Source organism: Oncorhynchus nerka, linkage group LG24 (assembly GCF_034236695.1).
Source record: "Oncorhynchus nerka isolate Pitt River linkage group LG24, Oner_Uvic_2.0, whole genome shotgun sequence".
NCBI classification, from domain to species: Eukaryota; Metazoa; Chordata; class Actinopteri; order Salmoniformes; family Salmonidae; genus Oncorhynchus; species Oncorhynchus nerka.
In genome coordinates this window covers 55,615,044-55,727,258 of record NC_088419.1, presented here as the reverse complement: position 1 = coordinate 55,727,258, position 112,215 = coordinate 55,615,044, and the positions used below count along the sequence as shown (strand labels likewise).

General features: G+C 42.1%; 4 protein-coding genes across 11 annotated transcripts; 2 read left to right on the top strand and 2 right to left on the bottom strand.

The window, feature by feature from the left end:
• Positions 1-6,725: 6,725 nt before the first annotated feature.
• LOC115108218 (tumor necrosis factor alpha-induced protein 8-like protein 1) lies at positions 6,726-28,782 on the bottom strand. The gene is made up of 3 exons (XM_029632306.2): positions 28,439-28,782; positions 9,435-9,714; positions 6,726-9,010 (listed from the first exon to the last, which is right to left on the bottom strand). The coding sequence occupies exons 2-3, from the start codon at positions 9,704-9,706 to the stop codon at positions 8,722-8,724; spliced, it is 561 nt and encodes a 186-aa protein (XP_029488166.1). The 5' UTR covers positions 9,707-9,714; positions 28,439-28,782; the 3' UTR covers positions 6,726-8,721.
• A 7,309-nt stretch (positions 28,783-36,091) lies between these two features.
• cope (COPI coat complex subunit epsilon) lies at positions 36,092-39,510 on the top strand. The gene is made up of 10 exons (XM_029632305.2): positions 36,092-36,228; positions 36,436-36,498; positions 36,709-36,809; positions 36,925-37,077; positions 37,165-37,218; positions 37,340-37,421; positions 37,634-37,789; positions 38,219-38,287; positions 38,698-38,772; positions 39,108-39,510. The coding sequence occupies exons 1-10, from the start codon at positions 36,127-36,129 to the stop codon at positions 39,159-39,161; spliced, it is 909 nt and encodes a 302-aa protein (XP_029488165.1). The 5' UTR covers positions 36,092-36,126; the 3' UTR covers positions 39,162-39,510.
• Positions 39,511-40,409: 899 nt separating this feature from the next.
• On the top strand, positions 40,410-80,461 carry LOC115108216 (ceramide synthase 1). Of its 4 annotated transcripts, XM_029632302.2 has the most exons (8): positions 40,410-40,740; positions 41,600-41,846; positions 65,326-65,485; positions 68,662-68,842; positions 69,268-69,429; positions 72,147-72,294; positions 74,190-74,356; positions 75,639-80,461. In XM_029632302.2, exons 2-8 carry the CDS (start codon positions 41,619-41,621, stop codon positions 75,679-75,681), a joined length of 1,089 nt encoding a protein of 362 aa, XP_029488162.1. In that variant the 5' UTR covers positions 40,410-40,740; positions 41,600-41,618; the 3' UTR covers positions 75,682-80,461. The 4 variants fall into 4 exon arrangements, with proteins under 4 accessions (XP_029488162.1, XP_029488161.1, XP_029488164.1 ...); XM_029632301.2 differs by having other exon boundaries at positions 40,411-41,846; XM_029632304.2 differs by lacking the exon at positions 41,600-41,846 and having other exon boundaries at positions 40,414-40,740.
• LOC115108215 (BOS complex subunit ncln-like) lies at positions 79,553-99,927 on the bottom strand. 5 transcript variants are annotated; one of them, XM_029632295.2, is made up of 15 exons: positions 99,626-99,927; positions 94,066-94,256; positions 93,587-93,731; positions 93,370-93,464; positions 92,634-92,714; positions 92,362-92,465; positions 87,818-87,906; positions 87,437-87,576; positions 86,532-86,752; positions 85,826-85,913; positions 84,663-84,701; positions 84,192-84,355; positions 83,834-83,887; positions 83,612-83,690; positions 79,553-82,547 (listed from the first exon to the last, which is right to left on the bottom strand). In XM_029632295.2, the coding sequence occupies exons 1-15, from the start codon at positions 99,798-99,800 to the stop codon at positions 82,485-82,487; spliced, it is 1,728 nt and encodes a 575-aa protein (XP_029488155.1). In that variant the 5' UTR covers positions 99,801-99,927; the 3' UTR covers positions 79,553-82,484. The 5 variants fall into 5 exon arrangements, with proteins under 5 accessions (XP_029488155.1, XP_029488156.1, XP_029488158.1 ...); XM_029632296.2 differs by having other exon boundaries at positions 84,192-84,352; XM_029632298.2 differs by having other exon boundaries at positions 86,574-86,752.
• Between the last annotated feature and the right edge of the window lie 12,288 nt (positions 99,928-112,215).

The following is a 112,215-nucleotide window of genomic DNA, read 5'->3' as shown; positions in this document are numbered from 1 at the left end:
CACTGCTGTACCTCCCTCTCCACCTCTCCCTTTCTCCCTCTGTCACTCTCTCTCTCTCTCTCGGTGTCTCTCTCGCCCCTTTATATCCCGCTTGCGGAGGGAGACTAGTGGAACTTCAATCAAGATTCCTGTTTTTTAATCCCTGGTAGACGCTGTGTCTCCACGTGAGCCTCCCCACTCCAGCTCTCATCTGATTACTCCGGTTCTGGCTCAGCAGTCCATAGCAACACTGCACCCACAGCATACAGCAGTTAGTTACACAAGCATAAAAAACCCTGACCAGGTACATGCTGTAACACACCTCCCCCAGCCTGTCAGCTAAAGGACCGCCACCAATGGAGCCGAGGCACCTCTTGTTGTTTCATCCTACTTTCTGCTTCTCTGACTTCTATTTGTTCCAATTATGCAGTGGCAGCTGCTATTTGCAGCTCATCTTGGCTTGCCAACTGTCTGGTTTAGTTGGCATGTGTCTGACGAGCCCAGAGATGCCTCCCAGGTGTCTGTTTACTCACTGTGCAACTCCCTCCTTGGATGCACCCTAAATGAGACAATGACAGCCCCGGAGAACCCTGACAGTGGCTGTCCCTCGGTGGAGAACAGTTTTAGCATTTGCCACAACAAACTACTCGCATGGAATCCCCTTTTATGGCAATAGGAAAATGAATGGAGAAATACTGCAGAAAGACCATGACATAGTCTAATAAATACATGTACTCAGTGATGGGGGTCATTCCAGGGTAAGAAGATTCCTTCTCAAAACATGAGTGGCTGTCCTTGTTGTTATCCACACAGCAGTGGTCCACTAACTCTGGAAGTAATAGAGGAGGCTGTATTAATCCCTCTAAAGCTCTGCTTGAACATAGCTCCCATTCCCAGCTGCTTCCAAATGGCTGTTTCCTTTGTTTCAGTGAACACCTCTGGTGCACAATCACTCCATTCCCCATTGTTCACAAGGTCACTCATGTGAACGTAAACAGATACCAAAAAACACACACACCTGGATTGTAGTGCTCTCATGTGCTGGGCTTTAGTCGTCGTGTAGCTACCTCTGATTAAACCTCGGATTCCAACCAATCACCCTCCCACTGTGTGTGGACCATAAATAACATCCAGGCTGCTAAATGCACAATGGTAGCTCATTTTAAAGTCAATGTGGAATAATAAGTACGTGTCGCGGTTGCTCATCTCACAGCAGTTGGCGTACAGTGGAGCCCAGTTAGAGACCTTCACTCCATCCACTGCATTATGGTAATGTGTGTTCTTATAGTGCCACCACAACTTTACAGGACTACACAGTAACAGAGCCACAGTAACAGAGCCACCACAACTTTACAGGACTACACAGTAACAGAGCCACCACTACTTTATAGGACTACACAGTAACAGAGCCACAGTAACAGAGCCACCACAACTTTACAGGACTACACAATAACAGAGCCACCACTACTTTATAGGACTACACAGTAACAGAGCCACCACAACTTGACAGGACTACACAGTAACAGAGCCACCACAACTTTACAGGACTACACAGTAACAGAGCCACAGTAACAGAGCCACCACAACTTTACAGGACTACACAGTAACAGAGCCACAGTAACAGAGCCACCACAACTTTACAGGACGACACAGTAACAGAGCCACCACAACTTGACAGGACGACCCAGTAACAGAGCCACCACAACTTGACAGGACTACACAGTAACAGAGCCACCACAACTTTACAGGACTACACAGTAACAGAGCCACAGTAATAGAGCCACCACAACTTTACAGGACGACACAGTAACAGAGCCACCACAACTTGACAGGACTACACAGTAACAGAGCCACCACAACTTGACAGGACTACACAGTAACAGAGCCACCACAACTTTACAGGACTACACAGTAACAGAGCCACAGTAACAGAGCCACCACAACTTTACAGGACTACACAGTAACAGAGCCACAGTAACAGAGCCACCACAACTTTACAGGACGACACAGTAACAGAGCCACCACAACTTGACAGGACGACCCAGTAACAGAGCCACCACAACTTGACAGGACTACACAGTAACAGAGCCACCACAACTTTGCAGGACTACACAGTAACAGAGCCACAGTAGACGACCTACAGTGCATTTGGAAAGTTTTCAGAGCCCTTTTCTTTTTCTACATTTATTTGTTACAGCCTTATTCTAAAATATCTTAAATAAATAAAAATCCTCATCTACACACAATACCCCTTAATTAATGACAACGTGAAAACAGGTTTAGACATTTTTGCAAATGTATTAAAAAAAATAAAAAAAATAGATACCTTATTCAGACCGTTTGCTATGAGACTCAATTGAGCTCAGGTGCATCCTGTTTCCATTGATCATCCTTGTTTCTACAACTTGATTGGAGTCCACCTGTGGTAAATTCAATTGATTAGACATGATTTGGAAAGATTGTCCATAGAGCTGTGAGACAGGATTGTGTCAAGGCACAGATCTGGGGAAGAGTACCAAAACATTTCTGCCTCAATGAAGTTCTCCAAGAACACAGTGGCCTCCATCATTCTTAAATGGAAGAGGTTTGGAACCACCAAGACTCTTCCTAGAGCTGGCCGCCCAGCCAAACTGAGCAATCAGGGAAGGGCCGAGGTCAGGGAGGTGACCAAGAACCTTATGATCACTCTGACAGAGCTCCAGAGTTCCTCTGTGTAGATTGGAGAACCTTCCAGAAGGACAACCATCTCTGCAGTAATCCACTAATCGGGCCTTTATGGTAGTGGCCAGACGGAAGCCACTCCTCAGTAAAAGGCACATGCCAACCTGCTTGGAGTTTGCCAAAAGGCTGCTAAAGGACTCTCAGACCATGAGAAACAAGATTATCTGGGTTGATGAAACCAAGATTGAACTCTTTGGCCTGAATGCCAAGCCTCACATCGGAAGGAAACCTGGCACCATGAAGCATGGTAGTGGCAGCATCATGCTGTGGGGATGTTTTTCAATGGCGGGCACTGGGAGACTAGTCCGGATTGAGGGAAAGATGAACGGTGCAGAGTACAGAAATATCATTGATGAAAATGTCTCTGAATGTCATTCAGTGGCCCAGCCAGAGCCCGGACTTGACCCCGATTGAACATCTTTGGAGAGACATGAACATTTCTGTGCAGCGATGCTCCCCATCTAACCTGACAGAGCTTGAGAGGATATGCAGTGAAGGGGAGAAACTCCCCAAATACAGTTGTGCCAAGCTTGTAGCGTGATACCCAAAAATAGTCAAGGCTGTAATCACTGCCAAAAGTGCTTCAACTAAGTACAGAGTAAAGGGTCTGAATACTGATGTAAATGTGATATTTCAGGTTTATTTTTAATAAATGAGCAAAAAAAATTACCCGTTTTTGCTTTGTCATTATGGGGTATTGGGTGTAGATTGACAATTTAATACATTTTAGAATAAGGCTGTAACTTAACAAAAATGTGGAGAGGTCTGAATACTTTTCCGAAGGAACTGTATATCCTGGTGGAGCTTCTGTCTCTGTATACAAGGCAGGGTTATGTAAGAGTGTGGTTGAGATATTTCTCTAGACAGACCCCACATGTTTTGTGATGAAAAAAGGGTTCCAGTCCGTAACTTTATATAAGCACTTGGACAGCAGAAATGATTCAAGTGCAACACAGTATAGCAACTTTAGTTGTTGCTGTCTTAGAGAATGACTCATTACATTCAGAAAAAAATGCTGTATTTTTCGAAGTGACTGAATTCCCTCAGTTCTGTCATTCCGGAGTCCAGCAGGTCTTACCACTGTGTAAAATAACATGTTTTGTCGGTTCCTGTTTATTTTTAACATTGTTTTTCTTTGGATATCTCCCGGCTTACATCTTTGAAACAACCCGTCAGTCAGGTGCACTCAGAGGATGCACTAGAGCAGGAGAAAAAAAGAAGACGGAGGGTTTGAAAGACTGACTTCCAAGTCCCAAGTAACTGTCATAGCTCAACTTGTCAGAGGGGAGAGCCTCTTTAAGCATAAAGGATGAGGCAAAGAGTTCACAAAATAAAAGCAAATATAGCCATTTTCTAACCCTGGATCTACAGTTGAAGTCGGAAGTTTACATACACTTAGGTTGGAGTCATTCAAATTTGTTTTTCAACCACTCCACAAATGTCTTGTTAACAAACTATTGTTTTGGCAAGTCGGTTAGGACATCTACTTTGTGTATGACACAAGTCATGTTTCCAACAATTGTTTAGACAAATTATTTCACTGTATCACAATTCCAGTGGGTCAGAAATTTAGAAAACACTAAGTTGACGGTGCCTTTAAACAGCTTGGAAAATTCCAGAAAATAATGTCATAGCTTTAGAAGCTTCTGATAGGCTAATTGACATAATTTGAGTCAATTGGAGGTGTACCTGTGGATGTATTTCAAGACCTACCTTCAACCTCAGTGTCTCTTTGCTTGACATCATGGGAAAATCAAAATAAATTAGCCAAGACCTCAGAAAAAATTGTAGACCTCCACAAGTCTGGTTCATCCTTGGGAGCAATTTCCAAACACATGAAGGTACCACGTTCATCTGTACAAACAATAGTACGCAAGTATAAACACCATGGGACACCAGCAGTCCTATCGCTCAGGAAGGAGAAGCGTTCTGTCTCCTAGAGATGAACGTACTTTGGTTCGAAAAGTGCAAATCAATCCCAGAACAACAGCAAAGGACCTTCTGAAGATGCTGGAGGAAACAGGTACAAAAGTATCTATATCCACAGTAAAACGAGTCCTATATCGACATAACCTGAAAGGCCGCACAGCAAGGAAGAAGCCACTGTTCCAAAACCGCCATAAAAACAAAATAGAACTGTTTGGCCATAATGACCATCGTTGTGTTTGGAGGAAAAAGGGGGAGGCTTGCAAGCCGAAGAACACCATCTCAACCTTGAAGCACGGCGGTGGCAGCATCATGTTGTGGGGGTGCTTTGCTGCAGGAGGGACAGGTGCACTTCACAAAATAGATGGCATCATGAGGGAGAAAAATTTGGTGGATATATTGAAACAACATCTCAATCAGTCAGGAAGTTAAAGCTTGGTCTCAAATGGGTCTTAGAAAATGGACAATGACCCCAAGCATACTTCCGAAGTTGTGGCAAAATGGCTTACAAACAACAAAGTCAAGGTATTGGAGTGGCCATCAAAGCCCTGACCTCAATCCTATAGAAAATTGTGGGCAGAACTGAAAACGCGTGTGTGAGCAAGGAGGCCTACAAACCTAACACAGTTACACCAGCTCTGTCGAAATTCACCTAACTTATTGTGGGAAGCCTGTGGAAGGCTGAAACTTTTGACAGTTGACCCAAGTTAAACAATTTAAAGGCAATGCTACCAAATACTAATTGAGTGTATGTAAACTTCTTACCCACTGGGAATGTGATGAAAGAAATAGAAGCTGAAATAAATCACTCTCTAATATTATTCTGAATTTTCGCATTCTTAAAATAAAGTGGTGATCTAACTGACCTAAGACAGGGAATTTTTACTAGGATTAAATGTCAGGAATTGTGAAAAACAGAGTTTAAAAGTATTTGGCTAAGGCGTATGTAAATTTCCAACTTCAACTGTACATAGAAAAGAAACTCAAGCATGTATGAAACTCAATAACAATTCAGCATATGAACTGGAATGTAGTGCCGTGTACCTCATACATCAAGTAAAAGCGCTCTGAGGATTTTCTGATATTTGCTTGTATATAAAACAATACTGCAGGTGCATTACCCTTTCAGGACATTAAAATGATTGGAGCTACACACCGGATGGCATGGGACTCATGCCATTCAACCATTTTAGAGGTCTAAAAATAAATAAATAAATATTTTGGAGTGATCTATCCCTTTAAAACTCATCTCTATGGATGCAGTTGATTAGGATGCCAAGCTGTGATGTGTCTGGTACAGGGTTGGGGTAGATACTCATTCCATACAGTATAGTTAACACATGGCCTAAGTGAATGTCAGTGGACTGACTAATGAGGTCTTCACAGGCCTGCACGGTTCAGCTGCCTCCCTTCTTAAGATGACTTCTCCTTTGTAGTTGGTTCATTGTGTACAAATTATAATCATGCCTTAATGGAAGGAAGCTTTATACCAAAATGTATTGAAGTTCACATTAATATCCACTTTGATAATCAAGTCAAGGACTGGCAGGTCCAAAGTTCAAAGCAAGTCACACTGGGGAGAAAAACAAAATAAATGATTGGACAATTACCAGTACCATTTCAAGTCTTTACAATAATTCCTTTCCAAGTAGGAACCAAATACATATCAAAATGCTTTGAGTGGCTAATCTAGCCTGACACGGTCTTTCGTAAATGATCAAAACCAATAGCTACGAATTACTTCACACAGCTGGCATTGGAGCTAGATGATAGAAGCTCTTCCCATTCACAAGCTGATAGAAAATATATTTCCTGAATCCTGACCAAGGTAGAATTACTGTAGCCATATCACTGCTAAGGGGAAAGCTTCATTTCCGCTCCATTTCCGCTCCATTGGCCTCCAGCTTTACCTTTGACCTGGGTATGTCCGTTAGGAAACTAATTTAGAGGGGAAAAAGGACCCAAAACAAAAATTGTTTGTCAGATAGGAAGGCCTGTGTTTAGTTTGGGAACATGGCTAACAATGTCCTGACCGGGCCAGACGCACACAGATTATGTTCTGATCTAGCTTCTGAAACAGCATTACAATGGAAAATAAGTGGTGCTTTATCAAGAAAAGACAAACAATTTATTTAAAAATAGGAGTAATCATGTATATTCGTCATGTCTACTATGGAGAAGGCACACTAAAACAAACACATGTACAACATCATATAACAAATAATACAGAAAATATTTCCCTTTCCATTGGTAGAAATACAACATTACTTCAAATAATGTATCTTTTGTGAGCTAATGTAAAATGTATGAAGCAGAAATTGGTCTGTATTTAATCCTCCAACATTGGGTCCAACGCTAGTAAGTGTGTCATGAGCACAAGCTCTGAGACTTAAACCTGAGAACTGTTGTGATTGGAAAGAACGGCATCTTTGACATTTAAGAACTAAGCCATCTCAACTATTCTGGGACTTCAATTTTCTAGTCCTGCGAGCGTTCACTTAATACAACTCCCCCAGATGTAGGAGGATGAAGTCAAATGGAGACCACATCTTCAAATAAAATGGGAGGGAATAACAAAACAATTAAAAAACATTTTTTTTAAAAAACAATCTTCATCAAGTGCATACCGATTACCCTAATGTTCCTTTGGAAAGGTCCTTATCGCGATTGCAGAGATGGCTTATCTCTCCCTTTCCTCTCTTTGGCAGAATTGCTACAGTACAGACCAGAGAGGTTTCTGTGACAGAGAAGAGAGCGAGCGAGACAGCAGATCCTGGAGAACACAGCGCTCATTTACAACTCTCTGCTGCAGCTCCTCACAGGTATACACGGTCACTGAGAATACTAAATGAGGCCACAGCGCAGTCTCCTAGACAGGCTCAGCCATACAAAATAACACACAGATTGGCCTAGAAAAGAAAATAACATCCATTATGTGCAGGGTAGTACTATATAACAAACTAAACAACAATCTAAATGGTTCATTAAAAAACAACTTCACTCCCAAATAGGACGTGCACCATGCAAAGATGTGATCTCAATCCCATTAAATGGAGGCTGGGGTGTTGGAATGGATTAGCTGTAGGTAGGCTATTATTGGTCTGGAGTGGGGGAATAATTCATAGAATAATGGAAGGTACAATCCGGTATTGTTTTAGTCTCTGCTCTAATCCATAATACTATGTTACGTGACGAAACAGCCTGGGCCTCACCAACAAAGGCAACCTACTTCCCTTTCCCATATCCTCCAGTCATTAACATGACTGTATATGGAGTCGGTCTCGGCTGCGCAGAAATCAAAGTGTTTACTGGATAGGGTTTTCGGTTCAGCTCAGATGAAGTGAAAGAGCTGACGAGTCAGCAGCTCGGTGACAATTAGGTTGCACAGCACAATCAACTTCCTCCATTTTTATAGCCCCCATGACCCAAATTATACACTCTTTGGTGTGATTGTAATAAAAACAGGTAATTAGGGCCAAAGCAGGCAAAAGGTATTTTGATCCAAACAAAGTGTAGACTTAGGATATGGAGTGTAAATGCTGAAACTGGATTATTGGTCTGTTACGTGAATTATTGCAAAACAATTAGTGCCGTTTTAACCTCAAGTGGCACTCCTGTCTAACAACAGAGTCCCTTATGGTTGTCCTGAAGTAGGTTAACATCTACCATTGTCCTCTTCACTCTAAAAGCATTTCAGCCCATTCAATTGACTACTCGTACATATGATCTTCAGGCTGTGGTTGGGAGACCTTCCAGGGGACAGACAGCCATTGGAAAAAAAAGACAGTTCCAAGGGATTGGTGAAGTCCTATGACTGGAAATGATCGACAAAAGCTTGTAATATACATTCACTGAAGAGGTCCATGTTGTTCCTTTAAATAAAGAGGCGTAGAAGAAACTTTGGACTAACTAGCCTGGAACATCCTTCAGTGTTGTACAGTAATGTCGGAGGGGCAAAATGTCAAATGTCCACTATGCATAATGTTTGTCTATAAAATAAAATAAAAAAGCCAAGGCGGCAACCATGTGGTGAATGTCACACCACCAGGTAAGGCCTCAAAGGTCAAAGGGAAGGGGTCAAAAGGTCCTGGGGGGTTAAAGGTTGCCCTCGTCCAGCATCTTATTGACACCATCGCAAATCCTCTGCAGGTGGTTGCGGTACACCTCAGAGGGGCCGTAGAGAGCTGCCAGGAAGTCACAGTCTGCGAATTGGTTGAACACGTGGTTGACCCGCGAGTGGCTCTTGGCTGTTAGGTGGCGGTTGATGGCCTGGTGCAGCAGCTCACGGCACTCATTCAGGATGGCGCTCATCACACGCCGGTCGAATGTGAACTCGATCTGGTGGAAGCTGACAGCTGTCATGGCCAGTGTGTGGACCTTCTTCCTGGAAAGGAGACGGTGGCCATTGTTGTTATGCATGATGGCTTAGGTACAGTAGATGGCAAAGGACATCCCATTTCTCAGAGGGCCACTTTTTTTTCTCTCCACCCAACACAATTGTTTTCATTAGGGCTGGAATAAAAACCTGTGCAAATTACAGCCCTCAACAACCAGGGTTGGCAACCCTAATCAAAGACTATTATACTTCTATTAAAAGATGCACTCCAGGATCTTAAGCATAACACATTTGTAACATAGTACACAACTGGATGACTTAGTACACAATTTGATGACGTAGTACACAAAACAAAAACAGGGACCCCTTTCGCCTCATGAGCACCACTTTCAAAATCACTGGCTGAAATTATGCAACAGTTTGAGAGTTTATCTACAGCCATAATTACTAAATACATCAATCATAAATCAACCTGAAGCCCTCGACCAGCACCAGTTCCTCCCCGCTGAATTGGTTGTTGCGGTAGAGGACACCCAGCTTCACCACCATCTTGATGAGGTTCTTGATGATCTTCTGGGCCTCCTTGCGGTTGCGTGTGTACTCCTTGGTGACTCGGTAGAGCTCGTCCAGCACCTCGCTGCTGGTGTCATCAATGAACAGGTTGGCCACGCTCTTGGTGGCCATCTTGCTCATCAGCTTCTTCTGGGCCTGAAGGGCCAGGCTCTTAGTACTGAAGGAGTCCATGATGACGTCTGGAGAGAGAGTGAGAGAGAGGAGGTCATACAGATGGACACTCACTAGGTTACCCAGGTTTATTCGGCCAAAGCAATGTCGCAAAAAAACAAGTCTTTGCGACATGTGTAATGAAGAAATTTTCCAAAGATCGACATTTTTATCTGTTCGACTGCGGTGGATTCTTCTTGTCAAGCATTCTTTATTGTGAAAATAATGATGGAAACTGTCATATATAATAATTGGCGAATAATTTTGAAGGTAAGCGGGGGCACATGGTGTCATCACGTAACTAGAAAAGCTCCACTCCCACATTTCATTCTAAATGCCTAAATCTGTTTTTTCCACTATAACAATTGTTTTTTTTTGCAGGACAAGGATGGTCCCGACTTTCAAGAATGCCTGAATTGATTCGCCTTACTTTTATGGTTGGCTGGCAAGCTTCACCATCCAATTATTTCAGATCTACAGGAGTGCAAGTATGACCATGTCACGGACCGCGGCGATACGTTGGCACATGATAATTATTCGAATATGGCAAATATTATTCCATTATTGCATTCTATCCATGCTGGCTTTCGCGGGTTACCTGAGACATGAAACAGATAGGTGGGATGGCATACAGGCTACCTGAGACATGAAACAGATAGGTGGGAGGGCATACAGGCTAACTGAGACATGAAACAGATAGGTGGGAGGGCATACAGGCTACCTGAGACATGAAACAGATATAGGTGGGATGGCATACAGGTTACCTGAGACATGAAACAGATAGGTGGGATGGCATACAGGCTACCTGAGACATGAAACAGATAGGTGGGATGGCATACAGGCTACCTGAGACATGAAACAGATAGGTGGGAGGGCACACAGGCTACCTGAGACATGAAACAGATAGGTGGGAGGGCATACAGGCTAACTGAGACATGAAACAGATAGGTGGGATGGCATACAGGCTACCTGAGACATGAAACAGATAGGTGGGAGGGCACACAGGCTACCTGAGACATGAAACAGATAGGTGGGAGGGCATACAGGCTAACTGAGACATGAAACAGATAGGTGGGATGGCATACAGGTTAACTGAGACATGAAACAGATAGGTGGGATGGCATACAGGTTAACTGAGACATGAAACAGATAGGTGGGAGGGCATACAGGCTAACTGAGACATGAAACAGATAGGTGGGATGGCATACAGGTTAACTGAGACATGAAACAGATAGGTGGGAGGGCATACAGGCTAACTGAGACATGAAACAGATAGGTGGGATGGCATACAGGTTACCTGAGACATGAAACAGATAGGTGGGAGGGCATACAGGTTAACTGAGACATGAAACAGATAGGTGGGAGGGCATACAGGCTAACTGAGACATGAAACAGATAGGTGGGATGGCATACAGGTTACCTGAGACATGAAACAGATAGGTGGGAGGGCATACAGGTTACCTGAGACATGAAACAGATAGGTGGGATGGCATACAGGCTACCTGAGACATGAAACAGATAGGTGGGATGGCATACAGGTTACCTGAGACATGAAACAGATAGGTGGGATGGCATACAGGCTACCTGAGACATGAAACAGATAGGTGGGAGGGCACACAGGTTACCTGAGACATGAAACAGATAGGTGGGAGGGCATACAGGCTAACTGAGACATGAAACAGATAGGTGGGATGGCATACAGGCTAACTGAGACATGAAACAGATAGGTGGGATGGCATACAGGTTACCTGAGACATGAAACAGATAGGTGGGAGGGCATACAGGCTACCTGAGACATGAAACAGATAGGTGGGATGGCATACAGGCTACCTGAGACATGAAACAGATAGGTGGGAGGGCATACAGGCTACCTGAGACATGAAACAGATAGGTGGGATGGCACACAGGCTACCTGAGACATGAAACAGATATAGGTGGGATGGCATACAGGCTACCTGAGACATGAAACAGATAGGTGGGATGGCACACAGGCTAACTGAGACATGAAACAGATAGGTGGGATGGCATACAGGTTACCTGAGACATGAAACAGATAGGTGGGATGGCATACAGGCTACCTGAGACATGAAACAGATAGGTGGGATGGCATACAGGCTACCTGAGACATGAAACAGATAGGTGGGATGGCATACAGGCTACCTGAGACATGAAACAGATAGGTGGGATGGCATACAGGCTACCTGAGACATGAAACAGATAGGTGGGATGGCATACAGGCTACCTGAGACATGAAACAGATAGGTGGGAGGGCACACAGGTTAACTGAGACATGAAACAGATAGGTGGGAGGGCACACAGGCTACCTGAGACATGAAACAGATAGGTGGGATGGCATACAGGCTACCTGAGACATGAAACAGATAGGTGGGATGGCATACAGGCTACCTGAGACATGAAACAGATAGGTGGGATGGCATACAGGCTACCTGAGACATGAAACAGATAGGTGGGAGGGCATACAGGCTAACTGAGACATGAAACAGATAGGTGGGATGGCATACAGGTTAACTGAGACATGAAACAGATAGGTGGGAGGGCATACAGGCTAACTGAGACATGAAACAGATAGGTGGGAGGCATACAGGTTAACTGAGACATGAAACAGATAGGTGGGAGGGCATACAGGCTAACTGAGACATGAAACAGATAGGTGGGATGGCATACAGGTTACCTGAGACATGAAACAGATAGGTGGGAGGGCATACAGGTTACCTGAGACATGAAACAGATAGGTGGGATGGCATACAGGCTACCTGAGACATGAAACAGATAGGTGGGATGGCATACAGGTTACCTGAGACATGAAACAGATAGGTGGGATGGCATACAGGTTACCTGAGACATGAAACAGATAGGTGGGATGGCATACAGGTTACCTGAGACATGAAACAGATAGGTGGGATGGCATACAGGCTACCTGAGACATGAAACAGATAGGTGGGAGGGCACACAGGTTACCTGAGACATGAAACAGATAGGTGGGAGGGCATACAGGCTAACTGAGACATGAAACAGATAGGTGGGATGGCATACAGGCTAACTGAGACATGAAACAGATAGGTGGGATGGCATACATGTTACCTGAGACATGAAACAGATAGGTGGGAGGGCATACAGGCTACCTGAGACATGAAACAGATAGGTGGGATGGCATACAGGTTACCTGATACATGAAACAGATAGGTGGGATGGCATACAGGCTACCTGAGACATGAAACAGATAGGTGGGATGGCATACAGGCTACCTGAGACATGAAACAGATAGGTGGGATGGCATACAGTCTACCTGAGACATGAAACAGATAGGTGGGATGGCATACAGGCTACCTGAGACATGAAACAGATAGGTGGGAGGGCATACAGGTTAACGGAGACATGAAACAGATAGGTGGGAGGGCATACAGGCTACCTGAGACATGAAACAGATAGGTGGGATGGCATACAGGCTACCTGAGACATGAAACAGATAGGTGGGAGGGCATACAGGTTAACTGAGACATGAAACAGATAGGTGGGAGGGCATACAGGCTACCTGAGACATGAAACAGATAGGTGGGAGGGCATACAGGTTAACTGAGACATGAAACAGATAGGTGGGAGGGCATACAGGTTAACTGAGACATGAAACAGATAGGTGGGAGGGCATACAGGCTACCTGAGACATGAAACAGATAGGTGGGAGGGCATACAGGTTAACTGAGACATGAAACAGATAGGTGGGAGGGCATACAGGCTAACTGAGACATGAAACAGATAGGTGGGATGGCATACAGGTTAACTGAGACATGAAACAGATAGGTGGGAGGGCATACAGGCTAACTGAGACATGAAACAGATAGGTGGGATGGCATACAGGTTACCTGAGACATGAAACAGATAGGTGGGAGGGCATACAGGTTACCTGAGACATGAAACAGATAGGTGGGATGGCATACAGGCTACCTGAGACATGAAACAGATAGGTGGGATGGCATACAGGTTACCTGAGACATGAAACAGATAGGTGGGATGGCATACAGGCTACCTGAGACATGAAACAGATAGGTGGGAGGGCACACAGGTTACCTGAGACATGAAACAGATAGGTGGGAGGGCATACAGGTTACCTGAGACATGAAACAGATAGGTGGGATGGCATACAGGCTACCTGAGACATGAAACAGATAGGTGGGATGGCATACAGGTTACCTGAGACATGAAACAGATAGGTGGGATGGCATACAGGCTACCTGAGACATGAAACAGATAGGTGGGAGGGCACACAGGTTACCTGAGACATGAAACAGATAGGTGGGAGGGCATACAGGTTACCTGAGACATGAAACAGATAGGTGGGATGGCATACAGGCTACCTGAGACATGAAACAGATAGGTGGGATGGCATACAGGTTACCTGAGACATGAAACAGATAGGTGGGATGGCATACAGGCTACCTGAGACATGAAACAGATAGGTGGGAGGGCACACAGGTTACCTGAGACATGAAACAGATAGGTGGGAGGGCATACAGGCTAACTGAGACATGAAACAGATAGGTGGGATGGCATACAGGCTAACTGAGACATGAAACAGATAGGTGGGATGGCATACAGGTTACCTGAGACATGAAACAGATAGGTGGGAGGGCATACAGGCTACCTGAGACATGAAACAGATAGGTGGGATGGCATACAGGCTACCTGAGACATGAAACAGATAGGTGGGAGGGCATACAGGCTACCTGAGACATGAAACAGATAGGTGGGATGGCACACAGGCTACCTGAGACATGAAACAGATATAGGTGGGATGGCATACAGGCTACCTGAGACATGAAACAGATAGGTGGGATGGCACACAGGCTAACTGAGACATGAAACAGATAGGTGGGATGGCATACAGGTTACCTGAGACATGAAACAGATAGGTGGGATGGCATACAGGCTACCTGAGACATGAAACAGATAGGTGGGATGGCATACAGGCTACCTGAGACATGAAACAGATAGGTGGGATGGCATACAGGCTACCTGAGACATGAAACAGATAGGTGGGATGGCATACAGGCTACCTGAGACATGAAACAGATAGGTGGGATGGCATACAGGCTACCTGAGACATGAAACAGATAGGTGGGAGGGCACACAGGTTAACTGAGACATGAAACAGATAGGTGGGAGGGCACACAGGCTACCTGAGACATGAAACAGATAGGTGGGAGGGCATACAGGCTAACTGAGACATGAAACAGATAGGTGGGATGGCATACAGGTTAACTGAGACATGAAACAGATAGGTGGGAGGGCATACAGGCTAACTGAGACATGAAACAGATAGGTGGGATGGCATACAGGTTACCTGAGACATGAAACAGATAGGTGGGAGGGCATACAGGTTACCTGAGACATGAAACAGATAGGTGGGATGGCATACAGGCTACCTGAGACATGAAACAGATAGGTGGGATGGCATACAGGTTACCTGAGACATGAAACAGATAGGTGGGATGGCATACAGGTTACCTGAGACATGAAACAGATAGGTGGGATGGCATACAGGCTACCTGAGACATGAAACAGATAGGTGGGATGGCATACAGGTTACCTGAGACATGAAACAGATAGGTGGGATGGCATACAGGCTACCTGAGACATGAAACAGATAGGTGGGAGGGCACACAGGTTACCTGAGACATGAAACAGATAGGTGGGAGGGCATACAGGCTAACTGAGACATGAAACAGATAGGTGGGATGGCATACAGGCTAACTGAGACATGAAACAGATAGGTGGGATGGCATACAGGTTACCTGAGACATGAAACAGATAGGTGGGAGGGCATACAGGCTACCTGAGACATGAAACAGATAGGTGGGATGGCATACAGGTTACCTGATACATGAAACAGATAGGTGGGATGGCATACAGGCTACCTGAGACATGAAACAGATAGGTGGGATGGCATACAGGCTACCTGAGACATGAAACAGATAGGTGGGATGGCATACAGTCTACCTGAGACATGAAACAGATAGGTGGGATGGCATACAGGCTACCTGAGACATGAAACAGATAGGTGGGAGGGCATACAGGTTAACTGAGACATGAAACAGATAGGTGGGAGGGCATACAGGCTACCTGAGACATGAAACAGATAGGTGGGATGGCATACAGGCTACCTGAGACATGAAACAGATAGGTGGGAGGGCATACAGGTTAACTGAGACATGAAACAGATAGGTGGGAGGGCATACAGGCTACCTGAGACATGAAACAGATAGGTGGGAGGGCATACAGGTTAACTGAGACATGAAACAGATAGGTGGGAGATATTTTTGCGCAATTTGCCTAAATTGGTAATGAAACACTTCAACCACTTAATTTTTATTCTACACTGTAGATCTTTAGAGAAAAGGTGTATTTTTTCTTTCTTTCGGTGTGACATCATGTCCAGCTGTTTTTTAATCGACACAAGATAGTTAAAAGGAAACGTACCGTAGCAGGCAATTGTCACATCTATTTTCAATGCCAACTTTTTAAATGTCTACAAAAAAAACAAAAATCACTGGACAAGTTAATGGAGACATACTGAAGCCCGAGGGTGGATTTTCTTCACTTTGAACTACATACTTAGAGGAAATAACAGATTTATTATTTATTATCTATTTATTATCTGGGATGCATTCATGACAAGATATGGGAAACATCTTTGCCTTTTGCATTTTTGGCGCCAGCAGATGATCCAAAATCATTTTTTTAAAAGAAGAGGAAACAAAGGAAACAGACAGACAATGAACAACTGTTTTATGCAAATGTTCACAACTGATTATTTCCTTTTCTCATCTGGATGAAGAGGCATTGAAGAGTCTTGCTATGGGTGTGCACTACTAGCATCCATTCCGATAACTATGATGTCATGGGACATGAACAACCAGTCCCTACAAAAGCTAGGCTAATCACAGAGATACCAGTGACATGATACAATAATGACATAATCAGATAAATTATTTGACCGTATTAGTGATTTAAATAATTGGATGGCTCACTACTTCCTCCAGCTAACTCAAGACATGACAGTGGTACTTATTGTTGGAGCCAAAGCACATAGAGAGAATCTGGCCGCACATTTGAATTCTTTGGCAATAAAGATAAAACACAGGTTTAAAAAAACCTAGGTGTCATTTTAGATTCTGAACTCAATTTCGATTCACACATTAGGAATGTGACCAAAATAGCTTTTACCACCTGAGGAACATTGATACGGTGTGGCCTTTTCTCTCTCAGGCTGGTACACAGAGGAACACATATCCATGCTTTTATTACAAGCAGGCTTGACTACTGTAATGCTCAACTGTCTGATCTACCCAAGAAAGCTATTGGTCAACTGAAAAACATACAGAATGCTGCAGCGCAGGTACTGACCAAGACCTGATGGAGAGCACACATTACATCGGTTTTAAAAGCTCTGCACTGGCTGAATTTTAAGATTCTTCGATTAGTTTTTTAAATCAATCCACGATTGTGCACCCCAATACATGTCAGACATGCTTTTAAGTTATGTACCCAGTAGGTCCCTCAGGTCCTCTGGCACTGGCCTTTTAACTATCCCAAAGCCTAGGACCAAGAGGCATGGAGAGGCAGCCTTTAATTATTATGCCCTCAGCCTCTGGAATAGCCTGCCAGAGAATCTGAGGGGGGCCGAAACTTTGGACATATTTAAAAGAGATGCTATAACAACGTTTTAGCTTTGCTTTTCTCAGGGTGCTTTTTTATTCTCAGTTTTTATTGTTATTCTTTTGTTTTTTATCCTTGTATGTTTGTTGTGTAGTAAAACATTTATTATTAAAAAAATATATATATTCTGTGAAGTGCATTGTGTTGCATCCATGTCTGAAATGTGCAATATACATACAGCTGGATTTGAAGTTCTGAAAAGCAGCCAATGATAGGGCTGTCTCTAACTACTGGCTGAATACACATTTAGAACACAAAATAGTTGTGTGTGAGGATTGCAAAGGGAACAACCAAAATGTTTCTTCTGCATTTAACCAAACCCCTCTGAATCAGAGAGGTGCAGTGGGCTGCCTTAATCAACGTCATCGGCACCCGGGGAGTAGTTGCTGTTGTGGGCAGAACAGCATGTTTTTTTTTTTTACCTTGCCACCTCAGGGATTCGAACCAGCAACCTTTCAGTTACCAGCCCAACGCTCTTAACAGCTAGGCTAAATGCTGCTACCGGCTAGGCTACCTGCTATAATGTATGCGTATTTGTGAAGAGACTAGCTCCGAGCTCTGTGTGTGTGTGTGTGTGTGTGTGTGTGTGTGTATGTGTTACCTGCCAAATGACAATGACTCAGAGGAACATTGTGGCAGCTCATAAACAATGGGTCAGGAGGCCACAGGCTATCAAATCTTCTGCATTTCCTCAGCCAGATGAGCCCGGGCCCCAGACATTACAGCAGCAGCGCCGCAACAACAGGAACAACGGGTTCAGGTTCAGCCTGCCTCAGCCCCTAATGAAGTAGGATGAGGTTAACCCTGGGTTGGCGCCCCCGCTTGGGTTGTTCCGTGGTGGAGATCTTTGTGGGCTATACTCGGCCTTGTCTCAGGATGGTAAGTTTGTGGTTGAAGATATCCCTCTAGTGGTGTGGGGGCTGTGCTTTGGCAAAGTGGGTGGGGTTATATCCTGCCTGTTTTGCCCTGTCCGGGGGTATCATCGGATGGGGCCACAGTGGCTCCTGACCCCTCCCGTCTCAGCCTCCAGTATTTATGCTGCAGTAGTTTGTGTGTCAGGGGGCTAGGGTCAGTCTGTTATATCTGGAGTATTTCTCCTGTCTTATCCGGTGTCCTGTGTGAGTTTAAGTATGCTCTCTCTAATTCTCTCTTTCTTTCTCTCTCTCGGAGGACATGAGCCCTAGGACCATGCCACAGGACTACCTGGCATGATGACTCCTGGCCGTGCTGCTGCTCCAGTTTCAACTGTTCTGCCTGCGGCTATGGAACCCTGACCTGTTCACCGGACGTGTTACCTGTCCCAGACCTGCTGTTTTCAACTCTCTAGAGACAGCAGGAGCGGTAGAGATACTCTCAATGATTAGCTATGAAAAGCCAACTGACATTTACTCCTGAGGTGCTGACTTGCTGCACCCTAGACAACTACTGTGATTATTATTATTTGGCTATGCTGCTCATTTATGAACTTTTGAACATCTTGGCCATGTTCTGTTATAATCTCCACCCGGCACAGCCAGAAGAGGACTGGCCACCCCTCATAGCCTGGTTCCTCTCTAGGTTTCTTCCTAGGTTTAGGCCTTTCTAGGGAGTTTTTCCTAGCCACCGTACTTCTACACCTGCATTGCTTGCTGTTTGGGGGTTTTAGGCTGGGTTTCTGTACAGCACTTTGAGATATCAGCTGATGTACGAAGGGCTATATAAATATTTGATTTGAGATACAGCTCTAAAGTCAGGGTCTCATTTTATGGTTATAAGTTATGGAAGGTAAGCGGAGCCTATATCTGTGCCTCTCTCTAGCATGCCACACGTCAGTATTTATGCCCGTTAAAGAGAAACATTACATGCTACATTAGTATCTCCTCTAATATAGGTCAGTATCCAAGCAATCTTTCCTCCCTCCAAGATGAAAACAACGTCAAACATTAAGTATTAAAATCCTAAAATGTGATCGGATACTAATCTGACTGCTCATATTCATGAACAGCAATATTTGCAATGTGTTATTTAAGCAATAAGGCCTGGGGGGTGTGGTATTTGGCCAATATAGCACGGCTAAGGGCTGTTATTATGCACGACGCAACGCAAGAGGGTTGGGGCGGCAGGGTAGCCTAGTGGTTAGAGTGTTGGACTAGTAACCGGAAGGTTGCGAGTTCAAACCCCCGAGCTGACAAGGTACTAATCTGTCGTTCTGCCCCTGAACAGGCAGTTAACCCACTGTTCCTAGGCAGTCATTGAAAATAAGAATTTGTTCTTAACTGACTTGCCTAGTTAAATAAAAAGAGTGCCTGGACACAACCCTTAGCCGTAGTATATTGGCCAGATACCACAAACCCTGAGGTACCTTATTGCTACTATAAACCGATTACCAACGTAATTAGAGCAGTAAAAATAAATGTTTTGTCATACCCATGGTATACAGTCTGATATACCACGGCTGTCAGCCAATCAGCATTCAGGGCTCAAACCACCCAGTTTATAATACTGTATAGCAGCTGACTGACTGCAGAATGAAATGTGCCTGCTATGTGACTTCTCCATCTTTTCAAGAATAACATTCGGTCTCCTTTGAGAGTGTCAGCGGGAGGCTTTTTCTTCCAAGGGAGTACCCATGTTACAAACCCGACAAGCTCTCCCTGCAACACTTGTCAGAGAGAGGGACACTCTGCCCCACTATCAGTGGATGTAAAAACCACCACTTTGCCTACCACATTCAATCACAATGTGTCAATGAGAATCTGAACAGGGATGCTTTGAGGTTAGTGACTGTACATCTCAAGACACACAAAGAAAATCTAAAGTTCACGTCTCTCCCTGCTGGAATGATGAAAAAACATTCCGTTTTATTAAAAAAAGACACCTTTCAGAGCCTGGAGAGTGATTTTCAGGTGGCTCATTAAATGTCTCTCCCGTCAGAGAGAGAAGAACGGTCATGTAGTCAGTGGCTGATGACTAATACCTTAATGAAGTAGGTATAAAAAAACATGTATATATATTTTTTTTAAATTAAAAGCCTGTATTTGTCTTCCACCGCAGTCATTCCAAACACTTAACTTCAGATGTAATGGATACTCAAGAGCATCTGAAGTTTTACTCAAAGCAAAAAGAATGACCACAAATTCTTCCCAGAGCTGGCAATCAGAAATGCAGGGAGATCCTCTCTCTCTCTTGATGTCTCGCTTTTTCATGAGATGGAAGGCTTCATGAAAGGATCCTCTTGGGACAAGTGTTTAGAATGATGAAACGATTTTCTATCAAGTATTCCTGTCTTGGAACTGTGCAGTGTGAGTTATGGCCAAATATAAGCTGTTGTGTGAACCGGGCCCAGACAGAGAAAGCTTGGCCAAGCTTGACTCCCATCTCAGCACTATTTATACAGGCAATGCTTTAATGGATTCAAAACAGAACAAGACATGACAGCGACAACATTACTGTGTGTTCAGGCAAAATATACACCACCAACAACAGCGCAATTAATACTCGTTTGTGGGAGCTGGGTAGGCACTCTGGAATGAGAGACCAAATGATGCTGACTAATCAATTGGATTTACAGTTTATCCAGAGAGCGATTAAACCAGTTTAAAAAACAACAACCAAGACCTTAGTCAAAGCAGAACAGGCAGGCAAACATGTAGGCTAAAAAGGCGCACATAACTCATAGAAATGAAACACTACCCCGGGCCTCTTTGGCAGCCAGGGATCCGGCCAGGCAGCGTGCCCAGAAACACTCACCCTTCTGCAGGTGAAAAGTGTTCTCCACAGGCTCCATGCTGAGTGTGGTGAGAGGCTCAGAGAGGGTCTGTGGCGATTGGAGGCCCAAGCATGTGGCCCAAGCTCTGAACGTCTGTCTAGTTACTGGTCAACCAGTCTAAAGTAGCGGTGCGTGAAAAAAAAAAAAAGAAATCACCGGGGAAGACATATTACAACCTGTGATAATTGTGTTGTTTGCTCTATAACCTGTTAATTCATATTCCTTGACACTGTGATATATAGGCCTAAGGCAGAGACAATAAGACACAGTGGCAGAATAAATTCAACCACAGCTTTGTTTTATCACAAAACCAGATATCAACCCCTGTCCAGTGAAGTCCACAAAGCATATTGCATGTACAGTAACAGACAGTTACATGACCTACAGCAAGGTCAAGCAAGATAATGTTTCCGAACACTAAACAACTATTGATTTAGAACCACAGAGTTACCGCAAGTCGCAAAGAAAACAGTACCTGCCTCCACTATTCCAGCACCATTTCAACATAATCTCTGCTTAGTCTACTACAGTGACAACTAAAAGATACCAAAAACGATTTAGTCCAATCAACGTAAGCTAAATATGTGGCTGTCCATGGTTCTGATTTCTGTGTGTGTGTGTGTGTGTGTGTGTGCACGTTCATGCAAGAAGAAAAACATGTTTACTCACCCTACTTGTAGAGAAACACCAATGTCATCCTCTCTTTCATGTTGAGGAAACAGTCTATCACTCTGTCATACAGTGCACACTTTTATATTTTGTTATTCTAGGCTACCAGGCTAAGATGCTTGCTCGCTAGACAAACTTCCATTCATAGGCAACATTAACTAGTTAACATTAGCCTTCTACATCTAGCTACTGTACATATTGAACTTCCCTCCTTTCAGGCTAGGAGCACAACAATGTATGAATTAATAGTTGGATCAGAATATCCATTATAGTCATTGGCCAGCACAGAGAATTAAGTAAAACCACAAGTCCAAATCACTATCTCCATTCATGCTTATTGAGGAAAAGGTTCATTTTAGCTGGCTTCCCTTGACACTTTTTTTGGGTGCACCAAGACCACTCACAGTTGAGCTTGTGCAGTTTAGCGCAACGCTGCTTGGCTCATTTCTATGCTCGCTGGCTTCCTTTGCCTTCAATGGTACGGGCGGCAACAAAGTCATACTCATTTGGATCAGACAGCATCAGATATATGGCCTACACGGAGACAGAGGGGGCGCTATTTCGCTCGCTCGGATGCTTTCTCCTGTGAGATACATTCAGCCTCTTGCAAATTGAAAGAAAATAATAAAACACAATGACAAAAAATAAATAAAATAAAAATAATTTCTACTTTTTGGGGGGGAAGCCTGGCATCCATGAATACACCTCACTGCCTGTCAGTCAGGCTAGTATGATTGTCAGATGAGAGAGCCCCAGTGATTGGATACACCCCGAGCTCCCTGTCCTGCCCACTCAGCCTCAGGCTCCACCCCTCCTAAACCACAGGACAAATTATACTAATCCCCACCCATTCTCAAGGCTGCTACCCCCAACTCAAAACTAGATTGGCTGGCAGAAAACCTGTGTAGAAGTTTCCATGAAACTGAAAATAACTCAGCAGGTCTGGAAATAGGTCTGGAAATATTGTATCTACATGACTTCAAACAAGGGTTTATATTATTCTGGAGTGAATAATATGTTTTAGCCTACATACATAACATGAATTCAAAATAAGGTAAATGGGGGAGGGGGAAATCCCCATAGACTTTTTCAGTACTGTAACGTGTCTCAGGAACTTAGATTTACAGAAATGTATGATATTCCTCTTATCTACAATAAGAGACAATGCACAAGAGCGATTCCACGCCGGCACGGCCCAAATTTTTGTTGGGCTCTCTCTGATTGAATTTATGTGAGAATTGCCAGAACAGTGGGAGGAAGGATGCTTAACATTTGTATTACAAAATCATGAAAGTGGCCATTTTAGACCTTTTTTTAGACCTACAGTGAGTGGGGTCTAAAAAGTGGAGCAAAAATGAATATATGAAATAATTAAAATACTAAGCCATATTCTATGCTAAAAAAAATTGGGGAATTGTATTATTTTAAACTAATACAATTGCTCAGAGAAAGAAATGTTTAACAAGTAAGATGTTTTTCTTCCTCAAAAAGATACACCCTTGTTTTCAATACCTCACCATGCGAGGATAGTGGCACTGAGACTTTTTCTAAAAGAAAAAATGTATAAGATTGGCAAACCATAATTTTCAGACTCAAATGTCTACATGTAAGACCCTACGATCTGTGAATCGTACAGATAACATCTTGGTGTCTTTATAGTGCGCTCTAAAATATAGAGTATGGCTATATTCTGAAAAAAAATTTTTGCATTCATTTATTCAACAAATATAAATATTTAAAAAGTACCCTTTGTGATTGAGCTTATTTTTTAGACATTTTATGGACAATGTACTCTTCAAACACATCAAATTTCCAGGTTGGGCTCTCTGCTACTTTTGAGGAAATTATCTATTTTTGTACATACAAATTGACATGATTGGTGATTACACAAATCAAAGCCCTCCAAATAACCAGCAAAGGGAGTTCACTTTGAAGCCATTTTCCCCATTTACTGTGTTGGTGGTGCTCATAAAATGTATCAAATCGTAAAAGTAGCAGAGAGCACTCACTGGAAATTGTATATATGGTGCGTTCGGAAAGTATTCAGACCCCTTCACCTTTCGTTACAGCCTTATTCTAAAATGTATTAAATTGTATTTTTCCCCTCATCAATCTACACACAATACCCCATGATGACAAAGAAAAAACAGGTTTAGAATTTTTTGCAAATGTATTCTAAATAAAGAACTGAAATATCACATTTACATAAGTATTCAGACCCTCAGTACTTTGTTGAAGCACCTTTGGCAGCGATTACAGTCTCATGTTTTCTTGGGTATGACGCTACAAGCTTGGCACACCTGTATATGAGGAGTTTCTCCCATTCTTCTCTGCAGATCCTCTTAAGCTCTGTCAGGTTGGATAGGGAGCGTCGCTGCACAGTTATTTCCAGGTCGGTCTCTCCACAGATGTTCGATCTGGTTCAAGTCCGGGCTCTGGCTGGGCCACTCTGGCTGGGACATTCAGAGACTTCTCCCGAAGCCACTCCTGCATTGTCTTGGCTGTGTGCTTAGGGTCGTTGTCCTGTTGGAAGGTGAACCTTCGCCCCAGTCTGAGCACTCTGGAGCAGGTTTTCATCAAGGATCTCTCTGTATTTTGCTCCGTTCATCTTTCCCTCAATCCTGACTAGTCTCCCAGTCCCTGCCACTGAAGAACATCCCCACAGTAGGATGCTGACACCACCATGCTTCAACGTAGGGATGGTATTGGCCAGGAGATAAGCGGTGCCTAGTTTCCTCCAGACGTGATGCTTGGCATTCAGGCCAAAGAGTTCATTCTTGCTTTCATCACACCAGAGAATCTTGTTTCTCATGGTCTGTGAATCTTTAGGTGCCTTTTGGCAAACTCCAAGGGGGCTGTCATGTGCCTTTTACTGAGGAGTGACTTCCATTTAGCCACTCTACCATAATGGCCTGATTGGTGGAGTGCTGCAGAGATGGGAGAACTTTCCAGAAGGACAACCATCTCCACAGAGGAACTCTGGAGCTCTGTCAGAGTGACCATCGGGTTCTTGGTCACCTCCCTGACCAAGGCCCTTCTCCCCCAATTGCTCAGTTTGGCCGGGCGGCCAGCTCTAGGAAGAGTCTTGTTGGTTCCAAACTGCTTCCATTTAAGATTGATGGAGGCCACTGTGTTCTTGGGGACCTTCAATGCTGCAGACATTTTTTGGTACCCTTCCCCAGATCTGTGCCTCGACACAATCCTGTCTCGGAGCTCTATGGACAAATCCTTTAACTTCAGGGCTTGGTTTTTGCTCTGACATACACTGTCAGCCTTTCCAAATCGTGTCCAATCAATTTAATTAATTTACCACAGGCAGACTCCAATCAAGTTTTAGAAACATCTCAAGGATGATCAATGGAGACAGGATGCAACTGAGCTCAATTTCGAGTCTCACAGCAAAGGGTCTTAATACTTATGTAAATAAGGTATATGTTTAAAAAAAAACTTTGCAAAAATGCCTAAAAACCTGTTTTCGCATTGTCATTATGGGTATTGTGTGTAGATTGATGAGGGGCAAAAATGATTGAATCCACTTTAGAATGAGGCTGCAACGTAACAAAACTTGGAAAAAGTGAAGTTCTCAGAATACTTTGAATGCACTGAATTTGTAGAGTATATTGTTTAAAAAAAAGTTTTTAAATGAACTTTTGACATATTAACAAATGAATCTACTAAATTGTATTTCAGAATTTAGCGACACTAAGGGGGTTTTCACATATGAAATTCAGTACCCTGGTGGGGTTTCCTGGAGCATTATTAGTAAAACGCACATTATACATGACGTTAGCTAGCTAGCTTGTTTACAACGGAGAAAAATGTTCCACGCGATTAGGGGCTGCTGCGTCACAATACCTGGTATTTTGGTCCTGGATCTTGGACCCACTACTCACGCAGGTCCAGGATTAATTTCAGCCAGCCAGAGTTCACATGCTTTATAGCGCTCTCAGGGTACCAAACACTACAGGATCCAGATCATAAGGGGATATGTGAAAGCACCCTTGGTGTTTTCTGTATCATATACAGTTAATGGGTCATTGGGTCTAACAGGGGGCATGTACAGGTCTAAAAAGTTCCTAAAATTGCAATGTCATGGTTCTCAAAAATGGTTTGTGTTACAAATTTAAAAAGCATATCAAACGTCTTTCCTCCCAATGAAGTTTCTATGTGAGAATTGCTAGAACAATCTGAGATAGCCTGAAAATATTTTGGGTATGCTGGCATGGAATCGCCCAAAATGGTCTTGTAAGATGTAGTTGTGCTTTGTGTAGAGTCTGAACTGATCACCTCACAATCAGCTATTCACATGAAACATTTCCACTGTCTGGTAATGAATTAGGATTACTGGCTGCTGCATATGTATCTTTCGTCAAGGTTTTCTTGGTCTGCTCTTGAGGTGTTGCATAAAAGTGGAGGTGCAGTTTTGAATGGCTGTATGTGTGCATGCGTACATGGTTGTGCAGGTATATATCGTGTTTGAGTGGGTCTATTTGGTGTGTGTGTGTGTGCGCAGTATGTACCTCGGTGTGTTTCAAATTTTAATGTCACATGCACAAGTACAGTGAAATAGCTTTGCGAGTGTGCGCGTGTGCCGTCGCTCTCTCATCCTCCCACACTGTGTCAGGGTTTGTGCACGGTGCCTAATAGGGAGACGGTGCCTTCACTCACAAACCATCCTTTTTTTATTGTCTTCTCAGATCTAAAAGAGCTTGCTGCTGTTTAATAATGAATGTGGCTTCATAAAATGTATCACAGATTAACAATTGATACAACCAATTTAAAAAATAGACCAGGGTAAGAAGTTTGCCGTGATGCCACAGGTGAACCAGGAACAGGGCTGAGGGGCCAAACTCAAACAACATCAGGGACAAATGGTGGAAAATAATATATGAAGAATGTGAATGAATAAGGTGGGCAACCAGGAAATGAAATGTGCAGGTGTGATGCAGCAGTGATATCCATGTCATAGATAAGTCCGTAAAGGTTGAAAGTAAATACAAGCCAAAACCTGGGTAAGACAATAGCCTCATAGATAAAGGTAGATGACTTCTAGATGAACAACTCGCCTGTTGCGCTCACACACACACACACAAAGTCATGTGAACATTAAGACATTCCCACTCTTAATATGTTAGAATCTGAAGGACCAAGGGACATTATTGTATATTTTGATTTAAAAAAAACATATAGATATTTTAATAGTGTGTTCTATTGTAACATTGTAATGATGTTGATTGTTTTTTGCCCAGGGACTACAGATGTAAATAAGCTCTCTAGCTAAATCTGGTGCAATGGCATGTTTTAATAAAAAATGTATATAACAAAGCAAGTCAGTTAAGAACAAATTCTCGTTTACAATGACGGCCTACCCCGGCCAAACCCGGACGACGCTGGGACAATTGTGCGCAGCTCTTTGCAACCTGACAAATCAACATAAATAAAAAATAAAAGAGAAACAATGTCCCTAATCTATGTAATTTGTCTCTAGTCTGTCATATATGGTCTACTTTCTAGGTAGGATAAGGGAGGATTCACTGCCCTTCCAAGGGAATGTGGACCTATTGTTTTAAGTTTCCTAGGTAACAGCTGAAGCTGCATGGCCAACTGAACTTTGCAGTCTTGTAATCAGGTGAAACATCTCTGTGCTGCTCTTGTCAATGAGTTCCATCGCCACAGGAATAATCATACATTTCCAGCAGCGCTTGCGTGGCAGAAATCATGACAAACAGGTTCAACATCAAGTCATGTTAAGGAAATTAAGCTGAGGACATGACCAAAGTAGACCTCAGTTCTCAGTTAGCTGAGCAACCAAACTCTAGCAGTAACTGACCTACTTGGTTGTCAGCCATAGCCAGCAAGGGTAGCAACATACATACAGTACATACACAGTGGGGTAGCAACAATAAATCATTTCTGGTTAAAGCTGCAAAAGGCAACTCATTCAAGGCTGCAATTCATGCAAACGTTCATATTCTCCTTTTACTAGTGAGATGAACATAGTTAGTGCTGTATGATAAATTGTACTACCTGCCAGAAGATACACAGAGAGGGCATTCATACACATACTTCAAAGAGAATGAATGGCTTGTGCAGGAAAGAATATTTGGAGCATGTCAATTCAGCATAGTTTACCTCAAAACTATGGGAGTTGAATTATGTTTATATAGGCTTACTATGTTTGAAAATTCAATAAATAAGACAAACCCTAAACTACACCATTCATCACGATTGTTAAAATATATATATTTTTAAAGTTAATTTCATATTGTAAAGCTGTCTTTCAAAACTCATACTGTATATTAATATTAATCAAACAAAGGAAATAAAAATCGAATTCTAAATCTATATATTCTACAATATCGGAAATAAAAATCGAATTTTAAATCTATATATTCTACAATATCGTATATTAATGATTGAAAATCTAATGATATTACACCCTTATTCAGGTTGTGGGCTAGCTGGGCACCCCTTCCTTGACCCAATTCTTCCACCTCCCCCACCCCTCCATTGTATAGTTTCAAAGGACTAGATAGCAAACAATACTACGTGTTTCTCAAAGACTTAAATCTTTATCATTCAGTAAAATACCATTAATTTACCTTTCCTTCAAATCAAACCGGATGCGGGGTGTGAGTCAAAACACCGCGGCGTACACTGCTACAATTTGACAATTTAATCTAGGATTAATCTCGAGTCTTCATCATGGCAATCCATAGCAAATCCATGTACAGCTCCATGAATCGGACCTTCGTCTTTCCTCGAGAAAAAGGCTCTTCTCAGTCGACTTAATGTAAATGTATGTTGTATTAGGTGCTATTGTGTAAATAATTGAGTGTTTTCTTCTCTCCCTGTTGTAACCCGACTCCTACTCACAAAAAGTTTCAAACTTGAAGGACTTCGAAAATTCAAGATTGATGGTATTATGGACCAATGGAATAGCCTAGTAAGATTGACCAAACCAGTCATACTGTGGGAAAAGCCATTTATAGAGTCAACATTCCGTATCCCCCTCCCCTTTCGGTTTCCAGTAATTATCCTCATCTTTCTCTGAAATCCAAGGTTGAGAATTTCCCAAATAAAATGGCATTAGGGGAACAATGAGCAGGAACTATGGGGAGTTGGTTAATGTTATAAACAAAAAGTCCAGTGGACTACCCAATTATTTAATCATAACTCATGAAGATTAATATTTGACCTCATTAAAGGAAAATATTGCCTCAGTAGCTGAGTTGGGTAACTTTATTAATCACAAACGGATTTATGTAGAACACAGAGAGAGAGAGAGAGAGAGAGGGAGAGATTGTTAAACCAGACATTAGGTGTTTAACAGCAGATGTTTTCTGGAAAGGACAGCACAGTTTTTCCCCTGGTCTATGAAGTGATGGGTTTAGCAGGAATTCCAGAGGTTATGTTGTTCATTGTGAATAGCATGTTTTAAACAATCAACAAGCCATTTTTTCTGTTATGGACCTGATAAAAATGAATATAAATAACTGATAAACATTCAACCCATATTAAAAATAGGGCTATTTCAAACAGATATTGTAGGTTACATGCATAATCTTAATCTTATTTATAGAATATCGCCACATTCATATAGTTAGTTCATAGGCTACTCTGCAATCCAGTCATCCATAATGTTATTGATTTTTATGCTTATTGTCATCCTTATCACAGCATTCCTGCATCCGCGTGGTGCATTGGGTTGTGTTAATTCGATGGCAAGCTTGTTCAGGAGCGCCATTTAGTGGAGTGTTTGGATATTGCCACTTTCTAACCAATGACAAACTGCAGCAAACATTGACACACTGCAGGTCATCTTTGAGCCACACTATAACCATTGAGATACACACTCTATTCAATTATCATGTATCCTACATAGAAACACCCATAGAAAGGTGACCGAATAATGATTCAACTTACATGTCCTCTGTGATTACTTGGCAAAAGACAAAAAACATGTATTAGTGTATACAGCAACCAATAGACACACATGAGCATGAGATATGTAATTTTAAGATACGTAATTTACAAAAATAAACTAATGTAATCAAATTTGGTAAAAAGACAACATTTCAACTGCAATTTCCCATGCGCCTCAGCAATGCCGTGTTCAAGACCTCTCGGAACTCGGGAAACTTGGAAATTTCCGACTTGGAAACTCATTGTGGAAAAATGAGGTTCCCACTTGGAAAGTATCAGAATCAACCAATGTATATATGAATGGACAAATCCATAGATCACGTGACACCATTCATTCCAATGTGAAGGCTCTTGCCACAGATTTCCTACTCGGGAACTCTGCAGGCCTCTTTCTAGAGCTCCGACTTTCCGACCTGAAGATCACTGATGTCATGATTTGAACTCGTATTTTCAGAGTTCCCAGTTGTCTTCAACGCACCATAAATCGCGCATTGAAGCCAAATAAAGTTGGTCAAGTGACGTTGCAGGCTAGCTCAGTGATGCCCCTCTCATTGAGTTATACTGTTTTCAAAAAAATTGGGAGATTAAAAAAATACGAGGTCATATCATGACATCAGTGATCTTCAGGTCGGAAATTCGGAGCTCTATAAAGAGGCCAGAGTTCCCTAGTTGGAATTCCGAGTTGGATGACCGTTCAAATCAATTTTCCCATTTGATTCCAGTTGTTTTGAAAGCAGTATTACTCAAGTTGAAGGCCAGCTGGGGTGGTGCAGGCTTCCATTAGCAACTAAACTGTCCTTCAAATCAAATTGTATTTGTCAGAGATAAAAGTAACAAATAATTAAAGAGCAGCAGTAAATAACAATAGCGAGAGTACTGTATACACAGGGGGTACTACTAAAGAGTCAATGTGCAGGGGCACCGGTGTCGACGTAAATGTGGTAATATGTACATGTAGGTAGAGTTATTAAAGTGACTATGCATAGATAATAACAGAGAGTAGCAACAGCGTAGAGGGGGGGGGGGGGGGGGGGGGTGCAAATAGTCTGGGTAGCCATTTGATTAGATGTTCAGGAGTCTTATGGCTTGGGGGTAGAAGCTGTTTAGAAGCCTCTTGGACCGAGACTTGGCGCTTGCTGTGAGGTAGCAGAGAGAACAGTCTATGACTAGGGTGGTATAGAGGTCCTGGATGGCAGGTAGCTTGGCCCCTGTGATGTACTGGGCCATACACACTACCCTCTGTAGTGCTTTGCGGTCGGAGGCCGAGCAGTCGCCATACCAGGCAGTGATGCAACCCGTCAGCATGCTCTCGATGGTGCAGCTGTAAAACCTTTTGAGGATCTGAGGACCCATGCCAAATCTTTTCAGTCTCCTGAGGGGGAATAGGTTTTGTCGTGCCCTCTTCATGACTGTCTTGGTGTGCTTGGACCATGTTAGTTTGTTGGTGATGTGGATGCCGAGAACTTGAAGCTCTCAACCTGCTCCACTACAGCCCCGTCAATGAGAATGGGGACGTGCTCGGTCCTCCATTTCCTGTAGGCCATAATCATCTCCTTTGTCTTGATCATCTTGAGGGAGAGGTTGTTGTCCTTGCATCACACGGTCAGGTCTCTGACATCCTCCCTATAGGCTGTCTCATTGTTGTCGATGATCAGGCCTACCACTGTTGTGTCATCTGCAAACTTAATGATGGTGTTGGAGTCGTGCCTGGCCATGCAGTCATGAGTGAACAGGGAGTAGAGCACGCACCCCTGAGGTTGGGACTGAGCACGCACCCCTGAGAGGTCCACGTATTGAGGATCAGCGTGACGGTTGTTACCTACCTTTACCACCTGGGGGCGGCCCGCCAGGAAGTCCAACATCCAGTTGTTAAGGGAGGTGTTTAGTCCCAGGGTCCTTAGCTTATTGATGAGCTTTGAGGGCACTATGGTGTTGAATGCTGAGCTGTAGTCAATGATTAGCATTCTCACATCGGTGTTCCTTTTGTCCAGGTGGGAAAGGGCAGTGTGGAGTGCAATAGAGATTGCATCATCTGTGGATCTGTTGGGGCAGTATGCAAATAGGAGTGGGTCTAGGGTTTCTGGGATAATGGTGTTGATGTGAGCCATGACCAGCCTTTCAAAGCACTTCATGGCTACAGACGTCAGTGCTACGGGGTTGGTAGTAATTTAGGCAGGTTACCTTAGTGATCTTAGGCACAGGGACTATGGTGGTCTGCTTGAAACATGTTGGTATTACATACTCAGACAGGGAGAGGTTGAAAATGTCAGTGAAGACACTTTATTTTATTTTTTTATTTCACCTTTATTTAACCAGGTAGGCAAGTTGAGAACAAGTTCTCATTTACAATTGCGACCTGGCCAAGATAAAGCAAAGCAGTTCGACAGATACAACGACACAGAGTTACACATGGAGTAAAACAAACATACAGTCAATTATACAGTATAAACAAGTCTATATACAATGTGAGCAAATGAGGTGAGAAGGGAGGTAAAGGCAAAAAAGGCCATGGTGGCAAAGTAAATACAATATAGCAAGTAAAACACTGGAATGGTAGTTTTGCAATGGAAGAATGTGCAAAGTAGAAATAAAAATTATGGGGTGCAAAGGAGCAAAATAAATAAATAAATAAAATACAGTTGGGAAAGAGGTAGTTGTTTGGGCTAAATTATAGGTAGGCTATGTACAGGTGCAGTAATCTGTAAGATGCTCTGACAGTTGGTGCTTAAAGCTAGTGAGATAAGTGTTTCCAGTTTCAGAGATTTTTGTAGTTCGTTCCAGTCATTGGCAGCAGAGAACTGGAAGGAGAGGCGGCCAAAGAAAGAATTGGTTTTGGGGGTGACTAGAGAGATATACCTGCTGGAGCGTGTGCTACAGGTGGGAGATGCTATGGTGACCAGCGAGCTGAGATAAGGGGGGACTTTACCTAGCAGGGTCTTGTAGATGACATGGAGCCAGTGGGTTTGGCGACGAGTATGAAGCGAGGGCCAGCCAACGAGAACGTACAGGTCGCAATGGTGGGTAGTATATGGGGCTTTGGTGACAAAACGGATTGCACTGTGATAGACTGCATCCAATTTGTTGAGTAGGGTATTGGAGGCTATTTTGTAAATGACATCGCCAAAGTCGAGGATTGGTAGGATGGTCAGTTTTACAAGGGTATGTTTGGCAGCATGAGTGAAGGATGCTTTGTTGCGAAATAGGAAGCCAATTCTAGATTTAACTTTGGATTGGAGATGTTTGATATGGGTCTGGAAGGAGAGTTTACAGTCTAACCAGACACCTAAGTATTTGTAGTTGTCCACGTATTCTAAGTCAGAGCCGTCCAGAGTAGTGATGTTGGACAGGCGGGTAGGTGCAGGTAGCGATCGGTTGAAGAGCATGCATTTAGTTTTACTTGTATTTAAGAGCAATTGGAGGCCACAGAAGGAGAGTTGTATGGCATTGAAGCTTGCCTGGAGGGTTGTTAACACAGTGTCCAAAGAAGGGCCAGAAGTATACAGAATGGTGTTGTCTGCGTAGAGGTGGATCAGAGACTCACCAGCAGCAAGAGCGACCTCATTGATGTATATAGAGAAGAGAGTCGGTCCAAGAATTGAACCCTGTGGCACCCCCATAGAGACTGCCAGAGGTCCGGACAGCAGACCCTCCGATTTGACACACTGAAATCTATCAGAGAAGTAGTTGGTGAACCAGGCGAGGCAATCATTTGAGAAACCAAGGCTGTCGAGTCTGCCGATGAGGATGTGGTGATTGACAGAGTCGAAAGCCTTGGCCAGATCAATGAATACGGCTGCACAGTAATGTTTCTTATCGATGGCGGTTAAGATATCGTTTAGGACCTTGAGCGTGGCTGAGGTGCACCCATGACCAGCTCTGAAACCAGATTGCATAGCAGAGAAGGTATGGTGAGATTCGAAATGGTCGGTAATCTGTTTGTTGACTTGGCTTTCGAAGACCTTAGAAAGGCATGGTAGGATAGATATAGGTCTGTAGCAGTTTGGGTCAAGAGTGTCCCCCCCCTGAAGAGGGGGATGACCGCAGCTGCTTTCCAATCTTTGGGAATCTCAGACGACACGAAAGAGAGGTTGTACAGGCTAGTAATAGGGGTGGCAACAATTTCGGCAGATAATTTTAGAAAGAAAGGGTCCAGATTGTCTAGCCCGGCTGATTTGTAGGGGTCCAGATTTTTCAGCTCTTTCAGAACATCAGCTGAATGGATTTGGGAGAAGGAGAAATGGGGAAGGCTTGGGCGAGTTGCTGTTGGGGGTGCAGTGCTGTTGACCGGGGTAGGAGTAGCCAGGTGGAAAGCATGGCCAGCCGTAGAAAAATGCTTATTGAAATTCTCAATTATGGTGGATTTATCAGTGGTGACAGTGTTTCCTATCTTCAGTGCAGTGGGCAGCTGGCCAGTTGGTCAGTGCATGCTTGGAGTACACGTCCTGGTAATCCTTCTGGCCCTGCAGCCTTGTGAATGTTGACCTGTTTAAAGGTCTTATTCACATCGACTGAGGAGAACTTGATCATACAGTTGTCCGGAACAGCTTATGCTCTCATACATGTTTCAGTGTTTCTTGCCTCGAAGCGAGCAAGTTATTTAGCTCGTCTGGTAGGCTCATGTCACTGGGCAGCTCTCGGCTGTGCTTCCCTTTGTTGTCTGTAATAGGTTACCCTGTCACATCAGATGAGCGCCGGAGCTGGTGTAGTAACGATTGGATCTTAGTCCTGTATTGACTCTTTGCCTGTTTGATGGTTCGTCAAAACGGCATAGCGGGATTTCTTATAAGCTTCCGGGTTAGATTCTTGCTCCTTGAAAGCGGCAGCTCTACCCTTTAGTTCAGTGCGAATGTTGCCTGTATTCCATGGCTTCTGGTTGGGGTATGTACATAGTCACTATGGGGACGACGTCATTGATGCACTTATTGATGAAGCAAGTGACTGATGGGGTGTACTCCTCAATGCCATTGGAAGAATCCTGGAACATTTTCCAGTCTGTGCTAGCAAAACAGTCCTGTAGTTTAGCATCCGCTTCATCTGACCACTTTTTTATAGACCGAATCACTGGTGCTTCCTGCTTTAATTTTTGCTTGTAAGCAGGAATCAGGAAGATAAGAGTTATGGTCAGATTTGCCAAGTGGAGGGTGAGCTTTGTACTCGTCTCTGTGTGTGGAGTAAAGGTGGTCTATAGTTTTTCCCCTCTGTCTTCACATTTAACATGCTGATAGAAATGAGGTAAAACTGATTACGTTTCCCTGCAGCAGTAAAGGACATGCATCTGGTGGGTTAGAAGCAATTATTTGTACGATGATTTTCGTTCTCCCCTGGAATAGGAAGCTCTATGCGAAAATAGTATGCACATTTTAACTCAGGGGTCCGAGTTTCCGAGCAGTGTTGCCAACTTAACGACTTTGTCGCTATATTTAGCGAGTATTCAGACCCCTCGAGACACATTTTCAAAAAAGCAACTTGCGACCAATCTAGCGACTTTTTCTGGTTTTATTGGAGACTTTTGGAGACTCTGACATGAAAGCACGTATCGTTCTTATTCTTCTCAACGAGCAGTGGGTGCCGTCGTGGGCCCCACCCCAGTCCCAAAGTACTCATAGGCGGCCCAGTCCTCACGCAGCAATCCCTCCCAGCTGCAGTCAGCGCAGGAGATGTTTACCACTCCTCGTCCAGACTGCAAATGAATCGTGCATGCGGGAAGCCGCCGCTGGCTGATCTCGCCCTGACTTACATAAAAAAACAATTAACCTGAATTAGGGCCAGACTAGTTACCATAATTTTCTCACATTGCCATTGACAGTTTTTTCTATTGTCTCCTTTTGGTCCATTCAGATTGTTAATGGAGATTGTATACTAAAAAATGTTATGGTTAAAAATGTTCATGTTTTACTGTTGTAGGCTCCTAAGTGGACCATAAGGTTAAAAACCAAACCAAATTAAGAAAACTAAACAAAAAAATAAAATAAAAAACTAACTCCGCCAGAGTGTCTCTTTTGGGTTACTTTTGCCGGTCCCAAGCCTGGATAAAGGAGGAGAGTTGGAATTGTGACATTAAAAAAAACAAGAATCGACAGAATAAAGTTCATTTGTAGTTCTAAACATATTTAGGGTATTTTTTACTCACCTTTTGTCTCTCCCACGATGTTATTCCTCTCTCCTACAGCGTACATCACAATTACATGCACATGGCAAAGTATGCAAATTAGGCGATGACGTCTTTTAGCGACTTTTAGGACAGCCAATAGCTACTTTCCTCACTGAGGAGTTAGCAACACTTTTTCCGAGTTGTCTTGAACGTATTCAATACGTTGTGTGATGACGCGTCGGTGCTACGTGTCTAGGAAGTAATCCAGTCAACATGGCGACGCAACAAGGAGATGTTGATGAACTCTTCGATGTGAAAAATGCTTATTACATTGGCAGTTATCAACAATGTATCAATGAAGCTCAGAAGGTTAAGGTAATTTATCTGCTGATAAACTGTTTGTGCAACATGGCTAATAGCTAGTCTTTCTGTAGTCTCGATGTAATACGTTTGAACTGGCTAGCTAATCAGCTAACAGTACTAGCCGCTAACGTTAACATCTATGTTATAAAAGCAATTCAGTGAATTAATTGATGATGTTAAATCAAAAACATCACATACTTGCTATTTTCCTCTTTACAGCCAACAACACCTGAGAAGGAGGTTGAGAGAGACATGTTTCTGTACAGAGCCTATATTGCCCAGGTAACTTCATAATTGCACAGATGGCGATATATTTATTAGAACGTCAAATTACGTGAGTGTAACCTTAGTGTCACTGTGCAATAAATTACTATAATGTTTTTATTGTCTAATCTTGAACTATAACTTTAGCATCGGAAGATGCCTCCATTTTAAGTGCCATTAAGACACTGCCTGTCAGTATTGTATCAGTTGTCATCTGTATAATTTCAGAGGAAGTATGCTGTGGTGATGGATGACATCAAGGCCAGCTCCTCACCAGAACTCCAGGCTGTCAAGATGTTTGCTGAGTATCGCGCCAACGAGGGCAAAAGGTTTTATTCCATGAAACAGTCAATATAACAACCCACCTGTGTAATTAAAGTGAAAGGCTTTCTGTCGGCTCTTTTGGTGGTGTAGAAATATTGCTATTTTTTTTTCCTTGTGCAGGGATGCCATTGTGGCTGAACTTGACAAGAAAATGAGCAAGAATGTAGATGTGGCCAACACAACCTTCCTGCTCATGGCTGCGTCCATTTACTACCATGAGATGAACTCGGATGCTGCCTTGAGGACCCTGCACCAGGGAGAAAGTCTGGAGTGGTAAGGACGATCACAGGATACTATTCACGTTTGTAGCCCCTGTTATTATGTGTTATGCGATACGTGAATGTCCCTCTTTTTTTTCAGCATGGCAATGACCATTCAGGTGCTACTGAGTTTAGACCGTGTTGATTTGGCAAGGTATGTCCACTTGACACACACCATCTGATTAAGTAAATTTAGTTATTAAAGGATTCAGCAAATTGAGCATATGATTCAGTGTTGGTCATATATGGTGTTGTTTACTTATTTTGACACGAAGGAAAGAGCTGAAGAAGATGCAGGAGCAGGACGAGGATGCCACACTGACCCAACTGTCCACGGCTTGGGTCAACATCGCTGTTGTGAGTGTCAGCCCATAGCGAAGATCACTACATGCTATAATACAACATTGGAGTGAGCGGGCCTCATTGCCCCTCACCTGAAAGAAATGGGCTTTTGACAGAGCACCACTCTCAATGGAAAAGTAGTCATCAATTTAGGACTGAAGTCCACTCAATTTCTGTCTTCTGATCAACAGAAGAAAAAAAGGACTTGACTTTCCCTTTTTTTTCAGGGAGGAGAGAAGCTGCAGGATGCTTACTACATCTTCCAGGAGATGTCGGATAAGTACTCCCCCACTTTGCTTCTGCTGAATGGCCAGGCTGCCTGCCATATGGCCCAGAACAAGTGGGAGGAGGCAGAGGGGGTTCTCCAGGAGGCACTAGACAAGGTCATTACTTACCTCACATGCATTCTTATCTTAATCAACTGTAGACATATTTCAGAGATTAATTTGTAGATGTGTAGAGGGGTGTTTAAATATAGATGAACACTATTTGATAGCATAACATTATAGGGTGTTACAGTGAAGACATTTTAATAGTACAATTTGAATTAGTTAAACCAATTAGTGGTGTCTGTCTTATCCAACCATATCAGTTAAGTGTCTTCAAGCCAAATACTTGCAATTTTAGCAATTGACCGGTAGGTGATAGAAATACACTAGTAATGCAGTTGTATTCATATTTCAGAAAATGTGCTGGTACATGTATGAATGAAGCGGGATAACGAGTGAGGTCATACAGTGCACCGAGACATTTCTGTGAGGAAAAAGAGGGTGTTTTCCAACCTCTTATAGAGTCTGTTTTTCCCCTAACAGGACAGCAGCCACCCTGAGACTTTGATCAACCTGATTGTGCTGACCCAGCACTTAGGCAAAGCTCCCGAGGTGAGCCTTTGCATCAGTTTTGCCACAAATACTGAGAAATGTTTGTCGGACATTATCAAAGCTTTGGAATGATAAGAGGGTTTATTCAATTGGTAGATATCTTGCACATTAGTGTCCTCCTTGAATAGCAATAAACTTCAAAGACAAAGTTCTAGGGATAAAGTCGCCCCCCCCCTCAAAAAGAAATCTGCTCGTGCCAGATTGAGGTGACTGAGTAAATAATCAATAGAATCTTGACTATCTACAGAATGGTTTCTTCAATGGGGGTCAAAGTAATCACTGATTACCCATCAAGGTTATTTAGCTCGCCTGAGGTGTATATAGATAAGACCTTGTTCTAATGATTTATGATCAATGTTTTTATAGGCATGAATTTCCTTAGCATCAATCTGTTTTGTATTTGTTTGCAGGTAACCAACAGGTATCTCTCTCAACTGAAAGATGCCCATAGAGCTCACCCCTTCCTTAAAGACTACCTGACCAAAGTACGTTGATTACATTTGCCCTTACACAGTTCTACTTCATCTTGAAACAATGCATTCTTCCTTGTTACAGCTGTTGGTCAGCCTTAGCTTTCTTGGAAGTAAATGAAATTATCTGATTGGTGAGCACTGCAGCATATCTAGTCTAAGCATTTAAAACTAGTTTTGACTTTAATTTCATAGACTTCACTACACACAATTCTCCATTAAAAAAGTGTAAATCAACATTGAACAGTTAGGTTGTATCATTCGTTAGACCAGTTTATTTCTGTCCACAACAGTGTCGCTAGTTAAACATTTTCTACCGTGTGTTAAATGCTTCTCCTTTTTTACCTCAGGAGAATGAATTTGACAGACTGACGATGCAGTATGCTCCCACTGCAACTGCTTGAGACAATGGAGACATCTGTTTGGACCCCAAAACATTATTAATACTGGACACACAACTGATTTCTCCATATCTTTTTGTCTATCAATATGGGAAACGCTAAACTGTATAGATTAAAATTGACATGCACATTTAGAAATTTGAATAATAAAAAGATTGAATAATAATATTACCGTACACATATTTTCTTTATACTCACACGTACAGGTATTTGTAGTACATGAAATGTCCCTTCTGATAATGTCTCTTTGATGTTTGTAACATCTGCATTTCTCTCATTGAGAAATGCTTCCAGTCACTCTGTTTCCTTTTAGCATTCCTCTAAAATGTACAATAAATGTTTTATGACCCGGTTTACACCCAGTGTGAGTTTTTTGGGGGTATCTGTACTTTACTATTTCTTTTTTTTGACAACTTTTACTTCACTACATTCCTGAAGAAAATGATGTACTTTCTACTCCATGTATTTTCCCTGACACCCAAAAGTACTCGTTACATTTTGAATGCTTAGCAGGACAGGAAAATGGTCTAATCCACACACTTATCAAGTGAACATTCCTGGCCATCCCTGCGGACTCACTAAACACAAAAATAAGGAAATGGTGCCGTCTGATAAGGAATTTGCAATGACTTATACTTTCGATTCGTAAGTATATTTTAACCCAAATACTTTTAGACTTTAACTCAAGTAGGATTTTACTGGGTGACTTTTACTTGAGTCATTTTCTATTAAGGTATCTTTACTTTTACCACTGGTGTCAGTGTGAAACCAGTGGTGGAGGGTACACACAGTTTATCAATATTTTTAAATTTATCATTCTATTGAAATACATGGATTATGGCCCGACGAGATCAGCTAGAGGTAGACAATGTTTCCTCCTTTATGTTTTTGAAACTATACATTTTGTAAATGAGTGGTGCCATTAAATTCATGAAAACCCTGCAAGGTTGCAGTGCTTGGTTCTTGACAGACTCAAACCGGTGTGTCTGGCACCCTACTACCATACCCCGTTCAAAAGCACTTAATTAAATATTTTGTCCATTCACCCTCAGAATAGCACACATACACAATCCATGTCTCAAGGTTTAAAAATCCTTATTTAACCTGTCTCCTCCCCTTCATCTACACGGATTGAAGTGGATTGGACATGGAGGAAATGCATTTCATAGTATTTGAATGTGTTTTCTGGAACAGTCGACATCTTGTTGATGTGCATCGTTCTGCTGTTACATGTTGCGCTGTCGCTTTAAATTATCTCAGTTTAAAAAAAATCCCAGTACTTGAAAGTAGTGGGCCATAATTACGTCAGCTCCTCCGCTTTTTTCTTCATTCAATTCGTTAGAATGGTTTTAGGTGCGGGTGCTGAACATTATAGTCTTGCCGGTAAAAACGTTTACTAGCAGTACTTTTAATATTGTAACCAGAGAGGTTTCAAGTGCCGTGTGGAATCATGTTCTACATTGATTCCCATTAAAACAGCACGCATTTTTCTGTCACTTGTCAAGACGCAGCATCACAGACACAGCATCACAGACACCGCAGGACACGACTAGCAGCGGAACGACAGAGGAAGGCGAACATTGTGAGGATATCTGGTCTTTTATCGGCGTTATTGGTTATTTTCTTAGTATTAGAAATGTTTCAGGACCACTGGTTTGGTATCTGGTAGGAATAGGTTATTGTAGCTGATGAAATGACGAAGATATGTTATATAAGGCGAATAACGGAGATCAGACAGAATTTAACATTGGCCTCACAAGAATCGTATGTGATACCTCGACTGTACCGCTCTCTAGTATGGCACATCTTTAGTTTAGGTAGCTATCCAGATAGCTAATAATACTTACTGGATTTGTTTTTCTTGGCACACGGACGTGATTTTACAGTTACATCTAATCTCTGATAGATTCAACTAGCGTTAGTTTGGTAGCCGTTTTAAATGCTGTTCTACCCGGTATTGTGTACATGTAATTTAGCGAGCTAATCGGCTAACAAGCTAACGTTAGCTACATTTTGATGTGGTATGAGTAAAATAAGAATTGCCAAATTTCTGGCCAATGTTTACTAGGTCATAGAATACAGTAGCTTGTAATTCTAATAATTATAGCTAGGTAATTAACGTTGGCTATGAAATAAATCCAGCCGGTTTACCCATGGTTTTTGTAGGTTTATAATCCAATCAGACATAAATGATCTTCATGTGAAATGAACCCACGTCCAAATTTAGAAAAGAAAGAATTAACATTAGGCCACTTGAGACTAGGTTAAGCTGCTTAAAGCTTTTTTTCTAGATTTTAGTTTAGCTATATAACTAGCTAGATACAGTAGTTTGGACGCGTCGGGATCTTGCCTGGCTATCTCCTGTACAGAGAAAACACGTCGATCATACTGTCTGTGTCAGTTTTCTAAATCTCCGTTTTCCGTGCCGACACAATGGACAGTCACACGGATGATGACAGTATGAGAGTCGGGGAGGTGGAACCCATGCCTGGCTATACGGGTCTCCTAACGAGAGCGTCTACTGTGATGCTCAGTGCCTTGAGAGACTGCAGCGCGTGCGGTCTAGAGCTCTCTAAAAGGACGCTCCTGGATAACGCTTATATTACATGGACCGAAATCGGCCTTTTCTTCATGTGCGCCGTTATGTGGACGCAGATACGACGGGGACTAACAGAATGTCTGTTCAAGGTAGATACACCCCCATACCCAGCTTTCCCCTCAATCTTGCATACTATACATTCACATACACTTTTCTCCACGAAATACATAAATTCCCTCTTTACTTCAAGAACCATGGGCCTTATTCTCGTTCCCTAATTACAGGAGCCTTCTATCAGAGTTCAGCCTTCATTGGGTGTTTATAAAGGTGTTCATGTCGCATGTTTCATATACCTTGCAGTATAACTGAAATAAGATAACCATTGTATTTCAATTATGGTGAATTCCATTTCACTTTTTAAGCCCACCACAGGTTATTAATTAACACTGGTCTGTTTCTCTCTGGTATAAAATCATAAATTATTCTCCTTGCTGAATTCAACAATTGTTGTCTACTGTACTGGGGCTTGTCCTCCTGACAATTTAATCTTGATGCCCATCAAATTGAATCATATGATGAATACCTTCATTCTGAGGAAGGCCTACACGCTACACTCCAATACCTTTAGTGTCTCAGTGTGTGTCAACTTGTAGTTCCCAACCAGGGGTTCTAGGAACACAGGGGGTCCTTGAGAACACTAATGAGACCATAGGCTTAATGGTCAAATGCACATGAGGGTACTTTAGGCATACTCCGGGCAGAGCAAAATTCACTGTTGTAGCCTAAATCAAGATCAGATACCAGGAAACTGATTCAGTAAGACTATGGAAACCCTTCACCTCAGCTAATGACTCTGCAATAAAATATTAACTCCCGGGTTACAAAGACCAGAGCAGAGATGTGGCAAGCAAGCTTTGCTGAGGAGATTAAGGACACATACATGTGAACCACAGACAGCACCTTTTTTTTCTAAGGGTGTATAGCCTCCCTAATCATTGGTGATTGGCTTAAGGCCGTAGACTGATGAGGAAATCACTGCATGTGAGATCTACTCCTACAGTAGCATTGTCTCTCAAGCTACTCTCACAGCACTCACACAAGCGGGTTTAGACAGTGGTTTCCTGGCGCGTGCTCAAACTATCATCAAAAAGGCAATATTCAGCAATTCTAGGTTGTTTCGTCATTTATTTTCGAGTAGCCTAGTAGCTAGCGTCTCTTTTTTATTTTTTCCCCACACACATTCAGTCAGTTATCCATCAATGAATGTGTTACACACCATTAGCATATCTTTGCCTGTCAATGAATGAATACATTCATAATCCTCCCAGCTTTTGGCTCCATGACAGTAGTAGGGGACTCAAGGCTCTGCTGAGAGATGCAGACTCTGACTCTCTCGCCAGGGGCATCATTTCAGCTAAACCAAAAGTATGGCAAAGTGACATGGGAAGGGGTTTTGTATCAGACCCTTAGACTTTTTCCACATTTTGTTATGTTACAGCCTTATTTTAAAATGGATTAAATAAATGTTTTTCCTCATCAATCTACACACAATATCCCATACTGACAGAGCGAAAACAGGTTTTTAGAAAAATTATTACTTAAAATAAACAGATACCTTATTTACATAAATATTCAGACCCTTTGCTATGAGACTCGAAATGACAGTAGTCATCCAGGTGCATCCAGTTTCCAGTTTGGAAACATCAAGACTGTTCCTAGAGCTGGCCGCCTTGCAAACTCAGCAATCGGGGGAGAAGGGCCTTGGTTAGGGAGGTGACCGAGAACCCGATGGTCACTCTGACAGAGTTCCTTTATGGAGATAGGAGAACCTTCCAGAAGGACAACCATCTCTGCAGTACTCCACCAATCAGGTCTTTATGGTAGAGTGGCCAGACGGAAGCCGCTCCTCAGTAAAATACATGTGACAGGCTGATTGGAGTTTACCAAAAGGCACCTAAAGGACTCTCACAACATGAGAAACAAGATTCTCTGGTTTGATGAAACCAAGATTGAACTTTTTGGTCTGGAGGAAACCTGGCATCATCCCTATAGTGAAGCATGGTGGTGGCAGCATCATGCTGTGGGGGTGTTTTTCAGCGGCAATGACTTGGAGACTAGTCAGGATCGAGGGAAAGATGAACGGAGCAAAGTACAGAGAGATCCTTGATGAAAACCTGCTCAGGACCTCAGAATGGGGTGAAGGTTCACCTTCCAACAGGACAACAGCCCTAAGCACACAGCCAAGACAATGCAGGAGTGGCTTCGGGACAAGTCTCTGAATGTCCTTGAGTGGCCCAACCAGAGCCCGGCCTTGAACCCGATCGAAACATCTCTGGAGAGACCTGAAAATAGTTGTGCATTGATGGTCCCCATCCAACCTGACAGCGCTTGAGAGGATCTGCAGAGAAGAATGGGAGAAATTCCCCAAATACAGGTGTGCCAGGCTTGAAGCGTCATACCCAAGAAGACTCGAGGCTGTACAACAAAGTACTGAGTAAAGAGTCTGAATAGTTATGTAAATGTGATACTTCAGTTGTATTTTTTTTTTTTATACATTTGCAAACATTTCTAAAAACCTGTTTATGCTTTGTCATTATGGGCTATTGTGTGTAGATTTATGAGGGGAAAATATTATTTAATCAATTTTAGAATAAGGCTGTAACATAACAAAATGTGGAAAAAGTCAAGGGATCTGAATATTTTCCAGATGCACTGTATATCGATTATGTATATCGATTATCACGTTGAAAGCTCGGTAGGGGGAGATGAGGTTGCGTGTCCTGTTAAAACTAACACCGCTCAATAACCACACAGAATATAGAATCATTTTTACATCACTGGTTAGAGGACAGTTTGTAGAAGACATCTAGCTACATTTTGAAGTGATCCATTTTGATTCAAGTGGGTCGCCAACGTGGTAAGTGTAGCGCAACACTTTTCGGTGAATCATTTCCATCGGTATCATGCTGAAATCAATAGAACAGGGGGCAAACGTTTTGGAGTGTAGCACTTTTTAAACTAACACTATTCAAAGGCTACACGGAAACTTGAAATAACCTACACATCGTTGGTTGAATGAGGACTTGTAAGAAGGCTTATATCTATATTTTGAATGTTGAATGTTGATTTCGGGAGGCTGCCATCACGGGAAAGGGAACAGACCACTATTTCTGTTAGTTAACGTAAACCCAGGGATGGGCAACTTTAACGTAAAACATTGTGAGCAGAACATTTTAGTGGCCCCCCCCTCTTGCCAGCAGAGATTTTGTAGTTTTTGTTTCAGAGTTAATTTTGTGCAATTCTATACATTTTATCTTGGGGTGTAGGGAAAATGTTGCAGTTTAAAGCAGGTTTCCTGCAATTCTATACATTTTATCTTGGGGTGTAGGGAAAATGTTGCAGTTTAAAGCAGGTTTCCTGCAATTCTACACATTTTGCCATGGGATGGAGAGAAATGTTTGCTGTTTTTGATATGATATCTGAGTGAGACTGACTATCAAAATCATTGGGGATCCCTCATCCAGTAATTTGACCATGATAACTTTAGATAGTTTAGCGGCCAGTCAATTTAGCAATCTAAAATATGTTAGCTGTCATGGGCTAATTGAGTGACTATCAGTGACTGACATAACAAAATAAAAACTGCTGATGCACAACCACATTTTGAATTCACCTTGTGTATTCTACTGTTCTAACTTGCAACAGTAAGTTGAGACCCCGACTGAGTAAAAAGAAAATAGGGGTGGCCACCAGTTGCCCATCCCTGACTTAAATTAATCATGATGAGGCATAGGATATCAACAGTGTAAACAGTTGGCTGCTTTTTAAGTGATTGTTTGTCAAATCCATGTCTTGGTGTGTGGCCAGTGACTTTTATAGAGAGACCGCATCAAATTTGTTGTGCCATTTCATAAGTCCTGCGCATCCCAGCGTGTGACAAAATCAACAGTAACAAAACAAAGATCTATTTTAAGCAGTCTTATGTCATCACGATGACTATAAACCTTTATAATCATATCACCAATCTGAGGTAAAAAGGATGTGTAATTCCACTCAATTCTTTGAGGTGAAAATGTAAGTTTGTGTAAGGTAGTAACAGAAACGGTCCAATTTCCAGGGAAATTTGTGGAATATACAATACTTTAATATGGCAAAATAATTCTATGTCAATTTAAAGTGATAGTATATGTTGCCCACTCAAACAATTTCACACTCATTTAACCATTTACAGAGTAAAAAAATGCTCTCAAACACAATTTAACCGGGTACTCTAGACTAGCCTCTCCATAGTGTCTATGCAGCAGCCTGATCGTTTGATGTCCCTACTAATATGACTTGGAGTGGCATTTTGGTTGCTGGACAGTAAAATAACGTTGATTTGTAAACCAATAGAACATGCAATAAATGCTGGTTCCAATGATATGAAATTAATAGAATTTGTTTAATTTTTCACTAAGCTAGGCTACTTTGAAACAAGGTAAGACATGCTTCATAAAATGACATCAAACGTCCTAGTTTTAAACAATTATGTTTATGGTTAAATAGTTCCTAAATGCTGGCTGCCTCCGCTCAGATTCAAGGTGGGTGATGTGCTGTGCGCAACAGGCACCTTCCTTCACTCTCAGGTCACGTGACCATTTGATCTGAACGAACTGTGCCTCAAGTATGTCGATAGAATAAAGCATTTCGTCGTTAATGTTAATTAAACTTCATTATAATTTGTCAAACATGACTATATTAAAGTTTAGGCTATATTAAAGTTTGGCAAAGTTTTGTTGGCGAATCCCTCAAGTCCGCATCGAGTTGGACATGATGCTGTATGCATATCACCTACACTTTGACTTGTAGGCTTTTTTATTTACAGTGCCTTGCAAAAGTATTCATCGCCTTTGGTGTTTTTCCTATTTTGTTGCATTAAGACCTGAAATATAAATTGATTTTTATTTGGATTTCATGTAATGGACAAAATAGTCAAAATTGGTGAAGTGAAATGAAAAAAAGAACTTGTTTCAAAAAAATTCAAAAACGGAAAAGTGATGTGTATTCACCCCTTTGCCATGAAGCACCTAAATAAGATCTGGTGCAACCTGTCACTTGACCTGTCACATGATCTCAGTATATATACACCTGTTCTGAAAGTCCCCAGGGTCTGCAACACCACTAAGCAAGGGGCACCACCAAGCAAGCGGCACCATGAAGACCAAGGAGCTCTACAGATCAGGGTTGGGTTATAAAAAAATATCAGAAACTCTGAACATCCCACAGAGAACCATTAAATCCATTATTAAAAAATGGAAAGAATATGGCACCACAACAAACCTGCCAAGAGAGGGCTGCCCACCAAAACTCACGGACCAGGCAAGAAGGGCATTAATCAGAGGGGCAACAAAGAGACCAAAGATAACCCTGAAGGACCTGCAAAGCTCCACACCGTAGATTGGAGTATCTGTCCACAGGACCACTTTTAGCTGTACACTCCACAGAGCTGGGCTTTACGGAAGTGGCCAGAAAAATGCCATTGCTTAAAGAAAAAAAATAAGCAAACACGTTTGGTGTTCGCCAAAAGGCATGTGGGAGCCTCCCCAAACATATGTAAGAAGGTACTCTGGTCAGATGAGACTAAAATTGAGCTTTTTGGTCATCAAGGAAAACGCTGTCTGGCACAAACCCAACACCTCTCATCACCTTGAGAACACCATCCCCACAGTGAAGCATGGTGGTGGCAGCATCATGCTGTGGGGATGTTTTTCATCGGCAGGGACTGGGAAACTGGTCAGAATTGAAGGAATGATGGATGGCGCTAAATACAGGGAACTTCTTGAGGGAAACCTGTTTCAGTCTTCCAGAGATTTGAGACTGGGACAGGTTCACCTTCCAGCAGGACAATGACCCTAAGCATACTGCTTTAGCAACACTCAAGTGGTTTAAGGGTAAACATTTAAATGCCTTGGAATGGCCTAGTCAAAGCCTAGACCTCCATCCATCCAAATTGAGAATCTGTGGTATGATTTAAAGATTGCTGTACACCAGCAGAACCCATCCAACTTGAAGGAGCTGGATCAGTTTTGCCTTGAAGAATGAGACATATCCCAAGTGACTTGCAGTTGTAATTGCTGCAAAAGGTGGCTCTACAAAGTATTGACTTTGCGGGGGGTGAATAGTTATGCACGCTCAAGTTTTCATTTTTTTTTTGTCTTATTTCTTGTTTGTTTCACAATAAAAAATATTTTGCATCTTCAAAGTGGTAGGCATGTTGTGTAAATCAAATGATACAAACCCCCCAAAAATCCATTTTAATTCCAGGCTGGAAGGAAACAGAATAGGAAAAATGCCAAGGGAGGTGAATACTTTCGCAAGCCACTGTATGTACATGTACACTGTATGTACATATTATTCAAATTGTAACGGCTGTCTTGGGAAGAAGGTGAGGAGGACCACGGTGCAGCGTGTTAAGTGTTCATGATGATTTTAATTAAAGAAAGCACTGAACACTGAATCAAAACAATAAACGATGACGTGAATTTACAAAACCGAAACAGTACCGTGTGGCCCAAACACTCACACGGAAACAAACACCCACAAACCAAAAGTGAAACCCAGGCTACCTAAGTATGATTCTCAATCAGAGACAACTAACGACACCTGTCTCTGATTGAGAACCATACTAGGCCGAACACAAAAACCAACATAGAAAAACCAACAGACTGCCCACCCCAACTCACGCCCTGACCATACTAAAACAAATAATAAAATAACAGAACTATGGTCAGAACATGACACAAATGTTGGCCTTTGATACAATTCTGATCGGTGTGATTGTTTGATATTGTGATTTTAGTGTGAAATCTATATTCTTCTTGTCCGACAATTTTTTTTGTAACTTGCCCCGGACAAGAGGACAAGCGTTAATGTTGAGCCCTGATGTCAAGTCAAACAGCAGTTGCCAAAGCCATCTACTACAGACAACTTTACCACTGCACTGTTTTGAGAAAAAGCCAAGTTGTTCCCTGCAGCTACGTCAATGTGCTCTCCAAAAAAACAGCCAGCCATTACAAACAGCCTTCAGTCTCGCTTCAACGCTAAACTGCATTTGCCTTTAATCGGAATTTGAATGATTTTGGTGTTGAGCGAGATTATGACGACTGCCATACCCTGCCATGGCGCCCCTGTCTCTCGCACTGTTGGGGTTGACTGGGAGGTGCTCCAATGTCCGTTCCAACAGATGTGGCTCACAGCTCATTGTTAATTTGGACATTTGGCTGGGTTAGGAGTAAAGCTAAATGCTATATCATAGGCCCCATATGTTGGCTCAGATGTGGTCAGGGAATGGGCGGCTTTTTCCTTTTAGTCACAACTACTATGGACAGACCCTGGATGAGAAATGGCCGGGCCTTTCACAATTAATTACACTAGTACAATCTGATGCTATACTATCGGGGTATTTTTCGAATTACGTGTGTGTTGCGTAAGAAGCACCCAAACAGTGATTGAGAAATGCCAAGGGATATAAATCATGTTAACGAAAATTAGCATCCAGTGACGCATTGAGGCTAAACTATCTAGCTTTCATCTGAGGAATGTGTACTCCAATATAGCCCAACAACTTCAGCCTCTCATAGAATTAAGGGACACCATAAATAAAACACAAGGCTTTTTGAAATCTCCTGGGTGCTCCTGTTCTACTACTCCCTTAAATATTTGAAGCTATCAGGGGACTATTCCCACAACCTCTGTCTCTGTGGCAGCATGGGTATATAAAGAAGCGTCTGAGATGGAGGGGGAGTAGAGAGAGACAGGACCTACAGTGAACCCACTGACTAACTGACGGACTGACTGACTGACTGCCCCTCATGCAGCAACAATAGTCTCTCTAATACAACAAACCCCCGACCGACCACACTGTAAAAACTCTGGGCACTAGTTACCTATAGACTAGGACTAGGACTTTTTTCTTCTTCCTGTGGTACATGTCTTCACATAAGATGGCCTCTCTGACTTTACTGTGAAAAACGCCTTTTTTAAGGACTTTCTATTTGGAGGATATAGACGCACACTGTTGAGCTCTGATTGGCAGATGGCTCAGAGCGGTCAGTCACCTTCCGGCTTTGTAGTTACTGTTGTTATTACACTGTCTTAACTCGGTCACTGCACTGCACTGAGGGCAGAGGTGTCGGCTTAGAAGACTTGGGCTCAGACAATAAACTGTAGGGCCCTAAAGGCTCTCTGTATCAGTGTTTGCCTTGTGTATAACATTGGGATGCTGTTTATGATTAACTAACACTTACACTTGGTGGTACTGTTATTTTATTGCTATACACCTGCCTATATGACAAGGAGGTCAGTGTATGATTGTGTGCGGGTGTGTGCGTGTCTGCCTTGACTGTCTGTATATTTACTAGTGAGTGTGGGTGTGAAAGTGCACGATGCCTGACTTCCACTTCCTGCTGCTATAGTGCTGCAACTGGGGCCAGGGCTCGGCTAAGCTGGTGCAGCACACCCAGCTCTTATTAACGGGGCCAATTTCGGCACTGATACATGGCCTGCCTGCTTCTCCACAGCCACAGCCTCTCAGGATCCGGGCAAACGTGCCAAGCCTAACTGAAACGCACTCAGCAGCAGTTCATAACCCCTCTTATGAATTCCTGTCTCCCGCTCGCAGCAAATACATGTACTTGACAGTGTTAGCCTGGTTTTAGGGCTTATCAGCATTGGGCTATGTTTCAAAACCACTTGATGTAGAAGGCGCCCTCAACCACAGGTCTTGGATCAGATCCTAATGTAAACCATTTGGGGATGGGAAAATAATAAAATCTGACCCTGTATCAGTGGTTAGGGTCAACATCTCTCCTGACTAACTAACTTTCTGGTTATTCTAATTTCTAAAACCGTCTGACATGAGCCATGACAAGTCACACATACAGGCTTAACGACTATTGTTATCAAACTGTAGTAGTGTAGTAAAACTATTTGTCTTGATTAAATGTCCCAGCAGCCCTCAATTAAAGAGATGATCCTAACATCCTCTCATATAAATATTGATTAAGTGTAGCTGGTCTCTATATAACTGGCTTTAACAAAATAGCGTATGAAGAAGCAGACAGGAACTAATTTATTATGATTAACTAAACAACTCCTATAAATAACTTGTGTTTACCGGCTGTCTTTCCCCTGGCAAGCTAGAATGCACAGCCTTGACCACAACAACAAAACATGTCCCTCTGTAGAGAGACAGCACATTGTGTCTGTCAAACTTGGCAGAGCTCTGTAACCCCAACAACAAGGCTACTCTATGCCAATACGATTGAGAGGGCAAAGGAAATCGGAGCTCATTGTCTCCTCAGCACAACATAGCGCTGGAGAGCCCAGAGTCTGAGAGAGTTGTGGTGGGACCATTCATTAGTAGGATATAATAGATATCCAGCCTGTTGACAAGGAGTTTCCTACTTTCCATGCTTTTTAAAAGGTAGTACCGTAGTTTAATACTTTTCAGTGGTTTTTGAACAGGATTTAGGCCTACATGGAAGTTTCTCATTAGGCAGTTGAAGGGCTAGTGTACATCCGCACATTTATAATTGTAGGAAAATAGCAAATTCTGTAATTTCCACCTGGTGTTGTTGTCCGTCTCCTCCTCCCCCTCTCACAACACTGTCACACGGAACCCAAACCGGCTGCGTGCGTGCACCATCATGCATACATTTATTTTGTCCCCACGATACGAAGGTTAAAATATCAAAACAAACTGAACCAATTATATTAATTTGGGGACAGGTCGAAAAGCATTAAACATTTATGGCTAGTTAGCTTGCACTTGCTAATTTGTCCTATTTTGCTAGCAAATTGGTCCTGGGATATAAAAATTGAGTTGTTATTTTACCAGAAATGCACAAGGTCCTCTACTCCGCCAATTAATCCACACATAAAACGGTCATTCGAATCGTTTCTAGTTATCTCTTCCTTACATGCTTTTTCTTCTCTTGACTTTATATTGCGATTGGCAACTTTCATAAATGAGGTGCATTACCACCACTGACCTCATTCGTCTTTCAGTCACCCACGTGGCTATAACCAATGAGGAAATGGCACGTGGGTACCTGCTTCTATAACCCAATGAGGAGATGGGAGAGGCAGGACTTGCAGTGTGATCTGCGTCAGAAATAGAAAGGACTTCTATTTTAGCCCTTGGCAACACAGATGCTCGTTGGCGCGCGTGAGCAGTGTGGTTGCAATAATGGAATAACAGATTTCTAAATTTATTTTGCAACGCTCACACACGCGACGTGAGCGTGTGGTCAGCCTGTTAGACCAGCCTCTGCCAGAGCCTGTTGGTTAGCATAGCAACAGGATAGTTAACCCCACATGAGCTACACATCTGGGAGAGCGTAACCAAAGATAGCCCACAGCTTGTTGTTTCCAATGGGAACAAATGAGTCATAGTGGGAAGAACAAGCAAGGAGGTGGGCAGAGCCCAGCATGAGCTAGTGAGATCCTATTAGATCATTGTAGCATACATCTGCATATTTCCGTTAGGGAACACCTACTATGTGAAGTGTGCGTTTGCAATAACTCACCTATGCACTTCTAAACAATGCAATTTTGTATAACTTTGGCAAAGGTAAAGTCTACAAAACGTAGTCCACTCTGTTCATAACAGATTCTAGTTTTGGAAACAGAAAACTGTATTGAGATCAAATGTTTCATCAATGAGAAAATGTGCAGAATGTCAGCCAAAATCCATCTGCTTCCATCTTCTCCCACTGCCGGCTACTTGGCTTCCTCTCACTACCATCATTTGCTAGTGAATGGAAACAAGCGCATGCTTCACATTTATGCATCCGGTGAAATATGTCTCATTGTTCTGTGGTGTAACAGTGACTGTTTAACAAAGAGGTATTACTCTGTTAGCCCAAACACAAGGGCAGCTGAGCTGACCCTACCAGGTTTGTTTGAGCTGAACCCACTGTCATTCGACCTCGTCCTCCCCCCACCTTCTCATCGCTAAGCCTCCTCCATCTTGTCAAAGATTTACCCAGTGGATGAGAGTCTATATAGTTCTTGGCTCATCCCTGTAGTGTCATACGGTCTAAGCGTCGTTAATAAAATGAACACTAATCAGCTAGCCTCTCCTTTAGTTCCTACTATATGACCGCCTGGCTCAGCCCGGCAGGCAGTGACGTGGTTATTACAGTGACCTCATAAACCGCAGCCTCCTGGCTTTATGCACCCTCTTAGTGTTGCATTATGGATGATGCCCATATGCTCACACATACAGGGAGAACGAAACAGCTTGTGTGAATAATAGTTCATTTTTGTCTTGCTGCAAATGGCAGGAAATGACAAACCACTCTCACTTAGTGATGCAACATTCGGTCAATTTTGTTGCCAACTAACCAACCCCCATTAACAGTTAACAAACGGTTAAATTTGTTTCAAACAGTAAAATTACATGACCAACAGAAAATACATGGAAGGACATTTTTTCACTAAAACATGCGACAATAGCGAGCCTATCCTCCCATATTACTGAACATGCAACTACTGTAATGAAGCAATGAATGTAATACATAATTTTTTAACATTTGCCAAATTGCAGATTGTGGGAAAGCACTGTTCTTAAAGACACACCTGATGCGAGCCGTTTCAAGTGACAGAGTTTAACATCTCCATTAGAAACTTGTGTTCGTAAATGCAATCTGGAGTACCAGGTGTAGACCTTACAGTGAAATGCTTACTTACGAACCCCGAACCAACGATGCAGTTTTAAAAAATACGGATAAGAACAAGAGATAAAAGTAACAAGTAATTAAAAAGCAGCAGTAAAAAAACAATAACGAGACCATATACAGGGGGGGTAGCGGTACAGAGTCAATGTGCGGGGGCACCGGTTAGTTGAGGTAATATGTGCATGTAGGTAGAGTTAAAGTGACTATGCATAGATGATACCATCAGAGTAGGGTGTAAAAGCGGGGAATCCAGAGAATAGAATTATGGTCAGATTTGCCAAATGGAGGGCGAGCTTTCAGGGTTCTACCCTAACTTTTTTCCCAAGGAGTACATGTGCTCCTAAATGAAAAAATGTAGGAGGACAGTGAACAATGTTCAAGTAACACAGTTTATTAACAAACATATTTATACTCTGTGTGAGTGTACTAAGGGACAAACATCTGTGCAATAGCACATACCACCAAAATCACCATTGACCCATGCCTACTAGATGCAAAGGATATCAGTTGTCCAGCTGCTTTTGTATGTTGGCCGTCTGGCACGCTTAAAGGTCAGACAGCGGTCCACGGCAGGAGTGGGATAGAACTCCTCAACAGAAGACCCCTCCAGGCTGCTCCTCATCAGGTCTTCGCTGGTGGAGACCCCAAGGAAGCTTCTTGACGAATTCTTAATCCGGTTCTGCGCAGAGAAGCCTCGCTCACACTGGGTGGCTGAAATGGGCAGCACCAGCATAAGCTGCACCAACTCCAGTATGTTCTAGGGAAATGATGATAACTTTACATTTCATTTAAACAAAACCAACTATAGAAGGATACCATACATAGCCACTCAGGACTGTTAGTCTACTTTGTAATCGTGCCTGTAGGGGTCCTTTGTTAACATGGTCTCCCACAGGCCACTGTAGGATGTGTCCTTGAAATTGTGGCTGACCAGGATTTTCAGCCCCTGCCACTCATCCTGGATTGCAGCAATGTTGCACCCCGATCTGCAGGATTGGACAGAGCAAGTGAGTTTGAAAATATGCAAGCATAACATTGTCTCATATGGCAATGCAGTGTCAAATAAGTTCTTACCTCTAGAGGCTCCTTGAAATGCCTCATCAGGTCTACCACACACACCATCATCGCCAAAGGTGAGAAGGCTGGCCTGGTCTTCTGGCCATGTGTCAGGGTTTAGCACTCTGAAAGACTCCACTGGGATCTGGACACCCTCATCCTTCAGCAAACTACCAAACATGGCTTTGAGATCATCCACGCCCATGTTGATGGCCACCTCCACTTGCTGCTTCAGCTGGGGATTGGTGAGGTCCGTGATGCCTTTCAGATTCCCCTTCAGTGTTATTCCCTTTAACAGAACACACACCAACACACAATGAAATGTCTGGCCATTTGTCAGTCTCCCATAAAACATTTTTAAAGACTTCTCCACTGCATTTCCCTCCTTACTCTCAAATTGTTCTATTGGGCAACGAATACATTGATTCTCACAGAGAATCTGTCTTAATCATTGATTTCTCTTACATCCTAACAAGCTCTCATCCTAACACACCTCGAATCTCCTCTCGTCACCCTGCTGCTGAGCAAGCATGGTCTGGATCTTCTCCAGCATGCCTCCTGCCTTTGCCCTAAGCTTTAGTGCTTCCAGTCTGGTCACTGTCTTCCTCAACTCTGACTTGGGGGACGATCAGGTCATTCCTTTTCAGGGTGAGGCTAAGTGAGGATAGCTCCTCAAACATGTCTGAGGGAAAAGGGCAGAATGCACAAGAGTGCAAATATCCACACCGAGCTCTTGCCCAAAAACATAGAGCTCTCGTTTGGATTTTCCGCTGAAGTGGTACGTCTTCCATATCAGATTCAGAAGATTGTACACGACAGACACCTTTGGCTCTTTCTTCTGGTCAGTACTGCCAGCTCTAGCCTGTGAAAGTCATAACAGAATCTTCCAAACAATTCACCGTCTCGTGCCAACAGAAATCTATAATTCTGTGGTATTTACCATTCCAGCACTTAGAGCATGCACACACACCACACTTTAACATTCTCTGCTAGCAAATAAAATAAAATCATAGAGAATGTATTAGTTAAACCTAATTGGCATAGTGGATTTGGGATTATATGCCCCCCTGCCTCTCTCTGCAGGTGGGCAATCACTCCCCCACGGTAGCCCATGTTCACGGAGGCACCATCTGCCCAGAAGGAGATACACTTCATCCATGACCCTCCATCCTCCTCTGGGCAAACAGCAAGAAAATGCAGCCTTGGTGGCATCCAAAACACCTCGAATGACAAAAAAAATTATACAAAAGTATTTCTGACAAACTAAATTCTATCTCCTTACGAATAATGCCACTTTACAAAAGAATAAAGCCTATGAAGAGACTTACCCAAGCATGGGAGTGCTCAAGGGTCTGTTGTCCGACCAGGAGATTGCCCTCTACAATATTTGCAGAACATGACGTTGTTTTCCAACTCTAGCCATGGGAACATTGAGCCAATTCGCTTTGAATCTACAGTTGAAGTCAGAAGTTTACATTCACCTTAACCAAATACATTTAAACTCAGTTTCACAATTCCTGACATTTAATCCTAGTAAAAGATCATTGTCTTAGGTCAGTTAGGATCACTACTTTATTTTAAGAATGTGAAATGTCATAATAATAGTAGAGATAATGATTTCAGCCTTTTTCTTTCATCACATTCCCAGTGGGTCAGAAGTTTACGTACACTCAATTAGTATTTGGTAGCATTGCCTTTAAATTGTTTAACTTGGGTCAAACTTTTCAGGTAGCCTTCCACAAGCTTCCCACAATAAGTCGGGTGAATTTTGGCCCATTCCTCCTGACAGAGCTGGTGTAAATTAGTCAAATTTGTAGGCCTCCATGCTCGCACACGCTTTTTCAGTTCTGCCCACAAATCTATGAGATTGAGGTCAAGGCTTTGTGATGGCCACTCAAATACCTTGATTTGGTTGTCCTTAAGCCATTTTGCTACAACTTTGGAAGCATGTTTGGGGTCATTGTCCATTTGGAAGACCCATTTGCGACCAAGCTTTAACTACCTGACTGATGTCTTGAGATGTTGCTTCAATATATCCACAATTTTCCTACCTCATGATGCCATCTATTTTGTGAAGTGCACCAGTCCCTCCTGCAGCAAAGCACCCCCACAACATGATGCTGCCACCCCCGTGCTTCACGGTTGGGTTGGTGTTCTTAGCTTGCAAGCCTCCCCTTTTTCCTCCAAACATAACGATGGCCATTATGGCCAAACAGTTCTATTTTTGTTTCATCAGACCAGAGGACATGTCTCCAAAAAGTACAATCTTTGTCCCCATGTGCAGTTGCAAACCGTATTCTGGCTTTTTTATGGTGGTTTTGAAGCAGTGGCTTCTTCCTTGCTGAGCGGCCTTTCAGGTTATGTCGATACAGGACTTGTTTTACTGTGGATATAGATACTTTTGTACCCATTTCCTACAGCATCTTCACAAGGTCCTTTGCTGTTCTGGGATTGATTTGCACTTTTCGCTCCAAAGTACGTTAATCTCTAGGAGACAGAACGTGTCTTTGTCCTGAGCGTTATGACGGCTGCCTGGTCCCATGGTGTTTGTACTTGCATACTATTGTTTGTACAGATGAACGTGGTACCTTCATGCGTTTGGAAATTGCTCCCAAGGATGAACCAGACTTGTGGAGGACTACAATTTGTTTTCTGAGATCTTGGCCGATTGCTTTCCCATGATGTCAAGTAAAGAGGCATTGAGTTTGAAGGTAGGTCTTGAAATATATCCACAGGTACACCTCCAATTGACTCAAATTATGTCAATTAGCCTATCGGAAGCTTCTGAAGCCATGACAATTTTCTGAAATTTTCCAAGCCGTTTAAAAAGGCACAGTCAACTTAGTGATACAGTGAATAATAAGTGAAATTATCCGTCTAAACAATTTCTGGAAAAATTACTTGTGTCATGCACAAAGTAGATGTCCTAACCAACTTAACAAAACTATAGTTTGTTAATTAACAAGACATTTGTGAAGTAGTTGAAAAACAAGTTAATGACTCCAACCTAAGTATGTAAACTTCAGACCTCAACTGTATAAATATATTATCCCTCCGCCGGCTACAGGGGACGTTGAAGTGACAGCGGGGGACCCGGTATCTTCACTAACGTTGTTCTCAGCATCCCTAAAGTTAGCCGCCATGTCAACGTTTGCCACCTCGGATAAACCTTGTGAAGAGGCTTCATTTAGTTGAAACCTTGCGAATCCCCCTCACCAGATTCCTCTTTCTCCTAGTCACCTTTTCGCTTAAAATAAAATTGAATGGGCTTAATTTTTAGCGATGTTTGCACTTTAACTTATAGCCTATACCGATACCTTTTTCCAGTGTTGTTCACCTTTCTCTCACTCTGACTGGACTGCGTCATCACATAAAACTCTGTGGTTGGTGCATGCCGCATGTGGAATGTGAGACGTGTAATTTTTAAACAATTACCAGCGGGGGAAAAATAGATTACGGTGAACTGTAATCTTTACACACACTGCGCTCGTAAATGATTTTCGCACATATCTATTTTTAGGCGCAAATGTGAGTGAAATACTCGTACTGTAGAGCCCTGGCTTTGTATGAGTCTCTGTGTGTGGAGTAATGGTGGTCCAGAGTTTTTTCCCCCCTCTGGTTGTACATTTAACATGCTGATAGAAATTTGGTAAAACAGATGTAAGTTTCCCTGCCTTAAAGTCCCCAGCTACTAGGAGCACTGCCTCTGGGTGAGCGCGTAATTTTTTGCTTATGGCGTAATACAGCTCATTCAATGCTGTCTTTGTGCCAACCTCAGTCTGTGGTTGAATGTAAACAGCTACGAAAAATACAGATGAAAACTCTAGATAGTGTGGTCTTCAGGTTATCATGAGATACTCTACCTCAGGCGAGCATAAGCTCAAGACTTCCTTAGATATCATGCACCATCTGTTATTTACAGAAATACATAGTCCCCTGCCCCTTGTCTTACCAGACACTGCTGTTCTATCCTGCAGGTACAACACCATAGTGTCCTCAAACTCATTACAAAGCTAAGGACCCTGGGACTAAACAGCTGCCTCTGCAACTGGACCATAGACTTCCTGCTGTGCTGGCCCCAGGTGGTAAGGGTAGATAACACATCCGCCACGCTGATCCTCAACATGGGGGGCCCCTCAGGGGTGACACTGTCATCAGCAAATTTAATGGTGTTAGAGTTGTGCCTGGCCGTGCAGTCATGAGTGAGAGTTTGAAAGTGAAGTGAAGACACTTGCCAGTTGGTCAGCGCATGCTCAGAGTACACGTCCTGGTAATCCATCTGGCCCAGCAGCCTTGTGAATGTTGACCTGTTTAAAGGTCTTACGCACATCGGCTGCGGGAAAGCGTGATCACACAGTCATCCAGTACAGTTGATGCTCGAATGCATGTTTCAGTGTTTCTTGCCTCGAAGCAAGCATATGAGTTATTTAGCTCGTCTGGTAGGCTCGTCACTGGGCAGCTCTCGGCTGTGCTTCTGTAATAGTTTGCAAGTCCTGCTACATCCGACGAGCGTCGTATTGACACTTTTCCTGTTTGATGGTTCGTCGGATGGCATAGCGGGATTTATTATAAGCTTCCGGGTTAGAGTCCCGCTCCTTGAAAGCAGCAGCTTTACCCTTTTTAGCTCAGTGCGGATGTTGCCTGTAATCCATGGCTTCTGGTTGGGGTATGTACATACAGTCACTGTGGGGACGACATCCTCGATGCACTTATTGATCAAGCCAGTGACTGATGTGGTGTACTCAATGCAATTGGAAGAATCCCGGAATATATTCCAGTCTATGCTAGCAAAACAGTCCTATAGATTAGCATCTGCTTCCTCTGACCACTTTTTTATAGACTGAGTCAATGGTGCTTCCTGCTTTAATTCTTGCTTCTAAGCAGGAATCAGGAGGATAGAGATATGGTCAGATTTGCCAAATGGAGGGCGAGGGAGAGCTTTGTACACTTCTCTGTGTGTGGAGTAGAGGTGGTCTAGATTTTTTTTTTTACCTCTTACATTTAACATGTTGATAGAAATTTGGTAAAACTGTTTAAGTTTCCTTGCATTAAAAGGCACGGCCACTAGGAACGCTGCCTCTGGATTAACATTTTATGGCGGAATACAGCTCATTCAGTACGGATTTAGTTCCAACCTCGCTCTGTGGTGGTATATAGACAGCTACAAAAAAAAACAGATAACTCACTATTTACCCAGAGTTTCTGTGTTTCAGTATGATATGTTGGATGAGACACCAATGTCAAGTTCAATAGCCTTGTTCAAGAATTGTACAAATCCCTACACGCGAAGTCCGGCTAGACAATTACCTATCAACTAGACTCCGTAACAGTCTGCAGCTTATCATAAGATACTCCACCTCAGGCGAGCAAAACTTTGAGACTTCCGTAGATATCATGCACCAACTGTTTACATAAATGCATAGGCCCCCACCCTGTGTTTTACCAGAGGCTGCTGTTCTGTCTTGCCGATAGAGTGTACAACCCGCCAGCTCTATGTTCTTAGTGTCGTTCATCCACGACTCAGTGAAGCATAAAATATTACAGTTTTTAATGTCCCGTTGGTAGGATATCAGTGCTTTCAGCTCATCCCATAAATTTTCTAGGGTTTGAACGTTAGCTAGCAGAACGGAGGGCAAGGGCAGATTAGCCACTCGTCGCCTGGTCCTCACAAAGAACCCTGATCTTTTGCCTCGAAATCTAGTCTGGTCAGGTGTCAGTGTATCCCTCGCGTCCGACTCATTGAAGAAAAACTCTTCATCCAGTTTGAGGTGAGCAATCCCAGTTCTGATGTTTAGAAGCTCCTATCGGTCATAGGAGAAGGTAGCAGCAACATTATGTACAAAACAAGTTACGAACCAGGCGAAAAAACAAACAAAAATGTCCTCAGCAATTGTTTTCTGTGCTATGCTACATTTGGAAAATTTGGGGATTGGCTGTTCTCATTACCAAAATTGGTAAAGGGCCCAATTGAGACCCATGTTATAGCCCACATGCCCAACTGTGCAAAAAATAACACACATTTGTGAATCGTTGCATTAATCAAGTGTGCAACATTATGTGCAATATGGTTTAGATGAGAAGCTCCTGTATAGTTTGAATTGCTATCCTTATTTTGTCTATATACTATGGTATTTACGGTATGCTAATAGGTGCACACACATGATGCAGTAATGTGGCTTTGGACACACCACATCCAAGGCTAAAGTAAGTGTAGTGTAAACAGAAAAGGTGCAAATCTGATGTTGAAGAGAGAGATCTTACTACATACACATATTTTACTCATGTAAATCCACCCTTAATCTCACACCTAAAGGAAATTAGGTCAATGCCTCCTCTGAGAACAGGTAATATCCTCTCTCAGGTTGAGAGCTGTTGTTGCCTACTCAGCACAACACACCCACACACACACCACAGAGAGCGAGAGGAAGAGAGAGATACTCAAGCATATCTCCCACAAGTGTATTCTGTTTGTCTGTTCTCTCATCTATGGTTTGTTTTGTATCATGTGTATGTATGCTGTGATTATGGTGTGTATTGTCTCTTGTGTGCATGGAGTGTGCGTGTATAATGTTTCTCGGGAATGTACAGGCTATGTAGGGTAAGTGTACTTATTAAGCTCACAAAAATATACGTTTACACATTTCTAACCTAAATGATACTCTAACCTTTCAAATGGTCAAATAAATATCATCAAGAAATAATGATTTTATTCAAAAACATGCGTGTCACAATTATCGGCAGCCCTGTATTTAGTACTTTGTGCACCCTCCCTTTGGGAAGATAACAGATAACAGGAGTCGTCTCCTATAATGATGAGGTGGGAGAACACAGCAAGGGATTTGAAACCATTCCTCCATACAGAACTGTAGTTTTTGTGTTTTTTTAATCCATTTAAATTCCGACAAAAAACACACTTATGTTCATTGAATATTAGGGATATCAACACACAATCCCCATGTGTTTCAATGCAAACCGGGCTTAATTGGAACATGCGGGGCTTAATTGGAACATGCGGGGCTTAATTGGAACATGCGGGGCTTAATTGGAACATGCGGGGCTTAATTGGAACATGCGGGGCTTAATTGGAACATGCGGGGCTTAATTGGAACATAATTGGAACAGCAGCGGTTTATGGTGAAAAGACAGAATAGCAATGTCTACTCATATAATATTTAGAAACAAATGGTTTGGGGTATAAATATGCAAAATGGACTGCAATATTATGCGAAGTTAGTATTGATCATATTGAACAATATTTATTCATTGTTATTTACATTCTGTATAGAGGTGGTGTGTTTTGTGCTGCTGTACTCTTTAAGCCCACCTGAGAAAAATGTTGAATTTACAAAAATGGCATCTACAGTTGAAGTCAGAAGTTTACATACACTTAGGTTGGAGTCATTAAAACTCTTTTTTCAACCACTCCACAAATTTCTTGTTCACAAACTATAGTTTTGGCAAGTTGGTTAGGACATCTACTTTGTGCATGACACAAGTACTTTTTCCAATAATTGTTTACAGACAGATAATTTCAGTTATAATTCACTGTATCACAATTCCAGTGTGTCAGAAGTTTACATATACTAAGTTTACTGTGCCTTTAAACAGTTTGGAAAATTCCAGAAAATGATGTCATGGCTTTAGAAGCTTCTGTCAATTGGAGGTGTACCTGTGGATGTATTTCAAGACCTACCTTCAAACTCAGTGCCTCTTTACTTGACATCATTGGAAAATTAAAAGAAATCAGAAAAAAAAATTATAGACCTCCTCAAGTCTGGTTCATCCTTGGGAGAAATTTCCAAAAGCCTGAAGGTACCATGTTCATCTGTACAAACAATAGTACGCAAGTATAAACATCATGGGACCACGCAGCCGTCATACTGCTCAGGAAGGAGACGCGTTCTGTCTCCTAGAGATGAACGTACTTTGGTCCGAAAAGTGCAAATCAATCCCAGAACAACAGCAAAGGACCTTGTGAAGATGCTGGAGGAAACGGGTTCAAAAGTATCTATACCCACAAGTAAAACAAGTCTTATATCGACATAACCTGAAAGGCCGCACAGTCAGGAAGAAGGCACTGCTCCAAAACCACCATAAAAAAGCCACGGTTTGCAACTGCACATGGGGACAAAGATTGTACTTTTTGGAGAAATATCCTCTGGTCTGATTGAATAAAAAATATAACTGTTTGGCCATAATGACCATAGTTATGTTTGGAGGGAAAAGGGGGAGGCTTGCAAGCCTAAGAACACCATCCCAACCGTGAAGCACGGGGGTGGTAGCATCATGTTGTGGAGGTGCTTTGCTGCAGGAGGGACTAGTGCACTTCACAAAATAGATAGAACAACAAAGTCAAGGAATTGGAGTGGCCGTCACAAAGCCCTGACCTTAAACCTATAGAAAATTTGTGGGCAGAACTGAAAAAGGGTGTGTGAGCAAGGAGGCCTAGAAACCTGACTCAGTTACACCAGCTCTGTCAGGAGGAATGGGCCAAAATTCACCCAACTTATTGTGGAAGGCTACTCGAAACGTTTGACCCAAGTTAAACAATTTAAAGGCAATGCTACCCAATACTAATTGAGTGTATGTCAACTTCTGGCCCACTGGGAATGTGATGAAAGAAATAAAAGCTGAAATAAATAATTCTCTCTACTATTATTCTTAAAATAAAGTGGTGATCCTAACTTACCTAAGACTGGGAATGTTTACTTTGATTAAATGTCAGGAATTGTAAAAAACTGAGTTTAAAAGTATTTGGCTAAGGTGTATGTAAACTTCCAACTTCATCTGTATGTATAACAATGCAAGGTTCATTTAACAATAAAATAAGACTAAATGCATTTAAAATTGTAAGCATGTTAATGCCTGAAGTCTATAATCTTGTTGTAGATCACCAAGTTATGATGCTACTGTGTGACTGTGACACCCAGGCACGACTGCTAGCATGAAAAACTCATATTTTCCATTGGTAAGAAATAGTAATTAATGCCACAAAGTAAATCTATCATGTGCATATATCAGCACATTAACCTCTTAATTTTACAGAAAGTATAATTACTTATCTGAGAAGGTACTAAAAATTACATTTTTTTTTTATAGATTTGAAATTGGCCACTAGTGGGAATTTACACAGAACTGTCAATAACAATAATAGAATCAAACTGTTATGGATAGAACAACCAGATGAATTAGTTGAATGCAAAGATGGAAGTGTGTTTAATGGGTATGTGGGCTTAATAGTTACGCTTACCTTTTTGTGTTTAAGTGTGTCCTTTGTAATGGAATAGACTACATGACCAAAACTGCTCTTCAAACATCTCATTCCAAAATTATGGGCATTAATATGGTGTTGGTCCACCCTTTGCTGCTATAAGAGCCTCCACTCTTCTGGGAAGCCTTTCTACTAGATGTTGGAACATTGCTGCGGGGATTTGCGTCCACATACTTTTCTATATATAGTGTATGTGGGGCGGCAGGGTAGCCTAGTGGTTAGAGTGTTGGACTAGTAACCGGAAGGTTGCAAGTTCAAACCCCTGAGCTGACAAGGTAAAAATCTGTTGTTCTGCCCCTGAACCCACTGTTCCTAGACCGTCATTGAAAATAAGAATTTGTTCTTAACTGACTTGCCTAGTTAAATAAAGGTAAAAGAAAATGTGCACCAGCTATGCTGTGTGTTAATAGCACCAGACTCGCTCTGGTCTGTGTGGCATGGGTTGATGATAAGGCCTGATTGTGTGGCAGTCACACTAGCCTCGGAGCAGACAGGTTCGCCTTGGAGTAGACGACTGGTGGGTTTGAGGAGGGTGGGTGAATGCACTGATAGCGGGCCTCTTTCAATAGATGTTATAGGGATGTGGAGGTCTGAGGCACGCAGGGGATATCCTGCTGTCTGCGGCATACATGACTCACTAAACACATGCTGCGCAGACCTATCAGGGGCGAGGATATAGGTCACGTGACGCAGCATGCAGTGTGTTGCTCTGGCAGCGTGATCACATAGGACCTCTTTCGTTCTTCCTCTTTCGTTCTTGCTCGCTCTGTCTCTCTCTTTCTTTCTCGTTCCAGCTCGTCACTGTCCCTGCAAATCTGGGACATCGGATAAAGAGGGAATGGAGAAAGATAGAAAGAGAACTAGTCCCTCCTTGCTGCACTAAGCACACTGGCACGATGGAGGACCAAGGCCTGTTCCTGGGCCTGCTGCTAACTAGTGACAAGTGATTGAGATGTATCAGCAAATGGACCCCTTTCACTTGTTTATCTCTGGTTACACTGGAGCCGGAGGTGTGCTCGGCATGGGCCGGCTGGTCGCCTAGAGAGGCACAGCTCCTCTGTCATGGGGAAAGATAAGGAGCGGGGGTTTGGTTTCTCATCTGGCACGACGGCCAACGGATCGTCTTTGAGCCCAGCGGCTAGGGTTCCTCTGGCCCTGTGGAAGGTCTGGTTTATCAGGAGGAAGGGGGGAGAGAGGGGTTACTGTTAAGCTACGGCGTGGCTCTCTGGGAATGGGCCCCTTCTCTTGTCGAAGAGGTTATCAGTTCACAGACAAGTCCGACACACACAAACACACATCACTTCAGGAAGTATCTCGCTGACTTCCTGTATTTTCTGTTGGTTTAACAAGCCATAAATAGACATGGGGTGATTTGCACAAGACACGTTTCTGCTAAATAATGTGTTTGCACCCACCATGTGATTCACGGCTGCAAAACAGCCCCATTGACTTTATCAATGTGTCCACATAATGCATAACACCAATACACACATAACATTCCATTGAGTGTGATCTGAAAGCGGAGTGTCCCCACTCACACATTTGAACAATGGCCAAGTGTCCTGTGATTGTGTGTTGCAGCCGTTTGCACAACGGTGTTGTCTCCAGCCCAAAGATACTGCCAAGATGCCAGAGAGCGCATGGAAGCTGGTCTTCTACACCATGTCCTGGTCCTACAGCACCTACCTGCTCTTCTTCACCAACTACACCTTCTTCCACGACCCGCCCTCTGCATTCTATGGTAAGACGTAGTACATGAAACCAGGTTAATAAAAAAGAAAGCTGTGCACTTGATGTATTGGTAGAAGGTCTGCACTCTTCCAAGTTACTTCCCTTCTTCCACTAATAACTCCAGTTAATTAACTGTAACCAAAGCATTGCAACCTTCAAAGCATTGTCCTATAGAACCCTCCAGATGCTTCTTTTACAAGTATTCAAATAGAAGCCACATTTGTGTTTTATATTTGCATTTTGTGTCTGAACTGACCATGTGGCGTGTCTCTATTCTCTAACCATTGCCCTGAACAATCCGCCTTCATTCTTTTATCTATAATTTATGGCACTCCTTCCTTCCGATTCCATCAGACTTTCAGATGTCAGTCGGTGCTTGGGTTCGTTTCTATCTCCCTTTCCTCGATTGAGGCGATCCGTTGTTCTTTTAAAGGCCCTCCACTTTTCTAATAGCTGTCACGCACATTGAGAGTAGTCATTCAACCTGCTCAGGCTAATGCGGCTCTGCTTTTAGTTCTCAGAGAGAGCGAGACTTTAGCTCTTGTAGAAAGAGAGAGAGGGGAAGGGGGAGAGAGAGAGGCTCCTATTCCTGGAGCACTCTAATATCTCTTGCCACCATGTTTTCAATGTTTAATGATGGAACTTCCGATCAATAAACATTACGGCCTGTAACCTCATCTCATGGAGTCAAAAGATGCCCCAATCTTTCTGAGAAAAAGTTTCCGTTTACAATACCCTGAAGGCCTTCAGGGAGCGATGATGATGATGATGGCCCCTGGTCCTCACATGCCTGGAAAACCTGACACCCTTGCAGCTTCCACCTCAGGTGGGAAGTCACCTAGTATAACTCTGGAAGTCACCTAGTATAACCAAACAGAACAGCTGCCCCCTTCAGAACCAAAAACAAACACTTCTTGTAAACTTCTACTAGTTAGATTGTATATACAGCACTAGTCAAAAGTTTGGACTCACGTTCTCATTCAAGGGTTTTTCTTTATTTGTACTATTTTCTACATTGTAGAATAATAGTGAAGACATCAAAACTATGAAATGACACATATGGAATCATGTAGTAACCAAAAAAAGTGTTAAACAAATCAAAATATATTTTATATTTGTGATTCTTCAAAGTAGCCACCCTTTGCCTTTTTGTACAGTCCTGGCATCCTCTCAACCAGCTTCACCTGGAATGATTTTCCAACTGTCTTGAAGGAGTTCCCACATATGCTGAGCACTTGTTGGCTGCTTTTCCTTCACTCTATGGTCCAACTCATCCCAAACTACAGTGGGGCAAAAAAGTATTTAGTCAGCCACCAATTGTGCAAGTTCTCCCACTTCCTGGTGTCCTTTGACAGCTCTTTGGTCTTGGCCATAGTGGAGTTTGGAGTGTGACTGTTTGAGGTTGTGGACAGGTGTCTTTTATACTGATAACAAGTTCAAACAGGTGCCATTAATACAGGTAACGAGTGGAGGACAGAGGAGCCTCTTTAAGAAGAAGTTACAGGTCTGTGAGAGGTCTTGTTTGTAGGTGACCAAATACTTATTTTCCACCATAATTTGCAAATAAATTCATTCAAAATCCTACAATGTGATTTTCTGGATTTTTTTCTTCTCATTTTGTCTGTCATAGTTGAAGTGTACCTATGACGAAAATTACAGGCCTCTCTCATCTTTTGTGGGAGAACTTGCACAATTGGTAACTGACTAAATACTTTTTTGCCCCACTGTATCTCAATTGGGTTGAGGTTGGGTGATTGTGGAGGCCAGGTCAACTGATGCAACACTCCATCACTCTCCTTCTAGGTCAAATAGCCCTTACACATCCTGGAGGTGTGTTGGGTCATTGTCCTGTTGAAAAACAAATGACAGTCTCATTAAGCGCAAACCAGATGGGATGGTGTATCGCTGCAGAATGCTTTGGTAGCCATGCTGGTTAAGTGTGCCTTGAATTCTAAATAAATCACAGTGTCAGCAGCAAAGCACCCCCACACCATCACACCTCCTCCTCCATGCTTCACGGTGGGAACCACACATGCGGAGATCATCCGTTCACCTACTCTGCGCAGTTGGAACCAAAAATCTCAAATTTAGACTCATCAGACCAAAGTACAGACTTCCATTGGTCTAATGTCCATTGCTTGTGTTTCTTGGCCCAAGCAAGTCTCTTGTTCTTATTAGTGTCCTTTAGCAGTGGTTTCTTTTCAGCAATTCAACCACGAAGGCCTGATTTACAGTCTCCTCTGAATAGTTGATGTTGAGATGTGTCTGTTACCTTGAACTCTGTGAAGCATTTATTTTGGCTACAATCTGAGGCTGGTAACTCTAATGAACTTATCCTCTGAAGCAGAGGTAACTCTGGGTCTTCCTTTCCTGTGGCGGTCCTCACGAGAGCCAGTTTCATCATAGCGCTTGATGTTTTTTGCGACCGCACTTGAAGAAACTTTCAAAGTTCTTGACATTTTCCGGATTGACTGACCTTCATGTCTTAAGGTAACGATGGACTGTCGTTTCTCTTTACTTATTTGAGCTGTTCTTGCCATAATATGGACTTGGTATTTTACCAAATAGGGCTATCATCTGTATACCACCCCTACCTTGTCAAAAAAAATGAAGCTGGTTGAGAGAATGCCAAGAGTATGCAAAGCTGTCATCAAGGCAAAGAAAGGGTAGCTAGTTTGAAGAATCTCAAATATAAAATATATTTTGATTTGTTTAACACTTTTTTGGTTACTACATGATTCCATATGTGTTATTTCATAGTTTTGATGGCTTCACTATTATTCTACAATGTAGGAAATTGTAAAAAAATTAAGAAGAATCCTTGAATGAGTAGTAGGTGTGTCCAAACTTTTGATTCTATGTGTGTGTGTGTGTGTGTGTGTGTGTGTGTGTGTGTGTGTGTGTGTGTGTGTGTGTGTGTGTGTCGATGGGTGGGTGGGTGCATATGTATGTGTACATGTTTGCCAGTGTGCTAACTGTGTTTGTCTTTGCCAGCATGCATGTTTGTGTGTGTGAGCGAGCATGTTTTTGTCTGTGCCAGTGTGCATATTCATGTCATAGTGTGTGTGTCAACATGCACATGTTGGTGCTTATACATTATGTGTGTGTTGGTTCCTATGTAGTCCCTCCAGGCCTCTCCTCTAACCCTCAGTGTCTCTCGCTCTCTATGTCTTCTCTCCCTTCCAGACTGGAAGAGTGGCATGACGGTACCCACAGACATCGCCATCGCCTACCTGATCCAGGGCAGTTTCTACGGACACTCCATCTACGCCACGGTCTACATGGATGACTGGAGGAAGGATTCTACCGTCATGGTGGTGCACCACGTTGTCACTCTGGCCCTCATCACCTTCTCTTACGCTTTCAGGTAGCTAACCACACCCTGCCTGGTGGCCCCAAGTTTGGGAAACGCTGCCGTCATGTCATGCTGTGTAATCTTACTGCCTGTCATATAAAATGTATTGAATACTGGCTAAATTTCCACGTAGCAATAGTTGTAAATGATAGATGTAGGTCAAGGTTTATTTTTATGTTATGTCAATTTGTGGAATCGGAACAGTGATTTGTCATAGTGTAAAAAGGCTCTAGGTTATTTGATGTTCCGTGTTATTTGATGACCGTTAGACTGTTCCTCTGTTTCAAACTGTGTTTGTTTTAAAGTCAGTCGGTGTCATTGACTAAGTCTCACCCCCTGGCTGTCACATTGTATCGTCTAGCTGTCCGTACAGCTGTGTTCCTGGCTAATATTGTTTGTGTACCGATGTTGTGCTCCCCACTGCTCTCTCCTTTCAGATTCCACAACATTGGGTTACTGGTGCTGTTCCTCCACGACATCAATGACATCCAGCTGGAGTTCACCAAGCTCAACGTCTACTTCAAGACCCGGGGAGGGGACTACTACCTCATTCACGACATCTTGTCCAACATGGGCTCTGTCAGCTTCAGCATCACCTGGTGAGGAGAGAGAAGACACACTCAGACAAGCACACACGCATGCATGAAAAAAAACTACAGTTTACCATAGAATACAACAGTACTTAGTATAGAATTCTACAGTAAACTGTCGTATACTGTAGAATACTATACTACGCACGGTAGTATCCCTGGATCATGTGTATTACTGTAGTAAATTCTACAGAATTATCTGGAGGAAAAAATACTACAGTAATTTCCTCAAAAACACTACAGTCTGCAATAGCACAACCCTTTTTTAACTATAGTAAATAATACAGTATTTCATTTTCATATACCCTGCTCATTCCCCTCCCCCATATTGCAATTTGTGCCACAGTATATACAGTACTACAGATTTATTTTACTACAGTATTAATACTATAAAGTTCACTTTAAATTGTACTGTATACTACAGTAAATACTACAGTAAATACAGTCTGCAAAAACACTACAGTGAATACTATAGTATTTACGGTGCATTCGGGAAGTATTCAGACCCCCTTAACCTTTTCCACATTTTGTTACATTACAGCCGTATTCTAAAATGGATCCAATTAATGTTTTTCCTCATCAATCTACACACAATACCACATAATGACAATGTGAACACAGCTTTGTAGAAATGTTTGCAAATTTATAAAAATGTTAAACAGAAATACCTTATTTACATAAGTATTTAGACCCTTTGCTATGAGACTCGAAATTGAGCTCAAGTGCATCCTGTTTCCATTGATCATCCTTAATATGTTTCTACAACTTGATTGGAGTCAATTCAATTGATTGGACATGATTTGGAAAGGCACACACTATATAAGGTCCCACAGTTGACAGTGCATGTCAGAGCAAAAAACAAGCCATGAGTTCGAAGGATTGTCCGTAGAGAGCTGTGAGACAGGATTGTGTCGATGCACAGATCTGGGGAAGAGTACCAAAACATTTCTGCCTCGTTGAAGTTCCCCAAGAACACAGTGGCCTCCATCATTCTTAAATGGAAGAAGTTTGGAACCACCAAAACTCTTCCTAGAGCTGGCCGGCCTGGCAAACCAGAGCAATCGGAGGAGAAGGGCCCTTGTCATGGAGGTGATCAAGAACCCGATAGAGCTCCAGAGTTCCTCTGTGGAGATGGGAGAACCTTCCAGGACAACCATCTCTGCAGCACTCCACCAATCAGGCCTTTATGGTAGAGTGGCGAGACAGAAGCCACTCCTCAGTAAAAGGCACGACAGCCCATTTGGAGTTTGCCAAAAGGCACCTAAAGACTCTTGGACCATGATAAACAAGATTTTATTGTCTAATGAAACCAAGATTGAACTCTTTGGCCTGAATGCCAAGCGTCATGTTTTGTGAAAACCTGGCACCATCCCTACAGTGAAGCATGGTGGCAGGATCATACTGTGGGGATGTTTTTCAGCGGCAGGGACTGGGAGACTAATCATGGTCTAACTGGTAGAAGTTTGTTTCTCTTTGCTTTTTTGAGCTGTTCGTGCCATAATATGCTGAATATCCATGATTACAGTTAGACTGTAATAACAGCACCAGTCAAAAGTTTGGACACCTTCTCATTCAAGGGATTTTCTTTATTTGTACTATTTTCTACATTGTAGAATAGTAGTGAAGACATCAAAACTATGAAATCAATATGGAATTATGTACAGTAGTATCCCAAAAAGTGTTAAACAAATCAAAATATATTTGTGATTTGATTTGATCGAGGGAAAGATGAACGGAGCAAAGTACAGAGAAAATCCTTGATGAAAACCTGCTCCAGAGAGCTCAGACTGGGGAAAAGGTTCACCTTCCAACAGGACAATGACCCTAAGCACACAGCCAAGACAACGTGTGTGGCTTCGGGACAAGTCTCTGAATGTCCTTGAGTGGGCCAGCCAGAGCCTGGACTTGAACCCGATCGAACATCTCTGGAGAGACCTGAAAATAGCTGTGCAGCGACGCTTCCCATCCAACCTGACAGAGCTTGAGAGGGTCTGCAGAGAAGAATGGGAGAAACTCCCCAAATACAGGTGTGCCAAGCTTGTAGCGTCATACCCAAGAAGACTCAAGGCTGTAATCGCTGCCAAAGGTGCTTCAACAAAGGGTCTGAATACTTATGTAAATGTGGTCTGAATACTTATGTAAATGTGGTCTGAATACTTATGTAAATGTGGTCTGAATACTTATGTAAATGTGGTCTGAATACTTATGTAAATGTGGTCTGAATACTTATGTAAATGTGGTCTGAATACTTATGTAAATGTGGTCTGAATACTTATGTAAATGTGGTCTGAATACTTATGTAAATGTGGTCTGAATACTTATGTAAATGTGGTCTGAATACTTATGTAAATGTGATATTTTTAATACATTTAAAAAAAAATGTTAACCTGTTTTTGCTTTGTCATTATGGGGTATTGTGTGTAGATTGATGACGGGGGGAAAAACAATTTAATACATTTTAGAATAAGGCTGTCACTAAATGTGGAAAAGGTCTAGGGGTCTGAATACTTTCCGAATGCACTGTATACCATAGTAAACTATATTATTTTTTTACGTGGGACGCACACACACACACACACACACACACACACACACACACACACACACACACACACACACACCTGTCCTGAGAGGTCACAAGGGTGTTTGAAGCCCTGGACAATGCTCGTCTTTGTCCCCTAAAGCATCAGAGTAATACGGCTCCTCTGTGTCCCCCCTCTGTGCAGGTTTTGGTTCCGTCTCTACTGGTTCCCTCTGAAGGTTCTGTATGCCACCTGTGTGTCCAGCCTCCAGTCCGTCCCAAACATACCCTTCTATTTCTTCTTCAACAGCCTCCTCTTGACACTCCTCTGCATGAATATCTACTGGTTTTTGGCAAGTATTGGACCTCTGTCTGCAGCAGGTCACAGGTCACACACTGTACTGAAGCTCATTTATCAGATGCTTGGTTAAACAAGCCTAATCTAATTCAGAGAGGGTGTTCACTCACAGATCTACAGTGAGGGAAAAAAGTATTTGATCCCCTGCTGATTTTTCACGTTTGCCCGCTGACAAAGAAATGATCAGTCTATAATTTTAATGGTAGGTTTATTTGAACAGTGAGAGACAGAATAACAACAACAAAATCCAGAAAAACGCATGTCAAAAATGTTATAAATTGATTTTTATTTTAATGAGAGAAATAAGCATTTGACCCCCTCTCAGTCAGAAAGATTTCTGGCACCCAGGTGTCTTTTATACAGGTAACGAGCTGAGATTAGGAGCACACTCTTAAAGGGAGTGCTCCTAATCTAAGTTTGTTACCTGTATAAAAGACACCTGTCCACAGAAGCAATCAATCAATCAGATTCCAAACTCTCCACCATGGCCAAGACCAAAGAGCTCTCCAAGGATGTCAGGGACAAGACTGTAGACCTACACAAGGCTGGAATGGGCTACAAGACCATCGCCAAGCAGCTTGGTGAGAAGGTGACAACAGTTGGTGTGATTATTCGCAAATGGAAGAAACACAAAAGAACTGTTAATCTCCCTCGGCCTGGGGCTCCATGCAAGATCTCACCTTGTGGAGTTGCAATGATCATGAGAACGGTGAGGAATCAGCCCAGAACTACACGGGAGGATCTTGTCAATGACCTCAAGGCAGCTGGGACCATAGTCACCAAGAAAACAATTGGTAACACACTACGCCGTGAAGGACTGAAATCCTGCAGCGCCCGCAAGGTCCCCCTGCTCAAGAAAGCACATATACATGCCCGTCTGAAGTTTGCCAATGAACATCTGAATGATTCAGAGGACAACTGGGTGAAAGTGTTGTGGTCAGATGAGACCAAAATGGAGCTTTTGGCATCAACTCAACTCGCCGTGTTTGGAGGAGAAGGAATGCTGCCTATGACCCCAAGAACACCATCCCCACCGTCAAACATGGAGGTGGAAACATTATGCTTTGGGGGTGTTTTTCTGCTAAGGGGACAGGACAACTTCACCGCATCAGAGGGACGATGGACGGGGCCATGTACCGTCAAATCTTGGGTGAGAACCTTCCCTCAGCCAGGGCATTGAAAATGGGTCGTGGATGGGTATTCCAGCATGACAATGACCCAAAACACACAGCCAAGGCAACAAAGGAGTGGCTCAAGAAGAAGCACATTAAGGTTCTGGAGTGGCCTAGCCAGTCTCCAGACCTTAATCCCATAGAAAGTCTGTGGAGGGAGCTGAAGGTTCGAGTTGCCAAACGTCAGTCTCAAAACCTTAATGACTTGGAGAAGATCTGCAAAGAGGAGTGGAACAAAATCCCTCCTGAGATGTGTGCAAACCTGGTGGCCAACTTCAAGAAACGTCTGACCTCTGTGATTGCCGCAAGGGTTTTGCCACCAAGTCATGTTTTGCAGAGGGGTCAAATAATTATTTTCCTCATTAAAATGCATATCAATTTCTAACATTTTTGACATGCGTTTTTCTGGATTTGTTTGTTGATTTTCTGTCTCTCACTGTTCAAATAAACCTACCATTAAAATGATAGACGGATCATTTCTTTGTCAGTGAGCAAACGTACAAAATCAGCAGGGGAACAAATACTTTTTTCCCTCACTGTATGTTCCCAAGAGGTGAATGGCATGACAGTTCTATGACCATTGCCTGTTCTTCTTTGTTCCTATTAGACTCTGTCAGGGGTTGATACAAGCATTAGAACAAAACTGTACTATGTGACATCCGACCTCTCTCCCTTCTTTAACCCCTGACCCCCCCCCCCCCCTTCTCTCTGCCCACAGTTCATAGTGGCGTTTGTAGCGAAGGTCCTGACGGGGCAGATGAAGGATGTGAAAGACCTGAGGGAGTACGAGGGTGAGGAGGGAGCTCAGAGGGCTGCAGCCCTGCTCGCGGCCCAGCAGCGGCTGCAGAGTGAAGATGCAGGACATCTCAACAACTCTGCTGAAGGGTGAGGAAACACAAAGTTACACACACTACTTTACCATGTTGCATTCAACCGGTGTATATGAATCACCAGATTGTGTGTATTATAGTATACATTACCATGAATGTTTTACTGTACTGAAGTAATGTCCCAGTCATACACTATACAGAAACTTCTTCTCCAGAGGAGATGATCATTTGAAAACATCCAGAGAGGTCAGGCAAACATTAAGAGAGAATGGCCCCTTGGCCTCAGATGACTCAGTAAATGAAATGACAATTCATTGAACCCCATGTGTGTCCATAGCCGTCCCAAACCACAGTGCCTAATCCTTACTGATTTACCAAAGCAAACCACACCAAGCCAAAAATCCTCTGCTGAGCCAGCCCTCACAACAACCGCTTAATCCCACTCTTTACTACAGCCCGGTCCAACCAAAAACAACAGTTTAATCTCTTCCCCGGTCCCTTCGTATATGGATTCTGCAACATATAAGGGCAAGAGGCTAGGCTAGGGGAAGGAAGTACGGGTTGTTGGACTAACTCGACCTGTATACTTAGAAAAAGGGTTCCAATTTATGGTTACCTGGAACCATAAATTGTTCTTCAAAGGGTTCTCCTATGCGGACAGCCGAAGAACCCTTTTCGAGTGTAGACAACCATTCATCACACTGTAAACCTCATGCCTAAAACAAACCCTTTCCAAGCAACCCCTATGCCCTTCAGTGCATGCGGATCTGAAATAGCCAGCTACAGTATGTGTGATCAATATGGCAGACTACAGTCGAAAAGAAAGCTTCTGCTTTTGTAATGAACGAGCCCCATGCAAAGATGAACATTGCTGTTCTGGTACATCCTTGGGTGTAGCGGTCCTCTTTCTTCTTCTTGGGATTCTACTTAACATTCTTATTGCCATCCACCACACCGATGTTAAATCTTATATCACACCATGCTCCAGTGAGCTCTCCCCTTGAGGAAGTGCCTCTGCTATGACGTGACACACGTGGATCTGTTCGCAGTCCTCTTGTAACCCCAGTAACCTGTGCTCTGTCAGACCGCCCAGTATGACGTCAGAGCTGCAGCGAGTAGCCTTGTCTTTTGTAACACACAGATAGACAGGATCAAAGCGCTGTACTTATTGAGGTGTGATTACGCGGTTACAGCCTGACCCACCCCTTATCTGGCGCCCTTGAACACCGGTGATATCCTTTTGGTTTTACCATGCGTATAAATAGAGGATCACCTTTCCGCTGGCTGACAGTTGGTCCTTTTTTTTCTTTCTTCTCTCCTCTCCTTTCTTCTCACAGGAAACACGTGCAGAACGGGATCACCAAGGAGAAGCATCTGTAGAGGCCTCTCTAGTTCCACCTTCTGGCACGACCTAGATTGTTTCAGACTTAGCTCTAAGTGACTCTCGGGGTCTCGCGAAAAGGATGAAAAAACAATTGATCATTTTTATTTCCGTTTTTTTTTTTTTTTTTTTTCATCGTATTCTATAGATTTTTAAATTTTATTATATCGCTGTGAATGTTATTTAAGGTGACATTTGTCTTATATTAACATTTACGTTTGAAGAAAAAAAAAAAAGTGTGAGTTTCGGGAATGTTCTCTCGTGTAGCCTACCAGGACGTTTAGAATTAGTGTCATCTCTAACGAACACTCACCAGACAAGGTTAAGCTAGTGATGTTTAGGTATCTAGTCTAGACCTATACAAACTAGATAACGTGCACACGTTAGAGGACTAAAGCGCTCACACAGTAACCATGTCAAAGGTCATCTCTAGTATAGAAAGACCTGTCTTTTTAAAGAGCATTCCTCTTAAAAGCGTAGTGGCTAATTTAGTTTTTACCTCCTCTTTTCCCAGGAGTGAAGGCTAAAATACTAAAGGGAAGTATTACATCTTGTCACTACCGCGGGTGTGAGAGAGTGCATGTAATTGGCTGGCTTTGTTTTTACCAACATGTATTGATTTTCATATCATTGCACAGGTCGATACTGAACACAGCCATTACCACAGCCTGACCTGCATTATTTGAAGAGCCACGTCAGTGTAGTATTGATGTCTTGCAAATGTGAATTACTCGTGTTCAGATTTTTAAGGGAAACATAAACCTTTCAACTTTTTTTTTGCCGTCGATAAATACGCATAAGAAATATTGCTTGCATTCCTGTATCGAAAATGTATTGTCACATTTTCTGTTTTTATAGCATCTGTTGTTGCACTGAAATGAAGGCATACAAGCTAATAGCTGGTTAATGACAGCTGATATACACTACCAGTCAAAAGTTTGGACACACTTACACATTCCAGGTTTTTAATTTATTTTTTCTACATTGTAAAATCATAGTGAACACATCAAAACTATGAAATAACAGATGGAATCATGTAGTAACCAAATAAGTGTTAAAAATATTTTATATTTGAGATTCTTCAAAGTAGCCACCCTTTGCCTTGTTGACAGTTTTGCACACTATTGGCAGTCTCTCAACCAGCTTCATGAGGTAGTCACCTGAAATGCATTTTAATTAACAGGTGTGCCTTGTTAAAAGTACATTTGTGGAATTTCTTTCCTCCTTAATGCATTTGATGAGCCATTCAGTGACAAGGTAGGGTTGGTTAACAGAAGATAGCCCTATTTGGTAAAAGACAAAGTCCATATTATGGCAAGAACAGCTCAAATAAGCAAAGAGAAACAACAGTCCAACATTACTGACATGGTCAGTCAATCTGGAAAATTTCAAGAACTGAAAGTTTCTTCAAATGCAGTTTTTAATAACCATTTAAGCGCTATGATGAAACTGGCTATCATGAGGCCTGCCACAGGAAAGGAAGACCCAGAGTTACCTCTGTTGCAGAGGATAAGTTCATTAGAGTTACCAGCGTCAGAAATTGCAGCTCAAATGAATGCTTCACTGAGTTCAAGTAACAGACACATCTCAACATCAACTGTTCAGAGGAGACCGCGTGAATCAGGCTTTCATGATCTAATTGCTGCAAAGAAACCACTACTAAAGGACACCAATAAGAAGAGACTTGACTGGGCCAAGAAACACGAGCAATGGACATTCGCCTGTGCTTTGGTCTGATGCGTCTAAATTTGAGATGTTTGGTTCCAACCGCTGTGTCTTTGTAAGATGCAGAATATGTGAACGGATGATCTCTGCATGTGTGGTTCTCACCATGAAGAATGAAGGAGGAGCTGTGATGGTATGGGGTGCTTTGCTGGTGACCCGGTCAGTGATTTATTTAGAATTCAAGGCACACTTAACCACCTCATTCTGCAGCGATATGCCATCCCATCTGGTTTGTGCTTAGTGGGATTATCTTTTTTTTTTCATCAGGACAGTGACCCAACAGACCTCCAGGCTGTGTAAGGGCCATTTGAGCAAGGAGAGTGATGGAGTGCTGCATCAGATGACCTGGCCTTCTCAATCACTTGACCTCAACCCAATTGAGATGGTTTGGGATGAATTAGGCTACAGACTGAAGGAAAAGCAGCCAACAAGTGCTGAGCATATGTGGGAACTCCTTCAAGACTGTTGGAAAAGCATTCCAGGTGAAGCTGGTTGAGAGAATGCCAAGTGTGCAAAGCTGTCATCAAAGCAAAGGGTGGCTACTTTGAAGAATCTCAATTTGTTTTGGTTACTACATGATTCTATGTGTTATTTCATAGTTTTGATGTATTCTCTATTATTCTACAATGTAGAAAATAGTAAAAATAAAATAAAACATTTGAATGAGTAGCTGTGTCCAAACGTTTGACTGGTACTGTAGCTGAAATCGATTGATTGGGTTGAGCATCAACCTTATGATTTCGTTAAAGAAATGGATTTGACTCATCTTAATAACCAATATGTTGGCAGTTCACAGAAAGCAAAGGGCCCTTGTGTAAAAGAAGATAAAAATCAAATATAAAAAAAACATATATGCACATATGATATTCAGGAATGCATGACACTGGAATGGTTTTTGGAATGTGCTATGAAGTCATTTTTTAATAACACAAATGAAGAAAGAACTACATAATCGTATCCTTTATCAATGTGCAGAACTCATCTTAAAAAAAAGTGAAGTCATTCAAGCAGACACCACCACACAGTCCAAAAGGTTTGGTATCCTCTTTGCATTTGAATGTGCTCCTGGTTGTGTGTGCCTGTGTGCTGCGACTCTCCAGGTTTTTCTTTGCTGTGACTTAGAGGGGGTGCTGTCCTTTATGATCAAATTCAAGCTCTTTCGTTATGATGAACAGCATGCTTGTGCTGGAACAGTCCACAGATGTGGGCAGGTAGAAGTGTTCATAGTTGTGGTCTTTCAGTCCCCAGCTACCACTAGTGCCAGTGCCCAGGATAACCTAGCTTTTGATTTTACATTCAAACATTGTCATTATTATTCTACTTTTTTTTATTTTTAATTGCTGCTGTTTCTGAGAACACTGTTTTGTAATCCAGTCATGTCCCTTTTCCTGTGTATGCATCTGTTAATTGTTAGGTACACATGATGAGGTGCCCTGATTTCTCCTGTGGTACTGTCCACGAAGACGTGTACACTTTTCCTCCACCTCGGCCCAGCTCTCTCCCGGTCTGTCCTCTCCACCAGACAAAAAACACCAACAACTGGATTGGCTTTGTGAGGTGAAACTACTCACAGCAAATTCACACAAAAAAATGTTAAGAGTAGCAGTCAGTCATTTTAAGTTTAATTTCGAGGCAGATTTCGCTGTTCTTTTTGACCAGCATTGAATACAAAAAGTCCATCCACGGTTCAGGATGAAAATGTGAAAACATTTTGTGGAAGAAGTATTGTTCTATGCATTTCCTTTTGATAGTTTAATGCTTTAAGAATGTGCCAAAAATATTGATCTTTATCACAGAGAAGTGTTCTGATGAGAGGCCTGGTTGAGACCTGAGTGGCTGGAGGAGAAAGAGGGAGGTTGTAGTGAATATGAAGGGCTTACACCACACAGGTGTTTCTTACAAATTGCACTTGTCATTTATTTTGTTTATTAGGGGGGAAAGATTCAGGGAGAATTACCATTTGTAAGAAATCTGGGCACTTAAAGTTTCAATCTGACCACTTTCTAAATACAACCACTTGGGAATGACAGGCACTTACTCTTTTGTAATACATTTTTTAAATAATTACATTCAACCAGTGTTATTGTATCATGTTTTCCCTTAAGATAAAACATGTGAATCAAAAAAAAGAAACCTGCATCTGACTTATTTCAACAAATTCATTTATTCTTTGTCATTTTCATTGCAAGAATCAAGTTTACGTGGACCAGGTAAAACAGTCGAAACAAAGGTAAATGTAGGTGTTGGACAAAAAGAGTCTTGAGAGTTCAAGTCAGTGCAGTTTAGCATAGTCTGCTTCAATAAATAAAAATGTAAATATATATATATATATATATATATATATATATATATCAGTTTTTTACCTTGTGTTGATAGGTGAATCTCGCCAGCCCATTTGCTCTCACTGACTGAGAGAGCATTATGGGATTCCTACATGTGATACTGCATGCCAACCACAGCACACAAGTGTTGTCTCCTCTCCCCTCAAGCTCAAAGACCGTAAGGGATATAGACGAAGACGAGGGACAACACATTGATATTACCAGACTCTGTCCAAAAGGTCCAATTTGATCTACCAACATCTTGCCTTAAGACTTTAGTTGATGAGAGCAAGGGGGGATTTCAACGTGCTGTGTCTGCACATCGATGTGGAGCTCACCGTGTTGCAATAGACATGTCCAGATAATCTCCCAACACGATTCTGTCTCAGTCTGTGACCTTACTGCAACACTGCATACATCTCTGATTAACACATTTGTGGGAGGGGAGGGTCTAATGTTTTCACATTTTAAAAAGGGCATTTGTAAATCAAAACTAAGTCAGTCGCATACTGTAGTAACACTAGTAAACTAGTCTACAAAGGGGTGAAACAAAAAAAAATCCATTCTATAACCGTACTTACTCTAGTGATGGCAATGGATAGTATGGGGGACAATTTATCATTCTAAATGCATGTTCTTATTCATACATACAGTTCCTTCAGAAAGTATTCACACCCCTCGACTTTTTTCACATTGTTGTGTTACAGCCTGAATAAAACATTTATTAAATTGAGATTGTGTGTCATTGGCCTACACACAATACCCCATAATGTCAAAGTGGAATTATGTTTTTAGATATTTTTTACAAATGTATTACAAAAGAAAAGCTGTAATGTCTTGAGTCAGTAAGTATTCAACCCCTTTGTTATAGCAAGGCTAAATAAGTTCAGGAGTAAAAATGTGCTTATTAACAAGTCACAAGTCACATTAACAAGTTGCATGGATTCACTCTGTGTGCAATAATAGTGGTTAACATGTAAGGTCTCTCAGTCGAGCATTGAATTTCAACCAGAGATTCAATCACAAAGGCCAGGGAGGCTTTCCAAGGCCTCGCAAAGGGCACCTAGGGGTAAAAATAAAAAAGCAGACATTGCCTTTGAGCATAGTGAAATTATTACACTTTGGATGGTGTATCAATACACCCAGTCACTACAAAGATAAAAGCGTCCTTTCTAACTCAGTTACCGGAGGAAGCAAACGGCTCAGGGATTTCACCACGAGGCCAAGGGTGACTTTAAAACAGTTAGAGTTTAATGGCTGTGATAGGAGAAAACTGAGCATGGATCAACAACATTGTAGTTACACCACAACACTAATCTAAATGACAGAGTGAATAGAAGGAAGCCTGTACACAATAAAAATACTCCAATACTGCAAAAAAATGTGAGAAAGAAATTAACTAAGCGCTTTGTTTGGGGCAAATCCAACACATCACTGAGTACCACGCTTCATATTTTCAAGCGTGGTGGTGGCTGCATCATGTTATGGGTATGCTTGTCATCCGCAAGGACTAGGGAGTTTTTTAGGATAAAAATAAACAGACTAAATCCTAGAGGAAAACCTGGTTCAGTCTGCTTTCCAACAGACACTGGGAGTCACAAGGCCAAATATAGACTGGAGCATATCAAGACGACATTGAATGTTCCTGAGTTGCCTAGTTACAGTTTTGACTTAAAGTCGTCTTGAAAATCTATGGCAAGACTTGAAAATCGCTGTCTAGTAATGATCAACAATCATCTTGACAGAGCTTGAAGAATTTTATAAAGAGTAATGTGCAAATATTGTACAATCCAAGTGTGTAAAACTGACAGCTGTATTCACTGTCTAAGGTGATTCTAACATCTGACTCAGGGTTGTGCAAAGAAATTGCTACAAAATGTTTAAAAAAAATTCACTTTGTCATTATGGAGTATTGTGTGTAGATGGGTGAGAATTTTTTTTTTATAAACCATTTTGAATTCAGGCTGTAACAACAAAATGTGGAATAAGTCAAGGTGTATGAATACTTTCTGAAAGCATTATTTAATTAGTTCATTGGGGTTAAAGAAAAAAATGAATCCTATAGAAAAATAAATCTAGTCAGGGTGACCAAATATATCAACCATCCATCCAGACAATATTACCAAGTCTCACTGCTCCTGCACTATCAACCATCCATCCAGACAATATTACCAAGTCTCACTGCTCCTGCACACTCATGCTACTCCATAGCTGCCCAAGAAGACGACCCATTGTAGTTTGGCAAAATTCACACCGTAGGGCACTCAGGAGTGAGCTGTGGGTATAGAAATGTCCAATCTCACATCAACCCCTAGTACCTACTCCTTATGGAGAGGACTGGATAGGTATAAGCAAACTGGTGAAAATGTCACCTAGCCTATCTGAGCACAAGGTAAAGCTATTACCATATTTCTGACACCTATCAAATTCTCTCTGATCATAGGGGAAAATAGGGTTTAGGGACTAGGAGTTGATGTGGGATTGGGCGGACCAGGAAATGTTTGACATTGATTTCACGGGGACAGGAAGACCAGAGTGCATTCTGACTTGACAGCCATTGAAGGAACTGACTGGATGGCTAAACCTGGCAGAGAGAAATGATTCAACACGTTTCATTTCCAAAGAGGAACAAAGGACATAGATTGGGTGGTAAAAAAAGAAAAAAAAGATGAGCTGCTTGGTCCGCCCCCGTTTTGTTACTGGCTAGAGCTCGTTGTCGGTGTGAGTGAGGAGTCTGAATGAGGAAGAGGAGTGTCTTAATGCTGCTTGGTCTTGGGCGTTGTGATTCTGCGCACCACGCTGTAGAGAACCACAAAGTGCTGAAGAGAGAGACAAATGTTAGCACATAATGTACTGAGAACCATATATTTAAGAGCTGGTGAGAGCGTAGTTGTCCTATGGTTATTTTGCATACAACCTTTCCACAACCTTCTGGGAATGGTGCAGGATACCCAGCTAGCACATAACGTTAACCACAGAACCATGTTTCTTAGGTGGGAATTTCAATACTTCAGCATAACGTTTGATACAGGTTTCCTCATGGTTCTATTTAAATTAATGCTCTGAAATTGTTCAGAGAACGTTAAAAAACAACATTCTTCTGTGGGAATGTCAGTACTTACTATTAAACAACGTTGAAAGAACGTTCTAAGAATGTTAAGACCATACATTTGATTCTCAGTGTCAACAAGATAGAGGATAGAGTTTTGTTAAGTGTGGTCAAGTGTGTTGGCCATGCCCACAAATTGGCCACACCTGATCTTAACCAGTGCTGTTATACTTTGAAATGGGTTTGTTTAAATACACAAAAATGAACAGCTAGCTCCATCTTGGTTGCGCAGTGCTCTAATTCCAGAACAGAAGATCATAGGTTCGAATCTCCCTGACGCCATGACACAAAAAGAAATGTGTTTGCATGATTAATGCCTAAGCAAATATATTTCCATATGTCTTATCTGTGCTTGGAGTTCAAAAGTTATACCAAAATAAGCTTGCAGTGTTATTAAGTCTTATTGAAACAATTTATCAGAACGTTATTTAATTACCTATAATTTCCATTTTCAGGGAACCATAGTAAAACATTCTCAAAACCTCCCTGCAACCTAAAAAGTAACGTGCCCAGAACAACCAAATGTTACCGGTCAGGAAATGTAATGCTTTGTTCCTAGAACCAATGGGAAACCAAAATGTATATTTCCATAACTTCCATGGAACCAAATGAGCTAGCTGAGTATTGTTAACCCCTTAAATAACCAGAACTCATCTGATTTACAGCACTGACCGGGGTAGGAGTTGCAGGGTTAGGCTAGGTCAACAGACTAATGACCATACACCAAAATAACATTAGTAGCCATAAGAATGCGGATGTTGTATCGACACATACCTGGATGAACAGATATATCACTCCGAGGTATGCTGCGATGCAGAATGCCAGAAGCAGGTCAAAGATGGCTGGTTTCACCCTGTTAGGAAAGTGGATATATAAAATGACAAGTGTAAAAGGGAAAGAAAAAAAACAGATACAAAAGCAAGCTGAAGAGGTTTGAAATTAAAATCAATAGGCTTTTGCTCTATTGCACTACAGCTCAGCAGCCATAACGTTTACCTGTAAGCATTCATGGTCTGTTTGAGCTGATCGTAGAAGACAAACTCTGGGTCTCTGGGGGAGATTGCATTTGTCACTGTAACATCATCCATTTCTAAACCATACAGGTCATTTGTTCAATGAACAACAGTAAATAGAAATAGTGTAAAAATCACATTCGTCCCAGACTATTTGATCCTTACAATTGATCTTGTACAATAAAAGGAGTGATTCTGTCACAGTTTTTGACCACCATGAGCACTCTTAGTAGTTCTGTGATTCCTCCAAGGTAAACACGGCAGAACCACTAGCTGTGGCCAGTCAAGAGGACCATTGACACCCTGTATTAGCTGTAACGCAGAGGTCAGTGACTGGTCACCTCTTGTCAGCCTTGACGTAGTGCCTGCGGACGTCCTTCAGGTACCGTCCCAGGTGGTACTCCAGGGTGCTGACCACGCTGCTGTCCTTGTCCACCAGCTGGGCAGCCCGTGGCTGGGCTGTCAGCCAGTCCACCACCGACGACAGCTGCTCCTCCTGCATCTGCTGGCCGTGCAGGCAACACACACAGACACACACACTCATAATCAGTGGCGTATAGTACACACCTTGACACGCACTTGTCTTGTTAAGCACACACACACACATCGTGACCCCGACTAACTGTCCATGCTATGACAGCTACACACTAACACTAGCCTAAGAGGACCACTGGTTGCCCACTGCTCAGGCCAAGCCTCAGGTCAAAGTCCTGGTGTGTATAGCAGCCTTTCAAAAAGGCTTGGTTAAGGTCATGTCAGACAGAGCCTCACATGGAGGGGACAGTAGGGTCAAGCCACATTCAATCACTCACCATTTGTTCAGTGAAAATCTGTAGGTCACCTGGGGCACCCTGGACACATGAGAGAGAGAGAGTGCGAGAGCGGTCAAACCTGATGTGCAGGACAAAGAGCAACCCACACTGAACAAAAATATAAACGCAACATGTAAAGTGTTGGTCCCATGTTTCATGAGCTGAAATAAATGATCCCAGAAATGTTCCATACGCACAAAAAGCATACCTCTCTCAAATTTCGAGCACAAATTGGTTTACATCCCTGTTAGTGAGCATTTCTCCCTCGCCAAGATAATTCACCTGACAGGTGTGGCATATCAAGAAGCTGATTAAACAGCATGATCATTACACAGGTGCACATTGTGCTGGGGACAATAAAAGGCCACTTTAAAATGTTCAGTTTTGTCACACAACACAATGCCACAGATGTCTCAAGTAGAGGGAGTGTGCATATGGCAAGCTGACTGCAGGAATGTCCACCAGAGCTGTTGCTAGAGAATTTAAGGTTAATTTCTTAACCTCTAACGTTTTAGAGAATTTGGCAGTACGTCCAACTGGCCTCACAACTGCAGACCCCTTGTAACCACACCAGCCCAGGACATCCACATCCAGCTCAGTCACCTGCAGGATCATCTAAGGGGGGGTGGGGGGGGTGCTGAGGAGTATTTCGGTCTGTAATAAAGCCCTTTTGTAGGGAAAACTAATTCTGATTGGCTGGGCCTGGGTCGCCAGTGGGTGGGCCTTTATTTAACTAGGCAAGTCAGTTAAGAACAAATTCTTATTTACAATGACGGCCAACCCCGGACGACGCTGGGCCAATTGTGCGCTTCCCTATTGGTCTCCTAATCACATCCGGTTGTGATACAGCCCGGAATCGAACCAGGGTCTGTAGTGATGCCTCTATCAATGAGATGCAGTGCCTTAGACCGCTGCGCCACTCGGGAGCCATCGACTCCCATGGCTGCCATTTGAAATCCATAGATTAGGGCCTAATGAATTTTATTTCAACTGACTGAGTTCCTTATATGACCTGTGACCAAGTAAAATCTTTGAAATTGTTGCATGTTTTTGTTCAGTATAAATATCGAAAGCAACATGAAAAACGTCCATCGACTTTCATGACATGGCTTTCAATATTGAAAACGTGTATGGTGACGCCGACATGTTCTACATATCTTTACCTTCTCCGTGAGGTTGTAGATGACTCTGGCCAGCGACTCTGCAATCAGCTTTGTGTTCCTGCTGAGCTTTCTCAGATCCACATGAGGTCTGTAACAGTAAATCACAGTTCAATTATCCAGCAATCAAGAGCAGCTCAACTCTGCAACACACCGATGAAGAATGTGAGGGGAGCACAGAGTCCACTACACTGGGCGGGGAGGTGCGGTGGAGGGGTGGTGGCAATGAGAAGGTTGGGAGGACAGACGGTTCACTACAGCGGGACGAAGGGGCACAATCCCAAATCAACCCGGTAGCCCAGTGTTTCTCAACCTTTTATTTTATTCCAGGGGCCAGCAAGCCATGTTCCCATCTCCTTGAGGGACTGCTAACAATAAAACTAAACACAGTATTAGTAACAGTTCATACTCCACCAAGCAACATCACTTCATCAGATTTTAAGCAACCTGGTACTAACTCCACCTTGCTGTGAGACAGATCTACAAAAAAAGTCCCACATCTACTCTCTGATCTAAGTCCCAAAGGCAGCAATGTGTGCAGGCTTTCGTTCAAGCCTAGCACTTACACACCTGATTCAATAGATCCTAATGGGCAGTTGATTCTTTGAATGAGGTGTGAAAGGTGAGCTGGGCCTAGGCAGGGGTTGGGGGTTGTGGATGGGGGGTTTGGATGCTCGGTCTCTTGGTTGGACTGCAGTAATAAACCCACCCAGCAGGGGGCTCTCCCGCTCCATGTTCAGAAGACACTGACCGCACGTCCATGATGCTGGAGCGCTGCACCTCGCGGTGGCTGTTGAGGTGGGACAGCGTGAAGGCCGGCAGCCGGCGGATCCCGAAGCGCTCGTGTTCCCACGCCAGCGTGTCGTCCGCCAGGTTTATCTTCTTGTGCACCATTGAGAACTTGACCTCTGGGTACTGGTTGGACGCCACCTAGGGGACAGGGTTTAGAGGGACAACAAACTTACAGTATGGAACTTTGAGTGTACATGTAATGTGCTACGAGTGATCAATATATATATTATCATTATAAACTGGGCGGTTCGAGCTCTGAATGCTGATTGGCTGACAGCCGTGGTATATCAGACAGTATAACACGTGTATGACAAAACACTTATTATTTTTAATGCTCTAATTGTGTTGGTATGCAATTTATAATAGCAATAAGGCACCTCGGGGGGTTGTGGCTGTATCCAGGCATTCCTTGTTGCATCGTGTGTAAGAACATCCCTTAGCTGTGGTATATTTTTTATTTATTTAGTTGACCTTTATTTAACTAGGCAAGTCAGTTAAGAACAAATTCTTATTTTCAATGACGGCCTAGGAACAGTGGGTTAACTGCCTGTTCAGCTCGGGGATTTGAACCTTTCAGTTACTAGTCCAATGCTCTAACCACTAGGCTACCCTGCCATCCATATACTATATTGGCCGTATACCACACCCCCTCCTGTGAATAACATATATATATATATATATATATGTTATTCACAGATGTATAATTAAGCAATAAGGCAGGAGGGGTTGTGGTAAAGGTTGCATGACCTCCATATATACAAACAATTCTACAAAAACAGTTATTATCTATGAAACATATGTGGTTGGTGTGATGGTCCTTACAGTCTCCAGCTCTTTGAGCAGGGCATACTGGGCGGTTCCCTCTTTAGGGGGTTTGGACACGTGAAGGTGCAGACTGTCCCCGTTCCCCAGGGTGTCCAGACACAACACAAATGCTACATTGTCCTGCAACAGACTAGAGTCTGCAGAGAGGGAGGACAGAGATAAAGGAAAAGAGAGACTGTTTACACTGCCATATCTAACCAAATATACATTTCCATGATTCATGCATTACCTCCATTTAATAACACTTGTGGCTGGGTTCATGTTTCATTCCATTTCATTTCCAGTGTGTATTGTACAGATGTCCTTCTGTGTTCCACTGTAGCAGTCAAAATAGCCACCCTGTACCAGAGTCTACAGCCTCATGTGAGCTTAGTGTACCTGTATGGTCCAGGTTGTCCTCCAGCCAGCGCTTGGTGCCTTGGTAGTTGAACTTCCCTCCTCCAGAGACAAAGAAAAGCAGGTTGTATCTAAGAAGACAGCAGGTGTGTTAGAAACGACAGGAGAGGACATTCTTATCAATGTGGATATTCACACCCCTCGACTTCTTTCACATTTTGTTGTGTTACAGCCTGATTTCAAAAAAGGATTAAATGTTTTTTTCCCACCCATCTACACACAACACCCCATAATGACAGGGAAATTTTAGCAAATGTATTGAAAGAACACACAGAAATATCTAATTTACATACAGTACCAGTCAAAAGTTGACACACCTACTCATTCCAGGGTTTTTCTTTATTTTTTTACATTGTAGAATAATAGTGAAGACATCAACACATATGGGATCATGTAGTAACCAAAAAAGTGTTAAACAAATCAAAATATATTTTATATTTCAGATTCTTCAAAGTTGCCACCCTTTGCCTTGATGACAGCTTTGCACACTCTTGGCATTCTCTCAATCAGCATCATTTTTTAATTGAAACAAGGCAAGTCATTTAATTAAGAACAAATTCTTAATCTTAATTGTGCCCCGTCCTATGGAACTCTTAATTTTTACATTTACATTTAAGTCATTTAGCAGACGCTCTTATCCAGAGCGACTTACAAATTGGTGCTTTCACCTTATGACATCCAGTGGAACAGCCACTTTACAATAGTGCATCTAGGTCTTTTAAGGGGGGTGAGAAGGATTACTTTATCCTATCCTAGGTATTCCTGAAAGAGGTGGGGTTTCAGGTGTCTCCGGAAGGTGGTGATTGACTCCGCTGTCCTGGCGTCGTGAGGGAGTTTGTTCCACCATTGGGGGGCCAGAGCAGCGAACAGTTTTGACTGGGCTGAGCGGGAACTGTACTTCCTCAGTGGTAGGGAGGCGAGCAGGCCAGAGGTGGATGAACGCAGTGCCCTTGTTTGGGTGTAGGGCCTGATCAGAGCCTGGAGGTACTGAGGTGCCGTTCCCCTCACAGCTCCGTAGGCAAGCACCATGGTCTTAATCACGGCCGAACGTGATTCAGCCTGGATTCGAATCAGGGACTGTAGTGATGCCTCTTGCACTGAGATGCACTTGGGAGCAGCGGTCTACCTGGAATGCAATTCAATTAACAGGTGTGCCTTGTTAAAAGTTAATTTGTGGAATTTCTTTCCTTCTTAATGCATTTGAGCCAATCAGTTGTGTTGTGACAAGGTAGGCGTGGTATACAGAAGACAGCCCTATTTGGTAAAAGACCAAGTCCATATTATGGCAAGAACAGCTCAAATAAGCAACGAGAAAAGACATTCCATCATTACTTTAAGACATGAAGGTCAGTCAACACGGAAAATGTCAAGAACTTTGAAAGTTTCTTCAACTGCGGTCGCAAAAACCATCAAGCGCTATGATGAAACTGGCTCTCATGAGGACCGCCACAGGAAAGGAAGACCCAGAGTTACCTCTGCTGCAGAGGATAGGTTCATTACAGACACATCTCAACATCAACTGTTCAGAGAAGACTGTGTAAATCAGGCCTTCGTGGTCAAATTGCTGCAAAGAAACCATCACTAAAGGACACCAATAAGAAGAAGAGACTTGCTTGGGCCAAGAAACACGAGTAATGGACATTAGACTGTGCTTTGGTCTGATGAGTCCAAATGTAAGATTTTTGGTTCCAACCACCATGTGTCTGTGAGAAACAGATTAGGTGAACGGATGATCTCCACATGTGTGGTTCTCACCGTGAAGCATGGAGGGGGAGGTGTGATGGTGTTGGGGTGCTTTGCTGGTGACACTGATTTATCTAGAATTCAAGGCACACTTCAACAGCATGGCTACCACAGCATTCTGCAATGATACGTCATCCCATCTGGTGTGTGCTTAGTGGGACTGTCATTTGCTTTTCAACAGGACAATGACCCAACACATCTCCAGGCTGTGTAAGGGCTATTTGAGCAAGAAGGAGAGTGATGGAGTGTTGCATCAGTTGACCTGGCCTCCAATCACCCAACCTCAACCCAGTTGAGATGGTTTGGGATGAGTTGGACCGAGTGAAGGAAAAGCAGCCAACAAGTGCTCAGCATATGTGGGTGAAGCTAGTTGAGAGAATGCCAAGTGTGTGCAAAGCTGTCATCAAGGCAAAGGGTGGCTACTTTGAAAAATCTAAAATATGAGAAAAAAAGAACCTGCACACTGCTCGATAGTATCATTGCTCAGAGCTTCTGATGAAGGCCTTAAGGCCGATACTTAAAGCTCATTAAAGAGCAGTGATACTATCAAGAGCAGTGTGCAGGTATTGTTTTTCTTCTTCATCTTATTCAACTGTTACCATGTGTCTGCAACAAAGATAGCTCAGATGTTCCTTTTGTATTAAGAATCTAAAATATATTTTGATTTGTTTAACACTTTTTTGGTTACTACATGATTCCATGTGTTATTTCATAGTTTTGATGTCTTCACTATTAATCTACAATGTAGAAAATAGTCAAAATAAAATAAAAACCCTGGAATGAGTAGGAGTGTTCAAACTTTTCACTGGTACTGTAAGTATTCACACCGAGTCACAGCGATTACAGCTGAGAGTCTTTCTGGGTAAGTCTCTAAGAGCTTTACACACCTGGATGGTGCAACATTTGCCCATTATTCTTTTTAAAGTTCTTCAAGGTCTGTCAAACGGGTTGTTGTAGACAACCATTTTCAGGTCTTGCCACAGATTTGAAATTAGATTTAAGTCAAAACTGAAACATGGCCACTCAGGAACATTCACTATCTTCCTGGTAAGCAACTTCACTGTAGATTTTCCTCTAGGATTTTGCCTGCGCTTAGCTTCATTCCGTTAATTTTTAATCCTGAAAAACTCCCCAGTCCTTAACGATGAAATACATACCCATAACATGATGCTGCCGCCACTATGCTTGAACATATGGAGAGTGGCACTCATTAATGTGTTGTATTTGATTTTCCCAAACAAAACACATTGTAGTTTGGGCAAAAAGTGAATTGCTGTGCCACATTTTCTGCTGTATTACTTTAGGGCCTTGTCGCAAACAGGATGCATGTTTTGGAATATTTTTATTCTGTCCAGGCTTCGTTCTTCTCCCTCTGTCAATTAGGTTAGTATTGTGGAGTAACTACAATGTTGTTGATCCATCCTCAGTTGTTATCTCCTATCACAGCCATTAAACTCTAACTGTTTTAAAGTCACCATTGGCCTCATGGTGAAATCCCTGAGCGATTTCCTTCCTCTCCGGCAACTGAGTTAGGAAGGATGCCTGCATCTTTGTAGTGACTGGGTGTACACCATCCAAAGTGTCATTAATAACTCCAACAAGCTCAAAGAGATATTCAATGTCAGCATATTTTTTTTTTAAACCCAACTACCAATAGCTTCCCCTCTTTGCGAGGCATTGGAAAACCTCCCTGGTCTTTGTGATTGAATCTCTGGTTGAAATTCAATGCTCGACTGAGAGACCTTATATATAATTCTATGCAGAAATGAAGTAGTCATTCAAAAATCATCTTAAACACTATTATTACACACAGTGAGTCCATGCAATATATTATGTGACTTGTTAAGCAAATGTTTACTCCTGAACTTATTTAGGATTGACATAACAAAGGAGTTGAATACTTCCTGACTCAAGGCATTTCAGCTTTTCATTTGTAATTAACTTGTAGAAATGTAGAAAAACAATTCCTCTTTGACATTATGGGGTATTGTGTTTCGGCCAGTGACAATCAAATCTCAATTTCATCCATTTTAAATGCAGGCTGTAACACAACAACATTTATAAAAAGTCAAGGGGTATGAATTACCTTCTTAAGGCACTGTACATGTTGGGAAAGCGAATGTCAAAACATACTGTATAATATCATAGGGGAAAGGCTACACTCAGTTAAAAATGTGTCTCTGAACACAGAGGTCACGTAATCTGCAATTTCTCTGCAACACATAACACTGTACTTTTGCGTCCTGAACGACTGCACCTTTCTCCCCTGCTCTCTCAATGTAAAAGGGGCTTCGTGCAGTCTTGTTCCTTTTTACTAGTGACACGCAAACAGACCATATGCAAAGTTACCAGTGGTTACTGGTTAGCATTTTCATTCGGTCAGCATGGAGAATACGCCAACACAAGAGCTCACCTAACACCATGGAGAACAGCCAGTGTGCCATTACGCCAACACATTTACACTAACATGGCCCCTCGTCTCAAACAGCACTCACACTCCAGAGTACACTTCGTCTAGGAATAGACAGATATCTTCTAAGAACCACATCCTTTCTACTCCATTACTAAAACTAATCGACTCTTAAAAGCTAAGTACTTTTGCGAACACAGGAAGAGCCGTTCTCTGACCACTGTAAGAGGCGTATTATTTGAGTTTTGAGTTTTACATGTGGAGTGCGATTTTCCTAAAGGGTGTGGAATGCTTAGGCACAAGGAAAGAAACGTGTGGATAGCATTGTAATAAGGCTGATTTCTCTGAGGAGCTGTGGACCCGTGTTGCTCACCCAGCGTGTGTCCTCTTGTAGCTGTAGAGTCTGGAGAAGAGCCTGGCTAACTCCAGCAGCATAGACACCCCACTGCCATTAGAGTCTGCCCCGTAGGACAGCCACTGGACAGGACAACAACACCAAAGTCAACACATTTAATTAGAATCTTCACTTCTGGTGGAGGATAATTCTGCAACATAAATAAATAGAACTATTATACAGTAAAAAATATTATAAATATAGCATATCATAGAATATATTGAGGTGTATTAAGGGAGAGCTGGGTGTACCGGAGCGACACCAAAGGAGTCATAGTGAGCCACCAGGACAATGGTGGGCAGGTCCTCTCCCCCAGTTCCAGCCAGTCGCCCCTAGGAGAGGACACATGTATATTGTAGATCAGTTCTATAACATCTCGAAACAATAATATACTACTATGTTAATGTTCTGTGTTATGTTATGTTTCATGTGGACTCCAGGAAGAGTAGCTGCTGCTTTAACAACAGCTAATGGGGATCCTAATAAAATACTACATTTACTTTCATATAAGATGACAGCAAAGTATGTAGCCAAGGGTATGAGACTTAAGACATCAATAAAGACAGGCATGGAATACCTACCACAATGACTTAAACTTAAACCCATTATGTGAAACAATGCCATAGACTGGTGGCCATATGCATGAGGTAGAAAGGAACACGAGGCCTCAGGAGTCCCCTAATCTCCTACTACAGGGCTAAATCCATTATTCCCCTGGGTTTGACACCTACCTTAGTTCAACACACACACACACAGTCTAGAATATCATATAGACCCAAGAATGACACAAGGTTAAGAAAACTAACACGTTATTTGCTTCTAAATCACTTAACACCTTAAGTGTGAGCAGTGTGTTAATGTGAGTACTGCTTCACTGGTAGCCTAATATCATTCAAATATGTCACCCATTAACAGAACCGTGAATGTCTGGACTAGATCAAGCATTAAACAGATAAAGGATAGTGGTTTAACCATAATGATTCTCACCTCTAGACTGGTGATGGCCCAGTCACTCACTGCCTTGCTCTGAGCCCCACTCGTCACCATCTGAAAGCCATTTGCTGTGGCTGTGTGGATCAGCACTGTGAAGACATGGGGGAAAAGGAGTCATTAAATACCTCGAAAGAATTTCACTGGAAAGAATTTCCTCTGACAGCGTTTCGACCGACAGTTTTCAACACAATATTTGTAAAATGTCCTGCACCTTCAGCTGCAGAGGAGGAGCCCTGGGAGGAGGAGGAGGTGAGGGTCTGTGTGTAGATGGAGAGCAGCTCATCATCCTCCAGAGCAAAGTAAACCGGAACAATGGTCTCTGTGGCCAGCATCTCTGGCTCCAGCTCCATGAACTGCTACAACGTAGAGGAATAAAGGAATGCCGGGTTATCATTCACAAGACAACAACACTACCAGGGAAGCAGTGTGAATGTGAAACAGCATAACATTTGGACAATTTGGCCTACTTCACTCCAGCAAGTCTGGTTTTTCAAGTTTTGCTTTGAGTTACAACTGATAAGGAGGGAGTGTTGTGACTGACAGTTTTCCTTGAGTGTAACAGAAACAAACTTTACAAGAACACCAAAGGAGCTCTAGCTTTAAAAGCAACTCAGGACCTTGCCTCTTGATTTGACTAGTTTGATGAACGGCCATAAAACCCACTCATAAGGCATTATAATGCATTATTACCTGTACTATGTCCTGCGGCATGGTGGACATATTCTTGGGGAGAATGATGACCACAGCCCCAGCGGACTGGCGCAGGGCTTTCTGGTATCTCTCATAGGAGAAGTCCACCAGCCGCATGATGACACAGCGGCGGCTTAGCACTTCCGCCTCCACTGTGCGCGCTTCTGTGTTCAATATGGCATTCCTGGTCCCTGGGAATCACAAGTGGGATCCGATCAGTTGGGGGGGGGATGTGTGGAAACACCATTGATGCTATGCTGTAGGCTATTAGGCAGGGCAAACTCGTTTTTGTGATTTCTGGCATTTCATTTTTTTATCATTCAGAAGTTTATACCTGATTAAGTACAACACCATTGGAAATGAATGTTGAAAGTTACATTTATATTCCTAAAACTTAAGTTGAAAATTATGCCGCCACTGTTTCCTGTTCACAAGAGATTTTGATAAATAGCCCAATGTCAAAACAGTTTTGACGTGTCCAAATCAACAACAAGAAACAGTTTGTCATAGTGAAAATTCAAAACATAAAATGTACCATCTACACACACATATGCAACAATAGTAATCATATTACTTGGAATATTTTTTAAAGCAGCTTGTTCACTGCACCCGCACCAAAAACCCTGTTGTTTTGACAAGTGGTAATAAATCACTCATATTGATTAGGCGGGAAATCAGGTTGTACACGCTGTTGATACTACCACAACTCAAATACCACATGGAAACTGGAGATATTTTTTGCATCACTGTTCTATAAACTAAGCTTTGTTGTACAATTAAAAAAGGTCAAATACACTGCATTTCAAACAGTCAGCAAAAATCTAATGAATTCAGGGCTTGTGAAAATATACATAGGCTAAATATAAGCTTTCCACAACCATAAAACCCACTAAAAATTTAATCAACATAGTTGAAGCTGTTTTTTCGCAATAATCACTGATCTGGCTTTCACGTCTATGAAAATGCCCTTTTTGTTACAAATTTAAGATGAACCAATCATAATGGACATTCACTTATTGTAGCAGGCATTATAGAAAATGAACACAGTTCTGAACACAGAAATCCTGGTTGAGAATGAAACGACTGAACAGCACAGCAAGTAAGTGAAAGAAATAGGTTTTGATTATGTTTTACTGATAAATGGGGACATATGTAAATGCCAACAAAATATAGTTTTGGTCAGTGTGGTGTGTGTGTAACCTTTATTTAACAATGCAAGTCAGTTAAGAACAAATTCTTATTTACAATGACGGCCCAGACAATGCTGGGCAAATTGTTTGCCGCCCTATGGTCCTCCCAATCACGGCCGGATGATTTACAGCTTGGATTCGAACCAGGGACTGTATTGATGCCTCTTGCACTGAGATCCAGTGCCTTAGACCCTGCGTCCATGTGTGTGTGTTAACTATTTAACTGTACTAGAATGCTTAAAAGGCCCCTAAAATGTTAAATATCGGTATCGCTTTTTTTTTTATCAAGGAAAATATTGGATATCAGTATCAGCCAAAAATGTCATATTGGTGCATCACTAGAAATAATTTTGTAATAAGGGTGATTGATTGGGTGATTAATAAAAACAGATACAGTAAGACAGGATAACCTTGCCTAATTCCGCTCTTTAACTCAAATCGAGGTGCCATGTTTCAGTTTTATAGAGATATTTCCATTTGTATAGTCTTAATAGTCTTACAGAAAAAATCCCCAAAGCCAAGTCTCTCAAGGGAGTGGAAGAGGAACTGATGCTCAACTGTGTCAAATGCATTATAAAAATATTTTAAATATATGAAGCTATCCTCATTTATTAGGTCTGAGTAGTCAAATCTATCTAATACTAGTCTGATATTGTTAGAAATATGTCTGTTTCAAGACTGTTTCATCAATGATTGCATCCAGGACTTCTTTAGTTATTTTTGCAAATAGTAAGGCTAATATCTTAGTCATTATTAAGACGACAAACTGAATGCCAGTTATCAATGAGCAGCGCTTCTTTTTTAGGCTTAGGTATCAGTGTTATTAATCCCTGACTCATTGTAGGAGGGAGAACATTTTAGAGAGTATTAAAAACAAAGACTTCAAGTAGGAAGGGAGCTACTTGTTCAGAAAATAACTTGAAGGCTAGCATCCCAGAGTCGCCTCTTCACTTTTGAAGTTGAGACTGGTGTTTTGCAGGTACTATTTAATGAAGCTGCCAGTTGAGGACTTGTGAGGCAGCTGTTTCTCAAACTAAACACTAATGTACTTGTCCTCTTGTTCAGTTGTGCACCGGGGCCTCCCACTCTTTCTATTCTGGTTAGAGTCCATTTGCGTTGTTCTGTGAAGGGAGTAGTACATATTATTACACATTAGTAGTACAAGCATTGTACGAGATTTTCAGTTTCTTGGAAACTTCTCGCATGGAATAGCCTTCATTTCTCAGAACAAGAATAGACTGACGAGTTTCAGAAGAAAGGTCTTTGTTTCTGGCCATTTTGAGACTAATCGAACCCACAAATGCTGATGCTCCAGATACTCAACTAGTCTAAAGAATGCCAGTTTATTGCTTCTTTAAATCAGAAGAACAGTTTTTAGCTGTACTAACATAATTTCAAAAGGGTTTTCTAATGATCAATTAGCCTTTTAAAATGATAAACTTGGATTAGCTAACACAACGTGCCATTGGAACACAGGAGTGATAGTTGCTGATAATTATGTTATTTCTTTCAAAAACAAGGACATTTTTAAGTGACCCAACACTTTTGAACGGTAGTATATATAATATATATATATATAATATATATATATATATAAAATCCAGTTTATTTCAATCTATTTATACTGTGCCTTGCGAAAGTATACATCCCCCTTGGCATTTTCCTTATTTTGTTGCCTTACAACCTGGAATTAAAATAGATTTTTGGGGGGTTTGTATCATTTGATTTACACAACATGCCTACCACTTTGAAGATGCAAAATATGTTTTATTGTAAAACAAACAATAAGACAGAAAAAAAAGAGAACTTGAGCGTGCATAACTATACACTCACCCAAAGTCAATACTTTGTAGAGCCACCTTCTGCAGCAATTACAACTGTCTCTTGGGATGTCTCTATAAGCTTGGCACATCTAGCCACAGGGATTATTGCCCATTCTTCAAGGCAAAACTTCTCCAGCTCCTTCAAGTCGAATGGGTTCCGCTGGTGTACAGCAATCTTTAAGTCATCCCACAGATTCTCAATTGGAATGAGGTCTGGGCTTTGACTAGGCCATTCCAAGACATTTAAATGTTTCCCCTTAAACCACTTGAGTGTTGCTAAAGCAGTATGCTTAGGGTCATTGTCCTGCTGGAAGGTGAACCTGTCCCAGTCTCAAATCTCTGGAAGACTGAAACAGGTTTCCCTCAAGAAGTTCCCTGTATTTAGCGCCATCCATCATTCCTTCAATTCTGACCAGTTTCCCATTCCCCGCCGATGAAAAACATCCCCACAGCATGATGCTGCCACCACCATGCTTCACTGTGGGGATGGTGTTCTCGAGGTGTTGGGTTTCAGCCAGACATAGCATTTTCCTTGATGGCCAAAAAGCTCAATTTTAGTCTCATCTGACCAGAGTACCTTCTGCCATATTTGGAAAGTCTTCCACCTGCCATTTGGTGAACAACAAACGTGTTTGCTTATTTTTTCTTCAAGCAATGTTTTTTTTTCTGGCCACTTCGATAAAGCCCAGCTCTGAGGAGTGTACGGCTTAAAGTGGTCCTATGGACAGATACTCCAATCTTCACTGTGGAGCTTTGCAGCTCCTTCAGGGTTATATTTGGTCTCTTTGTTGCCTCTCTGATTAATGCCCTCCTTGCCTGGTTCGTGAATTTTGGTGGGCGTCCTTCTCTTGGCAGGTTTCCTTTTTTAAATAATGGATTTAATGGAGCTCCGTGGGATGTTCAAAGTTTCAGATATTTTTTTATAACCCAGCCCTGATCTGTACTTCTCCAAACTTTGTCCCTGACCAGTTTGGAGAGCTCCTTGGTCTTCAAGGTGCCGCTTGCTTAGTGGTGTTGCAGACCCTGGGGACTTTCAGAACAGGTGTATATATACTGAGATAATGTGACACTTAGATTGCATACAGGTGGACTTGATTTAATTAATGATGTAACTTCTGAATGTAATTGGTTGCAATAAATCTTATTTAGGGGCTTCATAGCAAAGTGGGTGAAAACATATGCATGCACCACTTTCCATTGTTTAGAATTTTGAAGTTATTTTTTTCATTTCAGTTCACCAATTTGGACTATTTTGTGTATGTCCATCACATGAAATCGAAATAAAAATGTATTTAAATTATAGGTTGTAATGCAACAAAATAGGAAAAATGGCAAGGGGGTGAATACTTTTGCAAGGCGCTGTATTATCCAGTTTATTTTGTAACTCAATTAGTTCCATCTTCTCCTCCCCCGAGAGGTCGGCTGGGGACCTCAGAAAGGGAAGTTACCTTAATGATCACCTCTTCTGGTCTTAGCAAGATGACTACCATATTTTATGGAGGTCTTTGGCCACTTCAAATTTAAAGAGCTCCCAGTTCTTGCAATAAGATTTACAAACCCTTTCCCAAAAGTGTGAGAGAAGACCTTTAACCTCAAACTTAACTATATCATTATTTAATAAGGAGCTATTTAGCTACCAGTAGGATGCTCTACCAAATATTTTGACATCAATGCAAATAGCCCTATGGTCTGTGAAGGGAGTAGTACAAATATTTGTAGTACTACAGTAATGAGCGTAACGTAGACTAGTGGTTAGAGCGTTGGACTAGTAACCAGAAGGTTGCAAGTTCAAATCCCCGAGCTGACAAGGTACAAATCTGTCCTTCTGCCCCTGAACAGGTAGTTAACCCACTGTTCCTAGGCCATCATTGAAAATAAGAATTTGTTCTTAACTGACTTGCCTAGTTACATAAAGGTAAAATAAAAACGTCATTGTAACTGATCATAGGACAAATAAAGTGACCAATATTCGAGTGTAGAATATTACTACCAAAGGTATTTGTCATTGTAATGTCCCCAGTGGCGTGTTCAGAGCCATGGGAAAGCCAAATATCGTTGCCCCACTTCCAGAAAGTTTGAGAGGTAGTATATCTGTTACATCTGCTATCCAACGCATCAACAGAGTACACATCCATTTTCAGTTAAAACCTTGCACATGAATTATACTACAATGATGGCATATCCTAAAATAATACTTTTATTTCCCATTTGACCCATATTTTAATTGCATAGACAATCTGGGGAAATCCAGAAAAAACAAGTGTCACAAGCATATGAAGATGGCTTGCTAGGAAGGTGATGTTCCTCCAGCCACGCCCACATGCAGGAACCTATGGGATGCCCACACGGGGGGGATGCCCCGAATTGCGGGCCCCAATAACACATTGACACACTGGTTAGCTAGCGCGCTAACGTTAGCTAGCTAGGACTGTGCAATAACAGAGAGCGTTTACTTAGCGAAAGAGCTATGCCTTATATCCTGGTAGCTAACTACAGGACTGAATTTCCATTCAATAATTGCACAAAATACCATTTTTAAATGCTTACCGTACGGTTGTCCCTGCAGGTCATACTGCTGCATGCGGTACACGGTGAATTCATGTGCCGCTTCGGCTGGAAGGGGTGAGACGAGAATCAGTACCGCGGGGATAAACACAATGAAAGTCAGGGGGAAAGAGGACTTAAACATGTTCTCGAACACCTCACTAGCCTCCTCAAACATTTTGATATTGGTATTATGGTCTAAACAACAGTAAATTGATAATCAATGCAGTTGCCGGGTCGAATCTAGTCGCTAGCCTAGCTGTCATTCACTAACACAGTCGCCACAAGTGGATTTTAATATGGCAAAAAGCTTGGCCACCTAACTAAACACGCACGAGCTTGCTTTTTGAATGGCACGGACATATTATTGTTACATCTTCCATATCTGTGATGAACATTCTTTATCATAAAACATTAATATCATAATTTGTCCCATTCATTGATTTATTTAATGAGAATATTAATCACTGGGAATTTGCGAAATCTCTGCTGATAAGGGTCCTACAGGAGCCATCAAAGACAGCTTCGTGAATTTTAGGCGAGGCTGTGCAGTTGATGAGTTCAACAGCAGGGGTCAGTGAAGACCAGAGATGGTCATATATTGACGGTATACTGCCAATAAACCCTGGATTACATAATGCTATGTACTGGCCATTATAAACTGGGTGGTTTGAACCCTGAATACTGATTGGCTGACAGCCATGGTATATCAGACCCTATAAAACATGTGTTTTTCCTGCTCTAATTACGTTGGTAACCAGTTTAGAGTAGCAATAAGGCACCTCAGGGGTTTGTGGTATATAGCCAATATACCACGGCTAAGGGCTGTGTCCGGAACAGCCCTTAGCCGTGGCATGTTGGCCATATACCACACCCCCTCGGGTCTTATTGCTTATTTGAGAGGCTTTGGCCATATGAAACTCTGTGGCTATACTGTACAGTCTTTGCTTTGGCCAAATATTATGGATATACTGACAAGATACATGTCTCCGCCATAACAAAGCGGAATAAATCTCTCCGTTCACAAAGTGGCACTATAGCTCCCGCCTATCCTTTCTTTGGATTGGTGGATACATCACATTATTGTAATCCTTTTTAAAATATTCGATGAGGTTGTTAACGTCAACCGCCTGTATTCAATGGAGAGAGACGCTACTAGCTTCATGTCATGAACATGCATAGCCAACTCCGATATAAAGTGTTTTTCTCAAAGTTGCCTAGATGTCACTTAAGTAAAAAACATTTTAAAGTACTACTTAAATAGTTTTTGGGGGTATCTACTTCTACTTCACTACATTAGTAAAGAAAATGATACATACAAAGAAAATGATACTAAAACTCTCATATGCAGATAACATTATGCTGGCTGGGTAGCATACAGCTTTTTAGCAAATGGTTGAAAAAGGCCCCATTCACAAAAGATATTGTGTCAAATCCAGTGCTCTTCAGATCCGCTTCCATGCATTCGTGAGGATATTTACATGTCCTGTTTGAAATGTATAAAACCTGTCCATGCAGCATGCCTAGGTCTTTATGAAACGCAACCTCTGTTTATGCTGATACAGTACTCGTTACATTTTGAATGCTGAGCAGGACAGAAAATGGTCAAATTCGCACACTTATATCAAGAGAACATCCCTGGTCATTCCTACTGCCTGTGATCTGGCAGACTCACTAAACAAATGCTTTGTTTTTAAATTATGTCTGAGTGTTGGAGTGTGACCCTGGCTATACATAAATTTAAAAAACAAGAAAATTGTGCCGTCTGGTTTGCTTAATATAAGGAATCTTTTATTATTCATACTTTTGATACTTAAGTATGTTTTAGCAATTACATTTACTTTTGATACTTAAGTATATTTAAAACCAAATACTTTAAAACTTTTACTCAAGTAGTATTTTACTGGGTGACTTTCACTTTTACTTGAGTCATTTTCGATTAAGGTATCTTTTCTTTTCCTCAAGTATGAGATTTGAGTACCTTTTCCACCACTGAGTACACCCAAAACAACGAAACTTCTATTTGATCAAATAAACCTCTTTATCTTGGCCAGGTCGCAATTGTAAATGAGAACTTGTTCTCAACTTGCCTACCTGGTTTAAATAAAGGTGAAATAAATAAATAAATAGCAAATAATGGTGCGTTCAAAACAGCTGGGAACTTAATAATGTCAATGATTTTCAGGTCGTCAGTGATTTTCAGGTCGGAAAGTTGGAGCTCTAGAAAGAGGCCCGAGTTGGAATTACGAGGTCTGAATTATTTTTTTTTGAGTTCCCAGTTGTTCTGAACGCTGCATAAACCATACGTTTTTTTGTTGACCAAATTCAACAGTTTCTCATAGACTACCGCAGAGTCATAATACCCACAAAACCTAGCGGTCAAACTGGGAAATGTTTCCAATCGTTTTTTCAACATAATTTTTTTCTGATAGGGGATTTTAGAAACACAGGGCTGTATCTCATGCAGGTTTACGTGAAGTTTTGATACCAATGTAAATTTCTCTAGGACAAGGTGACTTTTATCAATATATTCACCCCCAAAAATGAAGCGCTAATTAGCTGCTAATGTGGCTATCATAAAGAACTACACATGCCATTATGATCTGGATTAACTATCTAATGTTAGCTAGGTAGTAATTAATAAATTGGCAGCGTTTCTTTAAATGGACAATTCTGTGAACTGTCTTGTGTACGTTTTAAATTCACACAATAGCTGTTAGCAAAGGTGTCAGCTAGAAATGACGTGCAGGAGCTTGCAGGAATTTGTAGTTTTGCATGATGTCTACTTTGATGCTAATTAGCATTTTCAAATCTGAGAGTAAATAGAGCCGAATATATTGATAAAAGTCACCTTGTCCGAGAGAGATTCACATGGTTCTCAAAACGTCACACAAGGGTAAGCCTACACGAAACGCAGTCCTTATTTTAAGTGTTTCTAAAATCCTCTATTAGAAAAATGAATGTTGGAAAAACCATTTTATGGGTATTATGGTTTTATGGGTATTATGACACCCCGTGGGGCTTTATTGATCGCCATATAAAAACTCCCTGCTTGGTGGGCGAAACAACAAAAAAACGCCACCTGCTCAAGGGAGACAGATTTTCCACCGTGTTGGGTCGCTCTCCTCATCTTCCTCTGCGTTGGCTTGGAAGCCACCGGTCGGCCATATTGGCACTCCTCAGTAGGAGCAGAGCTCTGGTTCTGGTTCGTTCAACCATTCTCGTGGGGAAAATGAATGGGGAAAGAATAGGCTTTTGGGATTAATGCTGAAAATAAAGTCTGAGGTGAACACAGGCTTTTGCTTCAAAATTCATAAAAAGGATGCTAGCTGATGATGATGATCTCATAGAACAAAATGTATACAATCTCCTAAACCTGGGTTTTTACCACAGACCTTATTTTCAGAGTTTATCCATAAATCCATAAACTATATTCATTTTCCATAGAGCTCGCCAGCTTGTAGTCCTAAAAAATGGAAAATAGTTATTTCTGGTGTTTTCAGCCATTCCTATGGAGAAGATTAATGGGGAAAGAATATGGTTTGGGATAAACACAGAAAATAACATCTTAGGTTAACACAGGCCTAGGAGATCTTATATATTTTGTTATATGAGAATATCAGTCAGTTAACATGACCTTTATGAATTATGAAGCCTTTATGTGCTTTTTTTGATTACATAATTGCTTCCAACTGATTTGTTCATCAAAAGAAAAATGCTGGCCAGAAAAGGGGTAAACGTATTAATTGGTTGCACGTTGCATCACAATATTGTTTTGAAGTTTCGTTTTAGGACTGATGCCCAACTGAGCATTCTACTCAATGCATCCTCATTGGGGGCTGATTAAGATTTGGTCTGAAGTTTATTACTGTGGTTTGAAAACACAACAACATTTCTAAAGAAGGCACATAATTAGTAGGAAAACCTTTTGTCATCATTTCGATGTCGGCGGATTGACTTTAGATGCAGTATAACGTTAGCTAGCTAAGATTGAGGGGAGACATCAAGATTTTAGCTAGCTAATGTTAACATTGCTAGCTATTTTGAACAGACTTTGACAAAATGGTGATGGCAAAGTTGTTTCCTACTAAATATGTGCCTACTTTTGCAATGTCATCATATTCCCAAGCCCCTATAGGGTAATTTAGACGACAGTCATGAGCCCCATTTCTACTTTTGACCATCAAAATGGCTGCAGCGTCTTTAGGACGTTGATAACAATGGCAGCGATACGACCGAGTGATGGAGGTGCAACTCATGAATAGGTCCATTTTAATTTCCACATACTTTCTAGATACCTTTAGACGTTAAAGTGTGGCCTGGAGTGTTTTTTACCCCAAATAATAATTTCCACAAAATATAATTTTTACACAAATCTCGCACGGGCTAGTTAAATGGGCTCGCAGTCCGGAACCGACTCGATATGTTGCCCACCCCTGTTGTAGACCGATGTCAAACAGTCATTGTCTTAAACCCAAATAGAATTATGGGATAGGATGGTCAACCTCTGCTTCTACTTAGTGACAGAGATTGGTTTCTGACAGGTGAAGTATGCTGAGAAAGATGATACTTTTTAGGATATTTTTAACAGGCGGTAGTACTATTATTGTTTGATTAGCCCTTGACTTGTATACCTGACCCATGCATTATAGTAATAATAATTATAGGCAGTCCATAGGGAGGAGGTCAAAGACGTGGCAGTCTGGTGCCAGGATAACAACCTCTCCCTCAACGTCAGCAAGACAAAGGAGCTGATTGTGGATGACAGGAAACGGCGGGGCAGATTCACTCCATCCACATCTATGGGGCTGTAGTGGAGTGGGTCGAGAGCTTCGCGTTCCTTTGTGTCCAAATCACTAAGAAATGAACATGGTCCACATACACCCACACAGTTGTGAAGAGCGTACAACAGTGCCTCTCCCCCTCGGGGCCCGAGCTCCCTGCTATTCAGGACGAAGTCAGAGGAAGGCCAAAAAAAATGTCAAAGATTCCAGCCACCTAAGACATAGACTTTTCTCACCGCTACTGCACAGCAAGTGGTACCAGTGTGACAAGTCTGGAACCAACAGGACCCTGAACAACTTCTATCCCCAAGCCATAAAACTGCTAAACAAGACTGCTAAATAGCTAACCAAATGGCTACCAAGACTACCTGCATTGACCCTTTTTTGCATGAACTCTCTTGCACTCTATGCACACACTAGACTCCACCAGTGGTGTAAAGTACTTAAGTAAAAATACTTTTAAGTACTACTTAGGTCGTTTTTGGGGGTATCTGTACTTTACTTTACTATTTATATTTTTGACTACTTTTACTTTTACTCCACTACATTCTTAAAGAAAATAATGTACTCCTTACATTTTTTCCTGACACACAAAAGTACTCGTTACATTTAGAATGCTCAAGCAGGACAGATTTATGGCACCTATCACACTTTGTCATCCCTACTGCCTCTGATCTGGTTGACTCACAAAACACAACTACTGTGATTGTAAATGATGTCTGAGTGTTGGGAGTGTTCCCCCTTTCTTACTAAAATAGTCCAGTTTGCTTAATATAAGGAATTTGATGTATAGCATTTACATTTACTTTGTACTTTTACTCAAGTATGGCAATTGAGTTATTTTTCTACCACTGTACTTAAGTACATTTAAAACCAGATACTGTACTTTTAGACTTTTACTCAAGTAGTATTTTACTAGGTAACTTTCACTTTTACTTCAGTCATCTTCTGTTAAGGTATCTGTGTGAGGACACACACACACACACACACACACACACACACACACACACTCACCACATACGTTGCTGCTACAGTCTATTTATCTATCCTGTTGCCTAGTCACTTTACTCCTACTTGATGTCCATGTCTACCTCAATTACCTTGTATCCCTGCACATCGACTCGGTACTGGTACTCCCTGCACGGTATATAGCCATGGTTTTTTAAAACTTGTTATTGTTTTTGTTATTCACTGTGTATTTATTCCTCGTGCCACTATTTATTTATTTGTAGATATTTTTGTTTATCCTTATCTTTAACTCTGCATTGTAGGAAAGGACTTCAATGTATTTAACTTTTATTCTACACCTGTTGTTTACAAAGCATGTGAAAAATAGCATTACATTTGATAGTAGACTAACATTCATCTACACAGGGGGAGTGAATGCCTATCTGTGATGTGAGTCAGCAGCTTTTAGTTAACGGCACTCGAGAATGACAGAAGAATGATACATTCTGTAGGCTATAAAAAATAACACCTTTCTTTCAATATCCTATACATCACTGTTGTATTCTCCTGTGTCTTGTGGCCCACCACACTGCTCATCATATGTATCTGATTCATGGCAAAACATGAAAAATAAAGAAAATCGAAATGTAATACTATGTCCACCATCAAACAAACTACTAGCCGTTTCATTAATGCATTAATACAACAATCACCATTAAGAAGGTGTCATAAACAGGGCTTAAAGCCTGACAGTGCCAAGGAAGGAGGATAATGTCATGTCAACTCTGTCTGTCTGTCTGTCTGTCTGTCTGTCTGTCTGTCTGTCTGTCTGTCTGTCTGTCTGTCTGTCTGTCTGTCTGTCTGTATGTCTGTCTCGCTCTCTCACTCTCACTCTCACTCTCTCTCTCTCGCTCTATCTCTCTGGCGAGCTGCTCTGCTAAGTGGGAGATTAATGGCGAGATGATGTCCTGCCATCTCACTTAATGGACCTTGGTAGTCATTATTTCCGTTGTGTGTGTAATTCTGCCCAGGCGTATGAGAGGGGAAGAAGCAAACAAAGCATTAAAACCAATTAGATGTGGGCAGAGCCATGTGTTTAGAGAGTTGGACCAATGCAGTTTCTGCATTATGATGCATTTACATGACACTACAACATTATATGGCAGCCATGTTAGTTCCCCATTAACATTACATGAGGAATATTTATTTATATACAGTATGTCTGTAAAAAAATTGCAACCTGCACTTATATGCTGATTATACTTTTGTGTATGCTATTTCCCCACAATTGACAAGGCTCTATCTGAATGCAGGCTCTATCTGAATGCAGGTGAAACTAGGTATATGTTCTATGTTCTATAGACCTCACCAACTTCAAACATCTGCTATCTGAGCAGCTAACCGATCGCTGCAGCTGTACATAGTCTATCGGTAAATAGCCCACCCAATTTGACCTACCTCTTCCCCATACTGTTTATATTTATTTACTTTTCTGCTCTTTTGCACACCAATATCTCTACCTGTACATGACCATCTGATCATTTATCACTCCAGTGTTAATCTGCAAAATTGTAATTATTCGCCTACCTCCCCATGCCTTTTGCACACAATGTATATAGACTCTCTTTTTTTCTACTGTGTTATTGACTTGTTAATTGTTTACTCCATGTGTAACTCTGTGTTGTTGTCTGTTCACACTGCTATGCTTTATCTTGGCCAGGTTGCAGTTGCAAATGAGAACTTGTTCTCAACTAGCCTACCTGGTTAAATAAAGGTGAAATAAAAAATAAATAAAAATAAAAATAAGCCTGATTTAACCATGTGTACTTTGGATGGTGTCCATATTGATTGTGTCCCTGCTTACAAATATCTGGGCATATGGATGGATGAAAAACTGTCTATTAAAAAGCATATTGATGAGTTAGTTAAAGAAGCTGAGAGTAAAAAGTGGCTTCTTCTATAGAAACAGGTCCTGCCTCTCGCTAAATAGTAGAAAGCAGATTATTCAGTCGACGTTCCTATTGGTCCTGGACTATGGCGACATCATCTATATGAACGCAGCTGCCACTTCATTAAAGCCATTAGATACAGTTTATCATAACACACTGTGCTTTATTACAGGTGACAATTTTGTTCCATCGTGCTCTAGCGACTCCTTGTGGCGGGCCGGGCGCCTGCAAGCTGACTCCGGTCTCCAGCTGGAAGGTGTTTCCTCCGATACCGGCTGGCTTCCGGGTTAAGACCACTTTAAGGGGAGCTGCAGCAATGGGACAAGACTGTAACTGCCAATTGGATATCACGAAAAATGGGTAAAAGTCAAAAAAGAAATAAGAAAGCTGATTGAAGACCTTATTACTGATGAATGTGTTTGTTTATCATGACAGGGTTTTTCTGTCTGCTTGCATTTTGTATTTATATTCTGATGTGTGTACTTTCTGTAATTTATGTATTTCACGGCTCATCTGTAAAAGAGACCTTGGTCTCAGTATGACTCCCTGATAAAATAAAGGTTCAATAAAAATGCTAAAACTTGGCCTAACTCTCTAAGTATATGGCTCCGGGTATGGGGCGGGCATATATTTTCTTCATATCTATTCTGTCAATTATCATTTGGAGATCAGCATAATAAGAGGGCCTGTTTCGGAAAAGGGATTTTGCAGAGAGCAAGTAATGGCTAAAAGACTCATAACAAGAATAGACATGAAACAACTAACATATTGTTAAGTATTTTATTGTATGGCAAACACATGTTTGTATTCTCTTCTTAAATCTTAAATCTGCATGCCATTTTGGTGGGATCATCAGACCAAGTTATCCAATAAAAGCGGATGTGGTCAAATTGTTAATAGATTTTCCAGTTGACAATAAGGGCACTCTACTGTACATTATGGACCCGGTGTCTGACCAACGGGAACATCAGTGTATGTGCTGTAAACACATGCAGTGGGTGATGTTCTGTTCCCTGTGACCCCGAATCCCTTCAATGGTCCCTGGGGATGTCCCGATCTGCTCCAGCCTTCGCCCCCCACTGAGACCAAGACGAGAAAAACACTTTTTCTGGGACTAAACAAAAGATGCGGTCAGTGTGTGAATAAGTACCATGATAGATTAGCGAGAGATTAGCTAGCCAGCAGTAAGTAAGCAATTTCTGAGCATTGTGTATCCAAGTCCTCCTCCTACTCTCAGGAGATGCTCTCTCTTTCTCACCAGTGGCAGGTTGAGCTGCACACTGGAGCATTTAGGAAACACAAAGCGTTGTTTGAATCATAGAATACCAATGAGATATAGTAACAGGCGGATTCTTCTTCCCAAGCTTATTTGGTCGGCATCTCTCTCACTAGAACCTGGATTTCCCAGATTCTCAAGTGTAGTGGTGTACCGTATTTCCCATACACACCCTGTATGTCCATTCTGATCTGGACCTATCAGGACTGAAGCATACCTGTTTGTCTGATCCTTAAATACTCCTAGAGAGAGAATCACATGACTTTTACTACCTGTTTATGAAAACGGAGCACCATCTTGTATAAAACAGACAGGAAGGAGGAAAAACAAGTATGTGTGATGGATGAGCTGTAGGAGTGAAGGAGAGGTACTGGGTTGGGCCCTCTGGTGAGTAGAGGCAGCTGTCTGAAAGGTCAGTGCAGTGAGACAGACAGTACAGTGGGCCTGTGCCCACCCTAGCTCTGCTGAGCCACAGAGATAATGGATGGGGAGGCCTCGTGGAGCCAGCCGTTCCATTAAGTTGCGTTAATGGCGTCAGGGGAGACTGGCGTGGCTCATCCCTTCATATCCATTTTCAGAGCTGCTCAGTCATAGAGCCAGTGTGCTCGGTGAGCTGAACCCCCCTCTCCATCTCATTCTCTCTCTCTCTCTCTCTCTCTCTGCCATCCACAGCATCAGTTCTTAGCATCAGAGCAAGGACTTGGTTTATCTTTCATTTGTTGTGCTGCCTCAGCTTTAAGCAACGGTTTTAGTACTGTCACACTATCTGTTGTTAAACTTGAGAACAGGTTGGTCTTTTCTGTATTACAAGGAAGTTTTATATTTTCACACATTTGCAATGAGTTGTAACACAATCTAATTCATCTACGGCCCATGTGTATGTAGCATGTCGAAGACAGTTTCCGCAGTGCACAGTCATCGTTGAAAGCTGTTGAAAGATCTTTCAAAAGGCATTTAAGAAGGCATGGGTGTGGAAGTTGGCTTCTGGGCTTTCACTGATTTCCTTCTAAGCTGATTTGAGGAACCACAAGTTAGAGTAAATCTAAGAGGATACTACTGAGTTCACCGAATTTTTTGAAATGACATGTTCCTAATGTGTACTGGGAACTGCGGTTGTGAAACAGAGAGTTGCACCAGCTAGCCATGTCTTCATACGGACTGAATGAGAGGAACATAGTTCATGAATGGAGCACATTGGTTTCGGGACCAGGCAGGTTGGCAATCTGCTCAGCATCATGACGGGAAAGGATGTTGTTTAATGCTTCCCTCCAAACCCCAGTAACGACTTCCACTCTCTAACGACCTGGAGTGTGTCTCCGACACCTCTCCGCTCCCCCCAGATATCACTCAATTAAAGAGACTCAGAGGCATGACCAGTCTTTCACAGACCCATAACTTGGACTCCTACATTGACTGATGCTCTCCTGTGTTTAATATGGCTTTTTGTGGATGACTGACTTGTAAAGGTTAGCAAGTGTGTGCAGTCAGGTTCTCCTCGACATTTTTGACATTCAAGTTTGTCTCAGTCAGGTATTAGCAAGGCTTTCAATGCTGTTAAATGAATACATCTTTGTAAGTTCAATATGTTTTGTTTGTTTCAGTCACACCCCAAAGAAAATGTTTATTTGTAGTTACACGTGGTCACATTTATAGTACAAATAAAACATGCATTAACTTTCCTTGATTCCCTAATATCATGTTTACACCTAGTTTGAATCAAGGTTGCATCAAACATTCCCCTCCCCCCCGAAAAGCCCTGATTTATCCCAGACTGAGGCCTTGCATTCCAAGCCTATGCCTCTTGTCATGTTTTCATTCGCCTGGCCTGCGGATCACAAAGGAGCCCTGTGCCAGGGCCGCCCCTGACCTTCTCCTCTCAGACACGCTCTGAGAGAGGGAAGCAGCCTCTGACAGCCTAATAAATACCATAACAAATTGTGGCAGGTCAAAAGTATGTGGCGTGGGTCGAGCTGTTAATGTAATGAACTCATTTATGGAAATACAAGGCAATTAAACTCCCACGTGTGCCTTCTGGGCCAGACGGGTGGCGGACTGGCTGTGGACGATGGTGGGGGAGAATAGGGCCATTTAGTGGCCCAAAGGAGTAGGAATTATGCTCTGTGTGATTGAGCTTTAAGAGCCCACTGAGCACTCCGATTGGCACGTGATTTCAGTCTTGATGTTTGTCCCCCATGAGACACTGTAGACGTGGAAGCCAATTTAATTTCCTCTAAATCTCCAGAATGAATCGAAGATAACTTTGATATTTTTGCCGAGGATGTTTTAGTTGCTCAACTTTACATCTAACTAAGGTGTTGGTGTAGTATTTCTCAAATAAACAAATGTGTGAAGTATTGTCTTATGTCAACAAAGTCGGAGCTGGAAGGAAGCTATGTCTCACTGTCTATGCTATTGGATAGAGAGCAATCACTGCAGCTGCTCACCCCATGTTAGTGGGCAAATGGACACCGTCAAATAAAAACACAACCTTCATTTATCCGTTGTGATGCACAAATGTTCCAAACTCTGTTTTAGACGAGACTGAATTTATGACCAAAATTGTATTTTTTAATCCATTTTGACATTAAAATAACTGTTTCTGATTCATATCGATGCCACATAGGCAGTTTCCAAAGGGATGTGTTGCTTTTTAAAGCCAGTTGCTCTTTAAACATCAATTAGTCGTGAAGGTTGTCCTGGGGTGACATCAGGGTTGGTGGCCGTCGTCACTCACTCACTCTTGTGTTTGTTTTGGTTGTTTACTTGTTAAATTGTGCTGACTGCTAATAGCTGGTTAGTCAAAGGGTACAAGATGGATGTAGCACTTTGTCCCTATTCCTTATAAACGTAACCTCAGGAGGCTGAAGAAATTTGTTTTTGCAGATGCACAATTGAGAGCATCCTGTCGGGCTGCATAACCGCCTGGTACGGCAACTGCATTGCACTCAACCGCAAGGCTCTCCAGAGGGTGGTGCGGTCTGCACAGCGCATCTGCACAGCACATCACCGGGGGCAAACTACCTGCGCTCCAGGACACCTACAGCACCCGATGTCACAGGAAGGCCAAAAATATCATCAAGGACAACCACCCGAGCCACTGCCTGTTCATCGCGCTACCATCCAGAAGGTGAGGTCAGTACAGGTGCATCAAAGCTGGGACCGAGAGACTGAAAAACAGCTTCTATCTCAAGGCCATTAGACTGTAAAACAGCCATCACTAACACAGAGAGGCTGCTGCCTACATACAGACTCAAAATCATTGGCCACTTTAATAAATGGATCATTTTTTTTTGTCATTTTAATAATGCCACTTAATAATGTTTACATATTTACACATTACTCATCTCATATGTACAGTCGTGGCCAAAAGTTTTGAGAATGACACAAATATTAATTTTCACAAAGTTTTCTGATTCAGTGTCTTTAGATATTTTTGTCAGATGTTACTATGGAATACTGAAGTATAATTACAAGCATTTCATAAGTGTCAAAGGCTTTTATTGACAATTACAAGAAGTTGATGCAAAGAGTCAATATTTGCAGTGTTGACCTTTCTTTTTCAAGACCTCTGCAACCCGCCCTGGCATGCTGTCAATTAACTTCTGGGCCACATCCTGACTGATGGCAGCCCATTCC

Excerpts from the sequence above, each read along its gene's own strand:
- cope (XM_029632305.2), top strand. The coding sequence starts at position 36,127 with ATGGCGACGCAACAAGGAGATGTTGATGAACTCTTCGATGTGAAAAAT. Across the intron at positions 36,499-36,708 it reads ACAGAGCCTATATTGCCCAG|AGGAAGTATGCTGTGGTGAT; the intron begins GTAACTTCATAA and ends GTATAATTTCAG. Across the intron at positions 37,790-38,218 it reads TCCAGGAGGCACTAGACAAG|GACAGCAGCCACCCTGAGAC; the intron begins GTCATTACTTAC and ends TTCCCCTAACAG.
- LOC115108216 (XM_029632301.2), top strand. The coding sequence starts at position 41,592 with ATGGACAGTCACACGGATGATGACAGTATGAGAGTCGGGGAGGTGGAA. Across the intron at positions 69,430-72,146 it reads GTCAGCTTCAGCATCACCTG|GTTTTGGTTCCGTCTCTACT; the intron begins GTGAGGAGAGAG and ends CCCTCTGTGCAG. Across the intron at positions 72,295-74,189 it reads TGAATATCTACTGGTTTTTG|TTCATAGTGGCGTTTGTAGC; the intron begins GCAAGTATTGGA and ends CTCTGCCCACAG.
- LOC115108218 (XM_029632306.2), bottom strand. The coding sequence starts at position 9,706 with ATGGACTCCTTCAGTACTAAGAGCCTGGCCCTTCAGGCCCAGAAGAAG. Across the intron at positions 9,011-9,434 it reads GTGCTGGTCGAGGGCTTCAG|GAAGAAGGTCCACACACTGG; the intron begins GTTGATTTATGA and ends TCTCCTTTCCAG.
- LOC115108215 (XM_029632295.2), bottom strand. The coding sequence starts at position 99,800 with ATGTTTGAGGAGGCTAGTGAGGTGTTCGAGAACATGTTTAAGTCCTCT. Across the intron at positions 93,732-94,065 it reads TGCCGCAGGACATAGTACAG|CAGTTCATGGAGCTGGAGCC; the intron begins GTAATAATGCAT and ends TCTACGTTGTAG. Across the intron at positions 85,914-86,531 it reads GCGGGAGAGCCCCCTGCTGG|ACCTCATGTGGATCTGAGAA; the intron begins GTGGGTTTATTA and ends TTACTGTTACAG.